General features: G+C 43.2%; 2 protein-coding genes across 4 annotated transcripts; both read right to left on the bottom strand.

Annotated features, from left to right (window-relative positions):
- Nucleotides 1–8,989: 8,989 nt before the first annotated feature.
- Nucleotides 8,990–60,362, bottom strand: pcp4l1 (Purkinje cell protein 4 like 1). The gene is made up of 4 exons (XM_072458724.1): nt 60,359–60,362; nt 52,533–52,669; nt 18,321–18,375; nt 8,990–9,498 (listed from the first exon to the last, which is right to left on the bottom strand). The coding sequence occupies exons 1-4, from the start codon at nt 60,360–60,362 to the stop codon at nt 9,362–9,364; spliced, it is 333 nt and encodes a 110-aa protein (XP_072314825.1). The 3' UTR covers nt 8,990–9,361.
- Nucleotides 60,363–62,812: 2,450 nt separating this feature from the next.
- znf219 (zinc finger protein 219) lies at nt 62,813–108,196 on the bottom strand. Of its 3 annotated transcripts, none has more exons than XM_072458959.1 (6): nt 108,041–108,196; nt 76,992–77,063; nt 73,363–75,664; nt 71,767–71,910; nt 65,285–65,441; nt 62,813–64,313 (listed from the first exon to the last, which is right to left on the bottom strand). In XM_072458959.1, exons 3-6 carry the CDS (start codon nt 75,659–75,661, stop codon nt 63,407–63,409), a joined length of 3,507 nt encoding a protein of 1,168 aa, XP_072315060.1. In that variant the 5' UTR covers nt 75,662–75,664; nt 76,992–77,063; nt 108,041–108,196; the 3' UTR covers nt 62,813–63,406. The 3 variants fall into 3 exon arrangements, with proteins under 3 accessions (XP_072315060.1, XP_072315059.1, XP_072315061.1); XM_072458958.1 differs by having other exon boundaries at nt 76,992–77,073; nt 108,054–108,196; XM_072458960.1 differs by lacking the exon at nt 71,767–71,910 and having other exon boundaries at nt 76,992–77,073; nt 108,054–108,196.
- Between the last annotated feature and the right edge of the window lie 18,917 nt (nt 108,197–127,113).

Here is a 127,113-nt window from a genome sequence, read left to right as displayed (position 1 = left end):
TATAAATATAAGTATAAGTTGCTCCAGAGTAAAAGTATAAATATAAGTATAAGTCGCTCCAGAGTATAAGTATGAATATAAGTATAAGTCGCACCCCGGCAAAAACTATGAAAAAAGTTTAAACGGACCAATCGGAATCAGCTTTCTTTCCGTGTCCTGGTCTCCTTCACCTCGCGCACACTCACAGCGCTCTCCGCAGATCTGACCCGGTCCTCGTGGCGCCAGTGGATGAGTTTAATGCAAAACGGTGGAACGTTCCGGGCAAAGCAACGACATCGCCATGGTGACAGCAACAGTACCTTTGAAGTTACGTTTTATTCAGTTACTAGATTTGACAAATTATTTTGGTAGTTTTCGTTAATTACGTGATTGCTTGTGAAAAATCCATAAAACGCTGAGTCATCAATAATGACTAAAAGTACAGATGTATTTTTAGAAATATATTATGCCATATTTCTGTTGTTGCTCATGAGTACTTTTACCTATACACATGACTTACAGCCAGGCGTTCCCTCATCACAGTGTTGGTGTTATCGCTCCATCTCCTGGCAACAGAGGGAATTACCAAAGGGAGATGAACAAAAGCTAGCTTGCCCCACCTGCTGATGTGAGCACACGATGAACGCCATTTGAGGTAAAAGCGCTCAGAACGAGTGTGTGAGGATTTAAGGAGTTAAAAACAGCTCAGGAGACGTTAGAGCGCCACCTCTGGTGTCACAAGGATGGGACGAGAGGGAGAGAACTTTGTAAACAGGATCAAAAAAGGATGAATGAAGCTAAAGCCGTCTCCAGATGTTTTTTATGAGAGAAACATGTTATAACCTGGTTAAACAAAAGGCTGTGTCTGCAGAGCCTCGGCGCGGTCAAATGGCCCGGAAGTTTCAGAAACCGCAGCACTGCCAATAGCCTCATGGCTAACCCTAACCTTAACCCTAACCCTAACCCTAACCCTAACCCTAAACCCTAACCCATAGCCTCATGGCTAACCCTAACCCTAACCCTAACCCTAACCCATAGCCTCATGGCTAACCCTAACCCTAACCTTAACCCTAACCCTAACCCTAACCCATAGCCTCATGGCTAACCCTAACCCTAACCCATAGCCTCATGGCTAACCCTAACCCTAACCCCAACCTTAACCCTAACCCTAACCCTAACCCTAACCTTAACCCTAACCCTAAACCCTAACCCATAGCCTCATGGCTAACCCTAACCCTAACCTTAACCCTAACCCTAACCCATAGCCTCATGGCTAACCCTAACCCTAACCTTAACCCTAACCCTAACCTTAACCCTAACCCTAACCCTAACCTTAACCTTAACCCTAACCTTTAACCCTAACCCTAACCCTAACCCTGACCCTAACCCTAACCTTAACCTTAACCTTAACCCTAAACCTAACCTTAACCCTAACCTTTAACCCTAACCCTGACCCTGACCCTGACCTTAACCCGGCGTGGTCAAATAGTGCAACAGCTTCAGGAGCCGCGGCACAAAATAACATGTCACTTTGGCTCTGTAAACACTCCCAAAACAAACAACAAAACAACAAACAAATCACATGAGGACAAAACCCAATAAAAATGATTAAATTAACTCTGATAAAATGTTGTGGTAAAATTGTGGAAGCCCAAAGAGAGGAGCGTTGTGCGGCTGTTGCCGTGTGGCTGTTGCCGTGTGGCTGTTGCCGTGTGGCTGTTGCCGTGTGGCTGTTGCCGTGTGGCTGTTGCCGTGTGGCTGTTGCCGGGGGCTTCATGTGTCTGCTGCTGCTGCTGAGGTAAACACTGTGACATTAAAGAACACACGGCCTCAGGAAACAACACTCACGAAGAGAAGAGGCTCCACTGTTATTGTCAAGGACATGTCCAGTTTTCTATATTATTACTACATTATGTAAGGCTTCTAGTGGAGGGTGGGCCACCTGCTACTCTCCATTATGTAAGGCTTCTAGTGGAGGGTGGGCCACCTGCTACTCTCCATTATGTAAGGCTTCTAGTGGAGGGTGGGCCACCTGCTACTCTCCATTATGTAAGGCTTCTAGTGGAGGGTGGGCCACCTGCTACTCTCCATTATGTAAGGCTTCTAGTGGAGGGTGGGCCACCTGCTACTCTCCATTATGTAAGGCTTCTAGTGGAGGGTGGGCCACCTGCTACTCTCCATTATGTGGGAGAGTAGCAGGTTATTAATGGGGATTTAGCATTTATTGAATTACAGGTGTTTTTATTGCTTAAAAAATACCTTGAAAAACATGCATTCTTACTGCGACTGGGGCCGCCTTGCCACAGAGCTGACCTGTAACCTGTCCTGGTGGCGTCACCCGTTCGTCTCCGTGGAGATAGATACGCTTGTGGTGCATCTTAAGCAGGACTGATGGAGGCGGAGCCACGGCTGAGCCTTGGCACACGTCGTGCTCAGCGTTTTCCCACTAAAGTGGTTTGTTTTGTTCATATTAAAATGCAGCAGGTGGCGCTAGCATAGCAGTAGCATTAGCACTAGCCTGTAGCATTAGCCTGTAGCATTAGCCTGCATTAGCTGTTGGCATAAGATAAGATAAGATATTCCTTTATTGTCCCACATGGGCACATTTCATTGGTGCAACGCAGGAAGATACAGAGGTAGATACAGAAGAAAAGAAAATTCATGGATATTGACACTAAACTGTGCTGTTGGTCCACGCTCTTCCTCTCCACATCCTCAGACGGCCGGATGAAGCAGAAGACAATGGAGTCATGTGGCTTTTTCCAGATCAGGACAAAGTAATTACAGTTGTTTAAAACCAGATGCAGCGTTTAAGTGTTAGAACTCAAGTGGTCATTTTCCTGTCCGAGCTCTTGTGGCGGTGGAACAGTGGGTCCAGGAGCAGCTCTGCGGAGCTGTTCCAACCGCCAACACGTCGACTTTGGTTCATTTGAAGAACACTCCGGGTAAATCATTAAAACATGAACCTTTATTTAAGCAGGGATGTCCCGGCCCGAACAGCACATTTGGACAATCCCGAGAGCATGTTGAAGCAAAAAGATTCATTTGCTCTTCTTCAACTCGAGATGCTTTCATTTCCTTCAACTTTGCAGCGAGATGAATCCACAAACTCTTGAGAATCCGTCTTGTTTCGACTTCCACTGTTGGAAACGCTGTTACAAAGCAAAGAGCCCGTTTCCAAAACTCTTAGCATTACCGTATTTTCCAGAGTATAAGTCGCACCAGCCAAAAAATGCACTCTAGAGAAGAAAAAAACACATAGAAGTTGCACTGGAGTATAAGTATATAAGTATAAATATAAGTCTTACCGGAGTATAAGTATAAGTATATAAGTATAAATACAAGTATAAGTCACACTGGAGTATAAGTATATAAGTATTATTATAAGTATAAGTCGCACTGGAGTATAAGTATATAAGTATAATTAAAAGTATAAGTCGCACTGGAGTATAAGTATATAAGTATAGTTATAAGTATAAGTTGCACCGGAGTACAAGTATATAAGTATAAATACAAGTATAAGTCGCACTGGAGTATAAGTATATAAGTATAGTTATAAGTATAAGTTGCACCGGAGTACAAGTATATAAGTATAAATACAAGTATAAGTCGCACTGGAGTATAAGTATTTAAGTATAGTTATAAGTATAAGTTGCACCGGAGTACAAGTATATAAGTATAAATACAAGTATAAGTCGCACTGGAGTATAAGTATATAAGTATAAATACAAGTATAAGTCGCACCCCGGCCAAAACTATGAAAAAAGGTGCAACTTATAGTCCGGAAAATACGGTAGTTTAAACGGACCAATCGGAATCAGCTTTTTTTCCGCTTCCCGGTCTACTTCACCGGCCTCAGCGCGAACGCCCGGTCACAGGAAGTCGTAAAGAACGTTGACTCAGACAAAGAAAGTTACAGGCACGGGCGCGTGGGAGGAGCTTCATTGCAATATGCAGCAAATTTTATTCAGTGCAGAAAACACAGTACAGTGTTCTTGTGCATTCTCGCCGTAGCCGCCATTTTGAAAACAACACATTTTAAGATTCTGAAATGTCAAAATACACAAAGAGAGAGAGAGAGAGAGAGAGAGAGTGAGAGAGAGAGAGAGAGTGGGCGGGGTCAAGTCTAAAAACATACAAATGAGTCCACATGCGTCAACAACGACAGAACAGAACACAGACACGGTACACGACGACAAAATCATACAAATATGTCAGAGAACGGCAATAAACGAAGCGCGAGTCGCCATTGGTCGTTTCGTTTCGGGGGTGGTGGGTGGGGCCGGCGGAGCTTCGTGATTGGCTGATGCCTCCCTGAATGGTGGTCTCTGATTGGCCCACACTTCGATAAACACACGCTCTAATAAATAACACGTCGTAAACACCTTTTGTACTATATATATATATATTATTATTTTTTTCACATTTTGACCCCATGCGTAAAGGTTCTAGATGAGGAAAAAGCCGACGTACAGGGATACTCTGTAGGTATTCGGGGTGCGGATGTGGTTTGAATGCGTTTCCGTGGGGATTCTTTCGAGAAACTCCCATAGAACGCTGTATTTCGGTCATTTTCGCCGCGGTAGGTCATAATTTTCACTCGTTTCTCTCCGCGCCCCGAATAAATACGCGTTTTTTTCTTCAAGTATGGCTTTAAATGCTGCTTCCGGGCTGTACAACCGTCGGAAATCCGTTTTTATAAAGCGATGTACGCGGAGGCTACAGAATGCGAGCGGCGACGGATTTGTAACGCAAGCGCGGACGGGAGAGACGGAACGGAAACGGCGTTAAAACGCGGCAAAACGGCTTGGAATTGTGAATATTTGTCGGGATTTGAGTCGATTTGACAAGTTTGTGTCATATATTTTAGTGCAGTTTTTAGAATTGTCTTGTTTTAAGTTATTTTCAACTTCTTTTTGTACCATTTTCTACACTTCATATGTAGAATACAAGTTTATGTTTAGTTATTTGGTCAGATATTTTTCACTGGTTTCAATATATATTTATGATCTGCATGAATACTGTCAAATCTGCTCAAATCGAGTTATGAATTCAAGTCATTTCAACCCCTGTAGATATATATTTTTGCAGCGTGGGAGGCGGCCATCTTGGCGTGGCTGCAAGGTTAGAAAAAACACGCATTTGCCCGCCGCGCTCTCCCGTCCCTGTAACAGTGTTCGACCACAAAATGCGGTCAAGATAAAACAAAGAAAAAACACACACATCGAAAGGGAAAGGAATGTGGTTTTAACATGCAATGATTGATATGTCACTATAGGGGGCGCTAGACTCAACGATCAGCCATATTTTCTAACCTGATAGAGTTTTTATTATATATATATATGTATTTATATTTATTTATATACTCACACGCGCCGCACATGCTAACCGTTAGCATCTAGAAAGTGAGACCTAACTACGTAAGCAAAGTGCATCCACAGAAATGGCTTAAGTTTGTTGTAGCTAAAGAAATAACCGGTAAAGGTACTTGCAAAAGAAAAACAAAACAAAACAAGAGTCCCTGCTCGGTTTGAGTACAAAGTGGACAGTACAGTAGTTTTCCCGTAAGATACACAAGATGGCTTCTCTCTCTGAACCGTTAGCGCCGCGGTGGAGTCGGTCGAATGCTTTCCCGCCGTTAGCATACGTCGCTAACGCAGCTAAATCTTCAAACGCAGCTAAATCTTCAAACTACATCGTCTGTCGTTTTACGCTTCCACTTAAAGCAACACTGCGTAACTTTTTGGACGTGGCGTGATTTCCGAGCTTCCATGGAAATAGAAAGTTAAAAAAACGTAAACACAGTGAGGAGGACACATGTTTTTGTAAGATTTTCAGTGCAATAAGAACATCCAAAATGAAAAAAAAATAAAATAAAACAATATTTATTTTTAGTTAATTTAGTTAATTTAGTTGTGCGATGGGGCTTTAAATTTTCCCTTATTAATAAATGTGGTTGATTAAAAGTTTGCATTTTAAGTAGGTTATCTTATTATGAAATTGTAAGAAAGAGACAACTTAAAACATTTATTTATTTGTTTTATTTTTTTTTAATAGAACTTTATTTTTCGCCCAATTTAAACCGCTATCTTGGAATTTCTAACTTTCTGAAGAAATGGCAATAATTTATCTTTCATTCGTATATTTAGAGCGGATCACTTATGGTAAAAATGAAATAAAATAAAAAGTAACACAATATTAACAAATGAATAAATAAATGTATAGGAATGATTGTGCGTCGCTCTCTCTTTAAGCGCCGCGTATGACATTTGTCCCCCCTTCACTTTACAATTGTGTCTGTTGCCAGGCGACGTTTAGCCTCGGACAAGTCGCTATTTAAAGCCCGCGGCAACGATTCCTGCTTCGACTCGGACGGATCTGCTGCTGAAACGCGGCCATATTTCACTTAAGTATTGCATTCAATTTAAAGACGATTCATTTTGGTCGGCGAAAAAATTGTTTACCTGTGACTTTCAGTTTACTCTTTATATAGCGTTGCTTTTAAAAGACAAATGCACTAACTTACTTTGAGACAAATTTCCATCTGTTTTTGCCACTAAACTCTTCGCAAACCGTCAAAAATGTCGTCAAAAAACCCACATATTTTCCACATTGCGTCGTCTATAAAGTAGGTGTTCCAAATTAAGATGCGAAAGCCGCGGCGGACGAGGGAAAAGCATTCGATAACCCGCGGCGCCCGTGCCCTCGATGCGGCGAATGGTGCGCGGGCGGGCGGACGGCGGGCGCTGTGCTAATTGTCGGCGCTAGTTTTGCCTCCTCGAAATAGAAAAGAGGTTACGCTCTAATAATACGTCCGGTAATTAGTGACATTATGATGACAGGAATGGTCCAGATTTCTGGTTTCAGAACTGTGCTACATCCGTACATGGAACAGAAGGAAAAACGAGAGGGATGGGAAATGTTTTGTGTTGTCGTGCGTCGTTTGCTAGCAAACGCTTGGAGTCTACTCTCTTTCCCGGTGTGTTCAAAATGGCCACTTTATTATCAGGTGCATTAAGTAACAGTCGAGGTCGATTCTATTGTTGATGCGCAGAGTTTCTATTGTATTATTGCAACGTTTTAAGGATTGCAACTCAAAACCCGGCTCGACATTTGCATTTTGTCCGTTTCAAAGTTCGAAAACGGGCAATATTTTCGAGAGGTTGAACTCTTTAAAACGTCCAAACGGCACAAAAAGGTTCCCGTCGCATCCAATTTACCGTTGTTGAAGCCAAAATTTAGGTTGAACGATCACAATTGTGGATTAAACATTCGAAAACCGCCGAAACGTTTCAAGACTTTCTGATAGGACGCTTTAAAAAACCCGCAAAATGATATTGAGTTGCGCTCACACTTGCGTACATCAGAATCGGGACTAAACCTGGACTGGAACGGGATGGAACCGTGTCCAGACCAGGAAGGTCAACGTCAAGGTCAAGAAATCACGCAGTCGACGTTTTTTCCAATCTCGGTGGCACAGCAAATGAGCCGGTTGTTACTCGCCGTTGCTAATAAAATGGCCAGTCGATGTTAGCGCGGCGTCGCTTGCGTTCGCGGCTGGCATCGGCTTTACGTTACCGAATGTTTATTCCACAAACGGTTTACGTGACCTAACTGGGTCGTATGTAACGGGACTCCCGCCTTGTCTCTATAGGATCAGGCTCGGGCTAAACACCGCTTTTGTGACTTCGTAAAGGCGTCTGCAACGAGACACCGCCGCCTATTTCCGAAAGCCCTCGGCGAGTCGGTGAAGTGTGAGACTCGCCGATTTAGCGCCGTCTTGGGTGTTAAAATGTATTGTTGTTAGTGTTGGTCCGCATGATGTCAGGAAAGGAATCTGGTTTTAGATTTACAGAACACTACATCAAATATTAGACCTGAAAGTTGGAAAGAGTAGGTTAAATTTGACTTTTTTAACACGTTTTTTGCTTCGTTTTGGTGTGAAATTCATGCTGTGATTGACGTTTTATGTTTGAATACAGATTGGTATCATCAAACTATTTATATGTGATTAATGTGGTTCTATATTAGTTGTAAATAGAAACATTTACTAAATAGACTAGTCAAGCTGCTAGATTACCAATAGCAAATTAAATGGTCAATTTCAATATTTTCCAAAACATTTTAGTTGGTTATGACTTGGTTGTTTGTGCATATCATATTTAGAGACGACACGTTTGTCTGTAATGTTCCAAAGCATGGCATTAAACAAACGTGTATATACATCTCCATGGAGACAAACAAGTGACTCCACCAGGCCAAGTATGTTTTTTAGCCACAAAATCGTACTATGAATAAATTAAAAGACAAATACGTTTAATGACATACTATGTAACATTCCAGGCTAAGCAATATCATCTCCATGGAGACAAGGCGGTGTCAGACCCACAAGGGAATTCACATAGTGCCCCGTTCAGCCGTTTTGTTATTTCTTTTTCATTTTACGGCAACAAAACGGCGTGCGCGTCGCATTTCCACTTTGCGCAATTCCGCTTTGAAAAATGAAATAAATTCCGACGTAAACAAATCTCGCGTTCCACTAAATTGTTTCGAATATCAATACAACCCGAGTCAGATGAGCCACTTGAGCTGCTTTGTAAAGAGAAAGGCCGCGGAGAGGTCGCCCGGTCTGAAGCGCTTTTGACGTCGGGCGGAGTCAGGTATCTCCGCTCGGCCTTTAACTATTCATCCGCCGTCCATGCGTCACGATCGCTAATGCGCTCCGGGCGTTCTCCAGGCTCTGTCCGCACCGCTGCGCCTTTTCTCCCTTTCTTTAACTGCCAAAAAGGAAAAGGAAAAACGACTTGATTTGAGTCGGAGCACAGTTTCCATGACCACCGCAAACACAACCGCCACCGGCAATTGAACACGACACAAAGCGAGTGGACGCAGGGGGGGAAACGGGAGCGTTCGATGCGCTAGCTTTTGTTTACATGTTGTTGTTGTTGTTTTTTTGGGTCTATTTTCGTTCTAATTGTGCCTTTTCGCTCATGTCAAAAAAGGGTGTGCTTGATTGTTCCGGGTCCTTGTGCGTTGGACAAGACAAAACGGGCGGGAGTGGGTGTCGCGGCGGTGTGAAAAAGGTGTCGATGAAATGGCCAGAGGTTACAGTTTTTTTTCCGAACATGCTGAGATTATAAATAGACCGCGCCTCCTTCTTTTTGTGTTTTCTCGTTCTTTTTCCAGTCATGCAAAACGTCGCCGTCGCATACTTTGCATGACGCGGCGGCGACTGATCCTGGACTACTGAAACGACCGCGCCGATAACCGCCCCGTGTCGATCGACTACTAGATTTCTGTACAGCTGGGTAATTTTTTGTTGGTTTTGTTGGTTTTATGTTGTTTTTTTTGTTGTTGTTGTTGTCAGACAGTCCGTGAGGCTCTACTTCTTTTTCTTCTGGAAGCGTCTGAATTGGTTCTGAATGGCCAGCGCCGCCTTCTCCGTCTCGGGCGCCTCCAGGTCGATGTCCACTTCCTCCTCCGGCTCCTGCTCCTGGGGCTTCACCGCGGAGGCCTTTTCTGCGGGAAAATCGACAAAACAAAAGATTCAGGGAAAAGAATCGGAAATAATTAATGCGCAAAACCACAGGGGTGGAAGATGTACCGTATTTGCCTGACTATAAGTCGCACCTTTTTTCATAGTTTTGGCCGGGGTGCGACTTATCCAGAGTGACTTATATTATTCGTTTTTCACACTGACAACCACAAGAGGGCGCTCTAGGCTCTAAGCGACGCAGAAGAAGAATCTGCACTTCCTCTTCCTCTGGAGTTTGTGGAGTTGTTTAGAAGTGACACAGAGGAAGAAGAATTCAGTGGATTTAGTGATTTGGGGTAAAACTGATGCTTTGCTAAACTTGTTAGCATGTTCTTTATGCTATAGTTATCTGAATAACTGTTCATATGTTACGTTAACATACCAGACACTTACCACAGTTCTGTCTGTGCCTCATGTAGCTGAAGGTGTTAGCGTTAGCATACGTCATGTAGCTGAAGGTGTTAGCGTTAGCATACGTCATGTAGCTGAAGGTGTTAGCGTTAGCATACGTCATGTAGCTGAAGGTGTTAGCGTTAGCATACGTCATGTAGCTGAAGGTGTTACGTTAGCATACGTCATGGAGCTGAAGGTGTTAGCGTTAGCATACGTCATGTAGCTGAAGGTGTTTGCGTTAGCATACGTCATGTAGCTGAAGGTGTTAGCGTTAGCATACGTCATGTAGCTGAAGGTGTTAGCGTTAGCATACGTCATGTAGCTGAAGGTGTTAGCGTTAGCATACGTACACCTATTCACCATGTTCTCTCATCTGTTATTATTTTAAACTGCATTTACAGATGAAATGTCTGTTCTTGGTCTTGGATTTTATCAAAGAAATTTCCCCAAAAAAATGCGACTTATACTCCAGTGCGACTTATATATGTTTTTTTCTTCTCAATTATGCATTTTTTGGCTGTTGCGCCTTATAGTCCGGAAAATACGGTAGTAAATATTGTTACTTAAGGAAAAGTATAAATACAAGTGCAAAAAGCGAGTATATTAAAAAAAAAACGTATGAAGAACGTGTTTAAAAATTGCACTTGAAGAATTTTAGTCAATAAATGTTTCGATGTTTCTGGACTTGTTTTGTGTATATTTTTGTTTGTCACCATTAATGTGCTAAAATACAATCCCTCAGACCATACGCAGAGTACTTTTGACTTTTCAATCCAGTTTGAAAATGTAGTGCAGAAGAAAGTACAGCTTCCTGCTTTCAAATGCAATGATGTCAAATTAAAAATACCCGCCGTAAAATGCAAAACCAAACTTATCTTAGCACAATGAAAATCTGATTCCATCTTGAGCAACGACTGTTATCATATGATGCTACAAAAATACACTCTTCAAATGTATTTTTAAATGAAAAGCATAAGTTATATTTGTGTTCATGCATGTGTAATATTCCCAAAACCTTTTACAATGTTCATGTGTTCACTCTTTTTCATCGGGAGACCTCAGCCATTCGCCACAAGACGTTCTGTAATTGCACGTTTGTGTCGCTGTGAGACGTGGCTAAAGCTAGCGGCGCAACTACCGGTGTATTGTCAACTATTTCTGCATTTATTTCACTTCTCTGCGCCTCTGAACCTCCATTTAACTTCTCTTTAAACTCTTTATACGTAACGCATTGGCTCTGGATAATGACGGACGCATTATGAACTGGAAATGTCATATTTTCAGTCCTGGTTTAAGTGCTGTGCGTCGATAAACAGGAAACAGGCAATGCTAACGTGAGCTAGACTTGTGTCGCTAAGTCCGTCGGCCCAACGTACAACCTAAGTTACCTTCAAATATGGAAACGTCGCGGTTTATCACAAGTCAGCGTTTCCAGTATGTTCACATTTCCTCTTCCATGTCTTCTTTTTGCCGTGTTCTCTCTCTCACGCAATCGTCTCGCGGCGGTGTGCAGCGCCGCCTTAGCTAACGCCGACCCGGAGGCGAAGAGAACCCGGTCACGTGGGAAGCTACGACCACGAGCGGCCCACTTTGGATCGCTTAAAACGGGCCTGCGCGGTTCACTTGAGACGCTTTTCAGGCCGTACCGATCCGCTCCGAGGCTAACCGGTGGAAACGGCGCTAATCGGAGCGCCGCTTGAGGCTCTTACGGCATTCCGGTTTCGTCGCAAACTGCTTCCATTGCGGTATACGTAAAAGGCAGGTACTTTAATCTAATTGTTGCGTTTACGAGGTCGCCTTTTATTGCGCTGCGCTAACGGCCTCGCGCGCGTCTGGGGTTTATCGTCGCGATTGCCTGAATTACGCACGTGTCTGCAATTAGCGGTAACGGCACAGAAGTGTAGCGCCCGCGGCACACCTCGTCCATTGTTTCCCGCACGCCAGAACATAAGGGATATTACGTGAGATTAAGCTGCAATTACACTCCGCTTGTTAATTTATAATAATAATAATGATATCGACGGCAGCGCGATGCAGCGTCAAAAGCATAAATCATCGCTCATGCTAATCTCAAGGTGCGAAAATGTGCTTCTGGTATTATGTCAGGCGACGGAGAATTCTATCCGTCTAAAACCGAGACATGGAAAGACGTCTCCATGGAGATGTTACTGGTTATGCTTGGAATGTTCCGCAATAAGACTATTTTATCTTGCCTTTTTTCAATTGCAGCTGTTTTGATAGAAAAGAAAAGAAAAAAACGTCTTGAAAAACATGCGTTCTCACAGTGTGCGGGTGCGACTCTCCACAGATCTGACATGTAACTTGACCCAGTTGTGTCTCCGTCTAGCTTTAATACACCTTCACAGCGAACTCGCTCTCCGCTTTGTCTTTGTTCATTATTGATTTATTTTAGCTAGACGGCTAATTCTCCATAAGGTATGAATGGAACAGGAAGTGGACCTAAACTGGGCTCTAAACTGGACCAAACCAAGTCTACATCAGGACCTAAACTGGACCAAACCAAGTCTACATCAGGACCTAAACTGGACCAAACCAAGTCTACATCAGGACCAAAACTGGACCAAACCAAGTCTACATCAGGACCTAAACTGGACCAAACCAAGTCTACATCAGGACCTAAACTAGGCCATCCGATAGATCTGTTTTCTTTTGCCATGGCAATGAGGCTCCGAACGCCGTGAACAGGGAAACACGCAGCGCTGCCGCCCTGACACACATTCATAAATACATTCAAAGGTGCTGCCCACGTATCTGAGCCGAGCATGTGTTATTCATGAAGTAACACGAGTCACTCTTCTTCTTCTTCTTCTTCTTCTTCTTCTTCTTCTTCTTCTTCTTCTTCTTCTTCTTCTTCTTCTTCTTCTTCTTCTTCTTCCTCTTCTTCTTCCTCTTCTTCTTCTTCTTCTTCTTCTTCTTCTTCTTCTTCTTCTTCTTCTTCTTCTTCTTCTTCTTCTTCTTCTTCTTCTTCTTCTTCTTCTTCTTCTTCTTCTTCTCGTCTACAGTAGGAGTGTGGGCGGAGCTGGGAGTCCTGGCCTCGGGGTGCAAACATCTGCCGGAGCGTTCCTTCGTGACCTTCTCCAGTCGTTTCTCGTCATGATCAGACGCCACTTCCTGTTTATCGGGGAAATCTCGAGGACGTTCCAAAGATCCGATATTGGGTCTCGACTTTGTTGGAAATGACTCGCCGTTTTGGAAAAGAAGCCTCGACAAAATCCCCACGTTTAACATTTGAACACTTTGTATCTTTTCTGTCGAGGGCGTTGATGTTAATGAAGATGTTAATGTTCCACAGTGTCAAGTTGAATTATAGCTTTTATTCAGCTGTTTTAAATCTTTGAGCTTTATGGGGTTTACTTATGTCTTTGATTTATTTCTAACACGTATAATAATAATAAAAATATAGCCGCAAGCGGCAATGATCGGCCCTCGCCACGCCGCCGCCACGCCGCAAGAGGAGGGGGCGCTAACGCGCCCCAATTGTCCTTTTATTACATCTACTGCTGAATCTGTGACGCTGTCACATCTTCTCCCCTTTGTTTTACCATCAAAAAGAGATTTTATTTTTAATTCTTGGCAAAATGTGCGGCTTTGCCGCACAGACACCGTGACTCTTAGAATAAAAATGTGGATAACTTTTGATGGTCCTGAAGATGAGTCTCACCAAATTTCACATTAATAGGGCTAACGCCCCGAGGGGGAGGAGTTTGTGAAAGTCTAAAGTGTAAACATGTTCTGGCGATTTCCCCATTGGAATAACATGGGAGGTTTTGGTCATCGCTACGGCAACGCCATAACAATTATGACATGGGTCTCAATGACTTTTTTGATGGGTATGCCAAAATTGAGTTGTGTGTCAAATTTCATATAATTTCGCAAAACTAAACATTTAACCTCCATATAAAATCTGTAGAGGGCGCTGTGGCTCCAAATTAATTAATTTCACTTCAAGTAGGTTTAGGGCAAAGAGTTTAACAACTGATTCTAATTTGACGCAATTCGGACTTTATCTGCGCAAACGACAGAAATGTTAAATTTGGGAGATTTCTGAAATTCTTGCTACAGTTTGCGGCTTCGCCGCACAGAGACCGTGACAGGTATCAATGTAATTTGAATAACTTTTGATGTCCCACTCCTCATACGTCTAGCATTTTCACCAAATTTCAGCTTTTTAGGGCCAACGCCCTGGGAGGAGTTCGTAAAAGTACGACGTTTGGAAAAACTCCGAAGTCATGTTTAGCCATTTTTGAAGCAATATGGCCGACATTTGGTTGGGCGGACGGCGTTGCCGTAATAATATTTTTTACTTCTCTTGTCACCATCTACCTCTGCGCCAAATTTTATGATTCTACAATCAGATTTTTTTTGGGTCATTTCCCATCTCTCAATGCATTTTTGGTACATTTGGGGGCGCTGACGCGCCAATTTTTTTTATTTTAGAAAAGGGAAATAGCCAGAATGTAGAGAGGCACGATTTTTAGAGGTGTGAACATTTTTGTGACTTTTCGTCAATGTTCACTGGGTGAAAAATAGGGGGGTTTGTCCCGAGAAGAAAGAAAGAAAGAAAGAAGAATAATATTCCGATGCGAAAACAATGTTTCCCATTTTTCAAATATCATAAACTATACATTTTCGGAAAGCGCCCGCGCTTTCCTACCTCATGGTGTGGGTCCCTGGTCACTGACGGGTACTTTCGATAATTTTGAGTGGGCTCCGCCCACTTTGTGTTTTTGGCCCTCTATACAGTAATAATGTTCAATTTTTGCATTACATGCTTATATGCACGGAACATGCAAGAGATGGGGAACGTCTTCGTGAGCTACTTAGCGCAAATGAGTGCTTTATATGGGGATGATGACCGCGAATTTAAAGTGCTCGTTTAGTGCGCACTTTTGCACGGGCTTCGCTCGTTTACAACGGTAATGTTCCATTTTCCTACTACTAATTAGTATGCACGGGGCGTGCGTGAGTGAAGGAGTGCGTTAGTGAGTGTTTGGAAGTGGGCGAGCGCTTCGCGCTCGATTTCGTGCGCACTATGTGCGCACTTTCGCAGCCGTGCTTCGCACGGCCTTACGAGGTTAATAGGCCTCTCGCCAGCTTGTGGCGCTCGGGCCTAATAATAAATAATAATAATACAAAATAATTCAATAATTAAAATAATAATGATAATAATAGTAATACAAATAATACAAATAATGAAATAATAATAATACAAATAATTTAAAAATATGAATAATAATAATACAAAATAATTCAATAACTAAACTAATAATAATCATGATAATAATAGTAATAAAAATAATACAAATGGTGAAATAATAATAAAAAATATGAAAATATGAAATAAATAATAATACAAATATATAATGATTAAATAGTAATAATTAAAAATATTATAATAATAACTACAACCTACACCTTTTTCTTAACAAAGACTTAATTCAAAATGTTAGTTTATTACATTTTTGCAAGTTTTGTGCATTTTCGTCATCGTTTTATGCCAGTTTGGCCCAGGTCGCCCTTGAAAAACACATTTCGACCTATACGGGTTTCTTTACTAACGATGAATGAATAACGTGCTCAACAATGAACGCACGAGCAGGCGGGACATGAACACAATCTACCAAAATAAGACACACAATCTACCAAAATAAGACACTCTTTGTGCCAGAAAACCCAAACAGTTTTAGTCCATGTAAGAATCAGCAAACGCCAAAAAACTAAAAGCGGGAAAAGTTGAACTCCCCCGAGGAGCCGCCGATCCTTTCCGATCCTTCCGCCCCCGTCGCCCTCGCCGGCGCCCTCCCGCTGCCCCCCGATGGATTACGCTCTCTGCATTGGCCGATGGGATTATTGATGAGACGCGCTGTGCAAAAACTTGAGCCTCTGCGAAAACTTTTCATCCGGCAGACGTGAGCGGGCGCGCTGCCAGAACCACTTTGTGCGGGCTTTCGCTTCGCTCGGGGAAACGGGCGTGACCTTCCGACGCCGAGGAAAGTCGGGATTCTCAAATTGTGTCGGTCAGAACAGCAGGTGGAGATGGAGCATTAGAGCGGTGAATAATTCATGCGGCACAAACAGTGAAGTGAACTGCCCTAATGCAGGTTTGGGGATGAATATTTCCTTTTTTTTGGAGATTGGACGAGCAACGTGTTTCCAAAATCGTGATCGGGTCAGTTTAAAGAAAGAAGCGCAAAGGTTTGAGCGAAATATATAAACTGTAGAAGTAAAAGACGAATCAGCAATAAATAAAATGAATAGAATAAAGAAAGAAAGAAAGAATAAATACATTGATGAAATAAATACATTGATGAAATAAATACATTGATGAAATAAATACATTGATGAAATAAATACATTGATGAAATAAATAAAATTAATAAAATAAACACATTGATAAAATAAACAGATTGATAAAATAAATAAAATAATAAAATAATAAAATAAATAAAATAAATAAAATAAATAAAATAAATAAAATAAATAAAATAAATAAAATAAATAAAATAAATGAAATAAATACATGGATGAAATAAATAAAATAGATAAACTAGAGAAACTAGATAAACTAAATAAAATAAATGAAATAAAATAAATAAAATAAATAAAATAAATAAAATAAATAAAATAAATAAAATAAATAAAATAAATAAAATAAATAAAATAAATAAAATAAATAAAATAAAATAAATAAAATAAAAACAAAGCATAAATAAAAACAAAACATAAATAAAAATAAAACATAAATAAAAACAAAACATAAATAAAAATAAAACACAAGTAAAAATAAATTGAATTGAATTGAATAAAATAAAATACCAATCACAAGCATTTGAGATTTACTTGAAATGTTGACACAATTTTAAGTCCTAATTAGTAATTTGCAATGGCTGCATTTTGTAGGTGATGTAATTACTTCTGCAAACGGCCCTTTTATGAACAAAACCTACAATAAACCTCTACAAACATGTTCTGGAATGTAGTTTGGCCTTTTTTTGTGTTTTTCTCTGTTACTGCTATAGAAAAGCCACAGTGTTAAGTGAAGCCAGTTGCTTGTCAACTGCTTTGCAACAGGTTCACTGAGACGACAGAAGCAGAATGTTCGTCGATGTTCAGTGGAGAACGTTCGCACACAGAAGTGAAAAGAAGCGCCCGCGCGGATCTTATCTTACCGAGATATATCGCCGCGGCCTAATGAAGTGCTGACGGAAGTAAACGGTCTCACTTCACTGCGCGAGTCGTTACACAAACTAGCGCTTATTAAATGCCTGCTAACGTCTAATCATTATGAACATGAACAGAGCCTCTGCGCTGCAGTTGCTTCTCTTCTCCTCTGCACATGCTCAGTTAGAGCTTCTCTTCTCCTCTGCACATGCTCAGTTAGAGCTTCACTTCTCCTCTGCACATGCTCAGTTAAAGCTTCACTTCTGCTCAGTTAGAGCTTCTCTTCTCCTCTGCACATGCTCAGTTAAAGCTTCACTTCTGCTCAGTTAGAGCTTCTCTTCTCCTTTGCACATGCTCAGTTAGAGCTTCTCTTCTCCTCTGCACATGCTCAGTTATAGCTTCACTTCTCCTCTGCACATGCTCAGTTAAAGCTTCACTTCTCCTCTGCACATGCTCAGTTAGAGCTTCTCTTCTCCTCTGCACATGCTCAGTTATAGCTTCACTTCTCCTCTGCACATGCTCAGTTAAAGCTTCTCTTCTCCTCTGCACATGCTCAGTTAAAGCTTCACTTCTCCTCTGCACATGCTCAGTTAGAGCTTCTCTTCTCCTCTGCACATGCTCAGTTATAGCTTCACTTCTCCTCTGCACATGCTCAGTTAAAGCTTCTCTTCTCCTCTGCACATGCTCAGTTAGGGCTTCTCTTCTCCTCTGCACATGCTCAGTTTGGCGGCTCGTGCTTGTGTTAGAGGGCGGAGCGTGAACGGGCCTCTGAACACGCGCACAGACTGAGCAGCCGCAGGAGAAGAAGAACCGAGCTTCCTGCAGTACAGCTCAGCGCCTGTAGAGGCTGCAGCAGCAGAACTGAGGGCGAAACTGGTTTATTTGGATATATTTCGGAGCAATTAAAATGTTGTCGTGACACGCAGTAATTTTAGACTTTATTGGTCAATCACTGCTGGCCTTGATTGCCCTGAGCGCACGCCACTGATGTGAAGATGTTTTTTCTTTGCATGGAATGTTCCCCAGTTTGTGGAGTATCACCATGGAGACGAGCACATCACAGACCAGAAAAGTGACATAGTTCATCTTTAAGACAAACATATGTACATATAAATACACCAAAAAACACAATCGTAATTGACTTGATTGTTCAGAGAAATGTAAAATACCAACAAACTAAACAAACCTCCTGTACATAATGTTCAGTAAAAGTGCAGTTAAAGAGAGTTACCTTTGTTGTCGGCCGCGGTTGTCTGGCTGTTGTTAGCCGAGTTAGTGGATGCCACCTGCAACAGACAAACACACGGTCAAAACCTTTACAATCGCATCACAATATGTATGTTTCGGCGTCAGAATTCGGTTCACGCTGCGGGTTCGGAGTGAGTCTTGAAGCATTTGAGAGAAAACTAAAACCCGAGCTGCAAAATACAAGAATCGCACGCATTCCAGAACTCGTTTGTTGAACTCTAAACTGTGTAAGAGCGATATATTCGTACTCGTATCTAGTGTTGGCGCGACGCAGACATTTCAAACTCGACGTCGACATTAGGATTATACTCGCTTCTCGATGCCAGAATGATAATTTAAACATTCTGGTCTAGTATTAGTTCTGAAAAAGCTCAAGATCGTTCTAAAACTGTTCGTGAAACGTCACATTTTGTCCTGTTTATGAGATTTCTTGCTTTGATTATCGATTATTGTCTGCTTTTTGATTCTTTTGACAAGGCGACTCATATCAGAATTACTCAAATTAGGCAGCATTTTCATATATAAGTAAATAAAATAGCCTGATGGAGAAGGAAAGGGAACCAAAAAAGCTCCGTCGATTTAACTCTCGACCGGTCAGCGACTTCGCTTTGGCCTCGTTTCTTAGTTTTGGCGCCGCGTTCACGTATCACAATAGTTCACTGCGATACCGTCAGTGCGACCGCCGACATCACACATCCCGTCGCGACCTCGCCTCCCCGTCGCGCTCCGTCGGCGGCAGATGGTCGCAGATGGTCGCGCTCGGAGTGCCGCGTTAACAACTCCGGCGTGCCATCGTTCTGTCATCGAGACGTTCTTGCTGCCAACGCGACGGACGCTCGGCGGGCGGGGGGGCGGACGCGGGGGGGCGGCGTTGAGGCGTTCCCTCGGGAGGCTGAGGGAGCAAGGCCAGTTTTAAGCGTCGCCGATGGAGATGGAGATGGAGTGGAACGCCGCGGAGAGCCTCATTACGGCGGCGAACTGAAGGTGATTTGTGCGAGCGCGAGGCTGAACGAGAACGACATCGGTTTGAAGTGATGGAGAGATTCCAGACGCAAAGTGTGGAACTATTTCTACAAGAACAACACGAGGGGAAGAGTTAAAGAGCAGATTGATTGAACTACGCTGTCTGAATGCGTCTGTGCAGTACGTTTGTAGGTCTGGATTCTGTTGTCCTGGTTTGGTCCTGGTTTGGTCCTGGTTTGGTCCCGGTTTGGTCCTGGTTTGGTCCTGGTTTGGTCCTGGTTTGGTCTTGGTTTGGTCCCGGATTGGTCCTGGTTTGGAAAAGGGGTTTGGTCCTGGTTTGGTCCTGGTTTGGTCCCGGTTTGGTCCTGGTTTGGTCTTAGTTTGGTCCCGGTTTGGTCCTGGTTTGGTCTTGGTTTGGTCCCGGTTTGGTCCTGGTTTGGTCCTGGTTTGGTCCCGGTTTGGTCCTGGTTTGGTCCTGGTTTGGTCCTGGTTTGGTCCTGGTTTGGTCCTGGTTTGGTCCCGGTTTGGTCCTGGTTTGGTCTTAGTTTGGTCCCAGTTTGGTCCTGGTTTGGTCCCGGTTTGGAAAAGGTTTGGTCCTGGTTTGGTCCTGATTTGGTCCTGGTTTGGTCCTGGTTTGGTCCTGGTTTGGTCCTGGTTTGGTCCTGGTTTGGTCCTGGTTTGGTCCTGGTTTGGTCCTGGTTTGGTCCTGGTTTGGTCTTGGTTTGGTCCTGGTTTGGAAAAGGTTTGGTCCCAGTTTAGAAAAGGGGTTTGGTCCTGGTTTGGAAAAGGTTTGGTCCTGGTTTGGTCCTGGTTTGGAAAAGAGGTTTGGTTCTGGTTTGGAAAAGGTTTGGTCCATTTTGTTGTTGAAAATTCGTTCAGAGTCTCGCGTATTGGCAGAAGGAAAGACGTCTGCGGTCTGTCTCCAAAAGGTTTGATTTCATGGCTTGTTGTAACACGTCGACCGATCGACTCCAAATATTTCCGTCAAACCTTTTTCGAGAGCCTTTCTGGCTTCGTAAATGTGCAAAACTCAAATCAAAGTGCGCTCGGAGAAGAAGACCTCGTAAACAAAGAAAAGAAACAAGCTAAAAACGACTTTCGGGCATGTTTTTTGAGGACGGAACGATTTCTTTTTGGTGAAAACAGTTTTTGCTCTTGGCCGTGAGAGAGTGCATCCGCGACCCTCGTGTGCCACTTTGGCGCCGCCGGCCGCTTCCTCTCCCGAACGTGACTCGCCTCGACTCAAGTCCGACACGCAACTTTCCACTGGTGCCAATGAATCACGGGGATGAGAAACTAACGGCGGCTCGCGGCGCGTTCGGGCGAGGTCGGCGCTCACGCTCCGGGGCGGCGCTCGCTGTCCCGCTTTGATCCGCGGTTCAGTTTTCGTCTGGACCTGGTCTCAGTTCGAGTTTAGTCCCAGTTGTGTCTGTGGAAATGTGGATGTGGCCTATATTTACATGTTTGAAGCTAAACATACATTTTTAGATGAAGGGTCTGGAATGCCTTATTATCATTTTTTCATGCCTCATCTTTTTTTTTTTTTTTTCATGCCTAATAATTATTATTATATTTTTGAATTGCTTTATTATATATTTTTTCATGTCATGTTATTATTATTAGATTTTTAATTGCCTTATTATTTTTTATCTTTCATGTCTTATTATTATTATTGTACTTTTTAATTGCATTATTATTATTTTTTTTCATGTCTTATTATTATTATTATGTTTTTAAATTGCATTATTATATTTTTTTCAAGTCTTACTATTATTATAGTATTTTTTGATTGCCTTATTATTTTTATTTTTCATGTCTTATTATTATTATATTTTTAATTGCATTATTATCATTTTTTCATGTCTTATTATTATTATATTTTTAAATAGTCTTATTATTATTGTATTTTTCAATTGCCTTATTATTTTTTTATTTTTCATGTCTTATTATTATTATTTTTTTATTGCCTTATTTTTTTTTTTGTAACAGGCCTTATTGTGATTATTTGTTTTTGTTATATTTAGCTATTATTTTGTTTCATGTTGTAACTTTTCACCAAAGATGTAAAAAAAAATGGACAAATTTGACCAACTTTGGACAAAATGGGACGTTTTCTTTGGGTTTCTTCTCTTTTCTCTGTTTTTGCTTTATTATTTGCTGTATGTATAATTCTATGTAGTTTTTCTCTCTGGTCTTGTTTTCTTCTTTCACTGTTTGTTTATAAAAATAAAAAAAAAGAAGCTCACAATATTTCGGTGTCAAAATAATTCTTCAAAAATAGCATCAAATTAGTGGTGGGGCAAAAAAAAAAAACATGGGCCAAAATGGAGAATCCAAATAACGATATTCAGACGATATTATGTCAATCCATGTTTTAAACGTGTCAGCTGAGGTTTGATTATCAGACAAACGTGAAATGTCTGTAAAATGAATCACAAAAGTGCAGAAAAATCACCTCACATTTCTTTTTCCTTTTTAAACAGCTCTTTTAATTTTTTTTTTTTTTTTACAATAAACAATATACGCAGTGTTAAACTGCTGCATGTCTTCAAAAGAACATTCACAATATTATCAAAATTGTCTCCGAATATCAAAATATACAACAAGAAAATTGTGAAAATATGAATCAAGTAAATGGATAAAACCATAAAAATTCAAAAGACATAAATTATCCTATGAAGTTTACAGTGGCATTAATCCTCGTGTCTCCACATCAGCCTGACCTCATGCTCTTTATGATCCGTGCAGCAAACGCCCATAACTCACTCTGAAGCCTGTATTTAAGCACTGACAGCCTAGTCCTGGTTTAGACCTGGTTTAGTCCTGGTTTAGTTCTGGTTTAGTTCTGGTTTAGTCCTGGTTTAGTCCTGGTTTAGACCTGGTTTAGTCCTGGTTTAGTTCTGGTTTAGTCCTGGTTTAGTCCTGGTTTAGACCTGGTTTAGTCCTGGTTTAGTTCTGGTTTAGTCCTGGTTTAGTCCTAGTTTAGTCCTAGTTTAGTCCTAGTTTAGTCCTGGTTTAGTCCTGGTTTAGACCTGCTTAGTCCTGGTTTAGTCCTGGTTTAGACCTGGTTTAGTCCCAGTTTAGACCTGCTTAGTCCTGGTTTAGTCTTGGTTTAGTCCTGGTTTAGACCTGGTTTAGTCCTGGTTTAGACCTGGTTTAGACCTGGTTTAGTCCTGGTTTAGTCCTGGTTTAGTCCTAGTTTAGTCCTGGTTTAGTCCTGGTTTAGACCTGGTTTAGTCCTGGTTTAGACCTGGTTTAGACCTGCTTAGTCCTGGTTTAGTCCTGGTTTAGTCCTGGTTTAGACCTGGTTTAGTCCTGGTTTAGACCTGGTTTAGACCTGGTTTAGTCCTGGTTTAGTCCTAGTTTAGTCCTGGTTTAGTCCTGGTTTAGTCCTGGTTTAGTCCTGGTTTAGACCTGGTTTAGTCCTGGTTTAGACCTGGTTTAGTCCTGGTTTAGTCCTGGTTTAGACCTGGTTTAGTCCTGGTTTAGACCTGGTTTAGTCCTGGTTTAGTCCTAGTTTAGTCCTGGTTTAGTCCTAGTTTAGTCCTGGTTTAGTCCTGGTTTAGACCTGGTTTAGACCTGGTTTAGACCTGGTTTAGTCCTGGTTTAGTCCTGGTTTAGACCTGGTTTAGTCCTGGTTTAGACCTGGTTTGGACCTGGTTTAGTCCTGGTTTAGACCTGGTTTAGTCCTGGTTTAGTCCTGGTTTAGACCTGGTTTAGTCCTGGTTTAGTCCTGGTTTAGTTCTGGTTTAGACCTGGTTTAGTCCTGGTTTAGACCTGGTTTAGTCCTAGTTTAGTCCTAGTTTAGTCCTGGTTTAGTCCCGGTTTAGACCTGCTTAGTCCTGGTTTAGTCCTGGTTTAGACCTGGTTTAGTCCTGATTTAGACCTGGTTTAGACCTGGTTTAGACCTGGTTTAGACCTTGTTTAGACCTGGTTTAGACCTGGTTTAGACCTGGTTTAGTCCTGGTTTAGACCTGGTTTAGACCTGGTTTAGACCTGGTTTAGTCCTGGTTTAGTCCTGGTTTAGTCCTGGTTTAGACCTGGTTTAGACCTGGTTTAGACCTGGTTTAGTCCTGGTTTAGACCTGGTTTAGACCTGGTTTAGACCTGGTTTGGACCTGGTTTAGACCTGGTTTAGTCCTGGTTTAGTCCTGGTTTAGTCCTGGTTTAGACCTGGTTTAGACCTGGTTTAGACCTGGTTTAGTCCTGGTTTAGACCTGGTTTAGACCTGGTTTAGACCTGGTTTGGACCTGGTTTAGACCTGGTTTAGTCCTGGTTTAGTCCTGGTTTAGACCTGGTTTAGACCTGGTTTAGACCTGGTTTAGACCTGGTTTAGACCTGGTTTAGACCTGGTTTAGTCCTGGTTTAGACCTGGTTTAGACCTGGTTTAGACCTGGTTTAGTCCTGGTTTAGACCTGGTTTAGACCTGGTTTAGACCTGGTTTAGTCCTGGTTTAGTCCTGGTTTAGACCTGGTTTAGACCTGGTTTAGACCTGGTTTAGTCCTGGTTTAGACCTGGTTTAGACCTGGTTTAGACCTGGTTTGGACCTGGTTTAGTCCTGGTTTGGACCTGGTTTAGTCCTGGTTTAGACCTGGTTTAGACCTGGTTTAGACCTGGTTTGGACCTGGTTTAGTCCTGGTTTAGACCTGGTTTAGTCCTGGTTTAGACCTGGTTTAGACCTGGTTTAGACCTGGTTTAGTCCTGGTTTAGTCCTGGTTTAGTCCTGGTTTAGACCTGGTTTAGACCTGGTTTAGACCTGGTTTAGTCCTGGTTTAGACCTGGTTTAGACCTGGTTTAGACCTGGTTTGGACCTGGTTTAGACCTGGTTTAGTCCTGGTTTAGTCCTGGTTTAGACCTGGTTTAGACCTGGTTTAGACCTGGTTTAGACCTGGTTTAGACCTGGTTTAGACCTGGTTTAGTCCTGGTTTAGACCTGGTTTAGACCTGGTTTAGACCTGGTTTGGACCTGGTTTAGACCTGGTTTAGACCTGGTTTAGACCTGGTTTAGACCTGGTTTAGACCTGGTTTAGTCCTGGTTTAGACCTGGTTTAGACCTGGTTTAGACCTGGTTTAGACCTGGTTTGGACCTGGTTTAGTCCTGGTTTGGACCTGGTTTAGTCCTGGTTTGGACCTGGTTTAGTCCTGGTTTGGACCTGGTTTAGTCCTGGTTTGGAGGACAGGATATAGTGTGAATGTTTTCCAAATGTTATCTCGTATAGTTATATATTCGTAGTTATATCGTAGATATAACTTTCCAGCCCAAACACATAGATCCTAAAAGCAGATCTCCGCCGCTCCGTGTGAACAAAGGCGTTGACTAAAAGCAGATTCCGCAGCGTTCAGATCTGCTTTTGTTAATCCCGACGTGAGATTTGCCAGAGCAGCCATTTTGGAGCAAAGTGCATTTTTGTAAAGAGCTTGAGATGATTAAAAGCCGTATTTATTTGGACTTGTCAGCGGGAGTTGAGACTCGTGGGTGAAACGTGTTTGAGAATCCGCCGCAGTCGTTTCCTGTGGCATCAACGCCGAATAAAAGGAGCCGTGACCTCGCTCCAAAAAAGAAAAGAAAAAAAAAGACTTCTGCTTCATTTGGCGGCTCGTAATCTGACAGTTTCTGCTCGATTTAAAGATGCAGTATGGAACTTTTCTGATGTACAGTCCAGTATTTGCCAGGAATGACCTACAATTTGGTATTTAAATGTTTTTCGAGGTATTTTTGAGCAGTAAAAACCCACAGAATGAAATAAATGCCGGGGTTTTGGCTTCAATGCCGTACTGCGGAACATTTCAGGCAAAGCAACGAGACAAGAAGGTATAGTGCACCGTTTAAGGTATTAAATGTCTTCTAAATTGACTTCCATTACTTCTCAAACTGCCTTCACTCGTCACAGTCACTCGTCAAGCAGCTATTGCGTTAAGCCTCATTTACACCGCTTCGCTCCACAGTTCCCTGATCTGATGGCATTGATGACGTGTTGTATGCGCGGGAACCTGGACACAATCGCACACGTTTCCATGCATAATAAGCGTTGGCCGGTTACGGCACAAAACGTTTTCATATCGACGGCGTTAAAGGGGCAGTGTGGAACATTTCGCCCGGTGAAAACGTCCTCGCTTTGTCTAGAACGTTCCACCGCATCAACGTATCCGAGCAGAGTTGAAAAATGATCGCTAGAGAGTCGAAAACTGCCGCTCTACTTCAGCCAATTCATTATACTAAAAATGTTCTACAACTAAACGTGTGCTTCCACAACTGTTACCTAGCAACCACACTGTAAACAAGGGCCACGATCCATAAGCATTACACTATATGAGTTGACGAAACAATATTACCTGATGACACCTTTTTTATTTTGTAAAATGGTTGTTTAAACTGTCAGAAAAAATGTGCGTAAACTGTCTCTACATTTTGGATGGAACGTCGCTTATTGATGACATCACAGAGGGATTCGGCTCTTACTGCTTTCGGCGATTTACAACATTTGTTTTTCTCCGCAAACCGCAACGTGACTGATGCAAAACTATGATAAATATTTACTCACCGTTAATCCCACTGATGAACGTAATCGTTAGAAAAACCTACAAACGTGTCAAATGCACTTTAACCTTTGGGCTCTTGAACCGGGCGTGATGCGGCAGCAAAGAAGAAGAAACGCTCGACACGATTGTAATTGATGTAACGTTAGCGAGCTCGGATGGTTTCTAAACTAAAAATAAGTGTTACCTGCAGCTACGTTGTTAAAAGCGCAGATTCAGCGATTTTACTATTGGTGAAATCAAAATGTCGACGTTTTGCAGAGTAAAAAAACAAACGAACATGTGAACGCGGAACTTCAGTTTATCAACTTGGAAACCCAAGAATCCCACATGAATTCCCCCCCCCCCCAAAAAAAAAGAAAAAAGACTGGTACTCCTATAATTTATATTTAAAAAAAGAATGGTGCACCTTTAATTTATTTTAAAAACGAATGGTACCCCTATAATTTATATAAAAAAGAATGGTGCCCATATAGTTTATAAAAAGAATGGTGCCCCTATATATGTATATATTTTTTTTAAGAATTTATAAACAAGAATAATGGTGCCCCTATAATAAAATAAAGAAATGTAAAAATGGTGCCCCTATAATTTACTTTGAAAATGATGGTGCCCCTATAATTTATAAAACTACTGAACCGAATAAGTGAAACATTGTCCGTCTCTGGACCTTCACTAATGTCGTCTCCTCTGACTCGACAGATGGACATTTTCGCGGCCGGCGCTCGTCCCGTTGTGAAAAATAGCGCTGAGTCTTTTGTGAGAGCGGAGAGGGTCGTCGGCTTGTGCCCCGGCCCCGGTGAATGATGGGTAAAAACCATTAGCCGCGCGGGCACTTAACCTCCTTCTGCTCCATAAGATTAATGCTGCGGAGAGCTTCCTGTAACTATTAAAGTTTCTGCGCCGTTATGCATTATTCAGGCTTTTGACGATACTTCTGTGCGTTTTATCTGTGGCATCGCGGTAGATTATTCACCTTTTGTGTATGTTTGCGGAACGAGTGGAAAGAGAGTAGAGTGGCGAGCACTCACGCCTCACAGCGAGAAGGTCTGTGCTTCTGACAGTTTGGACTCATTGAACTAAAATGCAGTTAAGTTTCATATATTTAAAAATGTGGAATTTTTTTTTTTTTTAAATGTTAACACCGAATTGCTTATTTTTTTGTTTATAATTTCACTTCCAGTTTGTAATTCATGACATGACACTAGGAAATTACCCAGCAAAAAACTGGAAAAAAACTCTACACATTTTTTCAAATAATTTTTTTCTTTGGACTACTAAAGATAATATATGAGAGCGACTTTACTTTGTTGAATTCATTTTTAGAGAGTCAAAAAATGTGTTTCGTTGGTTGTAAATTCTGCATAAACTTTGACTGGAATGAGCGGACCTGGTGTGATGTCACTTCCTGTAATAATTGTCAACATATTTACTCAACGTTTTACCCACAAATACCGGTATAAAACTCTAATTTAACACGTACAACAGGTAAAAACACACCAAATTAAGTCACAATTAGAAAATCGTAAAAACCCGTCATACGTCACTTTAAATCCACCCACAACGGGTCAAATCCTCGCGCTGAGGTCGTGACCAAGATTAGCCCAAGATCTGAGTTTGACCCAGCGGCGCTGATGGGTCAAATGTAGAAAATGAATTTCGAGGGATTAATAGTATCTTAAACCTCAAATCCCCTTGCGACAAAACAGCAGCAGATGGCGCGTTTAGAGTGCGCAACTGGAACGCGGCTAAAACAATAGCTTTTAATGCTAACAAATGAAGGTTTGGGAGGGAAATCCAACATGAAAAACACAGATTGTGAATAAATATATTAAAACAACTAAATTGGGTGTTAATATTTGAGAAACTGTAACTGATTTTAAAAGAATTGTGACTGATTCCTGCATGTTTGAGTAATCTTGAATTATTTGAAAAATGTTCAACCAACCGTTATACACGAACCCTTTCAAAAATAAACATGAAAAAATGCTGCTCGTTACGGTGAAACGCCACCACGAAGAGGCGGGGCTTATCACTTCTGCGTTTAGTACAGGAAGTCAATCGGATTTTCTAAAATTTGTAACGCTTCAGCTCAATGTCTGTGGGTTTTGTGTGGATGAAGAATTGGGACCGTCGACACCGCAATCCACAATTTAAAAAAAAAAAATAATAATAATATTGTATGAAACACGAGAATTACAAAAAATATGAAATACATTAAAGTTTATAGCAAGAGTTAAAAACATTTTGCTGTGAATTAAGGCCATTTTTAAGTGTCTCAGCTTTACGAAGTCTTTGAATTGGAATAAGTCCTAAAAACGTTAAAGCGAAGCTAAAACGGACGAATTGCGGTTCCACGACGAACAAACCGTTAAATAATCGTTGTAGTTTAGCGAGAAAAAGAAGCTCACAGTGTCGTCTTCCATGAACATAAACACGTAAACGCTTTTCCAACGCTCCGGGAGACCTTTCTCTCTGAACCTTCGCCCTTGTTCTCGCCCCGTCGGAGCCTCGGGTCGTTGCGTAGAAACCCCCCTCATCGGGCCCCCTCCGATCCTCTCGTTTATACGCGGTCGTCCGGCGAGTGATCCACGACCGCCGCGGGAAACGACGGAGACAAAAGACGATGCATGCGGCGAAGATAAGGAAGCGAGGGAAGCGCGGCGACGGGACGGAGCGCTCGTCGACCCTCCGCGAGCCGTCGCCGTGACGTTGTAACCGTCGGGAATGTGCTAGAATGTTTTAGAATGAGAACGAAGCTTTAAAATGGACCGCGAAAGTGCAGAACGATCACTTTGTAGCAGTGTTTGGGAGATTATACGAGTCAATTTTCTCTCTTTTGAGCTCATTTAAGTCGTTGTCTCAGAAGTCGTCGAGTTAAACGATTATTTCTATGAAACGTTGAGACTTTTAAACGCATTAATAACCAGGTGATTACAATATTGGTGACTGGAGGCTTCTACATAGAGACTAAGTACAAATAAAGTGATTTTTTAATGAAAATCAGTCGTATTTGTCTGCTTTTTTTGACATTTCGTTTAATAATTCCACTGTCTTTGTTATAAAAAGTCAATTTGTGTGTGTTTTTGAGTCTGCGGTCCAGATAACAATGAGCTGGATTCAGAATATTCTTCTTAATTTCAATAACTTCAAAAGCACCGACGACAACAACAAAAAAACTGCAATTTTTAAAAAACTTTTCCCATTTTCAAAAACAAGTGAGTAGAAGAATAATACTTACTTTTCTCACCCTCTTTCACTTACATAGAAATTACAATTATATATAAATAATAATTTCATACAACACAAAACCACACCATTTAGTATCAGTTATTATTTGTTTGTTTCAATGTCCTCATCATTTTATTTCATCATTTAAATCTTTTTTAAAAAACACTTCTTAAGATTCTTCCAGAGACACACAACGCCAACGCGACGGAGACATACACGTTGTTGCCAGCTGGGGCCTTGAACCCTCAACAAACTGCCGCTTGCGGGTGCAACCGGCTCTCACGGTGACACGCCCGAGCCGCCGCCCCCAGCGTTCTGTAATAGCTACGCGAAATTTTCAGCCCATTTTATTCATCGTAGCGCGCGCACATGACTTTTGTTTTCAACACGAGGTCTGCGTGTGGACCGGGGGGAGTTTTACCTATAAATTTAACCGCACGATCGCACCTCTGTTCCCGTACATTACCGCGCAATCTGCGAAAGCGCATTTTGGTCGAAATACCATTCATCCGCGTCAATTCACGATTCCTGCTTCCGTTTTTCTATGATTAGTCGTATGAGTTAACGCGCTAACTAAGACAGCGCTAACTAAGACAGCGCTAACTATGACAGCGCTACCTATGACAGCGCTAACACAACCAGACGATCGGTTTTGCTGCTGTGCGTAGCGGACGTCGTAGCATAAAACCGCTAAACGATTCTAGCAGTCGCGATTTGTTGATTGTGACGACGCAAACTTCACGGCTGAAACCTCTCAGGATCGAGGCTTTTTTCCGCAGGATGTTGTCGATCTGAGAAAAGGCCGAGCGGACTCGATGGGACGCGTAATTACACGTCTCGAGATGGCGACACACCGCGTTTGTTTTTAATTGGTCCCGAAGGAGACGAGGGTTTTTCCACAACACGTTCGTCAAATATATTCAGCTGCAGCTTTCGAGAGAGAGGCATTTGAGGTTTACGTAACATTTTAGAGCAGGAAATAGTGAGGAAATAGCGCTATTTTGAAATAATGTTGATCGAGTGGAAGTTAAAAAAAAGTAGTGACTCGAATAATGACAAAGAGGACGATAATTAAGTTGTTTTCTTTGTATTGTTCAAACTCAATTTTCGATTAAATTTAAATTTGAAAATGGTGGGCTGAAAATGGAAAAAAATGACTTTCAGACTTAATTTGAAAATAGACGAAATCAGGAATTTTCGACTAAATGTGACTTAAATATGTCGACTTTTTTATATTGTGATTCTGTTAATGCCATTGTGCCTTTATTATTAATGTATTATTATCTATTCATTTTATTTTATTATCATTTTAGCTTTAGTTTTCGATTTAGAATTTTTTATTTTTTTTTGCTGAGATACAATCTACCTTCTGTTCACAACAGCGTTACAAAACCTCTGTAAATTATGTCGGTCCAATGCTAATCACGTACTGAACAGCTGCGAGGGAGCGGCTGGGAGAGAACAAAAGCCACTTCCAACATGGCAGCGAGTCGAGAGCCGCGAGGGACGAGGTCAACGCCGAACAACGAGGGAACAACGAGGCAACAACGACCCCAGGTAAACAAACAGGTAAACAATGTCCCCGGGTAAACAAACAGGTAAACAAAGGCTCTCGTTTTAGCGATCATGGTCCACGCGGCGACGACCGGGACCGACTCGGCACCACTGAAAATCAGACTTTACTGTTCAGAGCTTTTTGTGCAAAACAAATGTGACGTCACTGCGAAAAAATCTGTAGTGAACTTTTTTTTTACGTTAGCTCGTAGCGGCCGTTAGCTCGTAGCGGACGTGAGCTCGTAGCAGAAGTTAGCTCATAGCGGACATTAGCTCGTGCGCAACGCGAACGCAACAGAAAAGTGTGGAAAACATTGTGATCGAATCTATTATTATTATTATTAAAAATTATAATACAATACAAAATAATAATAATAGTAAATAATAATAATAAAAATGATAATAATAATACATGATAAGAATAATGATAATAAATAATAATAATAATAAAAAAATAATAATAATAATAAAAATAATGATAATAAGAATAAAAATAAGAACAAGAATAAAAACAATCATGAGGAAAATAATAAGAAGAAATAGATAATAAGTATTTGTTTTTACTTCTAGAATATTTTTGTACTCTTTTTATTTTATTAATGCTTTTATTTGTTTTGTTTTGTTTTCCCCTCTTCTGATTGGTTTGATTAGACCCAGTTCCATCTGTTTTAAAGAAAATTCACTTTTGGAGCTAAATGTTTTACATGTCTAATATGCAACACTTAAAAGACTAACAATTGTACAAGTGCTGTACAATTAGACTTGCATTTAACGACAGTATTAGATAAAGGCTAGTTTCAGCTCTAAACGGGCTTGGTGAGCGCTCTGTCCCGGCTCTGGGGTCTCTGTCCGCGGCGGTTACATAAACTAGAGTGGTCTTTTTATATCCACCTCGTCTGTGCTTCATGCCTGGCTGGACACGTTTGGCCCGCTCGGCTCAATCTCCTGCTCTTCATCTGGACTTCATCCGCTGCTCGTCGCACGGACATCGCTCCGTCGCTCCATCGCTCCGTCGTTCCTGCATCGTATAGCATCATATAGCGTATTTTATGGGTTTTGAGCTCGTCTCTGCCCGGGATCCATAGTCACCGTACATGCAGTGACATTAAACTCGTCTACGTGCTGCGTTTATGCAATAGACGATCTGGTAAATCGTCGAAAATGCGTTCCGGTTAGCTTCACTTGGCCTCCAGTCTGACGTCATGGCGTTTTAAAGTGAATAAGACCGTATATATGGAGGAAATTGCTACTACTTTGTTGCTACTACTATGGTTCAGATTTCGATGGGACTTTGCAGACGAACCGTGCAGCTGTGTTTCTCTCTCCTCTCGCGGAGTTGGCAGCAGAAGCACGGCAGATGTGCGCCGCCGCCGCCGTGTTTTTGACAGTAGGGCAGCTGCTGTTACTGTAAGTGAAATGGAGCGCGCCGTGAGCCGCCGGACGCTCGCGGTGACACCAAAACATGGCTGAGGTCGCGACGAAACCTTCCACTCGAGCGGCACGCGGGGCCGAAAGAGGCCGTCCGTCGTCTAGAATGTTGCCAACGGGAAAAGCCACGAATGGGAAACCGTGTCATTGTTTGTCGGGATCGGAAATGTCGACACGATACAAGGTTCTATCGTGGCTTGAAGTCCAAACTGTGGATTTCCCCTAAAAAGAGAGTTTCATTGACTTCCGCGGGTGCTATTACCTGCACATTCTTGACATTTCTTTAAGGTTAAGACACTTTATTGTCACCGTCACCACTAATTGGAGATACACTGGACAAATATGCTCGAAAAAAAAGTAGTATTTCTCTTCTTTTGAGTATATTTTAACTACATTTAAGACTTGTATTTCTTTACTTGAACTTCAACTTGTTCTATGGAATATCAAGAGGAACTTTTTAACAAGCTAAGGCTTTGTTAGCATACAGGCTAAAGCTTTGTTTTAGCGTATAGTCTAAGGCTTCGTTAGCATACATACAGGCTAAGGCTTTGTTAGCGTACAGGCTAAGGCTTCGTTAGCATACAGGCTAAGGCTTCGTTGGCGTACAGGCTAAGGCTTCGTTGGCGTACAGGCTAAGGCTTCGTTGGCGTACAGGCTAAGGCTTCATTAGTGTACAGGCTAAGGCTTCGTTAGCATACAGGCTAAGGCTTCGTTAGCATACAGGCTAAGGCTTCGTTGGCGTACAGGCTAAGGCTTCGTTAGCATACAGGCTAAGGCTTCGTTGGCCTAAAGGCTAAGGCTTCGTTGGCGTACAGGCTAAGGCTTCGTTGGCGTACAGGCTAAGGCTTCATTAGTGTACAGGCTTCGTTAGCATACAGGCTAAGGCTTCGTTAGCATACAGGCTAAGGCTTCGTTGGCGTACAGGCTAAGGCTTCGTTGGCGTACAGGCTAAGGCTTCGTTAGCGTACAGGCTAAGGCTTCGTTGGCGTACAGGCTAAGGCTTCGTTGGCGTACAGGCTAAGGCTTCGTTGGCGTACAGGCTAAGGCTTCATTAGTGTACAGGCTAAGGCTTCGTTAGCATACAGGCTAAGGCTTCGTTAGCATACAGGCTAAGGCTTCGTTGGCGTACAGGCTAAGGCTTCGTTAGCATACAGGCTAAGGCTTCGTTGGCCTACAGGCTAAGGCTTCGTTGGCGTACAGGCTAAGGCTTCGTTGGCGTACAGGCTAAGGCTTCATTAGTGTACAGGCTAAGGCTTCGTTAGCATACAGGCTAAGGCTTCGTTAGCATACAGGCTAAGGCTTCGTTGGCGTACAGGCTAAGGCTTCGTTGGCGTACAGGCTAAGGCTTCGTTAGCGTACAGGCTAAGGCTTCGTTAGCGTACAGGCTAAGGCTTCGTTAGCATACAGGCTAAGGCTTCGTTGGCGTACAGGCTAAGGCTTCGTTGGCGTACAGGCTAAGGCTTCGTTAGCGTACAGGCTAAGGCTTCGTTAGCGTACAGGCTAAGGCTTCGTTAGCGTACAGGCTAAGGCTTCGTTAGCATACAGGCTAAGGCTTAACAAACAGCATCATGTTTGTATCCATGAAAGTCTGAGAGCACTTTGTTAAATCAAGAATAATGTCCTGGAGGTTTATGAGACAATGAAGAGCAGTAATACTCTTAGAGTAAATCTATATCATATTAACTGTGTGACCTTTTGTTTCCACAGACCGAGCATTTACCAGCTTATCCGCTACACACCATGTCATCAGCAGCGCGTGCACTTTTGTCTGCGTCGGTGCGTTTATGGACTCGTGTATTTTTAATGCTCGGCTCCATCTGTCGTGGCTCTGCTTTCCCTTCCGTCCGGCGTCTTCACCCGACTCTCAAAATAACCCCCGCGTTTCCGGTCGAAGGTCGCGCACGAGGCCGCCTCACGAGCGTTTGGGGCGTCCCGCGGGAGAGACGAGGGGAGGCGGGTGAGAGCGCGACGGGTTTCGGCTGCGGGGACGGCAACGCTAGCGGCTCGGACGGGTGCGGCGGGACGGTCCTCGCACACACGCGCCGCTAACGTGCCGCTAGCGAGCCGAGTGATGCGAGCCCGTGGCAGGTTTCACGGAGCTCTGACAGGTCGGGCCGTAAAGAAACTAAAGATTGATCAGTCGGCTAAAAAGGGCGCTAAAATTGTTTAAAAAAAGGATGAAGTATCTTTATGTATTTGTACCCAAACTGCAGAGTACAACGAGCATATATATAGTATGTTCAGTTTTGCTCAATGTTTGTCTTTTCTTAGCGTGTACATCTTGAGTGTCCAAAAAGCGCTGTATACTGCAAGTCGGATTAGTTTTTATTGTTTATCATTGCGATTGCACAGGATTTCACGCAAAATCACAGAAAAGACTGACTACGAAACGATGTATTTATGATAGAAAGACCAAGTAAACCCATAAATCATGAGTTAAATCAGATTTTTTCATGTAGCAAAGCACCAACTCTTCGACTAACTTACTCGTCTCTCTCCGTTCTGTTGTTGTTCCACATAAATCCTTTTAATCCGAGTAAAAGGAAAAGGATTAATTGACTAAACGACTAAAGGTTTATTGTTCCTGTTCACAGATGGCAGCAGATGGAATAAAACACAACTGAACAAAGGTTGAAATATGCTCTGAAGGCTTCTAGACACACGATATTTATGAATAAAGTGTATGAAAATCAAAAAGCGTATTTAAGTCGCACCAGCCAAAAAAATGCATAATAGAGAAGAAAAAAACATATATAAATATGAAATGCAGTTGCAAGTGTGAAAATAACAAATAATATCACACATAAGTCGCTCCGGAGTACAAGTATATAAGTATAAATATAAGTATAAGTCGCACCCCGGGCAAAACTATGAAAAAAGTACGGTATATACTGTACATTTGGCAACGTTAAATGTTTTTTTTAGTGTGCGATTAAAGTACTGCCTCATTTCAGTAAAAAAAAAAAGAAGAAAAATATGTTCTCTGACAGTGTATTCTCACGAGGGGGCTGCAGGGGGAGCTCCGACGTCACTTACAGTAGTGCTGTTTTAACTCACTAATCACGGGAATGACACGCGGAGACAAGGGAAGCGCAGAAAACGGACGCTAAAAGATACTTAGCGGCGTGAAAAACTGATAAAAACTGCTCCTCTTCTTCTTCTTCATCTTCTTCTTCTCGATGCAGAAACTGTTTGGAGCTGCGAGCGGGCGAAAACCTGTCTACACGAGAGCCTCTAAAAGCTCGGCACAAATGTATTTATAGACAGAAATAAAAGGATTAGCCCCCCGTGAAGAGAAAGGCGAGAGCGACGGAAAGGGGGGAGGAAGAGGGCGAGAAGGAGAGGGCGGAGAAAGGGGGGATGGGCAAAGGGAAAGGGGGGGAGAGATCTTTTTTTTTTTCAGACACACCAGATGCGGCGGCTGCTTCTCGGTCGGAGGCGTCGCGGGGGCGGATCCACTCGGGAGGGAAACGAAGCGACAGTTCAGAGGAGGAAATGTGGACGCAACTGCACAAGCTCAGAATCATAATAATAGAACATAATCATGAGCAATCTGCCAAATATGTGACTTACAAACCATTTATTAGACTTTATTAGTAAAGCATGAATAAGGCTTAGTAACTACCGTATTTTCTAGACTATAAGTCGCACCTTTTTTCATGGTTTTGGCCTTGGTGCGACTTATACTTATATTTATACTTATATACTTGTACTCCGGAGCGACTTATATGTGATATTATTTGTTATTTTCACATTTGCAACTTCATTTCATACTCCATTGCGACTTATATATGTTTTTTTTAACTCTATTATGCATTTTTGGACTGGTGCGACTTATACTCCAGTGCGACTTATACTTATATTTATACTTATATACTTATACTTATATTTATACTTATATACTTATACTCCGGAGCGACTTATATGTGATATTATTTGTTATTTTCACACTTGCAACCACATTTCATACTCCAGTGCGACTTATATATGTTTTTTTCTTCTCTATTATGCATTTTTTTGGCTGGTGCGACTTATACTCTGGAAAATACGGTAATAATTATGGGTCAGTGTAGTAATTAAGCAGCTATTAAACCTGATCTATGTGTTTTTGATGTGTTAAGTCTTGGCTCATGCTTTGTTACGGTGAATAAGATCTTACATGTATCTCGTAATGTGCTTTTTATGTGTAAAAACTGCAAAATTTTCACAAATTTGGAACATGTAAATCTGGAAAATGGACAGAGCAAAGTTTACGTTTCTTTCTTCAGTTTGAAAACGCACCACGAGGGGAATTTGGATTTTTTAATTAGTTTTGGAGTAAACTAAGTCTGACCGAAAATGTTTCTAAAATTCCAATTTCGTCTCATTTATTAGGATTAAAACTTTAAATAAATCAGGCTTGGAATTAGTTATCGACAAATCCTTCGGCACGATCCGTCAAGTTCTTGTTAAGAATAAGTCTGTAAAGTTTGGTGTGTGTAGGAGCAACTTTGAATGTCTCTGTGGGAGAAAACAGCCTCTGAAGTTACAATGTCCCATGTTAATCTATGGATACAAGTGGATTACCGTATTTTTACGGACTATAAATCGCATCTTTTTTCACAGTTTTGGCTGGGGCGCAACTTATACTTATATTTATACTTACTTATACTTCAGTACGACTTATGTATGTTTTTTTTCTTCTCTTGCCTCAATGTCCAGAGAGAAAACTATCCAAAAAAGCAAAAATTGTTGAGAATAACGAGTGTAATGCCATAATGCGGAACTTCTCAGGTGAACACAGCGCCCCCTCGAGGCGGCGTTCACCCTTCACACAGTCACCGCATCAAAACCAGAACTAAACTAGAATTAAACCTGGACTGGATCGGGACCAAACCGAGTCCACATCTGGGAACAACGACGGCCGTGAACATGCCTCTAATTGGAATCGACGGGGCAGCGCAGTCGCCGTCGCCGGGTAAACGGGCGACAGACGAACGAGGCGCTGCCCGGGGTCGTTCTCAGCTCGACTCGGGAGGCTCCTCGCTGGGCCTCGTCGTCCGGGTGATGACGGCCTGCCAGACGCTTCCTCCGCCCCTCCGCGGAGCGCCAACACGCCGGCGATTTGTGCCGCGCGCGACGGGCGGTAGGACGGGCAAATGTGGGCGTCGTCGCAAAGCTAAAGCTGAGCGCTAAGAGAGAGGGAGGGAGGAGGGAGTGAGGGAGGGAGGAAGAGAGGGAGGAAGGAAGAGAAGGAGGGAGGAAGGAAGGAGTGAGGGAGGGAGGAAGAGAAGGAGGGAGGAAGGAGTGAGGGAAGGAGGAAGGAAGAGAGGGAAGGAGAGAGGAAGGAAGAGAGGGAGGGAGAAAGGAGGGAAGAGAGGGAGGGAGGGAGAGAGGGAAGAGAGGGAGGAGGGAGTGTGGGAGGGAGGAAGGAGGGAAGAGAGGGCGAGGCAGGAGGGAGGGAGGAAGGAAGGAGTGAGGGAGGAAGAGAAGGAGGGAGGAAGGAGTGAGGGAATAGAGGATGGATGTAGACCGAGGAGAAAACGTGGGAGGGGGGAGTAGAAAAGAGGAGGGAGAAGTGGGAGAAGCAGGAGAGAGTGAGAGAAAGGGAGGAGAGGGAGAAGAAGGTGAGATGGATGAAGGGAGAGAGTGTCTGAGAAAGAAGAATAGAGGAGAGAGGAGAAAACAGGGAGCGGGAATAGAAAACAGGAAAAAGAGAGAGAAGAGAAGAGGAAAGAGAAGAGCTGAGTGAGTGAGTGAGTGAGTGAGTGAGTGAGTGAGAAAGAGAGGAGGAAGGGAGAGAGTGACCGAGATAGAAGAAGAAATAAAAGAGGAGAAGATGGTGAAGAGGAGATAGGGGGAGCGGAAGAGAGATAAAGGACAAAAGAAGAGAAACAAAACGAGGAGGGAGAGAGTGAGGGGGAGAAGAAAAGAGAGAGAGAGAGACGATGATGATGGGGTAGAGTGAAGGAGAGAGGCACGACTTACGAGAAAAAGAGATGAAGAGAGTAGAGGAAGGGAGAGAGAGATAAGGAATTCAAGAATAGAGGGATTAGAATGGAAGAAAGAGATAGAAACGGAGAATAGAATTGGTAGAGAGGGGAAAAAGAGGAGGAATGGGATGAGAGAGGGAAGATGAGTAAAAAAAACAGAAAAAAGACAGAGTAGAGAGAGGGGGAGGATGGAGATGGACAGAGAGAGAGAACAAAAGAAGAGATGAATGGGGGAGTGAGAGATGAAAAGAAGAGAGAATGAGAGGAAGAAAAGAAAGAGAAAAGAGAAGAGACAAGGAGTAGAAAAGAGGTAAGAGAGGAAGGTAGAGTGAATAATGAGAGAAAGAATGAAAGAAAAGAAAGAGAGTGTGAGGCCAAAGAGAGAGAGAAACGGAGAAAAGAAGTACAACGGATAAAGAGGACGAGGGGGAAAGAAACCGAAAGAGTGCTCAATAATGAGGAGAGAAAAGAAGTAGAAAAGCTGAGAGAGCGAGGGCGAAGGGAGGAGAGCGGGAGCGCTAATTGCGGCGCTAACGCTAACGCTGTGCCTATGGAAGCCCGGAGGATTAGCCCCGATTTGGAAGTATTAATGTTTGGACGCAACACGGGGACGGCAAAACAAACCCTCAGTGAATATATGTTAGCGAGCAAAAAGTACATGTTAGCTAACAAAAAGTACATGTTAGCTAGCAAAAAGTACATGTTAGCTAACAAAAAGTACATGTTAGCTAGCAAAAAGTACATGTTAGCAAGCAAAAAGTACATGTTAGCTAACAAAAAGTACATGTTAGCGAGCAAAAAGTGCATGTTAGCTAGCAAAAAGTATGTGTTAGCGAGCAAACAGTACATGTTAGCGAGCAAAAAGTACATGTTAGCAAGCAAAAAGTACATGTTAGTACATGTTAGCTAGCAAAAAGTACATGTTAGCTAGCAAAAAGTACACGTTAGCTAGCAAAAAGTACACGTTAGCTAGCAAAAAGTACATGTTAGCAAGCAAAAAGTACATGTTAGTACATGTTAGCTAGCAAAAAGTACATGTTAGCTAGCAAAAAGTACACGTTAGCTAGCAAAAAGTATGTGTTAGCAAGCAAAAAGTACACGTTAGCTAGCAAAAAGTACTCGTTAGCTAGCAAAAAGTACATGTTAACTAGCAAAAAGTACATGTTAGCTGGCAAAAGTACACGTTAGCTAGCAAAAAGTACATGTTAGCAAGCAAAAAGTCCATGTTAGCTAGCAAAAAGTCCATGTTAGCTAGCAAAAAGTACATGTTAGCTAGCAAAAAGTACATGTTAGCTAGCCAAAAGTACATGTTAGCTAGCAAAGGGGTAACGGCTAAAATGACTTGTTTTCCAAATATTGTCTTGATTTGATAAAGGAATAAAATTAGAAATTAAAGGCTGTGCAAACTTTTTTTTTAAATTTTCAAGTTGATTTTTTTTTCCATTGTGCGTATGTTTGTTATGGTATTAATCCAGTCCTATATATATATATTCAGGACCTCAGAGCGCCGTGCATCTCCATCTTGAAGCCTCTAATCACTCGTTTGAAGACGGTGAGGTGAAGGTTTTAAGCAGGAGAAAAGATGGTTTGAAAGAGGAGTCAAGGAAGCTATTTTTGTTAAAAAAGAAAGACCTTCTTTAAACAGAAATGGAGGGCTTAGGTTTAATCTTCCTGTTATTTATAATGGGATTCTGAACCCCTGGAAAGGTAAAGGACATTCAGATGCTAATCAGGTACTCAGGGTGGTCGAGCCAGGGTCTCACAAAGACAAAGAGGATTCTAATAGTCCATTAAAATTCTGAATAGGCTCGGTAGATACAAGGGGGGAGTTTCTGTTGAAACAAACAACTCTTTCTACTTCAGGAAGGCTCCTCCCAATGGGCGGGTCTTACCACAGAACAGTATTAATATCGGAGTTCTCGACCTAAATTCTTTTATTGACAATGACTCTTGGATGAGAGTCGAAACGTCTATTTTTTCAAACTGAGTCCAGATGACTACAACTGAAGCTTTTTCTACCAGTCCTATATAAGACAACTTGATTAAACGGCTTTGATGAATGATATTTGTTGATGATGAGTACATTTTGGTCAAAGGAAAAAACGCATATTCCACTTCAAATGAGAGAAATTGTACTTTTTTAATGTGCTTTAATTCTAATTCAAGCAAATCTAACTTAGGATATATATATATTTTTTCATTATAACGTGTTAGAATGAGTCAAAAAGATGAATATTCTGAACACAAGTCATTTAAAACTCCCCTTTTCCTTCTTTCCTGTGGCGCAGATGTTGTTCCCGGATGTGCAGAGGCGAGCGCTGCTGCATCGCTGTTGCTACGGAGAAAACCAGTGTTTGGAGCGAGAACGGCGGAGCAGAGCGAGTGAAAAGGAGCGAGAGAAGAAGAGATAGTGATGGGGAGGAAGCAAGAAGAAAGGAGGGCGAGAGGGGGGGTGAAAGTGGGAGAGGAAGAGCGAAAAGTGAAGGAAAAAGGAGCAAGAGAGAGAACAAGAAAGGAGAAAGAGAGAGAACAAGAAAGGAGAAAGAGAGAGAACAAGAAAGGAGAAAGAGGGGAGAGGGGGGTAGAAAGGATGTAAAGAAGCGAGGGAAGAGATGGAGGAAGAGGGGGAAGTGAGGGGGAGGATAATGGAATGAGTGTGAAGAAAAGAGGGGGAAAGTGGGATAGTAAAAGAACAGAAAGGCGAAAGAGGGCGATAAGAGAGAAAAGGGGGACAGAGCGGATGAAAAGCAGGGAGAGTGAGAAGAATGGAGAGGTGGATAAAAAAGCAAAGGGAGAGAGAAAAAGAGAGGAGAAAGGAAGGAGGGAAGAGAAAGTGGAAGAAAATGGACAGAGGGGAGGGGGAGAAATGGGGGTAACCACAGGGAACAGTCATGGGGCCTTTACTCTGTGAAGACCCGACCTGGAGTACCACAGGGAACAGTCATGGGGCCTTTACTCTGTGAAGATCCGACCTGGAGTACCACAGGGAACAGTCATGGGGCCTTTACTCTGTGGTGCCACGACCTGGAGTACCACAGGGAACAGTCATGGGGCCTATACTCTGTGAAGCCCCGACCTGTAGTACCACAGGGAACAGTCATGGGGCCTTTACTCTGTAGTGCCACGACCTGGAGTACCACAGGGAACAGTCTTGGGGCCTTTACTCTGTGGTGACCCGACCTGGAGTACCACAGGGAACAGTCATGGGGCCTTTACTCTGTGATGACCCAACCTGGAGTACCACAGGGAACAGTCATGGGGCCTTTACTCTGGGGTGACCCGACCTGGGTACCACAGGGAACAGTCATGGGGCCTTTACGCTGTGGTGACCCGACCTGGAGTACCACAGGGAACAGTCATGGGGCCTATACTCTGTGAAGCCCCGACCTGGAGTACCACAGGGAACAGTCATGGGGCCTTTACTCTGTAGTGCCACGACCTGGAGTACCACAGGGAACAGTCTTGGGGCCTTTACTCTGTGATGACCCAACCTGGAGTACCACAGGGAACAGTCATGGGGCCTTTACTCTGGGGTGACCCGACCTGGGTACCACAGGGAACAGTCATGGGGCCTTTACGCTGTGGTGACCCGACCTGGAGTACCACAGGGAACAGTCATGGGGACTTTACTCTGTGGTGCCACAACCTGGAGTACCACAGGGAGCAGTCATGGGGCCTTTACTCTGTGGTGACCCGACCTGGAGTACCACAGGGAACAGTCATGGGGCCTTTACTTTGTGGTGCCACAACCTGGAGTACCACAGGGGACAGTCATGGGGCCTATACTCTGTGATGACCTGACCTGGAGTACCACAGGGAACAGTCATGGGGCCTTTACTCTGTGGTGCCACAACCTGGAGTACCACAGGGAGCAGTCATGGGGCCTTTACTCTGTGGTGGCCCGACCTGGAGTACCACAGGGAACAGTCATGGGGCCTTTACTCTGTGGTGTCACGACCTGGAGTACCACAGGGAACAGTCATGGAGCCTATACTCTGTGGTGACCCGACCTGGAGTACCACAGGGAACAGTCATGGGGCCTATACTCTGTGAAGCCCCGACCTGGAGTACCACAGGGAACAGTCATGGGGCCTTTACTCTGTAGTGCCACGACCTGGAGTACCACAGGGAACAGTCTTGGGGCCTTTACTTTGTGGTGACCCGACCTGGAGTACCACAGGGAACAGTCATGGGGCCTTTACTCTGTGATGACCCAACCTGGAGTACCACAGGGAACAGTCATGGGGCCTTTACTCTGGGGTGACCCGACCTGGGTACCACAGGGAACAGTCATGGGGCCTTTACGCTGTGGTGACCCGACCTGGAGTACCACAGGGAACAGTCATGGGGACTTTACTCTGTGGTGACCCGACCTGGAGTACCACAGGGAACAGTCATGGGGCCTTTACGCTGTGGTGACCCGACCTGGAGTACCACAGGGAACAGTCATGGGGACTTTACTCTGTGGTGACCCGACCTGGAGTACCACAGGGAACAGTCATGGGGCCTTTACTCTGTGGTGCCACAACCTGGAGTACCACAGGGAGCAGTCATGGGGCCTTTACTCTGTGGTGGCCCGACCTGGAGTACCACAGGGAACAGTCATGGGGCCTTTACTCTGTGGTGCCACAACCTGGAGTACCACAGGGGACAGTCATGGGGCCTATACTCTGTGATGACCTGACCTGGAGTACCACAGGGAACAGTCATGGGGCCTTTACTCTGTGGTGACCCGACCTGGAGTACCACAGGGAACAGTCATGGGGCCTTTACTCTGTGGTGCCACGACCTGGAGTACCACAGGGAACAGTCATGGGGCCTTTACTCTGTGGTGACCTGACCTGGAGTACCACAGGGAACATTCATGGGGCCTTAACTCTGTGGTGCCACGACCTGGAGTACCACAGGGAACAGTCATGGGGCCTTTACTCTGTGGTGCCACGACCTGGAGTACCACAGGGAACAGTCATGGGGCCTTTACTCTGTGGTGTCACGACCTGGAGTACCACAGGGAACAGTCATGGAGCCTATACTCTGTGGTGACCTGACCTGGAGAACCACAGGGAACAGTCTTGGGGCCTATTGTATTCTATGAACAACTTTCAAACGCACCAGAAGTTATTCAAAGTTCAATAGTATAAAAGTATAACAATATGAAGCAAAGAGGAAACTGATGTTATCACCTGGTTTATAGTTAATATATATGTAATTACGGGGCGTGACCACATGAAACAGACACTGGCACAAAGCTCAAAGTCTTCTCTATCAACATCAATGAACAAAGGTAAAATATGTATTCAACATTAGAATTTCTGCATTTTTCTTCTGCAGTATCAGTGTAATGTTAGTCAAATATTCTCCAATCAGGATGAACATGATATTGGAAAATATTGCGTCTGTTAGGCACTGCAATAACAATACTATTGAAATATCTGAATTTACTTTTTGACACGATCATTATACTCCTGAACGCATCAGTCAAACTCTGTCAAAATCAAAACTGAGACTAAACCAAGGCTAAGTTCGACAAAATATGGAAAATCATGAATAAAATCTGCCTTTTCAACCTTAAAAAAATGCATTTCTGTCCTTTCTGTTCGGACCTCGGTGCAACATTATGTATAACGTTTCTTGCAATATTGATTCTGTCAGCCAACATTACACTACAGCCCGACTAAAAATACGACTTAATTCATTCAAACGTCATCTTTTTCTGTAGGTTTTGAGTAAAAAGGCAGCGTATCACCAGAACATTCTCTTTTAAAACAGATTTCGAGAGCGTTTAAGACCATAAATGTGAGCTAAACCGCACAGCGTTTGCCGCACGAGGAGGCAGCTGCGTGGACATCGGATTGAAGGGTTTTTCTATTGAAGTAATGCTCTTACAGTCCACTGCACGGGCTCCGTATATTCACACAGGATTAACCCTTTGTGTACGCTGACCACTGGAGCAGAAACGTATGCAATCTGCCATGGCACCGTGCACTGTATAAAAAAAAACACGGGTATTCTAAAGGCAGATGTGGCCTCGACACTAACGCCGAGGTCAGACGCTGGGGATCGGGGATAACACGGGATGGTCGAGTTTCTCCCGTTCGAATAAGAGTATGTATCGACCGCTGTGTTAAAGGTGCACTGTGCAACTTTTCTAATGTGGAAATTGGCAACTGCAGAGCCTTTAATGTTCAACAGAATGGAATTTACACATATTTATTCAATACAGGGGATTTTTAAAAATGTCTTCAGTTTCGGTCATATATTTTATTACACATATACATTATAATTGCATGTATTGGGCACACAATTTATTTAAGTGACCTTTTTATGTATTCTAAAGGCCATTCATTCAAGAATAATGTGTTTTTAGGCCAAGAAAAGACATCTTTGTTGAGCACTTTTTTGGCTTTTGAACAAATTCATAAAAATAAAAAAAATCTCTTGAACTATATTTTGTTTTCTGAAATGTTATGTATTTTTGAACGCAATCTTTTTTTCTTGCTTTTGAACAAATTCCATCCATCCATCCATTTTCTACCGCAAATTCATTTTAAAAAAACATCTCAAAAACGACTCTTTTTTTTTCCTCCAGTTTTAAGTATTTTTGAACACCTTCTTTTTTTCTTTTTTTTCTGGCTTTTGAACAAATTCATAAAAATAAAAATAAACTCTTGAACTATATTTTGTTTTTCTGAAGTTTTATGTATTTTTGAATGCAATCTTTTTTTCTTGCTTTTGAACGAATTCATTTAGAAAAATATCTCAAAAACGACTCTTTTTTTTCAGTTTCAAGTATTTTGAACACCATCTTTTTTCTTTTTCTTTTTTGGCTTTTGAACAAATTAATTTTTAAAAAATCTCTCAAAAACCACTATATTTTGTTTTCTGTTTTAAGCATTTTTGAACACCATTTTTATTTCATTTTATATTATATTTTTTTTAATTACTTTGAAAAACATGCGTTCTTACTGTGAGGCGACTCTCCACAGATCTGACCTGTAACATGACCTGCTGGTTCCGTGGATGGAGATGGCTGTGCTAAATGCCGTACTGTGGAACATTCCAAAGCCAAAGCCGTAACATTTCGATCGGAAGGAAAAGGAAATTATAACGGGATTATAACGGCGAGTGTGGAGCGAATGAAGAACGCCATGAATCATAAAGCGACTTTGAGCATCTGCAAGCGCCATATGAAACGTATTATTATTCTCAACACGCCCGATTCACTCAAAACATAACGAGAGAGGACAATTATACTGTGTTTAAAGCTCGTTCAAGTCCATTATTCCAGTATCATTCAAGCCCTGTTTGAATATCAAAGGTTTAGACTGAAGATGACGGCTGTGGTCGACGAAAGACGTGTTCTGCGCTTTCATTTGTCCAGTTTTTTGTTTAAATTTACTGTTATCTGAATTTTAAACATTTTCTTTGGACATAAATATACCGTATTTTCCGGACTATAAGTCGCACCTTTTTTCATAGTTTTGTCCGGGGTGCGTCTTATACTCCAGAGCGACTTATATGTGATATCATTCGTTATTTCCACACTGGCAACCACAAGAGGGCGCTCTAGGCTCTAAGCGACGCAGAAGAAGAATCTGCACTTCCTCTCCCTCTGGAGTTTGTGGAGTTGTTTAGAAGTGACACAGAGGAAGAAGAATTCAGTGGATTTAGTGATTTGGGGTAAAACTGATGCTTTGCTAAACTTGTTAGCATGTTCTTTATGCTATAGTTATCTGAATAACTGTTCATATGTTACGTTAACATACCAGACACTTACCACAGTTCTGTCTGTGCCTCATGTAGCTGAAGGTGTTAGCGTTAGCATACGTCATGTAGCTGAAGGTGTTAGCGTTAGCATACGTCATGTAGCTGAAGGTGTTAGCGTTAGCATACGTCATGTAGCTGAAGGTGTTAGCGTTAGCATACGTCATGTAGCTGAAGGTGTTAGCGTTAGCATACGTCATGTAGCTGAAGGTGTTAGCGTTAGCATACGTCATGTAGCTGAAGGTGTTAGCGTTAGCATACGTCATGTAGCTGAAGGTGTTAGCGTTAGCATACGTCATGTAGCTGAAGGTGTTAGCGTTAGCATACGTCATGTAGCTGAAGGTGTTAGCGTTAGCATACGTCATGTAGCTGAAGGTGTTAGCGTTAGCATACGTCATGTAGCTGAAGGTGTTAGCGTTAGCATACGTCATGTAGCTGAAGGTGTTAGCGTTAGCAAACGTCATGTAGCTGAAGGTGTTAGCATTAGCATACGTACACCTATTCACCATGTTCTCTCATCTGTTATTATTTTAAACTGCATTTACAGATGAAATGTTTGTTCTTGGTCTTGGATTTTATCAAACACATTTCCCCCAAAAATGCGACTTATACTCCAGTGCGACTTATATATGTTTTTTCTTCTCTATTATGCATTTTTAGGCTGGTGCGACTTATACTTCATAAAATGTGGTAGATAAAACAAGAAAATATACTAATAATTGACAATACACCACTAATAAACCCATTTATTTGCCCGAAATCAAAGGTGGTTGGTAATCACTGGATTAGTCGACCAAAAGGCGCATGGCACTGGAAAAATCTCTCAAAACTATGAAGTACCTTTGACCTTTAATCCATGAGATTACACATATTCATACGGACAACCAAAACGAGTAAACCGTGTATTTATCGGTGAAACGGCAGATTAAACTCACTTTCGTCCCTTTGGTTTGACACATTTTGGTCGACCAAGAATGACACTAAAGCTCCTCGCCGCCGGATCCAAGAGGCTTTTACGGACGCGGCCCTTAAGTCCACGAGTGTCGGGCGCCGTCCCCCTGAGGCCGCCTTTAACTCGGCTTTCCACGGCCTCGTCTGCTGCCACGACGCATCAGCCGCGGCGCCGTCACCCGCCCGTGGCCGTTTAAGCCACGCCGGGCGGCTTCGGCTGCAGCCGGACGTGAACGAAAACGTGGACACAAGAGTCGGTCGAGTGATACGGATCGATATGCAGCATTTGTTCAGCCACAACGCCAAAACTGACGATTAACAATAGACATTTGAGACATATACACCTTTAATATTGTGAAATACAGACAAATACAGTTAAAGGACACATATTATGCATTTGTTCTATCGTTATTGGCCTTTAAACAATTGATTGCTCTTGTATCTTTGCTTTGGCTTCTCGTGTTTTAGAATGTAAAGTTATGCATCTACAGAAAGCACACATTACTTCATATCTGTGCGAAGATTTGGTGTTATCACTCCATCTACAGGCGGCAGAGGGAATTACCGTGGGGAAATGAACAAAAAAGCTAGCTTGACCTGGTTGTAATGGGCGTGATTAGAGGCAGAAATGCTCAGAACGAGTCCGGTGATGATTTACGGACTTAGAAACAGCACAGAAGAGCTCTAACTTTGACGTCACACATCTGGGGGAAACTTGAGTGTTTTCTGAGGCTCGGAGAAGACAAGATCGTAAACAGGATTCATCAAAAAAGCGTAAATGAAGCTAAACACGACCGCAGGGATGTTTTTGTTTAGAACTCGTTTTTTGAACAATATGTGTCCTTTACACCAGTTCAGACCAGCACAGAATCAGAATTAAGAACCAAAACCAGAATAAATAAGCTCAAAACCTGGAAAAAACAATCAAGACTAAACCAGGACCTCGTCTGAACCAGGAATTTTACAGGTCAAGGGGCCAAATCCAGATCCACAACCAGATCAAATCTAGATTACATTAAGAACCAAACAGGGATTCAAACCAGACCAACACAAGTAGTGCAAATAAATAAAGGATTTAAAGCAGGATTAAGCAGGACTAATCTATATCTTCAATGAGAGCTAAACCAGGTCTCAACCCACATTAATCCAACGTAAATATCTTCAGATCAAGATCCAAACGGATTTAATCCATAGTTAAGCAGGAACCAGAACCAAACTAAAACAAGACCAAATCAAGTAAAAAACAGCCAATTACTAAACGCATCTTTAAATGAGAATCGTCCCATATCTAAAGAAGAACTAAACCAAGTCAACATTTATCCAACAGCAACCGTCCAATCCAGCCCCAGATGCAAACACGACTCAACTGAGGACTAATCATGGACCCGAACCCGACCAAAACGGGTAGAAATTATACTATACTAGGATTTGTGATGATGGGTTGGGTAGTTTTTTTTATAGAAGTTGAAGTATTTATAGATGTATTTGTGGAGGTATGAGGTGCTGTCCCATTGGTAACTGGATAAATACTTGCTGTAGTAGTAGTAGTAGTAGTAGTAGTAGTAGTAGTAGTAGTAGTAGTAGTAGTAGTAGTTAAAGCTTTAGTAGCAGGGGTAGTAGTTGAAGTAGTAGTAGCTGACGTAGTACTGAGAGTAGGATTTGTGATGATGGGTTGGGCAGTTTTTACAGAAGTTATTGAGTAAAAAACAATTCAGGACCGCGAGCACCGTCTAAACGAGGTCCAAACCGGGGCCCCGGGACTGAAACCGGGGGCCCGTTGGCGCCGGTACACGAGCGGGCATCTGCCGGCTTATCCCAAACGCCGGCGGCAGCATCTGATTGGAAGAGGCATTTCCAGCTGCCCCAGGACGGGGGAATTACACGGATTAGCCACGTAAACGCGCGGACCCGGCGGAGCCTTTCGCTGCCAGGGCCCCGCCGCTTCTGGGACGGGATAATCTCTCCGCGGGGAGCGCACACTTAGCTTTATTGGACTGGAAGCCGGCCCCGGAGCGGCTGACGTTATGTTACAGGACATGTACACGCGCTTCACGGGGGCCCTGGGGGTCGCGGGGTTCTGTCTGTTCAAAGGGAACGTTTAAAGCGGGATTATGACAGGTAAAAGGGCCCAAACCTGCTCCGAACTGGGGCAAGTTTAGGAGCCAAATGAGTTTAATGCAAGTTTAGATTGGGATCGTGTAAAAGGAAGAGGTAAACCAGGACTAAACCAGGACTAAACCAGGACTAAACCAGGACTAAACCAGGACTAAACCAGGACTAAACCAGGACTAAACCGGGTCTAAATCGGGACTAAACCGGGACTAAACCAGGACTAAGCCAGGACTAAACCGGGACTAAACCGGGACTAAACCAGGACTAAACCAGGACTAAGCCAGGACTAAACCGGGACTAAACCGGGACTAAACCGGGACTAAACCAGGACTAAACCAGGTCTAAATCGGGACTAAACCGGGACTAAACCGGGACTAAACCGGGACTAAACCTGGTCTAAACCGGGACTAAACCGGGACTAAACTAAACCGGGACTAAACCGGGACTAAACCAGGACTAAACCAGGACTAAACCAGGTCTAAACCAGGCCTAAACCAGGACTAAACCAGGACTAAACCAGGTCTAAACCAGGACTAAACCAGGACTAAACCAGGACTAAACCAGGACTAAACCAGGACTCAACACAGGATTAAGACCGGTATTGTGTCAGGAAAAAGCAGATGTAAAACTGCTCAAACTGAGGACTAACGAAGGAGCCGATAAACGCTAAACCAAAATGATGTAAAGTCAAGACAAAAACACACTAAACCAGGTCTAGGACTGTCCCCAGGATGGAGGGAAGTCTAAACCAGGACTAAACCCAGATTATATCAGAAAACAGGGTTAAACTAGATATGAAACGGTTCCAAATCAAGACTAAACCAGAACAAAATCAGGACAAAACCAGGTCTAAACCAGGGCTAAACCAGGACTAAACCAGGACAAAACCATGGCTTAACCAAGATTAAACCAGGTCCAAACCAGGTCTAAACTAGGGCTAAACCAAGTCAAAACCAGGTCTAAACTAGGGCTAAACCAAGTCAAAACCAGGTCTAAACTAGGGCTAAACCAGGACTAAACCAGGTCAAATGTAAACACAGCCTTAATTACAGTGAATTACATGTTGTTGGACATAAACCGCAGTATTAAAAGCTCTGTTTACATAATCTGTCATGTAAAAACGCCGCAGACGTGGCATTAACAGCAAAACATCATAAATCCCACGTCCACGAACGTCACAGGCCAAATTCAGGTCGAAATCCAAACAGAAACAACGTGAATAATTAACTCCACGTCAGCGTTGCCACAGAAACGTCACTCCGTGACGTTTAAAGCTGCACCGTGTAACTTTTATCGCCATTCAACGTGTCCATGTGGCATTTATCTCATTTTAAAAAATCTTCATTGCTCAAAAACGCCTTGAAAAAACATGCGCTCTTGCTGTGACTGGGCTCGCCTCTCCACAGAGCTGACCTGTAACTTGATCCGCTTCCAGAAAAGTTACACGGTGCACCTTTACCTCATACTCATGTGCTTCAGGGTGATGTGGAACTAGAACCATTGTTAGGTTAACGATTTAAAACTGAATGTTGCACGTTTTGATTTTTCTGGACTAAACGAGCAATTTTTCAATTAAAATTGACCCAAAAAATCCACATTTTCTTTTCCATTTGATGTAATTCTTGCTCTAAAATGTTTTCTCTCAGTAAATTGAATGTTTTGGAGCATTTCAGACTTATATATTACAAATGTTGCAAAAAAATATACAAATTGTAAGCCAGGAAAGCCAAGTTTTTAGGTTCATAATTTTACTTCCTGGTTGCAATTGATGACATCACACTAGGAAGTCTAATCCAAGTCACAATTGTGTAAAAAATACGAAAGCGCCTTTATTTTGTTAAAAAGGTGGTTTCTTTCGCGTAAATTCTGCAGAAACTTCGGATAGAATTAGGTGTCGCTGGTGTGATGTCACTTCCTGGTTAGAATTGATGACATCACACTAGGAAATCTAATCTAAGTCACAATTGTGTTGGTCAAAAATACGAGAACGCCTTTATTTTGTTCAATTAACGTTGAAAAAGTGGTTTCTTTCGTGTAAATTCTGCATAAACTTCTTACAGAATTAAGTGTCGCTGGTGTGACGTCACTTCCTGGTTGCAATTGATGACATCACACTAGGAAATCTGATCTATGTCACAATTGTGTTGGTAAAAAATATGAGAACGCCTTTATTTTGTTCAATTAACGTTGAAAAAGTGGTTTCTTTCGTTTAAATTCTGCATAAACTTGGGACAGAATTAAGTGTCGCTGTTGTGACGTCACTTCCTGTTATTCCCGACAGATTTGACCACGTTTTCTCCGCCAATACCTGCTCGATCGGTGCGAAACCATCACTTATATGTACAACGGGTACAAACACACCAAAAAAAGTTCAAAACAGAAAATGGTAAAAAAAACCGTCATGCGCCCTTTAAAGTATACACAGAGTCTCAACACTCAAAAAATGGATATATATATATATATATATATATATATATATATATATATATATATATATATATTATCCAAATGTAATACACAGTTTGATTTAAGGTTAGAAATGTTCCGTAAATGAGGCGGAAGCGCAGTTTGCAGCGTAAAAAAGAAAGAAAAGAAAAATACTGCTGGTGCTGGTGCTGGTGCTGCTGCTGCTGCTGCTGCTGCTGCTGCTGCTGCTGCTGCTGCTGCTGCTGGTGCTGGTGCTGCTGCTGCTGCTGCTGCTGCTGCTGCTGCTGGTGCTGCTGCTGCTGCTGCTGCTGCTGCTGCTGCTGGTGCTGCCTACTTTATTATGCATGGTCGTAAAATGATGCATATGCAGCAACTTGACGCGGGGGTCTTTCTCCGTGCGGGTTCCTGCTGCTCGAGTTCTAGCGCATGAGCGAGACCCAGGGGAAGAGACCCCCTCAGACCCCCTCAGATCCCCGCAGACCCCCTCAGACCCCCTCAGACCCCCTCAGACCCCCGCAGACCCCCGCAGACCCCCTCAGACCCCCTCAGATCCCCGCAGACCCCCTCAGACCCCCTCAGACCCCCTCAGACCCCCGCAGACCCCCGCAGACCCCCTCAGACCCCCGCAGACCCCCTCAGACCCCCTCAGACCCCCGCAGACCCCCGCAGACCCCCTCAGACCCCCTCAGACCCCCGCAGTGGACAACTCAGGACTGTCACGTGTCAATTATCAGCCCAAACCACACCAACAAAAATGATAAAAAAAATCTTAATGAGAGTAATAATAATCATCAGAAGGTGCGAGGAGGGAGATGCGCGCGTGGGTCTCGTTTGTCTCGCGTTCGGAGGGAATCCCTGTCGCGTTGGAGGCTGGGGACGACCCGCGGAGAGCCCGGAGCGTCCGTTCATTGACCACTAACCGAAAAAAATTGAAATAAATACAATAAAATGAGAAAAACGCACCGCTGCATCTGGAGCGGAGCGGCGGGACGCGGAACGCAACGCGCGCCGCGTCAAAACACCGTGTTCCCGGGCAAATAAATGAATAAAAATCATAATTTAAAAAAATAAAAAATAAAAACACACACACACATCTGCTCGTCGTTGCGTTTTTGCGTGTCCCGGTGAACGTTAATTAAACGTTTGTGTCGAACGCGAGCCTGCGGCGCGGCGCGGCGCGGTGCGGTGCCAATGCGTAAAAAAAAAAAGAAGTGTTCCGGGGGAAACTGGAGCTCGCGCGGAAGAAATGTGCACTCACCTCGCTCATGGTTGTTGGTGGGTGGTCGTGGACGGCGATGCGCGGGAGAAATGTGTTGTTGTTGTTGTTGTTTTTGGTTGTTTTGTTGGTGTCGAAGCGCGCGCGGTCCAGGAGCGTCTCTGGCGCGTGTGGTTTTGCTGCAGCGGTGGAAGAGTCAGAGTCAGAGAGTGAGGAGAGAGTGAGGAGAGAGTGAGGAGAGTCAGAGGCTGTGAGGAGACACGGGGCTGAACTGAGAGAGACACGCTCTCTCTCTCTCTCTCATTCCCGAAGTCGAATAATACAGAGAGCGCTCACATGGTTTAGACCTGGTTTAGTCCTGGTTTAGACCTGGTTTAGTCCTGGTTTAGACCTGGTTTAGTCCTGGTTTAGACCTGGTTTAGTCCTGGTTTAGACCTGGTTTAGACCTGGTTTAGACCTGGTTTAGTCCTGGTTTAGACCTGGTTTAGTCCTGGTTTAGTCCTGGTTTAGACCTGGTTTAGTCCTGGTTTAGACCTGGTTTAGACCTGGTTTAGTCCTGGTTTAGTCCTGGTTTAGTCCTGGTTTAGACCTGGTTTAATCCTGGTTTAGACCTGGTTTAGACCTGGTTTAGACCTGGTTTAGTCCTGGTTTAGACCTGCTTTAGACCTGGTTTAGTCCTGGTTTAGACCTGGTTTACACCTGGTTTAGTCCTGCTTTAGACCCGCTATAGACCTGGTATAGTCCTTGTTTAGACCTAGTTTAGACCTAGTTTAGACCTGCTTTAGACCTGCTTTAGACCTGGTTTAGTCCTGCTTTAGACCTGCTTTAGACCTGCTTTAGACCTGGTTTAGTCCTGCTTTAGACCTGCTTTAGTCCTGGTTTAGTCCTGGTTTAGACCTAGTTTAGACCTGGTTTAGTCCTGCTTTAGACCTGGTTTAATCCTGCTTTAGACCTGCTTTAGACCTGGTTTAGTCCTGGTTTAGACCTAGTTTAGACCTGGTTTAATCCTGCTTTAGACCTGCTTTAGACCTGGTTTAGTCCTGGTTTAGACCTAGTTTAGACCTGGTTTAGTCCTGCTTTAGACCTGGTTTAATCCTGCTTTAGACCTGCTTTAGACCTGGTTTAGTCCTGGTTTAGACCTGCTTTAGACCTGGTAAAGTCCTTGTTTAGACCTAGTTTAGACCTGCTTTAGACCTGCTTTAGACCTGGTTTAGTCCTGGTTTAGTCCTGGTTTAGACCTAGTTTAGACCTGGTTTAGTCCTGCTTTAGACCTGGTTTAATCCTGCTTTAGACCTGCTTTAGACCTGGTTTAGTCCTGGTTTAGACCTGGTTTAGACCTAGTTTAGACATAGTTTAGACCATGATCCTTTGCACTTTTATAACTGTCATTTGAAGGGAAACTTCTCAAATCAAAAGTTCTGTTTGTGACATCTTAATAATGGTCATAAATGTGGTGGATTCCGTGTCACGTGAGGATCACAGAAGATCAAACACGTGATGCGTTCGTCTCATTTGAGTGAATTTGCAGCTTGTTCCACGTGATGAATAATTGTCTCCGGTCGAAGCTCAAACCTCCCCGCTAGAGGGCAGTGTGGCACAGAGAGACTTTTTAAACACATTTCTAACCAAATAAAGGTGAGATGAAGGTGAGTGAGGCTCTACACAAGGATGATTCATGAATAAAGTGTATTATTGATGAAAATATGAACATTTTGACTTTATAATGTTATAAAATGTCTTTTCGTTTGTGTTTAGCGTCTGTTTAGTCCAGATGACGATGATCATGCAATCACTGTCGCCACCTACTGTTTGGTTTGAGCTCCTCCTGTAATATTTCATTTTTTGACCTGCTAAACATGAATTCAACAAAAATGTAAAAAATGCAAAATAAATATAAATAAATCGCTGGGTAATTTCCTCGTGTGATGTCATCAATTACAAACAGGAAGTGGAATTATACATCTAAAAGATGTGCTGTTCTGGGATTAAATTTTTAATATATCTGAAATGAGGTGTGACGTATCCTGGTTTGTCTGTTTGTTTGTTTGTTTGTCGGTTTGTTTGTTGGTTTGTTTGTCGGTTTGTTTGTTTGTTTGTTTGTCGGTTTGTTTGTTGGTTTGCTTGTTTGTTTTCTTGTCTGTTTGCTTGTTTGTTTGTCTGTTTGTTTGTTTGTCTGTTTGTTCTTCTGTTTGTTTGTTTGTTTGCCTGCTTGTTTGTTTGTTTGCTTGTTTGTTTGCTTTGATCCACAGTACGACATTGCGCTCCATCTCACATTCATTTCATTCCAGGTGTTTTTATATCACCACAAACTTACAAATATTATAAACGATAAACAACGGCATTTTGTGGCACGAAACAATATTTTTGTTGTTGTGTCCAATCGTTTGATAAACACCGTGTGAAAATCAGAGGTGACATTGTGTGTTTTATATTGAAGCTAATGTGTGTTAGCCGTTAGCTCTGAGACTAAAACACTTTTATAAACGCGCAGGTTTCTCCAGTGACATATTTACATGGTAAAAGTCTGAACCTGCTGCAGTGAGGAACATGTGAAGCTACAGTTTCAGCTCCGCTGCCCGAGCAGCAACTCTGGAGGAAGTATGAGCTCTGTCCTCTTGATAAACACTTATTCTATCAAACTATATCTAATATTTAATTCCACTTGCATCTGTTCATTGCCTTTTCTTCTTCTTTTCCTATTTCCTGTCGTGAGTGGAACAGAAACATCCATGACCTGTGGCTCCAGATGATCCTCGAGTCTCTGGTGAAACGTCTCTACTCCAGATGAACGGTTCTTCATCTGCCTGTAGAACTGGTTCTCCTCCTGAAGAACTGGTTCTCCACCTGAAGAACTGGTTCTCCTCCTGAATAACTGGTTCTCCTCCTGAGTGGCTCCAGCTCCACTGTCTGTCTCTCGTCTGTAGGAGTCAGATCTCTCCTTCACTCTGGAACTCCTCCAGGTTTCTATTCTTTTTCCCAAAGAGGTTTTGTAGTTTTTCCTGACCGAGACGGAGGGTCTAAGGACAGAAGGAGGGTCTAAGGACAGAAGGAGGGTCTAAAGACAGAAGGAGGGTCTAAGGACAGAAGGAGGGTATAAGGACAGAAGGAGGGTCTAAGGACAGAAGGAGGGTCTAAGGACAGAAGGAGAGTCTAAGGACAGAAGGAGGGTCTAAGGACAGAAGGAGGGTCTAAGGACAGAAGGAGGGTCTAAGGACAGAAGGAGAGTCTAAGGACAGAAGGAGGGTCTAAGGACAGAAGGAGAGTCTAAGGACAGAAGGAGGGTCTAAGGACAGAAGGAGGGTCTAAGGACAGAAGGAGGGGCTAAGGACAGAAGGAGGGTATAAGGACAGAAGGAGGGTCTAAGGACAGAAGGAGGGTCTAAGGACAGAAGGAGGGTATAAGGACAGAAGGAGGGTCTAAAGACAGAAGGAGGGTCTAAGGACAGAAGGAGGGTCTAAGGACAGAAGGAGGGTATAAGGACAGAAGGAGGGTCTAAGGACAGAAGGAGGGTCTAAGGACAGAGGACTCTGGAACATCACCAAGTCCCTATGGACATTGTTTTTCACTGTCGCCCTGACAACCGTTGTGATTTTGGATGGATGAATTGATAATTTTGATTCAGATTGCAATTCACCCGCCAACCACAAGATGGCACTATCTCCAAACATAAACCTTTCGTGACAAACAGTGACATTTGTTCAGCTCCAGAAAACAAGACACGGACAAAGACAACGTCATCTTTATTTCTATTGTGTTTTATTTGTATTTTCTGTCCACAAAGTCATATTAGTCACTACTATGTTAGGTCAGTTTCCCTCACTGTGGTGTCAGAGGCCCAAACCTGCGCCGCCACGCTTTCTCCCCCAAACATGTGTCCAAGGGACTTTAGAGCACGCTTTCTCCCCCAAACATGTGTCCAAGGGACTTTAGAGCACGCTTTCTCCCCCAAACATGTGTCCAAGGGACTTTAGAGCACGCTTTCTCCCCCAAACATGTGTCCAAGGGACTTTAGAGCACGCTTTCTCCCCCAAACATGTGTCCAAGGGACTTTAGAGCACGCTTTCTCCCCCAAACATGTGTCCAGAGACTTCAGCGCACACATTTCAAACTGATTATTCTGCAATTTCACACCGTTTCGTGAGAAGAATCATGTTAAGGTGCTCGTTTCATCGTTTTCCTGGTGTTGGGCGACACTCGCCGGGCGACGCTCGCCGGGCGACAGTGTTGAGCGGTAGTTCCAATGAAAACAAAAGCGTTTGAAATGAACACACTTATTTGAGAACACATTTTGGCAAGTGTAAAAAGAACAATTAAATATTACACAATTTGATTGTTTCGTCAAGCAAAAATTGCCCTTAATCTGATTAGTCGATGCAACTTTAATTCAACAACCAAGACGACCTAAATTTGGCAAATAGAGAATAGAATAAAGTGCAATTTTACCCTGTTTTACACATTTTCAGTGACTTTTATGCTTAAATCTAATTACATTTACGCATTTATGGTTGTTTATTCTTGTCCTGGTCTAGTCCCAGTTTGGGCCTGGTCTAGTCCCATTTTGGATCTGGTTTAGTCCCAGTTTGGGCCTGGTCTAGTCCCAGTTTGGGCTTGGTTTAGTCCCACTTTGGATCTGGTTTAGTCCCATTTTGGGCCTGGTCTTATCCCAGTTTGAGCCTGGTTTAGTCCCACTTTGGGCCTGGTTTAGTCCCAGTTTGGGCCGGTTTAGTCCCAATTTGGGCCTGGTCTAGTCCCAGTTTGGGCCGGTTTAGTCCCAATTTGGGCTGAATTAGTCCCAGTTTGGGCCTGGTTTAGTCCAAAGTTTCATGAGCGCAAACTTCGTCAATCCTCGTTAAGAAATAAGTGCAATATTTGTCAAAACGAAGCGCTGGATTTGTCGACACGTTTCAAAAAAGGTGCAAAAATGTACTTAAATAAAGACAAAGCGTTAGTTTGTTTTTAGTCACGTGACCTTGGCGACGGCGGCAGCGCGTTTTGAGTCCCGTCTGCCGCGGGACGAGGAGGAGAAAGAGTCGCGGCTTCGGTTTGAGCGCTCGTAAAAAATAGGAACACAACATTTCTAGTGCTATCTCTGTACAACATTCAACGACACATTTTTCTTCTTTTTTTTCCCGTGTGTTTCTCTTTTCTTTTTTTTTTCCAAACATAATGCCAAAAAACAATTATCGATATAACGAGAGCATATTTCCATCTCGACGGCATTGGACGAACACCACAAACAAAAACAAAAAAACGGTAAAACAAAAGTCTTAGAATCGTCGAAAGAAAGGCCTCGATACCAGTTTGTCGTTTTTGAGAGTTACGGAGCGAAGCGAGAAGCAGAAGAAGAGGACGGCGACGGGGAAGAGAGAAGTGGATAGTTTTTTTTGGAAGTCCGGATAAGTTCGGCGCCTGGAAATTCGGACGCCGCGCCGATCGGGCCGGTTCGCGGAAGGTGTCTTCAGTTGCACTTTTAGTGTAAAAGTCTCGTTTCGTCTTTGTACTGTGAGTCGATCCGAGCGGCGAAATCTCAAAAGTCGACGGTTTTAAATGATTTGTTTTTTTCTTGCACTTGTCCATTTTTTGTGTCTTTTGTTTGAAAATTCCGTTATTTAAGGTTCTTTTCGCTACAATTACGTTAAATTCAAACCATAAATCAGATGTTGCGTCCAGACAGTTTATCTGTACTTTTTTTACTCTTACTCTTACGTCATTTCTTGGACTTCTACTTCCGGCTGGTCGGACAAAGGTCGCTTCTACATCGCCGTTTTTTGTTGCCGCGCGAAGGGTGTCGGTTTTTTACCACATTTTCTTCGCGTTTACTGTACATGGAACGCCAAAAGCTCCAAATCGCACAGTAAAACGAAATAAAACACACAAAACGCACTTACACGTCACGTTTCGGTAGAACATTTCACAAAGTCCATGATGTTTTACCAGTTTGCTAATAACTGACGCCGTTTCAACCTTGTATATGACTTAAAAAGCTTCTCGTACGATGTCGTTCGTCGCGTTGATCGGTGTAGTTCTGATATTCAATTTTTCACGTATTTCCTTTTCCCAGTAAACTTTGAAGACCCTTGTACGTATCTGGAGGGTGATTGTGCGCGTTTTGGGGTTTCGTTCAGTTCTCTTCGAGCCAAATGTCGGGTAGAAGACGCCTTCACGAACCGGCCGTCGGACTTTGGTCTTTCAGACATTGGCGTCCAATCGATCGAGCGATTTAAAGGGTTAGTGAGTTCGTACCTTTGAGTGGAACGCGCGGCTCTGATTTAGGCCAGGGCCGAGCCAAACGTGACGATAGAAGCGTGAAAAAAACTGCACGGAAACGGAAAAATACAGGTCAAGACGGTTCGGTCGATTGATAGTCGTTATAACACAGGTCACTTTAAAACCGTAAGGACTAGAAAACACGTATAGACGCAAAAATATGTAATTTCAATTTGATATTTACTCCAAAAACCTCAAATAAACCTGATTTATTTGGCCGTTTGTGTCACATTGGACTTTAGAAAACTTAAGGAATGATGAACGGTTAAGACAAATTTGATGAAAGCGAATGAAGGATTTCAAAGTTGTTTGGTTGTCGTGTCAGAAATGAATATCTTGAGTATTTTGGGAACAATATTTAGACAAGAATGAGCAATAAGGAAGGAAGGAAGGAAGTAGAATAACATGAACAGATTAATAGCATAATTACACTTTTAGCACCAAAACTGAGCTAATTTTAGTCCTGATTTGGACTTGGTTTGGTGCCGTTCTAGTCCTAGTTTAGTCCTGATCTAGTCCAGGTTTAATTTCCAGGTTTAGTCCTGGTTTAGTTCTAATTTTGACACATTAGTCTCCATTCTGTCACCGTGCTATGCGCTCGTTGGTCGATTAAAGACACATTTTGTTGGTCAAATAGATTAGATTTGCCTTTACTGTCCTCTGCATTTGACCCGTCCTTCAATAAGTCGACTAAAAAACGGTGTGCGGCGGAAGTTCCGGAACTGCCTCAAAAGAAAACAAAAAAAAACGGCAATTTATAAAGAAAAGTAAAGATTAATGTCCCAAATCTTAAAATAACTCTCTCAGTACCGTCTCCTTTCTGCTGTTGTCCCACATTAAACCCAAAATGTACATAATAATTATTACCCGACGAATGATTAAGACAATTACGACCGATTAATTGACTAAACAATTAAGAACCTACCAAAGAATCGTCGCAATTTTATGGATCTTTTCCAGATGACGGACGCCAAACGACAGTGAAATCCTGTATTTCCTTTCATTCGCATCGTCAGTCAGCTCGAGTACGCGACCACTTTTATGAAACAAATCGAACGTTCCGACCGGTAAGTTAAAGTTAACGCGACGTAAGCAGACACTTGGGAAATGACATATTTTGGCTTCAAAAGCGTCGTTTTTTTTTAGTTCTTACGACCTTTCCGTGACCGCGATTAATCCCGGTCGCGTCCCTGGTCGACGGAAAGTGGTGGTGGTGGAAAGGGGGGGGTCTTTTCCGATGAGTTCCCGCGGGTCGGTCGGGCGGGCGGCGGGAAAGCGGAGGCGGGGTAAGTGCTTTCGGTGAGTCGTACACAAACGGCAGAGGTGCGTGAACAGAAGAAGGCACAGTGGCTTATACAGTAGTCGTAAAAAGGAGACACCACCGACGGACAATCACACATCGTTAAAACAAAAAACGAAAAAACAAACAAACTCATAAGGTGCGGACAGAACTCAAAACACACAGAAACGCACAGTGAAACGTGGCGGCGATCAAACGGGTCGCCCCCGGGAGTAGTCACGAGGAGGGCTGCACAACGCGCCGGTGACCCAACAACGCTCGGTCGTGTCGTGCGGAAACAGAGGTGGCAAGAAAAACGTACCCATTGCTGTACTTTTTTTCGGCGTTAATGCTAGTCAAAATGTGCTTTAAATGCGTCGTTAGCGGTTTAAAGGACACACATTACGCTTTATTTGCGTTATGCGCGTTGATTCGCATTGGAAAGCGCGTATTACTCCTCTCAGTCAGGCGTTCCCTCGTCAGAATTTGTGTCGTCGGTCGATCTACTGGCGGCAGAGGGAATTAGCGTGGGGAAATGAAGAAAAGCTAGCTTGCCCCGACATGTGAATAAATGTGAGTACGCAGAAATGTCTAGAATGAGTCTGATTGGACTTAAAACGGCACAAGTCTAGACCGCTGATGTAAAAAATCTGAGAAATTTTAAACGGGGTGTTTTCTGAGGCCCACGGGGGAGAGGACCGCCGAACAGAATGAAGCTAAACACAGCTACAGGTACGTTTTTGAAGTTATAACATGATTAAACGCTTTAATTTGATTTTGAGTGATATGTGTCCTTTAAGTATCAGACAAATGTGAAAGTGCTGTCAAATCACCCACAAAAGTACAAATATATAACGTCGTATCATTATTTGGAAGATTTGTTTCCAATTGTTGGCTTTTCTGCAGCATTTTGAGACCTGTTTTTTTCTTTTTCGATTACAACTGATCAATAATTCAACGTATTGCCCACCTCTTTGCACCCATTCTCATATTAATTAGCGATTTATATTTCAGTCTCGTCTCCGATGTCGACGCTCCTGGACAAAACGTGGAGTGTAAACTGAATCCCGACCCGCCCGACCCATCGGGACGACGGCGGCGAGGTTCATTCGGAGGATTGTGCAGCCCTGGTCACAAAGAAGATAAACAGAGCCCGTTCCAGCGCAGAGGCGGGCGGGGCGGGCGGCGGGCGGGATAGCATGTAGCGCACTTAGAGTGTTTAAATACCTAACATCTTGCTCTTTCTGGCCGTAAACACTATAATCTGAACGTTCTTTAACAACCTGTTCAGCGGTTGGACGCGTTTTGAACCACAGCGTTTTTACACAGAAAAAACATCAACCCAAAAATGACACTTCCATCAAAAATCAAGTTTGGTCTATCCGTAAGTTCAACTGCGAGCGGCGCGACCTTTCTGGCGCGAGGGGCGTTTGCCTGGGACGTCCCGCGGCGTCTCCACGGACGACGGGTCGGATCCGTTTTTGTCGTCGTTTTCGAGCAATAAAAAAGGGTTTAAAAAAGTGGAACGAAATCTTAAATTTAGAGAGATTTGTTTGAAACTTCTCCTGTCATTTACTCACACAAACGTTAGAACAAAATGTATTACCGTATTTTCTGGACGATAAGTCGCACCTTTTTTCGTAGTTTTGGCCGGGGTGCGACTTATACTTATGTTTATACTCATATACTTATACTCCGGAGCGACTTATATGTGATATTATTTGTTATTTTCACACTTGCAACCACATTTCATACTCCAGTGCGACTTATATATGTTTTTTTCTTCTCTATTATGCATTTTTTGGCTGGTGTGACTTATACTCCAGAAAATACGGTACGCGTTTTTCATCACTTAATGTTTTCGTGCGTAAATGAGGCAGCTTGTGAGTAAAAACCCGCCAAAATTGCACATATTTGGGACGTATAGTTTTAATTCAAAACAGAGAGGATTTCTTGTCTTGTGTTTAGTGTGAAAATTGGCGAAAAAATCCGGTTTCCCCCATTTTTTCCTCGTTAAAACTTGAATAAACGAGCCATAGATTTAGACGTGAACAAACGCTTCGGCGCGATTTGTCGGAATCTCGACGCTACTTTAAGGGCCGATCTTTACGTCTCTGTGGCCGCACTTCGGGACGTTCGAGGCAAAAGCGGCGACGCCCCCTCCGAAGACACGCCTCCGCCGGAGGAAGTCGCGCGCGCCGCAGCGTTCAACAAAACAAAAGACAAAAAAACAACTACTTTGGAAACCTTGCACAGTGCTCTGTTTTAGACATTCCAACTAGTCTTAGCTCACGAACATTATAATCAATATCACCTATAATCCATAATAAGATTTCTGTACGCGTCGTAAAATAAAACAAAAAAAGTCGGATTTTTTTTTCTCGCCTTTACAAAAGCTACACATTTTCTACTGGGATGTCTAAGCATTTGTTAGTGTTTTAAGAATAATAATAATAGTTCTACCAATGTCTATTCTTATACAAAAGAAGGGAAAGGGTCTACGCGGCTATGACACAGGCGCCCCCTAGTGGCCTCGGGAGCGGCTGGACCTCGTCTTCTCGTCGTGGAAAAGACTCGTTTCGGACACAGTCGCTCGTTTCAGGCTTCGAGAGTTGATTGTTTTTCGAGAAATGTTCCCTAAAACCTCCGGGGTGGTGGTGGGGGGGGGGACAAAAAAAAAATCACACTCCGCGCTTCGTTTTTGTTCGCCGAAAGCGCCGGCTCATTGTAAACACTCGATCCAACTATTTTGTGTTCATCTCCCCCCCCCCCGGGACACACTTCTTCGCTGCCGAATCGCGCGATAGCCTCCGCGATAGGAATGTACTTAGCGGCGTGAACGGAGCGCGCTAGCCGTAACGTCGAAACTTGGCAAACGACTTGACCTAAACTCGAAATGTAACCGTCGCGCGTGCGTAGCTTTCTTTTTCGATCGCCGCGTCGGGAAAACACTCGCAAAGACACGAAGGCGGTGAGTTCTGGCTGGGGGAAATCCATCGCCAAGCCAAATTAGCATTAGCGATAACGTAAATAGCTCAAAAATGATTGACGACTTGGCGATTTCCCCCCTCGAAAACGTCGCGCAGGTTTGGAAGATCACAGGCCTTCGCGCTCACAGCCACGGTCCGTTCAAGTTATGTTTTTTTAGTTCTGGGAATGCCTTTCGCTTTTCACAATTTAACGTTACAAAATGTGGTTCATAAATTCCTTAAAAGTAGCATCCTCGATCCGTTGTGCTGAAGACAAACGCTGTACAACAAGTGGCGACACTCTTTGTTTGTAACAGTCAAAGCGGCGAGATCTCGATCCAATTCGACCGCTTTTCTCTTGACGGAGGATTCTAAAAACGGGGGCTTGTCCTTCGCCGAGTTTAATACATTTCTTCATCTTCGTCGACGTTGGACATCGGCGCGGGCGACAGGCTGGCGGACATCGCCGTGTCCGGGTCCCGTTCGGGTGAATCTTCCAAACTCGTCTCGTCCAAATTTTCCCCAAAATCCTCGTCTTGGTTGTCGTCTTCCATCTCCTTGAAGTCCAGCCCGGCGCTTTCGGACGCATCGCCGTTCACCGACCACTCGTCCAGCGTCGCTTGCCGTTCCAAACTGCTCATTTCCTTCCACGACCCCGGCGAGTCCAGGCTTGAAGCGTCGAACCTGGAGAACTTGGAGAACTTGGCGTCGCCGGCGTCGTCCGGCGCCGCCGCCGAGCTCCGCTTGCGTCTCGACTTGCTGGTGTGGTTCACTTGGAGGTGCATGGTCATCAGTTCGGCTGAGGACGTGCGGAACGGGCAGAAGATGCACTCGCTGAGCTTGACGTCGCCGTGCTCGCTCTCCGTCTCGCCAAAGGTCGCCGGGCCGTCGTCCTCGGAGCCGCCCGGGCCCGGGGAGGTGCGCCTCGACAAATCCAGCGGCGCCGTGCTCGCCTCCGAGGCGGGCTCGCCCTCTTTCGGGGGCTGGACCATCCGACTCGTGGTCAGAGGCTTGCGTCTGGAAACCTTGGGCGCTTTCGGGGGCGGAGACTCCCGTATCCAGTTGCCCTCCTGGTAGAGCGAGCCCATCATGCCCGACAGGTACCGGTACTGGCTCTCCAGGTCGGCGTCCCTCAGAGCGGACAGGGCCTTACGGTGGTCCGACTGGTCAGGGAGCGCCAGGAGCCCGTACGCCTGCTGACCGGCCGACCTGGACGCGGGCGTGTCGGCGACGGCGCGGTTGTTGATGGGCCCGTGGCTCTGCGGAGACCGGCGCTGTTTGACGAGCAGAGACGTCCCGGAGGCCAGGCTGCGGGCAGAAGAGGGCGGGGCTTGAGTTCAGTTTGACCATATTTACTAAAGAATTGGAACTTTTGAGTCAAAGTAAGTCTATGTGTTTGATTTAAATACATTTTCTGTTGCTGATGCGAGTAGAAAAATGAAACATAATAATATTAAAAAGCAGTGATTTGAACCACATTTTCATGAGTTAAACGGAGGGTCGTATAAGCCGCCTGGTACACAAATAATGTCAAATACTGTTTTTACTGATGACGCGTTGAGTTATTTAGTGGACACAACGGTTGTCATGACTATTCTCCCATCAGAATGCAGTTTAAACTTAAAATATGGCTCTCAGATCTGATGATGTCACTGAGAAGGAGAAACACGTCAAGGATCTGGCAACACGGGAGAGAGAACACGCTACTACATACTCTACATACTCTACATACTCTACATACTCTACATACTCTTTATACTCTTTATACTCTTTATACTCTTTATACTCTTTATACTCTTTATACTCTTTATACTCTACATACTCTATATACTCTATATACTCTATATACTCTTTATACTCTTTATACTCTTTATACTCTTTATACTCTACATACTCTATATACTCGATATACTCTTTATACTCTTTATACTCTTTATACTCTTTATACTCTACATACTCTACATACTCTACATACTCTATATACTCTAATGCTGTATAATAACTAGAGTAAAGTCTAATACTTTGTAGAAAAAGGGATTAAACACAGAGATAATATACATTACTCACATGTTCATTAAATAAGTAAATACATAAATAAATACATTTGCCCTAAACAACCCGCCCCCCCCTCTCTTTCTCTGTGGTCTCTCTCTTTCCCTCCCTCCCTCCCTCCCTCCCCTATCTCTCTCCCTCTCTCCATCTGTGGTCTGGGACTCACCCGTGACCGAGTCTCTCTCTCTCCTTCTCTCCCCTCTCTCTCTCTCTCTGTGGTCACTCACCCGTGGCCGAGTCCGGCGGCGAGCCCGGACGAGGAGTTAGCGGCGGCGGCGGCTAAAGCGTTCCTCTGCTCCCGGTGGTGACGCTGCAGGTGATACTTGAGCGAGCCAGACTGAGTCCCAGCGTAATCACAGTGAGGACACTTGTAAGGACGCTCGCCTGGAGGGGGGGAGGAGGAAGAGAGAGGGGAGAAGAGAGGGGAGGAGAGAGGGAAGAGAGAGGGGAGGAGAGAGGGAAGAGAGAGGGGAGAAGAGAGAGGGGAGGAGAGAGGGGAGGAGAGAGGGAAGAGAGAGGGGAGGAGAGAGGGAAGAGAGAGGGAAGAGAGAGGGGAGGAGAGAGGGAAGAGAGAGGGGAGGAGAGAGGGAAGAGAGAGGGAAGAGAGAGGGAAGAGAGAGGGGAGGAGAGAGGGAAGAGAGAGGGGAGGAGAGAGGGAAGAGAGAGGGAAGAGAGAGGGAAGAGAGAGGGAAGAGAGAGGGGAGGAGAGAGGGGAGGAGAGAGGGAAGAGAGAGGGGAGGAGAGAGGGAAGAGAGAGGGGAGGAGAGAGGGGAGGAGAGAGGGAAGAGAGAGGGAAGAGAGAGGGAAGAGAGAGGGGAGGAGAGAGGGAAGAGAGAGGGGAGGAGAGAGGGAAGAGAGAGGGGAGGAGAGAGGGAAGAGAGAGGGGAGGAGAGAGGGAAGAGAGAGGGAAGAGAGAGGGGAGGAGAGAGGGAAGAGAGAGGGGAGGAGAGAGGGAAGAGAGAGGGGAGGAGAGAGGGAAGAGAGAGGGGAGGAGAGAGGGAAGAGAGAGGGAAGAGAGAGGGGAGGAGAGAGGGAAGAGAGAGGGAAGAGAGAGGGAGGAGAGAGGGGAGGAGAGAGGGAAGAGAGAGGGAAGGAGAGAGGGAAGAGAGAGGGAAGAGAGAGGGGAGGAGAGAGGGAAGAGAGAGGGAAGAGAGAGGGGAGGAGAGAGGGAAGAGAGAGGGAAGAGAGAGGGAAGAGAGAGGGGAGGAGAGAGGGAAGAGAGAGGGAGGAGAGAGGGAGGAGAGAGGGGAGGAGAGAGGGAAGAGAGAGGGGAGGAGAGAGGGGAGAAGAGAGGGGAGGAGAGAGGGAAGAGAGAGGGGAGGAGAGAGGGAAGAGAGAGGGGAGGAGAGAGGGAAGAGAGAGGGGAGGAGAGAGGGAAGGAGAGAGGGAAGGAGAGAGGGAAGAGAGAGGGGAGGAGAGAGGGAAGAGAGAGGGAAGAGAGAGGGGAGGAGAGAGGGAAGAGAGAGGGAGGAGAGAGGGGAGGAGAGAGGGAAGAGAGAGGGAAGAGAGAGGGGAGGAGAGAGGGAAGAGAGAGGGAAGATAGAGGGGAGGAGAGAGGGGAGGAGAGAGGGAAGAGAGAGGGAAGAGAGAGGGGAGGAGAGAGGGAAGAGAGAGGGGAGGAGAGAGGGGAGGAGAGAGGGGAGGAGAGAGGGAAGAGAGAGGGAAGAGAGAGGGGAGGAGAGAGGGAAGAGAGAGGGAAGAGAGAGGGGAGGAGAGAGGGGAGGAGAGAGGGGAGGAGAGAGGGAAGAGAGAGGGGAGGAGAGAGGGAAGAGAGAGGGAAGAGAGAGGGGAGGAGAGAGGGAAGAGAGAGGGGAGGAGAGAGGGAAGAGAGAGGGAAGAGAGAGGGGAGGAGAGAGGGAAGAGAGAGGGGAGGAGAGAGGGAAGAGAGAGGGGAAGAGAGAGGGGAGGAGAGAAGGGGGGAGAGAGGGAAGGAGAGAGGGAAGAGAGAGGGGAGGAGAGAGGGGAGGAGAGAAGGGGGGAGAGAGGGAAGAGAGAGAGGAAGAGAGAGAGGGGGGAAGGGGGGAGGAGAAAAGAGGACAATGTTTATGTTGCACTCAGGACCAGATAAATAAACATAAACAAGATGATGGTCCTCTTAGAGCAGGGGCCCTTAACCACCGGGCCGGGGCCCAAAGCCGGGCCGCGGGCCACCTGCTCCCAGCCCCCCAGAGTCAAATATAACACATGTTTTATTACATATTATTACTTTAGTTTCACAGTCTGTTGTCCATGTGTGTGTTTTACCAGGAAAATACAGAGACTAATAAACAGCAAACAAACGTAACGAGCTTTTTTAAAGGTTTCTACACTTTTTACGCTGTTGTTTCTGGCCCCGCCCACTTCAACCGGGCACTGAAAAATACTCTATTTAGGTCGTTAGTTTGACCCTGAGCCAACCGTTTTCTCTAACCACCACAATCGACAGGATGCGACACAATAAACTATATAAAATCATAATAAATAACTAAGTCTAACGGACCTTTTTCTGTGCGTTTTGTCACTTGTCCGGGGCCATTTTTGCAATACTCTTCAACAGCGTCGCATCCATTACGTTTCGCGACAATAAACACTCAAAACGAGGACGTGTGGGCCACGCGCCCACGTGTGGGTCGATAATCACACAAAACAGACAACAAAACAACCAAATCAGAACTAAATCCGGACAAAAGTGAAGGAATTGCAAGCGTAAATGTCGTTAAAAACGCTTGAAAACGCTCTGTACATTTGAGTGGATCCGGTGCAGTTCCACGTTGCGCAGACAGGTGGCAGTGTGACGCCGCGGACGGAAGCGGGCGACGCCGGCATCAATATCACAAATGGTATTACATGTGAAAAGCATTAATGAGCCTATTCAGAGTAAAATTACCCTCTGAGGAAAATAATTTGATTTGATGCGGTGGGGGAAGTCTCGAGGGCCCGTGACACGCGCCACAGCCCAACACGACGGCGTTCTGTGCCGTACGGAAGGAAACGCAGGATATATATATAATCTTGATGTGTATATCCCACAATCGCAGTAAGATTTGGGGTTCTTTTCGGGGTTCTTTTTGAAGGAGGTTCACGTTGCGCATTTATAAGCGATCGAAATGCGAACGGAACACGCGCATTTTTTGACAGGACGCGTTCCGAAGTCTAAAACTGCAGTATTAGTAGAAGTATTTGCACAGTCGATACGTGAATACTGGGACTTTACGGTGACTAAACCAGTTCCAAAGCAGGACTAAACCAGGACTAAACCAGGACTAAAGGCCAAAACCAGGAACAGGACCGAATCGAATCAATAGATCTGGACAGAAAATGGGTTCAAAACAAAAAATTCACACTCGATTTTGAAACTAATAAATTCCAGCGTATATGTACAGACCCAGGAGATATTTTTTTTTAATTTTTTTTCCATTTTGTCCACCATCTGATTAATGAAAAAGAAAAAATAAAGCTCTTGGGAAGGTAAAATATAAAAATGAAGCTTATCTATTTATTTTTTGCTATTTTAGTTTTTCATTAGAAAATAGAACAACACAACAACGACAGGACATAAATACAATATTAACAACAACAACAACAACAACAACAGCAATACTAATAAAACGGGGGAAAAACTGAAAAAATACAAATAACATAATAAGTAAGCATATTGAGTTCAGAATAATTGTTTTCAACTCACTCACAGTCAAATCAAACATTCTGGGATGAATCAAGGTGAGTTTGTTCAGATTTTGTTCAGATTTTTTTGTTTTTGAAGAGTGTCAAAACCACAACAAAAGCACAAACTAGTGTCAATCCGATCAGGTTCAGGAACAGCTTCAGTTTGAATTGTGGTGTTTCACGCTCGATACTCCACAATCATCACTTCAAATAATAGTACTTTCTTTATTTTACCACGTGGTCTTTTACTAGCTGTGAAAAATCTCAAGATAAGTCTAAAAGTGTTCAGGAAAAGTCACATTTTGTCCTGTTTATGTGTCTGTTTTTATAGTAGCGATACTTACGCAAATTAGTCTCTAGTTTTGACATTTTACGACAATTAAAACCGCAATTTCAATTCAAAGTGCACTATGTAACTTTATGTAATGTTCCGCAGTCTGGCATGAACTTATCTTGTTTATTGGGATTTTCCATTGGGTTAAACAGTTAAATAACATCGCAGCATAAAAATACACAATTTAGAATATATATTGTGATTTTCTTTCAATGAGATGTCTTCTTATTCTCAAAAATACATAAAACATTGTTCCAATGGAGAAATATTATGCCCAGAGTTGCCAAATTTGCTTCTTTTAAAAGACTTTAAGCATTTTTACATCTTACACAAGGTGATTTTAGCCTTTTTTTTTGAATATTTTTCACAAAAATAGACCCGGAAAAGAGTGAAACACAATTAAATCACATTTTAAAACCGTTCATCACGAGCTAAAATATGCAACACACAAAGTTGTCTTTTTTTAAACTTATTTTTAATCTTTGTAAACCTGGCAACCCCGATAATGCCATAGAGTGGAACATTCCGGGGCGACGCATCGACATGACCCTGGAGACAAGCGCCAGAAAAGCTCCACAGCGCACCTTTAAACGCGCGGCGCCACGTGATATCGCCTGCTTTGATATGCGTGCGGCGTTTGGCGTGGCTTTAAATAAAGTTTCCTCGTCTGGGAAATCTGAGCCGCGGCCATGGCGACGCGAAGATGGATCGAAAGTACGGACCATTAACCAAACTGTTTGCGAGCCGCGCGGCCACATTTTAATTTAATTCGCGTTCATTTGTCAACAGCGTTTGCGGCGTAACGGGTTCATTAATGTTGAATGTGTGGCTTTTTTTGTCATACGTTTGCTCCGACTTTCCGGCAACTTCTCCATTATACCTTTCATTCAATAGTCGGCCATTTTAGTTCAGAAATTAGACGGGGGCACCATTAGGTTGAGTCCCGCGTCGACAGTGGGAGAGGTCGGCGCATCGTTATAGGATTAAATTGACGAATGGCCCGATGAGTTAATGGGGCTTGTGCGTCGCCGTCGTTCCCCGGGTAATATTGTCTGAATCTAATTTCATAAACTCGAGGTCTCGTACCGCGGGGGACTCGCCACAAACGTATCGGGAGAGACTTGGCGTTTTGCGGAGCGAAAGGCAAAAAATGAACGCGGCGATGTTTTGGGAGACTGGAGCTCAAAGTTCAGTCGTTCCGGAAGTAAATTTTGTTCATTCATTTTTTTGCCGTAAGTGAAAATTTCAAATGTTAAGCATTAAAAGGCACGACGGAGGCTAAGCAGCGCTGCAGTTACTCGCTAACTCATGTCCATAACTACCGTAATATCCATAATAAATATGATTGTTGTCAGTCCCAAAAAATCATGCAAAACCAAAAATTCTGCTATGAAATAAAATCACTAATAGGTTTCAGAAATAGGTCTTGCGCTCATTATTTACTGATTAGCCCCAAGCATTTTTCAAACTCTGATTATTATTATTATATACGTTACTACCCTCACCTGAGCTTTGGGTAATGACCGAAAGGACAAGATCGCAGATACAAGCGGTTGAAATGAGTTTCCTCCGCCGTGTGGCTGGGCGCTCCCTTAGAGATAAGGTGAGGAGCTCGGCCAACACGGGGGGAGCTTGGAGTAGAGCCGCTGCTCCTCCAGCTGAGGTGGCTGGGGCATCTGTTCCGGATGCCTCCTGGGCGCCTCCCTGGGGAGGTGTTTTGGTTATGTCCCACCGAGAAGAGGTCCCGGGGAAGACCCAGGACACACTGGAGGGACTATGTCTCTCGAAAACGTCTTGTGCTCGAGGAGATACTATTTCAGAGCGTCACACTTTCCCATAATCCTACAGGACGGAGTAAAATCAGGTTTAGTAACTGAACTGCAGTGCATTTAACACACCCCGAGGCGAGCTACTTAAACTCGGGCCCTCGTGGTGTGTGGAGAGACTATGATTAGCGCCGGACACGTCTCCCGGGTCCGGCGCTAACCGTTAAAATGGATGAGAGGATTCTGCCGCGCTGTAAAAGAAACACTGCCGCTACGTACATTGAACTGACTTAATAAAGACGCTAAATGGAAGGATTACATGATATATTGGTTTCCTGCGACCGTTAGCTTACTCAGAGTTATAGTTTGAGTGAGCCTGAGTTTGAGTAAATCCCGTTTAGCGCTTGCGATTGTGTTGTTTAGTTATGATGCTAAAGCAATGGAGCGTTTAAGATGCTAAATACTAAATCTATTCTGATTTCAGACCAATGTGCAGCCATTTAAAAGAAAATAATGTACCGTGAACAAGAAAATCTACCTTTAAACATGGGAATTCATTACAATCGACACCGTTCGCCTTTTTATGTTGTCAACGTTAGCTGGGGGTGTGAAGCTAACTTGAGGTGCCGTTCTGTCTGAAGCTCTGTTACTCTTAATTAGACTTTAATTTGTAGCTTTGTTCGAACACAAATAACTGATTTGGACGGACCTGCGACGGGAGAGCCGATTCGTGCAGATTAACAAGTCGTCTTTCCAAAGAGATTAGCAAAAATCACAAGCTAGCATTAGCCCGACTGTTCCCACCGTCACGCTAACCCTTTCTGCTGACAGTCAAACACACAAACGGGACTGCGAGCACTCCGTACCGATCAAAAAGCGTCGTACGAATCCGTTCACCTGAAAACGTAGCGCGGTGCCGGCTGAAAGCTATCTACAGACGGAGTTAGAGTCTTATTTTGCGTACCCGTGTGGACCCGGAGGTGGACTTTGAGGTGGTGCGAGGACCGAAACGCTTTGCCGCAGTACGGGCAGTCCTTGATGCCCCGGCCGCGCACTCGCTCTCTGGGCAGCGACGCCATGGAGGAGACGCCGCCGAGGCCGTTCTCCCCTGAGAGAAGACAAAACGGAGAAACAAATGTAAACGGCGCTGGAGAGGGAAGACCCAGGAGAGACGCTATTTGTGACAGAGACAAGATACCAAATATGAAAAAGAAAAATGCAGACATAAGATCGTCCATACCGCTTCATAATGACCACACCTTAATTAGCCTTAATAAAGCATGAACAAAAAATGATGTCAAAATGAGCAAATAGCTGGTAATAGAATGATTCAGGCTTAGTTAATGGTTAAAGAGGCGTAATTTTGACTTTATTTGCTGTATTTGTACCTGTTGTACATATAAATGATAGTTTTACACCAATCGAGCAGGTATTTGTGGAGAAAATTTTGAAGAAAAGAAAAAGTAGAAAAAGACAGGAAGTGACATCACACAAGAGACACTCATTCCAGTCCATGTTTATGCGTAAATGACACAACTTTTTTGACTCTCTAAACATTAATTCAACAAAATAGTCAAGTATAAAAAAAATTTAACGGTGACGTCAGATGAGTTTTGGCCCAGTGTTTGCTGGGTAATTTCCCCGTGGGATGTCATCAATTACAAACAGGAAGTGAAATCATGCCTTTAAAAAAAGTGCTATTCTGTGAAAACATGTTTATAATTTTTAGCAAAATTAAAAATATATATTTATCTTAACTGAATTTTAGTTCAATGAGTCGTCCGACCTGTAGGGGGCGCTTTAACCAATTAAGGGGGTATGGTTACAAGCTTACCGGTAGGTGTAAATCTAAGTTGTCGGTGTAGAAAAAAATATAAATCTGAATCATTCTTTTTACATCTTTCACTTGCTCTATTAAGGCTAAGAAAGAGTGTAATTAATATGAAATTGTCCTTTTCTAACCAAGTTCAGTTCAACGAGTTTTTACAATAAGCATGGACCTCGACAAGGAGAGAGCGGTTGCGTCCGGTTTACTGAGCACGTTCAGGAGGCCGACTGAATGACTGAAGACCGACGCGAGGCCGCCAATCTGCACCGTCAGCTCCACCGCGACCACCGGCAATCGCTCACCCAGACACTTTGGCTCGATACTGCTCGCACCGGTGTGAAATCATCGCTCGCAAAGCCACCGATCACTCCAGACCACCGTGTGCACGGTTACCATATGGAAGCAGGTTTGATTTGAGAGGCGCCACAGATTCACCGGACGTGATTAGATTGTGCTTGTTTTTTTTAAAGAGGTCTAAAGAAAGTCGTCCGGAATGCCCTCTCGGTAAAAGCCTGGGATTGGACAATATTCTGTGTCTGTATTCTGTTTAAAAGCCTGTTTTCTGTATATTCTTTAACTTAATATTCAATAAAAAAGAATAAAATAAATACAGTCGATTATATTCGTTTCTGTGCAGGTAAGATAAGGTTCACTATATTGTCCTGTAAAATTGTCCTCTGCATTTGACCCATCCTTCAATCACCCAGCCCCTTAGCTCTTTCTGTTCCATACCTTTATAGCTGGATAAGGCGGAGTGAAAACCGGTTGCCATCGCCGTCTGCTGACCTCCCCCGAGCTTGGCTTCCTGCCGCCCGTCTCCGCTCTGCTGCGACCCGCCGCTGCTTCCGCCGCTGTGGTCCTGATGCCTGATTGTCTCGTTCATCCCGTGTCCTCCTCCGGCGCTGCCCCCTCGACTCTTCCCCATCGCCTCTTCGTCGTTGCCCGGCTTCTGCCCCCTCTGCACATGCACCCGGGCGTGGACCACCACTTGCTGCAGACTCGGAAACAGTTTACCGCAATCGGGGCATTCCCAAGACCCGCCGTTGCGCAACGCGCTTCCAGTCTCTTCCCTCTGGTTGGCTCCTCCGAGATAGCCCCTGACTTGATTGGCTTCCCCGACTGCAGAGCTCCTTCCTTGGCCTCTTTGACCTCGCGGTTGGTGCCTTGCCTGCTGCTGTTGCTGCTGCTGCTGCTGCTGCTGTTGCTGCTGCTGTTGTTGCTGTTGTTGTTGCTGCTGTTGCTGAGCGACGGCAATGCTTCGAGCCACAAGTTGCCACCAAGCCGCTTGATCGCTGACCTCTCCTGGGTTCTCGCTATTGCCCATCTTTCTTTGTTCACCTGCATGCCCGCCAAGGCTCCCGTTGCCCATTTCTGCCACCTGCGCCACAGCCTGAAGCCTCTCCATACAGCTGGCCCCGCCGCCGTCGCTCGGCAGCCCCAAATACCCCAATATCGCGGACTTGCTCGAACCCATTCCCATCCGGCCGTCTCTGTCCGCGCGCCCTCTCCCGCCGCTGCCGCCACGCTGCGCGAGAAGCAAGCTCGAGTACAGCGCGTTTAGCTGGTTACTCTGCGCATTTTTAGCTTGTTGTTCGGCGTTTGCGGCCGCTCCAGGTGAACCCGCCAGCGCAGATTTCAGCCCGAGTTTGTTAAGGTGGACTTTCATGTGATTTTTGAGAAACCAGGGCTCTTTGAAACCGCGGCCGCACACTTGGCATTTGTGGTCCAGGGAGTCTTTGTGTTTTCGCATATGTCCCTTCAGGAACCAAGATTGGGTGAAGCGCTGTCCACACGTTTCGCAGCGGAAAGCTGGCACAGTGGGCAAGGCCGCACCCGCACTAGCTGCGCCCAACGAAGCGACTGTTTGGCTGGGGGCAGGTGTGTGCGAAGGCGTCGGGACAGGCGTTTCCGGGCTCGCGACGATTGGTCTCGACACGTAAACGGGGGGCGCTTCACGAATGGGATGGCTCTCCTGCAGGTGCGATGCCAAAATCTCCTCTTGGCTCGCCGAGAAGGGGCAGAGAGTGCACTTGTAAGGGTTGTGGAGGATTCGGACATGGCGCGCTAACTCGGACGCGGTGCGAAATTTACCCTTGCAGGCGTGGCAGCGAAAGCTGGGCGCCATTGGTGTTGAAGCGACCTCTCCGAATTGAATAGAGGAATACGGGGAAGTGATGGGATCTTCAGTCAATGGAGGCGTAAGTGGCGTGCTTACATCCAACAGAAAAGTTTGATTTGAATCAGATTGTAGACCGTCTAGCTCCTTGAAATCCGACTCGTCGTCCTGTGTCAAATGAAGTAAATTGGCTGGCAGTAAGCGCTGGTTTGATTGACTTCTGAGCGTTGATTCTTTGTGGTTTTGCTGAACTTTAAGATGCTGTTTTAGCGGAGCGGAAGGCAAACTTGTCCGGTATATCGCTGAAGCTCGCCTGTCCAAAGAGTGGGCCCGGGCGTGGAGTGACAGAATGCTTTGAAAACGGAACCGTTTCCCGCAAACGTTGCACGGGAATCTCAGCGCCGGACTCGAAGCCGACGCAGCTAATCCCGGTTGAGGTTTCGTCCCGATACTCTCCTTTTGGAAAAGCTGGAGATCCAGTTCGTCGCCGATCTTTTGGGCGGAAGAAAGAGCAACCTCCAGCGCTCCGAACCCGAGGGGAGGAGCCGACGGAGTGGCCGGGGGTGAGGAGTCCGGGATGGGGCTGCGATCTGCCTCTTGTCCGCCTCCATCTCCAGGAAACAGAGCCACAGCCGGAGTGGGAGAAGCTGGGATGGCGTCCAGACTCTCTTCGTCGTCATTGTCAATGCCGTCCTGGTGGTTTTCGTCGGCGTCGAGGGCGTAGGGAGAGAGGGGGAAGGACGGCGTGGTGCTGGGGCTTTGCGGGGACGGTTCGGGGCTGATGAGAGGCAGGACATTGGGGCTGTCAGGAGGTGAAGGCTGTGCTTGGGGGCTGTGGTCCAGAGAGGGCAAAGCAGCGGGAGACAGGGGGAGATCATGGGAGAGGGACAGGAGACACTCTGGGGGAGAATCCATCCTCTGTGAACACAAACACAGGCGATGTTACTCAAATATATACCCTTTAAAGGTTTAATAACAGACACGTCACACATTCTGGAGGCGACTGGAGACGAAAGTGAAGTGGAACATAATGTGTTCATCGCAGAATATCACAAAATGTGGAAAATCAAGGTGGTTTTGGCAAATAAAAACAACTGAGAGACATGAGAGTGATATCAGAGCCTGGTTTATACACATGTACAATTGTATTTTTCATTATTTGATTCTTTAATGACTTTATCAGACATGGCAAAATCCTGGACTGAATTACTGGACAAATGGTAATTTTTAATAATATTTTTTCACTTTATTTACACTTATATGAAATTTTAACCATTAATAAAGCATGTTTTGTGAAGCTCAAATATACATTTGCCACTTAAAAGCACTATTCATGTCAGTTAATCATTGAAAATATGTTACCTCACCTCCAATTGCCTCCAGTCCATAATTTTGAACGTTCTGATGAGAGCATTTTAAAGGGTCTCTATGGGACCATCCAGACAGAAAGGCCCCGAATCCCACTCTAGTTTCAACAGGCTGTAAGTATTGATACGCATTCAAAAATCCCCTACTCCTGATTCTTTTTAGAATGCTTTTGATCTATCTCAGAACCCTTTTAAGACCACAAATGGTAATATTACAGAGCACAAAATGACATTCGCAGGCCAACTGTTTTCTATTATAATCATGGCATCAAAATTGGAATAGCGTCTGGAGCATTTTCCTGAGTGTTGAAATCGAGCTTGCAATTTTTAGCATTGCGACAAGACTAATGGAGACGGACCAGTTTAATGTCCTACTGTGCGACGTAACAGGAAAAACAATCGGACCGGGTAAGTTGCATTGTGCGGCTTCGAGATCATTTACAGACATCGATTATCTGTTGGAATGAAATTGATTGCTAATATTTTTCATCTACTCCAACGACAGAGTCAAACTGTGCCGCGAAGGAAGTTTCTGAAGGGGAACGCACATGAGCGTGAGGGGTTTTGTGCTCTGTAGGGGGCGACAGTCAAAGTAAAAAGAGAATTACCGAGAAACATGCAACCAGAACACAACTCTTGGCAGGATTTTGACAAGGAAACAACATTATAAAAAGGTAAAAAAAAAAAAAAAAAATATCCAAAAAGTCGGTTTAGCATAATGCAGGCCCTTTAAACACGTGAAAAGGTTATATTTGCATGTGCTTAATTAGTCTCCTTGTTAAGCGACCTTGACCAAGATGGAAGATAGCAAGGAAAAGGCAAAATAATAAGCAATGTAATTAGAGTGCTTTTGTCACGGGACCGAAATAAATAATTACCGTCAGCGCGTGTGATGTTATGCCATTCTTGGGCGGCTTGGATCTGGGGACACACACTGCAGCAGCCAACGCCTTCAACTTCCTGCGAAGAGATAACGACGCAAGTCAACATTTTAATGGTCCAAACTGTCAGATGCATTGTTTGGGCTTTTTAAACGCAACTTTGACTGTAGTGAATGTCAAAGAGCTCGCTGTTCGCAAGGAGCCGCTAACTGCTGGAGAAGCCGCGGGAGCCAAGAGGCGAGCCGCTGTCGTGTGTGTGTGGGGACTGTCCAGTTGTTCAGTTAAGTACTAAATACTTTACAGAACTGTACGATCTTGGCCTCAAAACTCCAGTCATGGACACAGTCGGTGGATATCGTCGGAGCATTCGCCTGGCAGCAGGAAAGGGAAAAAATTGGTCGACAAAAACTGCACCAACACTCAAGGACTGGACCCAAACTGTAACTGACGTTTTAAAAAATTTAAAAATTTAATTTGGACTTTGAAAATTGACCCTTTTGACCAACTTTGGACCAAATGAGACGCTAGCCGAGATGTGCCGTCATTTTGTTTGATTTCATGGTATGTCTTGATGTTGTTTGCTTGTTGTGTTCTATGTTTTTTACATTTTTAAAAATTTAAGGGGAAAAAAAGAAAAATACTTTTGATGAAAATGCAAACTTCTTTGGGGTCAAGTCCGAGTCGAGTCACGAGTCAAAGACAGGCAAGTCCAAGTCGAGTCCAAAGTCAAAGAAAGACAAGTCCGAGTCGAGTCACGAGTCAAAGAAAGACAAGTCAGTCGAGTCACGAGTCAAAGAAAGACAAGTCCAGGTCGAGTCCCATGTCTCAAGTCACCAAAATAGTGACTCAAGTCCGACTCGAGTCCAATTCACGTCTTCCAAGTCCAAACTTCAGGTAAACAGCACCTCAAAGACGCACCCACTGCATTATCTCTCCGTTTGGATTTGAAAAGTAGGAATAAAAGATTTCAGATTCACAGTATGTGCGCGCCAGATTAAAGTAAGTCAACATCTTTTCACAGCAGTAATAACGCCTGTATTTGAACAGACGAAAGACAAATACGTTTAGTCACTGTGGAACATTCCAGGCAAACAAATATTTCTAAGGAGACAGTTGCATTTGGCCGACCCACGCCAGAAAAGTTACATGATATTTGCGCTGAACGATATTGGAAAAGGCAGTGGCTGTTGTGTGTTCACGCCTCAATGGATCTGTCAAAATAAAAACTGAACAGAGACAAAACCAAGGCTAATTCAGACTAAATAAAGTGTGAATAAAAATAAGCCTTTTCCGACGTTTTGTGGAGGACATTGGCGTCATTGCGCTTGACTCGTAGCTACATCGATTGTCGCGTCGCTATCGATACTTTTGCGACACATTCCCATCGACTTTGCAGATTTCCTGAAACTAACAGACCAAAACACGACTCCGGTGATGTTCTTCACGAGGGCGCGTTGTGTTTAAAAACCGAGGCGCTCGCATTTTTCCAACTGTTCAGCAACAATAATTAACACGGCTCCGGGATCGCATTATCTTACCGGCGACGCGACCCTAATGGTTTGTTTGCGCTGCGTCGGTTTGGCAACGGGATGAAACGTCTCGGCGCGGGGAGGTGGCCTTAAACGCGTAGCGCTAATGGCACACGATGATTACAGCTCAATTTGAATACGTTTGAGCGACGCAGGTACAAAGCAAATCTTTGTTTCATCTTCAGCTGGGCCTCGTCTTCATGTGTGTGTTTATGCGTGTGCAAGTGTGCGTGTGTGTGTGCGTGTGTTTATGTGTGCATGTGTGTGGGAGAGCGAGGAGCACCTGTTCCGCCTCCTGTCTGCAGCTCCTCTGAACATATGGGGCCATTAAGCGCAGTCTGGGGAGAAGTCGTAGTACTATAGACTCTTACCGTGTGTGTAAACAGAGCGCATTCATTCATAAAGCTGGTATTCGGCGCGTTAGGGATGTGTGCGGTCAGCGCCGTCTCGTTTGGAGGGGTTCGAACGGGGGCCGCGGTAGGTAATGGTGTCCATGTGTGTGTGGGGGGGGTGCTCACTTTAGGCCCGCGGAGCATTTAAACACAAGATGATTGGACAAGAAAGAACCGACGAGAACGCAGAATCAGGCGGGAATGAAGCGGCCGAGACAGATATACCGTATTTTACGGACTATAAGTCGCACTGGAATATAAGTCATATTTTTGGGGGAACTTTATTTGATAAAATCCAAGACCAAGAACAGACATTTCATCTTGAAATGCAGTTTAAAATAATAACAGATGAGAGAACATGGTGAATAGGTGCAAGTATGCTAACGCTAACACCTTCAGCTACATGACGTATGCTAACGCTAACACCTTCAGCTACATGACGTATGCTAACGCTAACACCTTCAGCTACATGATGTATGCTAACACCTTCAGCTACATGAGGCACAGACAGAACTGTGGTAAGTGTCTGGTATGTTAGCGTAACATATGAACAGTTATTCAGATAACTATAGCATAAAGAACATGCTAACAAGTTTACCAAAGCATCAGTTTTACCCCAAATCACTAAATCCATTGAATTCTTCTTCCTCTGTGTCACTTCTAAACAACTCCACAAACTCCAGAGGAAGAGGCAGTGCAGATTCTTCTTCTGCGTTGCTGAGAGCCTAGAGCGCCCTCTTGTGGTTGCCAGTGTGAAAATAACGAATAATATTACTGCTCCTTTAACATCTCGTATCGCTTGAACTCCTCGTTAACAGAAAGCAGCCAAGCAGAAGAGTCCTTGTCAAACGCTGATGTGATCTGGTGATGAACGAGTGATGACACAAAATATATTTCCAGTGCATAACGCTTCCACCGCTGTCCAAATCCAACGCATTTCAGAAAAAGAGGCGTGAACACACAACACAGAGGCGCAGAGGAGTGAGATGGATGCAAAACAGATGGAAATAACCTGGACGTTGTCTTAAAGCGCCTCGAACTTGGAATCACTCAACGTCTTTCGGTGAATCGCAGCGATCGGCTTCACGAAGATGAAGAAGAACTCAAATATGACTTCGATGTGATTTACTAACCGGAGTTACGTCGAATGGAGCGCTCCCTGGCGTTCAAACGGAGGGTGAAGCCGATCCCCATTAAAGTGCAACAACATTTCAACAACAGCCGTTTGTCGACAAGCGTAACACGTGTGCCTCATTAAAACGAATGTGATAGAACGTTTAGGTCAGTACCAGGCTATTATACACATGTCACTCTCGGAAAGGTTTATAAGTAAAAGAAGCAAAGGTTGAAGTAGGGACGATTATAGTATTATTATTTAGTTGTGTTATAGTAGTAGTAGTAGTATCTATGATTAAGTTGCGGAAGTAACAGTTGAAGAAGTATTCGTAGTAAGAATAGTCACAGTAATTAATCGTTTTAAGAATATATTTAGACAGTTTACACTTAACAGACACTTTTCTGACAGTTTAAACCATGGTTGGACTAAATAAAGGTGTTTTATGGTGTTATTGTGTGTCAGATCAGAACTGTTGTGTCATTTATGTGGAGTTTGGCTCTTGTTTACAGTCTGGTTGCTATGGTAACAGCCGTGGAATCACCTCTATGTCATATTTGTGCTCATGTCCAACCAGGAAGTACAACTATAAACTTTACACAAATGGTTCAAACTGGGGACAAACGGGCAAAATGTTCAGTCAAATCTGAAATATAAGTGTGTACACGGCGTTTTAGTGAAATGTTTAACCACATTTTCTTTAATTATTCTGGTTTAATTTGCGTTTATAATTTTAATCTCTGATTTTAACTAACATTGACCCTACGACAAATGCAGTAGCTCTTCTACCTCTGAACGTACGGAGCTTTCCAAGGGATGAATTCAAGTTCAGTTAAAAAAAAAAAAAAGTTATTTACGTTTAGGCCTTTTAGTGCTAAATATTGAACTAAAAACACTTAATTTTGCTTCTAAAAAGTGTTCAAGATTGGAACTTTTTTGCTTCTTACGGTTATACTGCGACCTGAATAGTTGACCCCGACGTCCCTGGCAGTGAGTAGTAGTCGTAGTACTGCAGCAGCAGCTTTATGTGTATTTGTAGCAGAAATGTACATGTCCCGCCTCCCGCTGCTCGCGCTCTACTGTCTGAAGACACAGGGCCTTCACCTGCGCCGCCAACGCTGGTCCGCGGGGCCCCCGGGCGCGTTTTAAGAGCGTTTTAAGACCTTTAAACCGCGAGTGTCCACAAAACAGGATGGGCGCGATGTCTGGACTTCCCACACGCCCTTCCTCTGCGCAGCTGACCGTTCCGGGACACATTACGGGACGGTAAAGTGCAGAAATACACAAATCCGCAGTGCACTGGAGTATCGTGATGTCGCACTTGCTACTGGGGCGGGACACGACTAGAATATTTATCATAAACGTACAAATAGTGTGGTTCAGTTCACAGTTTTGGCCTCTCACTTTTTTATACAGTTTAGTATTTTGATTACTTATTGGAAATAAAGCTTCATAAATGTGTTTAATTCGCCTTTTTTCGTTCAATCCAAATGGAAACAAACGGATCCAACTAAATAATTTTACACACTGTTTTGCCTGTTGTGGCACGAGCTCTTGTCACATCTGCAGTTATTACTAATAGCTATTACTTAACTTTATTAAAAGGAGACAAATTACGCTTTTGTCAGGAGCTTATTATTGAACTAAAACACAAGCAGGTCGTCATGTTGCATTTTATTCATTGTAAAACTCCAATATCAGGTCTAAAACGGCTTGATTGTAGAAACAGGTTCATTGACTTCCTGTTCGAAACGTCCGATAAGCTCCGCCTCTTCATACTGATAAGCTCCGCCTCTTCATACTGACATTTCACCGTAAAAGGCGGCAATTATTCGCGTAGATGCTTTTAGTTTTGAAAAGAAGCTACGTGACGTTTAAGGACTCTTCATGTGTCACTCGGAGTCTTCATTTAAAAGAATAATCCCACTAAGTACAGGGATGTGGGCGGGGCTAGGGGCTAGGTGAACACAGCAGGATTAACTCAAACGTGCAGGAATCAATCAAAACACAACTTTGAGCAAACCGATGATGAGGAAACACTGATATATCGAGGTCAAAAGTTCATTAAAGTTGAGGGTCAGAGGTGCTCAGAAATATTGATCAATAAAGTGCTGTTTTTGACATCATCATCATCATCATCATCCCACTCGATTTCAGAGCTATGTATCTGGGCCTTGAAACTCCTGCCATGGACACAATCGATGGATACATTTGGAACATACTCCTGGCAGCGGCGAACAAAGGCCATCACCAAAAAAATGTATGACACAAATCGCGCAGAAGATTGAAAACTGGTCCGACGTACGTAAAATGGAGAAGATCAAACTTGAAATTGGACAAATTTGACCAACTTTGGACCAACTGGGACGTGTACGTTGGCGTTTCTGTGCCTCGGTTTCATCCGGATGTCTTTTATTGTGATTGTATTTTGTTCCGTTTCTTGTCGGTCGTCAAGCCTTTTAACCTCGACCTTAAGCTCGCGCCGTCGCACTTTGAGAGATTCCGCGCGCCTCGAAAAACAGCGTAAACAACGGAAAGAAAAGAATCGAAACCCACGATGGCAAAGTGTGGGGTTACCAGGTAAATAAATCAAGTTTAAGGAACACAAGTCATTGTGATTACAGTTGATACCTTCTTTGCACAGTTTTCAACCAATCCGACGCGCTGAAACGGTAAAAATTAACGTATGTCGTGTGCGTTTGTGCGTTTCACGTGCGCTCACTCGCTGTTGGAGTAAGACTACAGTAGCGCGCTCTCGCTTTCGCGCCGCCTTCATTTGTAGTCACAGTTGTGTCAGCACTAAACCTGATGCACGCGGCAACGCGCGCGGGTTTTCAGCGCGCAGCAAATCCGCACCCGCACAAACGTGTCGCTGGAGTCGCTGCCAGGGCTACTTCAAAAATCAACAAAATGAATATCGTACGATGTTTTTGAGGTTACTTTTGGAGTAGGGATGTCAACATTATTCGGTTAATCGATAATCATGAGAAAAGTCCAGGTTTAGCTCCGGTTTAGCTCCGGATTTAGTCTAACTAGTCTGCATTTAGTCTTTGTTAGTCCCTTGATTAGCCCTAGTTTAGTCCAGCTGGTTTACTTATATTTTGGACCTTGTTTAGTCCCTGTTTAGAACTGATTTAATATATATTAGCCCCAAATTAGTCCCGGTTTGAAAAATAATGAAATGTATCAAACAGAACTTGAAAACGCCAGTCGAAATCCAGACGCGTTTTGACTCTATAACTGCGCGGGGCGATTGACTAATTATTATTCCATTTTCTGCCATTTTGTTTGCGCGAGAGACGAGCCACAACAAACAAACGGCGACGGGGAAAAAGGTCATCAATCACCGTGGCAACACAATGGAACATCTGTGCGGGCAGGTGCGGCGGCCATGTCGCGGTCGCTCACATGCAGATGCGCTTCTCCGTCTGCGCTGGGTGACAAAACAGACGTCGCACCGGTCAACGCGGCCAGTCCCGCTTTAGTCCTGGTTTAGTCCTGGTTCAGTCCTGGTTCAGTCCTGGTTCAGTCCTGGTTTAGTCCTGGTTTAATCCTAGTTTAGTCCTGGTTTAGTCCTGGTTCAGTCCCGGTTTAGTCCTGGTTTAGTCCTGGTTCAGTCCCGGTTTAGTCCTGGATTAGTCCTGAGTTTAGACCTGGTTTAGTCCTGGTTTAGTCCTGGTTCAGTCCTGGTTTAATCCTAGTTTAGTCCAGGTTTAGACCTCAGTTTAGTCAGCTTTTAGACCTAGTTTACTCCTGGTTTAGTCCTGAGTGTAGACATAAATTTAATCCTGAGTTAAGTCCTGGTTTAGACCTAGTTTAGTCCTGGTTTAGAACGAGTTAAGTCTAAAACATCTAGTGCTCCTTTTAAAACTTCACATCTACTAAAGAAAAGCTGTGTCTTTTCGAAAAGGTGTAAAAACAGACTATTCCAGGTCCAAATTTAGTCCATATTAAGTCTTGGTTTTAGTCAGAGTTTGGTCCCGATTTAGTCCTGGTTCAGTGCTGGTTTAGTCCTGGTTTAGCCCTGGTTTAGTCCTAGTTTAGCCCTGGTTTAGTCCTAGTTTAGCCCTGGTTTAGTCCTGGTTTAGCCCTGGTTTAGCCCTGGTTTAGCCCTGGTTTAGTCCTGGTTTAGCCCTAGGTAAGTCCTGGTTTAGTTCTGGTTTAGCCCTGGTTTAGTCCTAGTTTAGCCCTGGTTTAGTCCTGGTTTAGTCCTGGTTTAGCCCTGATTTAGTCCTGGTTTAGTCCTGGTTTAGTCCTGGTTTAGTCCTGGTTTAGTCCTAGTATAGTCCTGGTTTAGCCCTGGTTTAGTCCTGGTTTAGTCCTGGTTTAGTCCTAGTATAGTCCTGGTTTAGCCCTGGTTTAGACCTGGTTTAGTCCTGGTTTAGTCCTGGTTTAGTCCTAGTATAGTCCTGGTTTAGCCCTGGTTTAGTCCTGGTTTAGTCCAGATTCAGTCTTGGTTCAGGCTTTGTTTTCTTCTCATTTCATTCCTGCTTCATCTCTGACGTTTACCTCAGGGATTGACACGATTACAACCAGATTTAGTGCTGCTTTAGACCCTCTTTATACCCGCTTTAGCCCCTCTTTAGCCCCGTACGATCCCTCATTTGCCCGCGCTCGTCTCCATGTCACCGTCGGCGTGCTTTCACCTTGCCCTTATTACCCGCCGCAGACCGACGCGCCGCAGACCGACGGCTCCTTCCCAAAACCCAGCGTATTGTTATTTGTCTTTCATTTCGCTCCCTCGTCTTTTTTCGGCGTCCCATCCCCCTCTCCCTCTCCCTCTCCCGCTCCGCCCCGCCTCTGTTCCTCCGTCTATTATTCACTAATTTTCTTTCATTCCCTCTCTCTCTCCCGCTCGCTCGCCCTCTCTCCTGCGGCGCTGCCAGTTGGCCCCGTGCCAGGGAATGCTCGTATCAGCTGGTGGACCGGGCCCTGCCAACGTGGAGGACGGGCAGATGGAAACGGCGCAAACCGAGGAAAGGGGCCAGCGCCGAGGCCCGATGAATGACAAAACCCGCGCAACGTGACTCGATGCGTCGGTCGTGTAGCGGTGTATCGAGTCAAATTGCGCGGGCGTTGTGTGTCTTGTTGTATACCGTATTTTCCGGACTATAAGTCGCACCTTTTTTCATAGTTTGGGGCCGGGGTGCGACTTATACTCCAGAGCTACTTATATGTAATAATATTTTTGATTTTCACACTGGCAACCACAAGAGGGCGCTCTAGGCTCTAAGCAACGCAGAAGAAGAATCTGCACTTCCTCTTCCTCTGGAGTTTGTGGAGTTGTTTAGAAGTGACACAGAGGAAGAAGAATTCAATGAATTTAGTGATTTGGGGTAAAACTGATGCTTTGATATCGATTATCGATGAACTTGTTAGCATGTTCTTTATGCTATAGTTATCTGAATAACTGTTCATATGTTACGCTAACATACCAGACACTTACCACAGTTCTGTCTGTGCGTCATGTAGCTGAAGGTGTTAGCGTTAGCATACGTCATGTAGCTGAAGGTGTTAGCGTTAGCATACGTACACCTGTTCACCAAGTTCTCTCATCTGTTATTATTTTAAACTGTTCTTGGTCTTGGATTTTATCAAATAAATTTCCCCCAAATATGCGACTTATACTCCAGTGCGACTTATAGTCCGGAAAATACGGTACTCTTAAACTTAATCTTGAGTACATTTACGTTGAAATCTCTTGTTTTAGAAGTTGTGATGAACGTGATTTGTGCTCAGAACGAGTCTAAAGATGATTCGTGAACTTAAAGGTCCCATAACATGCAAAATCGACTTTTCAGAGCTTTTAACCTTCTTACATTGCTATCTGTGCTTCATATATGTCCAGAGTGTTTTTTTGATTGATTCCCGCAGTGTTTAGCTATATTACAGACTATCTCCTTTCCTCGAATCTCCAAACTGACGGGGGTGTTCACAGGACCGCGTCATAACCACAGGCACGCGTCATCATCCCCCCTCCCCCTCCCCCTCCTCCCTCTTCACCCGCCTGCCGCCTGCCGCCTGCCGCCTGCCGCCTCCCGCCCCCTTCCCCCCCGGCTCCGCGCTGCTCGTGTCTCCCTACAAGCCCGGAGTTTTTCTGCTTCGATTTACGAGGAAACACGGCTCAAAGAGGCCCAAAACTTCATTAATGATATCGCACTCTTTACTATTATCACAATGGTGAAGGTTTATGTGGCACTTGATGCAGCAACCGGGACAATAAACGAAGAGAAGTTCTATCCGATACGAAAAACCAAGGTTTGGGTGATATTTCTTAACTATTATGTTAAGGGTGTTGCACAACCCTTATTATTATCAATTATACACTTAGGATAGACTACGAAACGTGAAAAAAGCATGTTATGGCACCTTTAAAGGAGAATTTGACCTTATTGAACTTTTTGGGGGCGTTTCAAGCGTCCGTCGTCTTGTAACAGCCTTGTAACATTTACCGACATCGACCTGAAGACAACTCTGAGAAACCCTCGTCCCTTTTTTTAAATATTCGGCAATGTTAAATATTTTGTTGTCTTATTTCAATAAAGAAAGAAAAACAGTGTATTTTCACAATGGAGATGCAGGGGGCGCTCTATCGCTAAAGTTACTCAGTCCTGCTCTAAAACACTTTAAACTCAGGGTTTTTCTGACTTCGTAAACAGGATTAATGAAACCAGCGCGAATGAAGCGAAACACAACTCCAGGTAAGTTTTTGACGAGGGAACAAAGTTATAATAAAGTAGATTAAACATAATATGTGTCCTTTAAATGGCAATAATTAAAAGTTAATATAGTTTATGCTCGCAGAATTCACTCTGACAGCCATTTTTATTTGTCGTTAATAAGACAAAATGCAATTGACGCTAAAATTGTGAAAAACAATCAGGAATTATGTTTTTATCCGATCGCCCCGACCAAACCCGGGACTAAATCCGGACGTGAACCCGGACTAGACCAGGATCAAACCAGGAAATGCAAATATCATCGTCTGATTATCGTTATCTGATCCAAACCAGGTCTAATTCAGGTCTTTCAAATCAAACAAAGGACAGAAAAGGTCAAAACCAGGGCTAAACCAGCTCTAAACCAGCTGTAAACCAGCTCTAAACCCGCTGTAAACCAGCTCTAAACCAAACCAGCTCTAAACCTGCTCTAAACTAGCTGTAAACCAGCTCTAAACCCGCTGTAAACCAGCTCTAAACCAAACCAGCTCTAAACCTGCTCTAAACCAGCTGTAAACCAGCTCTAAACCCGCTGTAAACCAGCTCTAAACCCGCTGTAAACCAGCTCTAAACCAAACCAGCTCTAAACCTGCTCTAAACCAGCTCTAAACCAAACCAGCTCTAAACCTGCTCTAAACCAGCTGTAAACCAAACGCGCTCTAAACTAAACCTGTTCTAAACCAAACGCGCTCTAAACTAAACCCGTTTTAAACTAGACGCGCTCTAATCTAAACCCGCTCTAAACCAAACGCGCTCTAATCTAAACCCGTTCTAAACCAAACGCGCTCTAAACTAAACCCGTTCTAAACTAAACGCGCTCTAAACTAAACCCGTTCTAAACCAAACGCGCTCTAAACCAAACCCGTTCTAAACAAAACGCGCTCTAAACCAAACCCGTTCTAAACCAAACGCGCTCTAAACCAAACCCGTTCTAAACCAAACCCGTTCTAAACCAAACCCGTTCTAAACTAAACCCGTTCTAAACTAAACGCGCTCTAAACTAAACCCGTTCTAAACTAAACGCGCTCTAAACTAAATCCATTCTAAACTAAACACACTCTAAACTAAACCCGTTCTAAACTAAACGTGCTCTAAACTAAACCCGTTCTAAACCAAACCCGCTCTAAACCAAACGCGCTCTAAACCAAACCCGTTCTAAACCAAACGCGCTCTAAACCAAACCCGTTCTAAACCAAACCCGTTCTAAACCAAACCCGTTCTAAACTAAACCCGTTCTAAACTAAACGCGCTCTAAACTAAACCCGTTCTAAACTAAACGCGCTCTAAACTAAATCCATTCTAAACTAAACACACTCTAAACTAAACCCGTTCTAAACTAAACGTGCTCTAAACTAAACCCGTTCTAAACCAAACCCGCTCTAAACCAAACGCGCTCTAAACTAAACCCGTTCTAAACTAAACCCGTTCTAAACTAAACCCGTTCTAAACTAAACGCGCTCTAAACTAAATCCGTTCTAAACTAAACGCGCTCTAAACTAAACCCGTTCTAAACTAAACGTGCTCTAAACTAAACCCGTTCTAAACCAAACCCGCTCTAAACCAAACGCGCTCTAAACTAAACCCGTTCTAAACCAAACGCGCTCTAAACCAAACGTCACACAGATATTCAGCTGCTTCAAGTCTTCACCCAATCCGTAATTACAAAAACAAAATCCATTCTATTCCACATTCATCCGTTAGTATTTGATTATCGTGGACGAATCTGTCAATAATCTGGAGAGGACGGGGGGACGATGGGGGGCGACGGGGGGACGACGGGGGCCGACGGGGGCCGACGGGGGGACGACGGGGGGCGACGGGGAGAAGCGGCGAGCGAGGAGGGCGAAGCCTTTCCAGAGTCAAAACCCGTAAAAAGTCAAGAGATTAAAAAAGAGAAGAAACTGGAGGAGAATGTGTGTCTGCCGCATTATCATATGAATATGAGCCTCCGCCGCCGCCGCGCATTGTTCCGGGCGTGACGCGCGCTGTTGCCAACCGCCGCCGCCCCCGTCACGCCAATAACACACAAATTTGGATAGATGGAGAGACGGAGATAAGGTGCGGGGGGAAACGAGAGCGGCGGGGTTAGAAAGAAGGGCGAAAGGCGAGCGGTTTTGTCTTCTTTTTTACACGACAGACGGATGAGATTGAAATCGGGTGGAGTGGAAGAAGCGCAGAAGAAGCGCACGGCGTCCAGGTGTAAATGAAGCGAGAGATGTCCAAAAGGGTCTTTCGAGCGAGACGCGACGGAAGACGCGGCGATGCCAGGGTTTGGGGCGAAACCGAAGGAAAATGAAGGATGAGGATGAGACGCGCAATGGTCCGAACTCGAGCTGATCGGAGTTTCCTTTTTTTGTTTGTTTGTTTGTTTGTGTACCTTTGCTTCGAACATGCGTTTAAGTCAAAGCCGATGAAGGTGGTGACATTCTGATCAACACATTTGGCACTTTATTATATGTAAATAGACAATAACGTGTTTGTAAAAGAGCAGTAAGTCAGGCCTGTTCCCAGTGCATGAGGGACTCCTCAGGGCTGCGCTTTGTCACCGCTTCTGTTCATAGTTTTTATGGATAGAATTTCTAGGCGCGGTCAGGGGTCGGAGGGTATGGTCAGGGGTTGGAGGGTGTGTTCAGGAGTCGGAGGGTGTGGTCAGGGGTCGGAGGGTGTGGTCAAGGGTCGGAGAGTGTTCTGGGGTCGGAGGGTGCGGTCAGGGGTTGGAGGGTGTGTTCAGGAGTCGAAGGGTGCGGTCAGGGGTTGGAGGGTGCGGTCAGGGGTCGGAGGGTGCGGTCAGGGGTCGGAGTGGTCAGGGGTCGGAGGGTGTGTTCTGGGGTCGGAGGGTGTGGTCAGGGGTCGGAAGGTGTGTTCTGGGGTTGGAGGGTGTGTTCAGGAGTCGAAGGGTGTGTTTAGGAGTCGAAGGGTGCGGTCAGGGGTTGGAGGGTGCAGTCAGGGGTTGGAGGGTGCGGTCAGGGGTCGGAGGTTGCGGTCAGGGGTTGGAGGGTGCGGTCAGGGGTTGGAGGGGGTCCTGTTTGGGGACCACCGGATCTAATCTCCTCCGTCTGGGAGCCCCTGCTTAGACTGTTGTTCTGTGTTTTATATATTTGTTGGCTTTTTTAAATATTTAAAAAAAAAAAAAAAAATTTAAAGGAAAGGAGTGGACAAAAGTAGAAACGTGTATATATATATATATATATATATATATATATATATATATATATATATATACACACACACACACACACACACACACACACGTGTGTGTAAAATTAATACATTGTTTCTGTCTCAACATCAGTTTTTACACGATTAGTACAATATTAAATCCCTTTTTTCACTATTTGACATTTACATTACTCTCATATCTTCTTTTGCAGTCATTTTTGAATTGTTTTATATTTACACTTCCTTTTAATTCCACTGGCAATCGTTGTCTTATTCCTTGAACTGAAGCACAAACAAATTTCCTCGTTGTTTGCGCCGTTTTAAAGTTCATCTTGTTCATTTCCACGACTCAGCGGTGCAGCAGATCCACATATTCGAGTACACAACACGTTTATTTCACTCAGTTTATTATTCACAAACTGCGACTTGTCTGTTGTAAAACTGTGATAAATGTTTACTACAGGGACTATCGCACCAAACAAAGTCATAATTAGAAAAACATGAGAAGCTGTCATGTGCCCTTTAAGCACATAACGCTTCATTACGGAATGATGTTATTTAAAAGCATGTGATACGGATGTTGTACCGACTCCAGCTCAAGTCAGTCTGGATATTTTTACTGCCACTTTATGATAACTCTAGCCTAAATACACCATGAATACTTCACAGTGTTTGTTCAGGAGAAGGTAAGAAGGATTCAGGCTCACAAGCTACTATAAAAGGGTAAAGGTTAGTTTGTCCTGTTTTAGTCCTGGTTTAGTCTTAGTCATGGTTTAGTCCTGGTTTAAACCTGGTTTAGACCTGGTTTGGACTTGATTTAGTCCTGGTTTAGTCCTAGTCCTGGTTTAGACCTGGTTTAGACCTGGTTTATACCTGATTTAGTCCTGGTTTAGTCCTGGTTTAGTCCTAGTCCTGGTTTAGTCCTGGTTTAGACCTGTCCTGGTTTAGTCCTGGTTTAGACCTGGTTTAGACCTGATTTAGTCCTGGTTTAGTCCTGGTTTAGTCCTAGTCCTGGTTTAGTCCTGGTTTAGACCTGGTTTAGACCTGATTTAGTCCTGGTTTAGTCCTGGTTTAGTCCTAGTCCTGGTTTAGTCCTGGTTTAGACCTGGTTTAGTCCTGGTTTAGACCTGATTTAGACCTGATTTAGTCCTGGTTTAGTCCTGGTTTAGTCCTAGTCCTGGTTTAGTCCTGGTTTAGTCCTGGTTTAGTCCTAGTCCTGGTTAGGCATTGCTCATTCTGAATTCATTGTTCATGTTGTTGTTTATTCCATTACAGGTGTTTTTTTATGAGGCTGTAAACAATGTGTGGGAAAACAACAACATCTGTGAGAAAAATGAACGTTTTCGGACTGAAATCTTACGTAAAATGACATGTTAACGCAAAAAGAGCGTGTAAAACGTCCCGGAGCGTGTACAACGTCCCGGAGCGTGTAAAACGTCCCGTCCCGGAGTGTGTAAAACGTCCCGTCCCGGAGTGTGTAAAACGTCCCGGCCGGGAGGGTGTAAAACGTCCCGTCCCAGAGCATGTGAAACGTCCCGGAGCGTGTAAAACGTCCCGTCCCAGAGCATGTGAAACGTCCCGTCCCAGAGCATGTGAAACGTCCCGGAGCGTGTAAAACGTCCCGTCCCAGAGCATGTAAAACGTCCCGTCCCAGAGCGTGTAAAACATCCCGTCCCTGAGTGTGTGAAACGTCCCTGATTCCCCTCGTCTGGTTTTGTTTGCTGTTGGTACAAAACAGACTCTGCACCGCGCTGACCCTTAAACACAGCGCCGTGACAACAGTAATTAGAGGATATATCGCCGCGGCGACGCTCAGAGGCGACGCTCAGAGGCGACGCTCTGGTGAGATAATCACGCCGGAGGTTGTGGGCGGATCCTTTTGGAGTCGTGGTTGTTACATGTTATGACTTTAACGTGTTCTGAGCCGTGACGCGTGTGATACAGGAAGTTGTAACGCTTTATAATCACTCGCCTCAATAATAAAGCATAAAGTGTTCAGGATGAAATAAGAAGGATTCAGGCTCACAAACTACTATAAAAGGGTTAAGGTTAGTCTAGTCCTGCTTTAATCTTGATTTAGTCCTGGTTTAGTCCTTTTCTAGTCCTGTTTGTGTCCTGGTTTAGTCACAGTTTGGTCCAGATTTGGTTCTGTTTTGTCCTGGTTTTTATAAAGTCAGGTTAAGTCTTGGTTCCATCCAGATTTAGAAGGGTTTATTTCTGATTTTGTTCTGATTTAGTTCTACATGGTTTAGTCCCAGTTTAGCCCTGGTTTAGCCCCGGTTTAGTCCCGGTTTAGTCCCGGTTTAGCCCCGGTTTAGCCCTGATTTAGCCCCGGTTTAGTCCCGGTTTAGTCCCGATTTAGCCCCGGTTTAATCCCGGTTTAGCCCCGATATAGTCCCGATTTAGTCCCGATTTAGTCACGGTTTAGTCACAGTTTAGTCCCGGTTTAGTCCTGTAGTTATTACATGTTACATTGTTAATATGTAATAAGCCTTGATGGACTTTCTAAAGGAACATAACGTTTATTAAGCATGATTAAGGCTTAATTACCATGATCTAAAGGTAAAGTTAAGGATGAAGAGTATTAAGTAAATACTAGGCATGAATCATGCTTAATAAACTATTTGTTCACTGTGAATTAAGTCTTTGTTCATGTGTAATTATCATGACGTGTCGCTTTAAATACAACACAAACAAGGACTGAACGAGCTTCACAAAAGACAAATATAAAAGACAATGTAATAAAGTAAATAAACCACAGCAGCATAAACGTGGCTTTGAGGCGTGAACTGAATCCACTTGAGTCACGGTCATAAAATACGTTTAGGCAGGTTTATTTTAGGGCCGTTTTTGATGTCATTTTGTAAATATCTGCTCGCGCCGGGTCAGGTCCGGGCACGCGGCGTCAACGTGTGAATGAGCGCTTTGTGTGGGCGGAACTACTAAGGCTTAAATCAGGTCTAATTCAGGTCTAATTCAGGTTTAATTCAGGTTTAATTCAGGTCTAATTCAGGTTTAATTCAGGTTTAATTCAGGTCTAATTCAGGTCTAATTCAGGTTTAATTCAGGTCTAATTCAGGTCTAATTCAGGTCTAATTCAGGTTTAATTCAGGTCTAAACCAGGTCTAAACCAGGGTCTAAACCAGGTCTAAACCAGGAATAAACCAGGTCTAAACCAGGACTAAACCAGGACTAAGCAGGTCTAAACCAGGTCTAAACCAGGACTAAACCAGGTCTAAACCAGGACTAAACCAGGTCTAAACCAGGACTAAACCAGGACTAAACCAGGTCTAAACCAGGTCTAAACCAGGACTAAACCAGGACTAAACCAGGTCAACAGATAAAAACATGAATCCGCTGAAAGTCTCCACTGAGTCTGTAATAAACAATACATAATTTTTTTTTTTTTCCAATTGAATAAAAAATAAATTAGAAAATACAAATACTCCAAATTATCTACAGTATCTAGTTCATGGCAACACAATATATCGCAAAAGTATATAACATCGTAACAAACCAAAAATATCGCAACCGCACAAAGTTCTTCTGGTTTTTAAAATGAAAAGGCTGATTTTAAGTCTCATTTAGTCTAAATTAGCCCTGATTTAGTCTTGGTTTAGTCCGTTCCGCACACATTAAAGCATGAGCACGTTTCCTTTTAATACAAGTGAGAATAAAGTGGCAAAATCGCGCCGCTCGTCTCTACAGTAACATGTGGTTTTAATGAATGCTCTTCGCTCGTCACCGCCGCCGTGCGCTGCTCTGTCATTTGGGTTTGTGGGTTTTTTTATGGCTCGTTTCACTCCTCCAGGTCGGATTCCTTTTCCTCCTCTTCACCTCCATCTGAACTCCTTTGTTTTGCTCTGATTAACTCCAGTCTTACCAAAAAATGTTTTTGGAAAAATCTGTTTTTTTACATTTTATCAATATTTTAATGGCAAAAAATGACCAAAAACGACGTAAAAAGTAGTAAATAAGAATCTGGATTTTTTTATCGACGAATAAAACAAAATAAAACATGTACAGAATGGGCAAAACCAAGATAAAACGACTTAAAAATTTGAAAATAAATGTGTTAATATCTGGATTTTTTTTTTTGTGTCGACTAATAACACTAAATAAAAAGTACAGAACGGGCAAAACCAAGAAAAAAATACTTAAAAATGTGAAAATAAATGTGTAAATATCTGGATTTCTTTTTTCAACTAATACAAAAAAAATGTAAAATTACATAATGGGCAAAACCAAGAAAAAAGTACTTAAAAATTATAAATACATTTAAATATTTGGATTTTTTTGTTGACAAAAGAATAGACAAGAACCCCAGCTTGAAACTCACTTCACTTTCAATCAATTTTAAGCGTTTTTATCCAAACAGAGATGTTGCTAACACTTCATAATAACGACCTATACCGTAGTAAAGCATGAACAAAGACTTAACTCAAACGCCAACAAATAGAAACAACGTAGAAAAGTAAAAAGTAAAAGTAGATACAACGAGTATTTCCGGATTTTTAACTATTTAGCTAACACTCCAACAACCTTAACCTTAATTAATCATTTATTAAGCCTGAATAAAGCTTAATAAACGATTGTTCATTGTGAATTAAGTCTTTGTTCATGCTTTGTTAATGCAAATTAGGGTGTAGTTATTAAAAAGTGGCACCTTCATTGTTTTATGTACAATTATGTGTTAAATTACCATAATCGAAGGCCGAAAATATGAGATTTGAACAAAATTTGACCCATGTAAAGCTAAAACGAACCTCAGAATGTACTTTTCGGTGTCATTCCTGCTCTTAACGACTCCTCAAATACTAAATTAGCTAAAGATTCTGTCCAACAATCGAAGAGCTTTAGCGTCGACTCCGTGGCCGTATTACTCCAGTCGTTTTTTTCCTTCTGAATCGGGACAGGAGACGCTCTTCTTTCCCCCTGAATCTCCGCCCGCTCGCGTCCCTAACAACTGTTGCCGGCGTTTCTCATGAATGAAGCGAGATCTGGCGGCGGCGGCGACGGCGGCGGAGACACAGAGGCAACAAGAACGAAAGCAGACGCCGTCAAACATCACAGCCGCGGAGAAAAAAGAAGAAAAAAAAGAAGAAAAAAACAGCCGGCGCCTTGGCTCGGATGTGGCGCGAGCGAAATCGAAAACGCACGCTTCTGGAAACAGGATTACAGACGGGAAAGGGGCGTGAGGGGGGCGTGAGGGGGGCGTGCGGGCGTCGTCGGGAATCACAGGGTTCGCTTGGGCTAAAAGGCTGATCCGTGCGCCGTCCGGGGATCGCCTGAAGGGGCAGGAGACGGGGAACGGAAGCTTCGGCCCCGGACGGATTTAACGCCGATTCAATTCCCGGGTTTAAAGGGGACGTATCGTGCTTTTATACTTATGACGTACTGAACGGTGACGCGAGCAGATTCAGCGTTTTTTTTTTTACGTTTTGTTCGTCGTAAAAAGCCGCAGCGTCGATCTAAAACGGCTCAGTAACGGAAATGATCGACCGACTTCCTGTTCTGAACTGATAAGCCCCGCCTCTTCACGCAGACAGTTGACATTGACGTGTTTTTTTTTTTTTTTTTCAATAATCACAGTAATTACAGATTTGTGGGCGGGGATAGGGGGTGGGTGAAAACAGGAATTTTCCCAGCACTCGAGCCTCAGTTGCAGGACAAAATAGGATTAACTCAAACACGCAATGAAAATACAACTTTGGGTAAGCGAACGATAAAAGAACACCATTGTACCAAGTTTAAAAGTTCAGTAAAGTTGATTTAGCAGAATATGTCTCTTTAACGCTGCAGTACCTGATTTTCAAACTGTTCAAAAAAGACATAATTCCCGTTTAAACGACACAAATTATGCAAAATGTACTTGTTTTGTGCTTTTTACCATCGTGTTACACCATCAACCAGACTCCAAACACCACCAACCGGACTCCACACACCATCAACCGGACTCCACACACCATCAACCGGACTCCAAACACCACCAACCGGACTCCACACACCACCAACCGGACTCCACACACCATCAACCGGACTCCACACACCATCAACCGGACTCCAAACACCACCAACCGGACTCCACACACCACCAACCGGACTCCACACACCATCAACCGGACTCCACACACCATCAACCGGACTCCACACACCACCAACCGGACTCCACACACCATCAACCGGACTCCACACACCATCAACCGGACTCCGAACACCATCAACCGGACGGACTCCATTCACCATCAACCGGACTCCACACACCATCAACCGGACTCCAAACACCACCAACCGGACTCCACACACCATCAACCGGACGGACTCCATACACCATCAACCGGACTCCAAACACCATCAACCGGACTCCACACAACATCAACCGGACTCCAAACACCACCAACCGGACACCCACACACCATCAACCGGACGGACTCCATACACCATCAACCGGACTCCACACACCATCAACCGGACGGACTCCATACACCATCAACCGGACTCCAAACACCATCAACCGGACTCCACACACCATCAACCGGACTCCAAACACCACCAACCGGACTCCACACACCATCAACCGGACTCCACACACCACCAACCGGACTCCACACACCATCAACCGGACTCCACACACCATCAACCGGACTCCACACACCACCAACCGGACTCCACACACCATCAACCGGACTCCACACACCACCAACCGGACTCCACACACCATCAACCGGACTCCGAACACCATCAACCGGACGGACTCCATTCACCATCAACCGGACTCCACACACCATCAACCGGACTCCAAACACCACCAACCGGACTCCACACACCATCAACCGGACGGACTCCATACACCATCAACCGGACTCCAAACACCATCAACCGGACTCCACACAACATCAACCGGACTCCAAACACCACCAACCGGACACCCACACACCATCAACCGGACGGACTCCATACACCATCAACCGGACTCCACACACCATCAACCGGACGGACTCCATACACCATCAACCGGACTCCAAACACCATCAACCGGACTCCACACACCATCAACCGGACTCCAAACACCACCAACCGGACTCCACACACCATCAACCGGACTCCACACACCACCAACCGGACTCCACACACCATCAACCGGACTCCACACACCATCAACCGGACTCCACACACCACCAACCGGACTCCACACACCATCAACCGGACTCCACACACCACCAACCGGACTCCACACACCATCAACCGGACTCCGAACACCATCAACCGGACGGACTCCATTCACCATCAACCGGACTCCACACACCATCAACCGGACTCCAAACACCACCAACCGGACTCCAAACACCACCAACCGGACTCCACACACCATCAACCGGACGGACTCCATACACCATCAACCGGACTCCAAACACCATCAACCGGACTCCACACAACATCAACCGGACTCCAAACACCACCAACCGGACTCCACACACCATCAACCGGACGGACTCCATACACCATCAACCGGACTCCAAACACCATCAACCGGACTCCACACACCATCAACCGGACTCCAAACACCATCAACCGGACTCCACACACCATCAACCGGACTAAATGTAGTTAAGATAAATGTATCTAAAATGTTGGTAAAAATATACACATTTTCTTCCCAGAATAGCTATTTTTTTAAGTTTCTAATTTCACTTCCTGTTTGTAATTGATGACATCACACTCGGAAATTTGGCCTGAACTCATCTAATGTCACAATTATTTTATTTGACAAAGAAAAACAAACGAGAGCGACTTTATTTCGTCGAATCATTGTTTAGAGAGTCAAAAAAAGTTGATTTATTTTGTGTAAATTCTGCATAAACTTTCCGTCCCTGGTGTGACTTCCTGTGAAAAATTTCAACAGATTTTTCCGCTTTTCTCCGCAAACAGCCGCTCGATCGGTGTAAAACTTTAATTCAAACGTACGACAGGCATAAACACATCACTAAACCCAAAAAAATAATAATTTGAAAATCGTAAAAACCTGCCGTACGACGCTTCAAACTTACGGCGTTGTCGCGTTCGTCCTTGAGCCGGTCCAAACCCCGGGGGACTTGGGGACTCGGGGCCCCGCACAGTGACATATATTAAAGACATGTACGCGACGCCTCGATATAGACGACACTTCATTTGACTAGCGCCCCCTGGGAAATCTCCCATCTCCTTTTAGCATTACGTTACAACATATATGGGCTAATTTACTCTGCGTTGTTATCTCGGACGCTCGGCGGCTTCGACGGAACAACCGGTCGCGCAAAGTGTATTTTAGAATTTGTGATTACGTTTTTTTTTTTTTAGAGCTAAAGTTTTTATAGCTTTAAAACTGACCCTGGGGTGGACCGCCCGAGCACAGCCAATCAGGGCACTGCGCTTGGCTCGCACTTCCTGGTTGACAAAGACGTAAAATACTTTGTTGTTGTTAGAGGCAGAAAGTGCGCAGCGGTCTCGTTTTGACACAACGTGCTGCTTTTACGATGCGGGAAAACACAAAATGTACAAATACATTTATAAAAAGTGGCAGTTTTAAAGTCGCTGGACGATTTTTATTCATGTTTGAGGAAAATTAGTTTTGGGTCAAATGAGCGCGGAACAGACTTTGCAAAGGAGAAAATAAGCGTACAAAATGTATACAAGGGGATAAGTATATATAAAGTAAACATTAAATCCTGGGGCTGGTCGACATGAGAAAAAAGAATAATCATCAGAACTGTTTTGATCAATCACGATTTTAAATTTAGTTTTTGTCTTATTCAAAGCAAAAATGTACTTTTGGCGGCAGGAAAAAGACAAAATGACACAAAACCCCCGACGACCAAAGACTGGACTGACATCATCACAGATATTTGACAAATAAACAAGAAAATTAGATTAAAACTTAATTTTGAAAAGGATTTATTCGACCGACTCTGGACTGTTTTTTATGTTTAAATGTGAAGTTTGTTTATATTTTTGTTTTGTGATAATTTGCTCTTTGGTCGTGTTTGTTTATGTGTTAGTTTGTTTTTTGATAAATAAAATAAAATAAATAAGTCAATTAAATCAATTAAATACATTTTCTTCTGCTTATCCGGGGCCAAAATGAAATTAAATAAAGTTAAATAAAATAAATAAAGTTAAATAAAGTTAAATAAAGTTAAATAAAATAAATAAAATAAATAAAATAAAAGCAAAAATGTCTTTCAATGTTTATTTTCTGCACATAAACAACTTTTAATCAGTGCCAATAAACACATTAAGCCCCATGTTTCTCCTTTTTGCTCCAACACACATGTTTAATGACGTACAGTAAACCACTACATTAAAAACACCCCAAGTTTAAGACTAAAGTCCTCTCCGAAAGGCCCCAAACACTCACACTTACACCACGTCATGTCCCCCCCCACAAAAAACGACTCCAACAAGTGTCCCGACGCGGCTCCGCTGCCCGCGGCAACGCGCTAAATGCAGGCTAATCTTCGATAGCGGCGGAATATTAGCCGCTCGTCTCCGCAGCCTCCGAAATGTCACAATGGAACAGATTGTGTGGAAGCGAGGCCGAGCAGGTGTCTCTCCCGCAGCGCGCTAACGACCCAATTATATCAATCAGGAGCCTTGATTGGTGCGCCAGTATTTCCCTCTTCCCTCTCTCGTTCCCTCGCTCGTTCCCTTTCTCTCCTTTGAAACGCACTCTTAGGGTCCAAGTGGCACCTGGGTTTAGGCTCCTAAAAGGTTCTTAAAAGTGTGCACAAAAGGAGAAGGGCGAGGGTCCCGATTCTGATGCGAGGGTCCCGATTCTGATGCCGCGATACGGTTTCAAAATCGCTCTGTTTTTTCGGAGGCAAACGGGTCATTTTTCGACGCAAAATGAAGCGCGAGATCGTCCCGAAACTGCACGATAAAGGCCACGTTTTGTCCTTTAAATGAATAGATGGATAGTTCAACAGTCCAGTGGCTAGAGGGATGGAAAGAAGAGAGGAAAGAGAGAGAGAATGGAGAGGAGAGAATGTATATGGGAAGAATGGAGAGAAAGAGGGGGAGGAAAGAGGCACGACGAGAGAGAGAGAGAGAGAGAGAGAGAGAGAGAAAGGAGTGAGAGATAGAGAGATGAAGAGAGAAAGAGGCTGAAAAGGGGGAAAGAAAGGAGGAGGGGAGCAGAAGAAAAGGACAAAAAATGTTTAATGTCACACACACAAAAAACCCCGTCGGGAGCTCAATCTGAGGGTCCAAGTGGCACCTGCCCGGACATCGCCTTTCTCCGAGTAATGTATAGAAGAGAGGAAGGGCGGGCGGGTGAAGAGAGAGAGAGAGTGTGAAGAGAGAGAGAGAGAGAGGGAGAGAGAGAGAGAGGAGGGGCAAAGAAAGTGAGAGGGCGAGCGACAAGGGACTTTACCCAAGACGCTGTGTGAGAAAAACTACGAAACTACGTTAAAAAAAAGAAGAGGGAGACAGAGAAGGGAGAGAGAGAATAAGAAACAGAGGAGGAAGGGTTGAGAGAGAGAGTGAAAGAGATAAGGGGAGTGTATGGGGGGTAGAAAAGGGGATCGTGACAGACAGAGAAGGGAGAAAGAAAGGTAGAGAGACCGTGGCAAGGTGGACGGATGGAGAGAGAAAGAAGAGTGGGGAAAGAGAGAGGGGGGAGAGAGAACGAAAAAGAATGAAAGAGAAAAATGAAAGAAAGAGAGAGACACGAAGAGAGAAACAGAGAAAGTGAAGAAGGGAGCAGGAGAAGAAAGAAAGAAAGAAAGAAAGAAAGGAGGGAAGAAGGAGGAAGGAAAAAGAGGGTAAGGGATTAGGAGAGACAGGCAGGAGGTAGGAAAGGAGTTTCAGAAAGACAGAGAGAAGTTGAGAGATGGAAGAGTGTGGAGGGGGGGAGAAGAAGGGGAAAGAGAGTGTGGGGAGAGAAAGAGAGAGAAAGACATGATGGAGGTAAAGAGAGAAGAAGAATCATGAAGAAAATAAAAGAAATGTTGGACTAGAACGTGAAAGGAGAGAGTGAGAGAGAAAACTGAGAGACTGAGTGCGAGAGAGAGAGAAAGTCAAGAGAGAGAGAGGGAGATACAGAGAGAGAGAGACAAGAGAGAGACAGACAGAGAGAGAGAGACAAAGAGAGAGAGAAAGTCAAGAGAGAGAGAGACAAGAGAGAGAGACAGACAGAGACAAGCGAGAGAGACAGAGAGAGAGAGAGAAAGTCAAGAGAGAGAGACAGACAGAGAGAGACTGAGAGAGAGAGAGAGAGACAAGAGAGAGAGAGACAAGCGAGAGAGACAGAGAGAGAGAGAGAGAGACAAGCGAGAGAGAGACAAGCGAGAGAGACAGAGAGAGAGAGAGAGAGAGAGAGACAAGCGAGAGAGACAGACAGAGAGAGACAGAGAGACAGAAAGAGACAAGAGAGAGAGATAGAGAGAGACAGACAGAGAGAGAGAGAAAGAAAGAGACAAGAGAGAGAGACAGACAGACAGAGACAAGAGAGAGACACAGAGAGAGAGAGAAAGAGAGAGTGAAGAGTAGAGATTAGATTTGCAAGATTAAGATCGAAATCGCAGTTTGAATGAAACGCGATTAGCAGATCGCGCAGGAGGCCGTTTCCCCCCCCCGTTTGAACGGCCCTGCTCCAGTGGATTTGTATTTGTTTCATTCCATCGTCTTCACTATTACTAACTATTACTAACTATTACTAACTATTAGAAGAATGAATCGCAGAAGCAGCGATGGTGGTCGAGACGTCGTCGTTTCCTCCACAAACCCAATATCTAGATGAATTCTAACGCACAAAAAAACGCCGACTATAGTTCAGATTTGCACGAACACGCTCTGAAGTCATCGCTCGGTGGTTTGTCGCTTCGTAGTGCGGCCGCGGTCGACTAAAAACGCGTTCTACCGATCGATTGGTCGTATTTCTAAGTATTTCTAAGTATCTGAGACAAACTGCACTCACAAAACGACTACAGAACAGAAACAGAAACAAACAGGTTAGAGTCATAGTTACTCCCAAATCTTCATCGAAACTCACTCCGTACCTTCTCATACAAATTTCGGTCGACTAACCTTCGCCTACGACCAATGAATCGACTAAACATCTAAAGACCTACAGCGCAAAGACCTAATAGCTATTCTTGTCCATCGCAATTCAATATCCGCGGCCCGAAACGTCACTTTGAAAACTGTGAAATGAGCGTAAAGCCCACTGGATTAAAGTCGAAACTGCTTCTGAAACCCTCACGATTGTTCTCAGTTGTTGACACTAGGTCGCTAAGTAGAGGGAGAATTGAAGCCTACGTCGGTGTCTCCAAAAAAGAAGGGAGAAAAAGAAGAAAAGGGAGGAGTGAGTAGAGGGTTTTGGGGGTGGGCCTGGTGGGAGGGCGGAGAACACTTGAACATAAGCAGAAACGGTCGGAAGGGTTTTTGAAAGGGGCTACGCCGTTAGAGCCCTTTTCACCCGCGAAGGAGACACGGCGCGGGTTTTCGCTTCGGTCTCTGCGTCTCAAAATGACCGCGTTCGAACATGGAATCCTCAGGAACTACGGCGGTTTGAACGGTTGAAGAAAAGAACGGCAGAGCGTGAGAGTCGGCGTTTGCGTCTCGATCCGATCATGAGTCGATCGGTTGGAGACAACGTATTGTCTCTGGCGCCTCGTTATTTTTGTTTCGCGGCTGAAATTGCCAAACGGATCATTTTTAGACACCGAAAAATCGCCCGTTCTTCCGTGTAAAACCTAAAATAACAACGCACTAAAGGCGGGCAATACAGGGTCTCTACAACTGCGCCGCTAATCGAAATTTTATCGAATTGAGATCCGATTGTTTTGCGTCGTCAATGACCGGCCAATCTCCTGTCAGTAAACGTGTTTTGGAGGCGGGATCAGACGTTTGACTGATGAAAAAACACATTATGGAATTAAAAATAAAAACTATTGTTGAAAATTGTGATTGACACAAAAAGTCTGAGGGCTAACCGTTTAAAAGTCGCAAAAAGAGTGGTAAAATTAACAGAATCTCGCAGTGTATTCTACCAACGACATTCAAACGATATTTCTGAACCTCGACCGAGACGATTCGATGCACTTTTCCGACCGATTGTGGAAATTTGATCCGATCATCGTTTTCGGAATGACAGATGTTTATATTTGTCGATTTCGCCGACCACACAACACTAGGACGGCGCTTAAACGTCACACACGGACACTTTAGTCAGGTTTAAAGTAGAGATGGACCGATATGTTGGAAGGCGATTTACCAGGTCGATATTTGCACTTCTAACGTAACGCTTTACATCTCCAGCAGGGGGCGATATTTAGGTTTTTTGCCGACCTGCTGCCTAAAGAATATATTTTTGGAACACTTTGGCGCGAAGAGGAAACGACACAAACTTCGCCCTCGTTTAGGTTTGTGGTCAAACGGAGCTTGTGTATTTAAATTACATAAATAATCAAAATCGGACCAAAAATATTGTTTTTCTGGATTCCAAACGAGCGGCACGGTAAAAACCAGAGCTTGATTATTTTTTTATTCCGATAACGACGTTCAGAGTGCATCCAACACACAACAGTGTGTCAAAACATGTCTTCAAATGTAAAAGTTGAGGTTTAAGTAAATCAGATAAATGTGAAATGACTCGGACATTTTACTTTATGCCATTATTTAGAAGTTCACAACACTTTTGCAGCAAATGATATATTAAACTTTTTTTTTTAAATACAAAAGCAGAACAATAAAAATGTAGTAATAATAATAATTAGTAATAACAATAGTAAAAAGAAAAATCATAATAATAAAACATAGTAATAAAAAATAACAATAATAAAATAATAACAAAAATAATATAATAATAACAATACAAAAATAATAATAATAATAATACATTTTTTTCAAAAGAAAATTCATGATATAATCCATTTTTCGATTATCCGCCCATATCTACTTGTGTTCACCCATTTGTCCATTTGTCCTCTGTATTTCGGGCAATGTCTTCTCCAGATCGTGGCCCGGGCTTATCGGGAGCGGCCGGAGGATTAGCCTGTTATGTGTTTATTAGGTTAAGTTCTAGGTACGCTTAGCGAGTTCACACAGAGGCGTTTGTTCTCCGTACTTAACCTGCTAAAGGAATTCCAGTCAAAAGCAGTTCAGGACGAATACGAGCGCACGAAAGCTGGGCAGCATGTGTACAATATCGTGACGTTTAGATGTCGAGAATGTCGTTTAGAGTGAAAAATGCTACAAAAACAGCTGATTCGCCCAAGAAATCGGCCCGTAAACTTTCAAAAACTGCTAAAAAGGTGGTAATACTGCACTTTTTAAAGCCATTTCACGTGTTTCCGATCATTAAACCTCAGCGAACACGTTTAAAGACACATTTAGACGTTTCTGTTAAATTGACATAATATCGTCAAAAATATTGCTAATTTCTCATATATATAGCCCACCGTTAACCAAAAACGTGAAACCAGTGTAAACTATCGTGGCTGGTTTAAAGCGTTTAAACTTTGTAAAGTCGAAAATCAGTCTAAAAGGATCGAAAATCGGACTAATTGATGACAAAACTATCATCAAAACTCGATACTTATTGAACTATTGAAACTGAGCTATTGAAAAGCTATCGATACTAAAACAACTCATGTAAACCGGACGGATGTCAAACAGTTTTGGATCGATCTGGAGCTTTATCAGATTAAGTACGAGACGTTTTGTGAAGAAAGTGAGTTTAAAAAGCCTCAGAACTGTAAGTAGTCAAGTATTTCCAGTGCGTAGTCAAATATCCTCTACACAACTGCAATACAACAAAGTCGACTTGTCAAGCCATTATTCTTATTGTGTTCTTATTGAACACTTTTACAGATGTTTTTAAGCAAATTCAGGTTGAAATATTGTGACTGACAAAAATATGAATCAGAAATCAGTTATTCTTCTTTGACTTCGCACCTTTTTTACTAGTTTTGGCCGGGGTGCGACCTATACTTATATTTATACTTATATATCCAGAGCAATTTATGTGTGATATTATTTGTTATTTTCACACTTGCAACTGCATTTCATTCTCCAGTGCGACTTCTATATGTTTTTTTCTTCTCTATTATACACTTTTTGGCTGCGACTTATACTCCGGTGCGACTTATAGTTTGGAAAATATGGTAATTATAGTCAGTGTCGGTGTATTTTAGAGTCCGTATAATGATTACGGTTGCTTTACTCGTCGACTGATGAACGGATGATAAGATTAACGATAATGATTTTTGGATTAAAATGCACTAATTCAACCGGAATCATTTCACGTTCCAAACTCCAGACGCGTGATAGTTGTGACAAACCCACAATCAAGACTTATCAACGATCAAATGTACACAAACTGTCAAAAAATGAAGAAAAAAGTTATGTGTATTCTTGAGCATTATTGCAGGGGAACTTTAACTTTATTTAAGGGGAACTGTTAACACCTGTACACTGAAGTTGAACATATCTTTTTGACGTATTTTAAGGCAAAATGTTTGCGTTTTGTCCAGTTTTAGGCGCATGGGTTCTTTAAAAAGTACTTGATATATAGATGTATGTGACAATTTGTGTTTTTGTGTGTGTGTATTCTATTTTAAAGCACTCTCACTTACTTTAAATCGTGCTCTAAACTTGCCTCGATAATATAAAGTCCACTTTTCAGCCCAGCTTTGTATTTTAAGTCATGTTTATTAGAGCTTGAACAGGTTGAAAAATTGTGATAATCCTAATTTTTCGTGACGTTTCAATAAAATACAGTGCATTACTGCCATTCAAACACCTTTTTTCATTGGCAAAAACCCCTGGCAATCGTATACATCTCCGACAATACCGTGAAATGAACAAAACGCCGTTGTTTGGATGACACTGAAACACCTTTACACGCGCAGGGCATCAGAAGATTCCGCCACTTCCTCTGCTGCGCGCATATCTGGCGTTTTCATAACACATTTTTCCGTCTAAAATTAGCCCGAGTTCAGTCGAGAGGGGAGTTTTGGATTCTGCCTCCTGCCATAAACATCCCGGCGCTTTCAACGCCAGCCAGCGCGAGTCGAGTCAACCTACTTCCACCACCAGAAATAAATAAATTAGAAAAACTCTGACATTTCGACACGATTTGGGGGGGAGTTAACGGGGCATTTCGGGATCCCACAAACATCATCTGTGATTTTCTGTTTTCTTTTGTGTGTGTGTGTGTGTGTGTGTGTGTGTGTGTGTGTGTGTTGTGCGTGCGTGACTGCAACCGCGGGAGTGTCTCCGGTCAAGCCAAAATGACACGTCCGCGCCTTATCTCAAGTGGAATTTCCTCCTCCTTCGCCCCTTGTGATGTGCGTCAATAACGTGCAACCATTTTCAGTCGCTCTCCCCCCCTCCTCATCCTCCCTCCCTCCTTCCTCATCCTCCCTCCTTCCTCTCTCCTCCCTCCTTTCTCTCGCGGCCATCTCAATTAAACGCACGCTAATGAAATAAATAATCAGGCAACAAACAATGCCCTGGACCAAAAAAAAAAAAAAAAAAAAAAAACAGCAAACGTGACGAAACAAATACAATTAAAAAATTATCGTAGTAAAAATAATAAAAACGCGCGGGGGAAAAAAAAAATATGAAAATGACAGTGTCCGTGCTCCGTAGGTTTTGTGCACAAGTCAAACAGGAAGGTGGCGTCGTCTCGTGTCACGTCAGTCCGATCTGTCTCACCCCCCGCTCCATTTTGTTCCTAAATTTTCTATACAAAAGATTAAGGGAGGGGAAAGGGACGAGAGCACGGGAAGAGGAGGAGGAAGAAGAAGAAGGGAGAAAGATCACGGATTTCCATCTTGAATCCGTCTGCCAATCTTTTCCCCCAAAACAGCAGCGGAACCCACAAAAACGCACACTTTAAACCGCGACTCGCACATTCGCCTGAACCGCGACAAATAAATAAATAATAACACACAAAATGCGGAAGGTGCGACACTTGCTTGCACACTTGCTCAACACTTGCTACTTCTTCTTCTTTTTCCCGTCTCGCGGGGGTGACGTTAGGACAGCTCGCGCGCGGGGAGGACAAAACGGTGGACCGAAAGTGCAAACGTGCGGAATCGGGTCGCGCGTCGCTTCTAAAAAAGAAGTGTCGCGGGGCGAGCGCGCGCGTGGGGGTGAAAACAATGCACTTACACGACGCCAACAATGGAATTAATCGAAGCTAATCGCGACTAACGACGAGTTTTTTGGCGTGGCGGGGGTAAAGAATGCACTTTTACGTCGCCCTCTCGGCTTATTGAACCCTCCCGTCAACTTGTGCCTCCCTTTGTCAAAGCTACTTTTGCGTTTTTGGGACGTTAGTCAAATCGCGGTCACGTATCTACGCATTTACGGGACTTTCCCCCCCCCCGCCCCCACGTTTCCGTATATACGTTAAAGACGCACACGTGGCGTTAAAAGATATATAAACACGAGCTCGCTTGTGCCACGACCGGGCGAAAGTTTACGGATTATAAACGCCACTTTTTCGGAACGTTTCGAACTCCGTGATGACCCCCGCGGGACTTGCGGAGCGGAGCCACGCGGGGCACGGTGGCGTGTTTAGTCCCGTGAAACGAGCTCATTCTTTTATCTCTTTTTTTTATTTTTTTTTGTAATTTTTCTTTCTTTTTTTTTGCCCCGTTGTGTTTTCTTTTTGTGAGTTTTCGTCGTGATTCGTCATGTAATGGGACCGCGCGAGGCTTTTTTCTTTTATTTTCCCTTCTTCTTCCGCGTGCGTACGTCGTCCCCGCGAGCTCACGCCGGGCGGAACATACATGACAAAAAAAAAAAAAAGAAAAGTGAAATACGCAGACACGCGACGTCAAAAACCCCGAAAACTCTAAAGTACCGGCAACGAAACGCAACGCATCTGTTACAAGTCCCCGACACGTTACACCTTGTGCTTTCGTTACAACAAGAAGAAGAAGGAAAAAAAAAAAAATAGCCCCCCAAAAAAACCCAAAAATCGCTCTAAACGTCTGAAATGTCGCGACGCGGACCGGCGTTTGACGCGCCCGGTCCGCGTTAAAGTGCGACCGCGAAGCGCGCGCGGTCCGGCGTTACAAAACCCACGGCGCAGATTTAAAAACCGTAGATATATATGTATAAGACGGGTGAAAGTAAAGACTCAGTGTACTTACGGGAGAGGCGGCGAGGAGATTAATGACACGACACGTCATGATTACGTTTCACTTGAATTAAATACATTACGAGTTGAGGAAAAAAATGGAAATCAGGGGTTGTATACAAGCGTACGCCGTTCCCCCCTCCCTCCCTCTGCCACTCTGCCTGCTCTGTCTCTCTTTCACACACATACACACACTTGTACACACTTATACACACATATACACGCAGATGTACACGCAGATATACACACGCGCATACTCCTCCTCCCAATTCTTTTCCCACTTGCATTTCCCCCCATTTATTGCACCGGGGCGAGTGGTGAATAGGTTGAAGGAGCAAGTGAAGGAGGTAGGGAAGGAAGGAGGGAGGGATGTAGGTTGAGAAATGTTAATTATAATCTGAGCGCCGGGGTTCCATTTTACATCGGCGCCTGTCATCGCGGCGCGTTTGTGTCCTAAAAATGGCATCCGGGGCGGCGAGAGAGTCCCCGACACTCCTGCACAGGCGGTTTGTCCCTTTTTTTTGTCTGCTTTTTTTATTTTTTTATTTTGGGGGGGGGGGGGGGGGGGAGTTTGAGTGAGAAGGAGTGACGGTGTCGAGTCACATTTCTGAGCTTAAGAGTTTAGAGCAGTGCAAGAGTAAAAGTGATGTGTGTGGAATGCAGTAAGGGTAAAGTACAGGTGTGCAAACTGTGTGTAATAGTACTTTTGTTTGTTCATATGAGTCAATAAATACATAAATAAATGTGCAAACTGTGTGTAATAGTACTTTAGTTTGTTCATATGAGTCAATAAATAAATGTGCAAACTGTGTGTAATAGTACTTTTGTTTGTTCATATGAGTCAATAAATAAATGTGCAAACTGTGTGTAATAGTACTTTTGTTTGTTCATATGAGTCAATAAATAAATGTGCAAACTGTGTGTAATAGTACTTTTGTTTGTTTATATGAGTCAATAAATACATAAATAAATGCAAACTGTGTGTAATAGTACTTTTGTTTGTTCATATGAGTCAATAAATAAATGTGCAAACTGTGTGTAATAGTACTTTTGTTTGTTCATATGAGTCAATAAATACATAAATAAATGTACAAACTGTAATAGTACTTTTGTTTGTTTATATGAGTCAATAAATACATAAATAAATGCAAACTGTGTGTAATAGTACTTTTGTTTGTTCATATGAGTCAATAGATTAATAGATGTGTCAGTGTAATTCATTTTGTTCATATAAGTCAATAAATGAATAAAATAAAGGTGCAAATGTGTCAGTGTAATTCCATTTGTTTGTTCATATAAGTCAATAAATGAATGAATAAATGTGCAAACTCAGTGTAATAGTTCATTTTGTTTGTTCATATGTAAGTCCATAAATACATACATAAATAATTGTGCAAATGTTTCGGTGTAATAGTACTTTTCTTTATTCATATGAGTCAATAAATTAATAAAAGTGTCAGTGTAATTCATTTTGTTCATATAAGTCAATAAATAAATAAAATAAAGGGGCAAATGTGTCAGTGTAATTCATTTTGTTTGTTCATAAAAGTCAATAAATGAATAAATACATGTGCAAATGTATAAATTAATAGATGTGTCAGTATATTTACATTTGTTTGTTCATATAAGTCAATAAATGAATAAATGTTTCAGTGTAATTATGCATTTGTGTGTGTTTTAAGTCAATAAATAAATAAATGTGTCAGTGTAATAGTACTTTTGTTTTCTTCTTATAAGTCAATAAATACATAAATGTGTGAGTGTAATAGTACTCTTGTTTGTTCATATAAGTCAATAAATGAATAAAGTTGCAAATGTGTCGGTGTAATTGTCCATTTGTTCATACGAGTCAATAAATACATAAATAAATACATGTGTTAGTGTAATAAATTGACTTGTATGAACAAACAATTCATATAAGTCAATAAATAAATACATGTATCAGTGTAATTGTCCTTTTTTTTGTTCACATAAGTCAATGAATACATAAATGAGGTGAAATTCATACACAACACACATTTTTAAAAAGTAACAATAACTTAAAGTCTTGATTGTTATTGTCCAAAGTTATAGTAAAAGTGATAAGTGTCACTCTTCTGATGGAGATGCCGGAATGTTCCAGTGTAGGGCATTAAAGCCAGTGTGTTTATTCAAGTGCAGGTTTTTTTCTTTTTATTGTGTGAAACGACTTTGGAAGTTGTTGATTTGATAATTACAGCATTGTATTTAATTAAATTTGAAACAGTCAAATAAACACAATTAAAACTGATTTGAATTGTCTTGTTGTCATTTGATGCGATGATAGAAATTGCAAATGAGGAAAGAAAATTGGTTAAATAGTTAAACGTACTTTCATTCATAGTTTTAGGACATTATACTATTACATATCTGTCATAATATTATAATTAAAGTGTTTAAAATGCACAGTTTTACACTTTGGGAAGAAAATGCACTTGTATCGTGTATGGTTTGATTGTTGGGGGCCCTTTTATGACTCGGGGCCCTTTAATGACTCGGGGCCCTTAAACATTTCAAGCAAGTGAAGGAAATGTGTTTGCTGTGTGTTTGATTGTAACTCATTATCATAAAAAAACAATTAGGTTAATTTTCATATCGTATTTGTGTTGATGGTAGTGTAGTAGAAAAAGCTTCAGTTGTAGTCATCTGGACTCAGTTTGAAAAATTAGACGTTTCGACTCTCATCCAAGAGTCATTGTCAATAACAGAATTTAGATCGAGAACTCCGATATTAATACTGTTCTGTGGTAAGACCCGCCCATTGGGCGGAGTTCTCGATCTAAATTCTTTTATTGACAATGACTCTTGGATGAGAGTCGAAACGTCTAATTTTTCAAACTGAGTCCAGATGACTACAACTGAAGCTTTTTCTACTATGGAACACGCCTGGACGAATGAGGGATTACACCGACATATTGATGGTAGTGTGTTTGTGATTATGGTAGTGTATTTGTGATGATGGTAGTGTATTTGTGATGATGGTAGTGTATTTGTGATGATGGTAGTGTGTTTGTGATGGTGGTAGTGTGTTTGTGTTGATGGTAGTGTATTTGTGATGATGGTAGTGTATTTGTGATGATGGTAGTGTGTTTGTGATGATGGTAGTGTATTTGTGATGATGGTAGTGTATTTGTGATGATGGTAGTGTATTTGTGATGATGGTAGTGTGTTTGTGATGATGGTAGTGTGTTTGTGATGATGGTAGTGTGTTTGTGATTATGGTAGTGTGTTTGTGATGATGGTAGTGTGTTTGTGATGATGGTAGTGTGTTTGTGTTGATGGTAGTGTATTTGTGTTGATGGTAGTGTATTTGTGATGATGGTAGTGTGTTTGTGATGATGGTAGTGTGTTTGTGATTATGGTAGTGTATTTGTGATGATGGTAGTGTATTTGTGATGATGGTAGTGTATTTGTGATGATGGTAGTGTGTTTGTGATGGTGGTAGTGTGTTTGTGTTGATGGTAGTGTATTTGTGTTGATGGTAGTGTGTTTGTGTTGATGGTAGTGTGTTTGTGTTGATGGTAGTGTATTTGTGATGATGGTAGTGTATTTGTGATGATGGTAGTGTGTTTGTGTTGATGGTAGTGTATTTGTGATGATGGTAGTGTATTTGTGTTGATGGTAGTGTGTTTGTGATTATGGTAGTGTTTTTGTGATGATGGTAGTGTATTTGTGTTGATGGTAGTGTATTTGTGATGATGGTAGTGTGTTTGTGATGATGGTAGTGTGTTTGTGATGATGGTAGTGTGTTTGTGACGATGGTAGTGTGTTTGTGATGATGGTAGTGTATTTGTGTTGATGGTAGTGTAATTGTGATGATGGTAGTGTGTTTGTGATGATGGTAGTGTATTTATGTTGATGGTAGTGTATTTGTGATGATGGTAGTGTGTTTGTGATGATGGTAGTGTGTTTGTGATGATGGTAGTGTATTTGTGATGATGGTAGTGTATTTGTGTTGATGGTAGTGTGTTTGTGATGATGGTAGTGTTTTTGTGATGATGGTAGTGTATTTGTGATGATGGTAGTGTGTTTGTGTTGATGGTAGTGTATTTGTGATGATGGTAGTGTGTTTGTGATGATGGTAGTGTGTTTGTGATGATGGTAGTGTGTTTGTGACGATGGTAGTGTGTTTGTGATGATGGTAGTGTATTTGTGTTGATGGTAGTGTAATTGTGATGATGGTAGTGTGTTTGTGATGATGGTAGTGTATTTATGTTGATGGTAGTGTATTTGTGATGATGGTAGTGTGTTTGTGATGATGGTAGTGTGTTTGTGATGATGGTAGTGTATTTGTGTTGATGGTAGTGTATTTGTGATGATGGTAGTGTATTTGTGATGATGGTAGTGTATTTGTGTTGATGGTAGTGTGTTTGTGATGATGGTAGTGTATTTGTGTTGATGGTAGTGTATTTGTGATGATGGTAGTGTATTTGTGATGATGGTAGTGTATTTGTGATGATGGTAGCGTATTTGTGATGATGGTAGCGTATTTGTGATGATGGTAGTGTATTTGTGTTGATGGTAGTGTATTTGTGTTGATGGTAGTGTGTTTGTGTTGATGGTAGTGTGTTTGTGATGATGGTAGTGTATTTGTGTTGATGGTAGTGTATTTGTGTTGATGGTAGTGTGTTTGTGTTGATGGTAGTGTGTTTGTGATGATGGTAGTGTATTTGTGTTGATGGTAGTGTGTTTGTGTTGATGGTAGTGTGTTTGTGATGATGGTAGTGTATTTGTGTTGATGGTAGTGTATTTGTGTTGATGGTAGTGTTTTTGTGATGATGGTAGTGTGTTTGTGATGATGGTAGTGTGTTTGTGTTGATGGTAGTGTGTTTGTGTTGATGGTAGTGTGTTTGTGATGATGGTAGCGTATTTGTGATGATGGTAGCGTATTTGTGATGATGGTAGTGTATTTTTGTTGATGGTAGTGTATTTGTGATGATGGTAGTGTATTTGTGATGATGGTAGTGTATTTGTGATGATGGTAGTGTGTTTGTGATGATGGTAGTGTGTTTGTGATGATGGTAGTGTGTTTGTGTTGATGGTAGTGTGTTTGTGATGATGGTAGTGTATTTGTGATTATGGTAGTGTGTTTGTGATGATGGTAGTGTGTTTGTGATGATGGTAGTGTATTTGTGTTGATGGTAGTGTGTTTGTGTTGATGGTAGTGTGTTTGTGTTGATGGTAGTGTATTTGTGATGATGGTAGTGTATTTGTGATGATGGTAGTGTATTTGTGATGATGGTAGTGTATTTGTGTTGATGGTAGTGTATTTGTGTTGATGGTAGTGTATTTGTGATGATGGTAGTGTGTTTGTTATGATGGTAGTGTATTTGTGTTGATGGTAGTGTATTTGTGTTGATGGTAGTGTATTTGTGATGATGGTAGTGTGTTTGTGATGATGGTAGTGCATTTGTGTTGATGGTAGTGTATTTGTGTTGATGGTAGTGTGTTTGTAATGATGGTAGTGTATTTGTGTTGATGGTAGTGTATTTGTGTTGATGGTAGTGTATTTGTGTTGATGGTAGTGTGTTTGTGATGATGGTAGTGTGTTTGTGATGATGGTAGTGTATTTGTGATGATGGTAGTGTGTTTGTGTTGATGGTAGTGTATTTGTGATGATGGTAGTGTGTTTGTGTTGATGGTAGTGTGTTTGTGATTATGGTAGTGTTTTTGTGATGATGGTAGTGTGTTTGTGATGATGGTAGTGTTTTTGTGATTATGGTTGTGTATTTGTGTTGATGGTAGTGTGTTTGTGATGATGGTAGTGTTTTTGTGATGATGGTAGTGTATTTGTGATGATGGTAGTGTGTTTGTGTTGATGGTAGTGTATTTGTGATGATGGTAGTGTGTTTGTGATGATGGTAGTGTGTTTGTGATGATGGTAGTGTGTTTGTGACGATGGTAGTGTGTTTGTGATGATGGTAGTGTATTTGTGTTGATGGTAGTGTAATTGTGATGATGGTAGTGTGTTTGTGATGATGGTAGTGTATTTATGTTGATGGTAGTGTATTTGTGATGATGGTAGTGTGTTTGTGATGATGGTAGTGTGTTTGTGATGATGGTAGTGTATTTGTGTTGATGGTAGTGTATTTGTGATGATGGTAGTGTATTTGTGTTGATGGTAGTGTGTTTGTGATGATGGTAGTGTATTTGTGTTGATGGTAGTGTATTTGTGATGATGGTAGTGTATTTGTGATGATGGTAGTGTATTTGTGATGATGGTAGCGTATTTGTGATGATGGTAGCGTATTTGTGATGATGGTAGTGTATTTGTGTTGATGGTAGTGTATTTGTGTTGATGGTAGTGTGTTTGTGTTGATGGTAGTGTGTTTGTGATGATGGTAGTGTATTTGTGTTGATGGTAGTGTATTTGTGTTGATGGTAGTGTGTTTGTGTTGATGGTAGTGTGTTTGTGATGATGGTAGTGTATTTGTGTTGATGGTAGTGTATTTGTGTTGATGGTAGTGTGTTTGTGTTGATGGTAGTGTGTTTGTGATGATGGTAGTGTATTTGTGTTGATGGTTGTGTATTTGTGTTGATGGTAGTGTATTTGTGATGATGGTAGTGTGTTTGTGATGATGGTAGTGTGTTTGTGTTGATGGTAGTGTATTTGTGTTGATGGTAGTGTGTTTGTGATGATGGTAGTGTATTTGTGATGATGGTAGCGTATTTGTGATGATGGTAGTGTATTTTTGTTGATGGTAGTGTATTTGTGATGATGGTAGTGTATTTGTGATGATGGTAGTGTATTTGTGATGATGGTAGTGTGTTTGTGATGATGGTAGTGTGTTTGTGATGATGGTAGTGTGTTTGTGTTGATGGTAGTGTATTTGTGATGATGGTAGTGTATTTGTGATTATGGTAGTGTGTTTGTGATGATGGTAGTGTGTTTGTGATGATGGTAGTGTATTTGTGTTGATGGTAGTGTATTTGTGTTGATGGTAGTGTATTTTTGTTGATGGTAGTGTATTTGTGATGATGGTAGTGTATTTGTGATGATGGTAGTGTATTTGTGTTGATGGTAGTGTATTTGTGATGATGGTAGTGTGTTTGTGATGATGGTAGTGTATTTGTGATGATGGTAGTGTGTTTGTGATGATGGTAGTGTGTTTGTGTTGATGGTAGTGTATTTGTGATGATGGTAGTGTATTTGTGATGATGGTAGTGTATTGGTGTTGATGGTAGTGTATTTGTGATGATGGTAGTGTATTTGTGATGATGGTAGTGTATTTGTGTTGATGGTAGTGTATTTGTGATGATGGTAGTGTGTTTGTGATGATGGTAGTGTATTTGTGTTGATGGTAGTGTATTTGTGTTGATGGTAGTGTATTTGTGATGATGGTAGTGTGTTTGTGATGATGGTAGTGCATTTGTGTTGATGGTAGTGTATTTGTGTTGATGGTAGTGTGTTTGTAATGATGGTAGTGTATTTGTGTTGATGGTAGTGTATTTGTGATGATGGTAGTGTATTTGTGTTGATGGTAGTGTATTTGTGTTGATGGTAGTGTGTTTGTGATGATGGTAGTGTGTTTGTGATGATGGTAGTGTATTTGTGTTGATGGTAGTGTGTTTGTGATGATGGTAGTGTGTTTGTGATGATGGTAGTGTATTTATGTTGATGGTAGTGTATTTGTGTTGATGGTAGTGTGTTTGTAATGATGGTAGTGTATTTGTGTTGATGGTAGTGTGTTTGTGATGATGGTAGTGTATTTGTGTTGATGGTAGTGTGTTTGTGTTGATGGTAGTGTGTTTGTAATGATGGTAGTGTATTTGTGTTGATGGTAGTGTGTTTGTGATGATGGTAGTGTATTTATGTTGATGGTAGTGTATTTGTGTTGATGGTAGTGTGTTTGTAATGATGGTAGTGTATTTGTGTTGATGGTAGTGTGTTTGTGATGATGGTAGTGTATTTGTGTTGATGGTAGTGTGTTTGTGTTGATGGTAGTGTGTTTGTAATGATGGTAGTGTATTTGTGTTGATGGTAGTGTGTTTGTGTTGATGGTAGTGTGTTTGTAATGATGGTAGTGTATTTGTGTTGATGGTAGTGTGTTTGTGATGATGGTAGTGTATTTGTGATGATGGTTCCACTCGTGACAGTCAGAGGGAAACAAGTGTTTTTAATCTAAGTCAATGACAAACAGAATTCATATTTAACCTGATGCAAGGAAGACAAGCAATACAAGAACTGCACATGGTGCCAGAGTCCTGAGGGTCAAGTCTCAGGTCTCACCTGGTCTCAGGCCTCACCTGGTCTCACCTGGTCTCAGGTCTCACCTGGTCTCAGGTCTCACCTGGTCTCTGGTCTCACCTGGTCTCACCTGGTCTCACCTGGTCTCTGGTCTCACCTGGTCTCTGGTCTCACCTGGTCTCACCTGGTCTCACCTGGTCTCACCTGGTCTCTGGTCTCACCTGGTATCTGGTCTCAGGTCTCACCTGGTCTCTGGTCTCACCTGGTCTCTGGTCTCACCTGGTCTCACCTGGTCTCGCCTGGTCTCTGGTCTCACCTGGTCTCTGGTCTCACCTGGTCTCAGGCCTCACCTGGTTTCACCTGGTCTCTGGCATCAGGTCTCACCTGGTCTCAGGCCTCACCTGGTCTCGTCTCTGGTCTCACCTGGTCTCTGGTCTCACCTGTTCTCACCTGGTATCAGGTCTCACCTGGTCTCTGGTCTCATCTGGTCTCACCTGGTCTCTGGTCTCACCTGGTCTCACCTGGTCTCACCTGGTCTCTGGTCTCACCTGGTCTCTGGTCTCACCTGGTCTCAGGCCTCACCTGGTTTCACCTGGTCTCTGGTATCAGGTCTCACCTGGTCTCAGGCCTCACCTGGTCTCGTCTCTGGTCTCACCTGGTCTCTGGTCTCACCTGTTCTCACCTGGTATCAGGTCACACCTGGTCTCTGGTCTCACCTGGTCTCACCTGGTCTCACCTGGTCTCTGGTCTCACCTGGTCTCAGGCCTCACCTGGTCTCAGGCCTCACCTGGTTTCACCTGGTCTCACCTGGTCTCTGGTATCAGGTCTCACCTGGTCTCAGGCCTCACCTGGTCTCGTCTCTGGTCTCACCTGGTCTCACCTGGTCTCACCTGTTCTCACCTGGTATCAGGTCTCACCTGGTCTCTGGTCTCACCTGGTCTCAAGTCCTAACTCCAAATCAAGTCCTCCGATCTGAGTTTCACCTGGTCTCTGGTCTATATACTCTCTATATATAGAGAGAGAGAGAAAGTATATATATATATAGTGTATATATATATATATTTATATATATATATATATATATATATGCATATATATTATATATACTGTACTATATACACAGTGTGGATAACGCCGCGTGCGAGCCGTAAACATGAGCCGTAAACATGAGCCGCAAACATGAGCCGTAAACATGAGCCGTTCTAAACTGGTTTGGAAGCGTTTTTCCCTCCACTTCCTTCAGAGGATCGTCTCACATGAAGTCGAGTGACATTTTAAACTCTGGTGCATGAATATTATAGAAACTGTCGCCTGGAAACAACATCTTCAACTCTTTATGAAAGTTGTTTTATCATTACATTTCATCCAGTTTTCTCAGCGTGCATGTTTCTGTCACACAGTAGCACCGCAACACACTTTAGAGTTTATTTATTCTAGTTTATCCTTATGAGCCACTTTAGAAGCAGCTATTTTCTATCTTGTACTTAACCACATTTTTATGGATCGTACAGAACTTTTAAAAAAATTTATTATTCTTGTTATATTATTTTTACTCTTAAGTTTCAATTCCAAAGTGAGCAATAGTTTAGGCAAATAATATAAAATGTCCGTCTGTCCGTCTGTGAGAGTCGGATCTCTCCTTCACTGGAACTCCTCCAGGTTTCTACGCTTTTTTCCCAAAGAGGTTTTTTTTGTAGTTTTTCCTGGCCGAGAAGGAGAGTCTAAGGACAGAGGACCCTGGGACATCGTCCCTCGCCACCACAGACATTGTCTGACTTCATCGCCACCACAGACATTGTTGATTCATTTCTCCCTGTGGCCCTCAGAGGCAACTGTTGTTGTGATTTTGGGCCTTACAAAAATAAATTGATTTGATTTGATGATAAAATGTGTCTAAAACGTGACACCAAAAAGAAACAATAAAATTAAACAAGATATTTTTAAATGTTTGGCATGTATGTGTCATGAAAATGCCTCTTTAAAACAGTTCTTTTCTTTTTCTTTTAAAAAAAGAAATTTTGGGCTATTTTGTTTTTTACTAGAACATAGATCATCAAAACGAAACAACAAACACAACAACAATTGCTAAAACAAAAAAAGAGAAGTTATTTTCACAAAAACATGTATTTATTTTGATTCTTGAAATAAAGTAAAAATATATATATAAAAGTCTTCTAACAGTTTTGTTTTGTAGCACGAACACTCGGACTCTTTGTGAAGTTCGGACTCTGTAGTTTTGGCTTCTGATTTAAATATAAGTATTATATTATATTATGATAAATATAAGTATTATATTATGACATTGTGTGACATTTGTGCTTCAAATAAAAAATGTAATAGGGCTTTTATAAAGAGACTGACTGGAGTTTTCACTTTATTACATGAATCAAATATGTTTTTTGTGAAAAAAAAACATTTCCTCTTTTTTGTTGCAGCAATTGTTGTGTTGTTGTTTTGTTTTTGTTGAACTATGTTCTAGGAAAATGCCTCTTTAAAACAGTTATTTTCTTTTTCTTAAAACTATTTTTGGCTACATTTTTCCTTTGCCAATTCGTATTTGCCAAGTTTATTTTTTGTAATTTTTTTCCATATTGTTTAATTTTTTTTCTGCTAATTTAGTTAATTTCATGGGGTTAAATAGGTCAAGGTGGGAGGGGCTTAGCATACATTGGATTATTTTAAAGTCTGACCCTGGACAACGCCTCAGAGGACTTTTGATTTTTAAGTTAGTTTAAAGTGACGTATGACGTGTGTTTCCAATGTTCTAATTGGTGTGTTTAAACCTGTTGTACATATAAATAGTAGTAATAAATAGTTTTCCACCAATCGAGCAAGTATTTGTGGAGAAAATGTGGAAAAATCTGTAGAAAATGACAGGAAGTGACATCACACCGGGTACACTCATTCCAGTCAAAGTTTATGCAGAATTTACACAAAGAAACAACTTTTTTGACTCTAAAAACATGAATTCATCAAAATAAAGTCGCTCTCATATATTTTTATTTGTCAAATAAAAAAAAGTGACATGAGATTGGTTTTGGCCCAGTGTTTGCTGGGTAATATTCTACTGTGATGTCATCAATTACAAACAGGAAGTGAAATTATAAACCTAAAAAATGTGCTATTCTGTGATAATTAAAAAAAAAAAAAATGTTTAGAAAAATTCCAAATATATTTATCTTAACTGCATTTTAGTTCAATGAGTCGTCTGACCTGTAGGGGGCGCTTTAACGTTTAAACCAGGCTAAAAACGTCTCTTTTTAGCTGTGCATATGACTGAGGGGATTTCATCTGTACATTCAGGGCCGGCCCAAGCCTTCAGGGGGCCCTAAGCGAAACAAATTTTGGGGGCCCCTCACCACATCATCAGAATCAGTTTTATTGCCATTGTCAGTGAACAATTCACATATGGGAACTTTCTTCAACGCAAACAAAGCACCAAAACGCCTGGGCATCTGTTTGCCAGTTAGTTTATTCTCAGCACCTCACAAGCTCAAATATTGATAACTTAAATCCCACAATGCAACTTGGTATTCCGCTGACATCACCTCTACTCCCTGAACAAATAACACACGTCCCAGATATGTTTTTGGGTGTATTTGTGGGCGTTAAGGGTCGACAGCCACATTAGCAGTTTAAATTAATGAACAGGGGGGGTCTGGGGGCCCTCCCCCAGAGATTTTCAGACCTTTTTGGGTCTTCTGCTGCATTTTAATGTGGTCCAGCCGGCTAAAGTAAGAGTAAAATGTTGAGGTTGTAATGCTATAAAATGATGATGTGATGAAACTGTGCCAGGAGAAAATGATTAAAGCCAGTTATCAATACATTAGTGTACTTAATTACTCAATACAATATTGGCTATGAAAAATAATTATGATCAAATTGATTCATTTTAACTGAAAATGTAAAATGAATAGTTATCCTTACTAATTTATCTTTTACAGCTCCCAACTGTTCCTTCTTGCCTAAGTGACAAAACAAGTTATATTAAATTAAACAAATGGCATAAGCATTGCTTGATAACACTCATAAAGCTACACAGTGCAAACATGTTATTCCCAGAGAATGAACAGAACGAGAAGTGAAGGTCCAAACCTCGCTATAGTGAAGCGACTCCGTTTCTGCAGCTTTGCCACTTTTATATAAAAATATATAGTATTATTCTATAACAGACGTAATTATAATATGTCTGGTTATTTTTCACTATCAATTTATTATAATTTATAACAAATAGTCTAATGATGCTTTTTAAATAAATTGAAATGTTTTATTGCTCTATTAAAAGTTAATTACAATATAAATGTTTGTTCTGATCAGAACACCACACACTGGACTCCTGCACCTTTACGTTCCTCTCATTGCACGTTAAGAAGTCAAAGTAAAACAGACATCACGAGTCACGATTGATCTCACACATGGTGATGTGAGAGAGAGGGACGCAAACTCAAACCGCTCATGCCTCTGACTGAGGCTGCACAGGGGCCCGGGACAGGGGCCCGGGACAGGGGCCCGGGACAGGGGCCCGGGACAGGGGCCCGGGACAGGGGCCCGGGACAGGGGCCGCACACTGTTCACTCCAAAGTTTCACGTCAGAGGTTCTGGACGAGACGGCGCTCGTCTGGACCGGATCTCCGCCTCTTAGTGACCGGGGCATAGAGGCCCCTCACCGGCCTCACCTGCAGCTGACACTACGGGGCTGGTGTAAATGTGAAGCTTATTATCTTTCATTCAGACATATTATTGTGCGCGGGGCAGAGCTCTCGTCTCCTCCAGCCTGAGCGAACTAACGTGACAGACTCGTGTTGTTTCAAACAGCAGCATTAACCGTCTCTTTGTAAGAGAAGTTCAATACCTGGAGAGTGTTGTTGAGTTTGCAGTTTCTTTACATCGTCAAGAAGTTTCTTCTTTCGTTTTTCGGCATCGGGGAGATATATTCCTCTGGACATGAGGACCACGTTCTGTTGTGTTTATGTTTTGCTCTCGTTCTGCTCGCGCACAATGAAGTTGCCCAATCAGCGCAGGTTTGGTGTCTTGGTTGCCAGATTGTCATTACAAATAAATGCGGTTTGTGCGTTATATGTGACCGCTGTGTGCGCTGCCGCGCCAGCAGCGCTACTACACTAGTGGCGCACGCTGCGCTTGCACTTCTCATAAGACGGGTTGCCAGATTGGGGGCCCTACTAACGCCTCGGGGCCCTACGCGGCTGCTTAGTTCGCTTATAGGCTGGGCCGGCCCTGTGTACATTACCAGTTTTAATATATTTTAATGTGACTATTTTGTTGTCTTTAATTTTGTTGCATTGTGTAGTATTTTGTACCGTGTTTATCCATTTGTTTTTATAGTTGTAAAGCGGTTGGAGTTACGTTTCGTCTGAGCGGTGCTATACAGATACATCCTGATGGAGTCAGCGTTTTTTTGTACTTCAAAGCTTACATTTTTCCTTCAATTTTAGATTCCAAAATGGATTAAACTCCTTATTTACCTCAAAATTCTACAACAAATACTTCATAGCGAGTACATGTGCCGTTTTTATTTTTATTTATTTTATTACATTTGCAAAGCTTTCGAACAACCTTCTTTCACTTTGTCATTATGGAGAATTGTTTGTAGAATTCAGAGGCAAATAATGAATTTACCGTATTTTCCTGACTATAAGTGGCACCTTTTTTCATAGTTTTGGCCGAGGTGTGACTTATACTTATATTTATACTTATATACTTATACTCCGAAGCGACTTATATGTGACATTATTTGTTATTTTCACACTTGCAACCGCATTTCATGTTTTTTTTCTTCTCTATTATGCATTTTTTGGCTGGTGCGACGTATAGTCCGGAAAATACAGTAATCCTTTTTGGAATAAGGCTATGACACGACAAAATGTGGAAAAAGTGAAGCGCTCTAAAAACACTGTACATTCATGTGAAATTAGTGAAAATAAAGTAGATAATATTGACCGTTAATTCTCGTTAAAGGTGAACTGTGTGACTTTAAAATCTTGCATACTTGGGGGTGATTATTGCTTTGCCTCGAATTGTAAAGTTTTAGGTCAGAGTCTTGTTCTTAAGCATGTGTACGTACAAAAAGGTGAAGTACTTTGCACGTCAACCACGGGTTTCAGTGATAAGGCAAAAGGCCATTTGTGATGAAAAGTGCGTGAGTTTCAGGAGGTTTACGGTCAGTTTGTACTTTGTCCGTACGTAAACATTTATGAACATTTTAAACTTGCAAGTAATTTATATGAAGCGCCTCTGCGTCGTTTCACGAAGAAACTGCAGCTTTGAACAGGAAGTCAATGGACCTGTTTATATTTTCAAGCCGTTTTTCCATATTGCAGTTTTACAATGTACACGATGTAAAATAAAACATTTAAATACACCGCCTGTCCAAAAACGATATTTCAACCCGACTGATGCAGCGAGCGGCTTCTCATTTCTGAAACGACCGTGTGGAAAGACGAATCCCGTGGTTGTGGACGAGATGTCGGTGTGTTTGAGAAGGGTCAGATCTTTGGCTGAACATCTGTGGGAGGAATAATGACACACAGGGTGGAAATGAATCAGAAAATATTGCAGAAGCTTATTAAAACTCTGCCATGGACACAATAAATCAATGTCTTTGGAACATACTTTTGGTCGCTGGGAAAAAGACCATCACAAAACAATGGATGACACAAACGACCACGGCGACTGGACCGACACTATGACTGACATACGGTCAATAGGGAAAAATCATATACGGACTAAACTAGAAATGGACAAATTGTATGTAGATTGGACAAAATGGGACTCTTCTCATGGACCTTCTTTTATCTTTTATTTCTTGGTCGCCTTAATTTTATTCAGTCTGTTTTTAGTCTTTTTTCTTTTCTTTTTCTTTCAGTGTGTTTTATTCATTGTATTTATTTTATCAATTTAATGTATTTTATTTATTTTGTTTTATTTAGTTTTATTCATTTTTTAAATTTTGTTTGAATTCATTTTATTTTATGTAATCTACTATGTTTATTTATTTATTTTATTTATTTATTCTACTATTATTTATTATTATCCTATTTTTTACTGCTTTGTTTTCGTCTTCGTCTGCACATTTGAACTGTGTTTTTCGTCAATAAAAAAACACAAGAAAAAATTAAATGTATACAAAAACAATGCCACGGTGAAAAGGCGCCGTAATCAAAGCTAACGACTAAAGGTCCCAAACATTAGCGCGCGAGCCCCTTTTCATCTGCGGCGTAAATACTTGGCATGAAAGCGTGAAACGTGGCCACACGCGCAGCTAAACACAATAATACTGTTGGATTCGGAGGCTGATGAAACGCCGTCCTCTTCACTCTTCGCCGCTCTGGAGTGGAGTGGCCGGCCCACTCGCCCGACCCACTCGCCCGACCCACACACCGCACGGATGAGCCGGAGTGAAAAGGATGTTATGTAAAAAGTCACCTTTGCCTTGTTTACCGCGTGCACGGCGGCTTTGAATACCGCCTCTCGTGTCGGGGCATGTTTGTTTTCGACATATAGATAATTAAACTTCACTGTCATTTCCTTTGGCGAAGAGCAAATAGGGCCGTTTTTTTATTTTTTTCCATTTTTTTTGTTAAAGGTCTATTGCGTAACATTTCCGGTGGAGGGTACACTGTAAGTTTGTCTTCGTGGAGGTGTTTTGGGAGAAGTGCGCCACTGCATGCTTCGTGCTGAATTGGCTCAAAGCATTTTTTAATGATACAAAAAAAAAAAATCAAGATTTAAAAAAAAAAGACAAATAAGAGTACAAAAAGTCAAATAAAATAAATAAATGGAGTAGCCCAAAAAATAAAATAAAATAAATTATATGACCCCCCGTGTATCTGTATTTTTTTATTAAAGTAAAATAATAATAATTAAAATAATAATAATAATAATAATAAAACACAGAACAAAACACAAGCAAAAATGAAAAAAGTGAAATACAAATAAACTTGAATTAAACATCCAAAGGAACACAATCATCATGGCACATTTAGAGTAAAAAAAAAAAAAGGTCTCACTTGGTTTTTCAAATTTTTCCATTTCCAAATCAAGTCTGAATGTCATTTTTTCCATTTGTCTGATGTCAATTACAATAACAGTCGAGTTCTAGATCGTGTGTGATGTTTGTGTCAGTCATTTCTTTGTGATTGCCTTTTTTTTGCCGCTAGGACTATGTTTCAAAAGTATCCATTAACTGTGTCCACGGCAGGAGTTTTGAGGCCCCAAGTTTCACAGTTCTAAAGTTCAGAGGGACAGAAGTGGCAAAAACGGTCTGCAGTGCAATGTGAATTTCAGTGTAATATTTCTGAGCGTCTGGACACGCCCAGAACATGTGACAGTGGTTTTCCTCCTGGTGCCAGAGTCTCTCCAACAGTTGCATTTCCTTCTGAATAATGAACACTTTGACATGTGATTTTCTGCTCCTCCACTGGGATTTACACACATTTTCCCACTCTTCATCCGACAAAACAAGATCAACTTCTTTTTCCCATTTGTTTTGAATATATTTAGTAGCTGTCCAGATTAGTAATGCATTGACATAATTTATATATGATTCCTCCTTAAAGTCCTGATTCATTCTGGTTAGAAAATTACAATGCTCATTACCTTAATAAAAAAAAACTATAAAAGTCTGTTTTTCCATGGATTCTCGCAACATTTCAAAGCTTTTCATGTGTTTTCATCTTTTAAAATTTGTAATCAGACCTTGAATCTCAGGTCAGTTCTATTTGGTACAAAACCTTTGGTCACAAATTTGTCCCTTTTCATGTAAGTAAGTCAGTAAAAGTCTAAAGTTTTTCAATTTTGTGAATGTCCAACTGATATTTCAGTCCAGTTCTTGATCCATCCTGTCGTCCAACTTCTTGTCACTGTTTTTTTTTTTCAGTTTTTTTGCTGCTGCCAAAAGGTTCCGCATGTATCCATCCATCATTTCCATTGTCTGAGTTTTATGTCCGCGATACATTACATGGTTTTAAAATCAAATAACTCGTCCATGTTGCGGACAGTTTGCAGTTTCCTCATTGATCTCTGTCCAGTAGGTCGACCTATGAACAACAGGGAAACGTACGTCATTCTACGACTATAACCTCAATAACATCACGTGACGTCGTGATGAGGACAAAAAGGGTGCGGGGCTTTGTCAGATGTGTCCAGTGCGTCCGGAATAATCCACTGTGTTGACCCCCAAGGGCACGATGGCTAAGTGGCTAGCGCCTCACAGCAGCGTTTCTCTCTCTGGGCCACGCCATTATAGGTCGGATCTGTGGAGAGGCGATCCCGCTTGGTACCGAGCGATAGCAATTAAAAGCACACAGAGTTAAATACATGCCAGAAAGTCCGCAGTCGTTTGGTCAATGAACCGGTCACTGGTGTCTTTGGCAACCACGTGTTTAATTCGTCAACTCATTGTTTTATTAGGATTTAATCGGACAAAAGCAGAAAGAAGAAAGCGTGAAGTGAGTTGCGGGAACTTTGTGAATGCCTTTGTGGTTTACTTGTACTTCTCCAGATACATACAGACATATTTTTGCGAGATCCCAATCCTTTTGAGAGCTTTTTCCCCACCTTTTAGTGGATTAACTGACGCACAGGCCGTGTCTTTAGTCAACTACCGCGCTACAAGCTCGATCGGTACATTCGATGCCGTACCGTGGACCACTACACCTTCGAAAAAGAGCTGAACGATTTTCGAGATAAAGCTACCTGCCACCGCGACTACACAGCTACTACTTTTTCCGACGAAGGGCCAGTTCTTGGTGCACATTGTAAACACGTCAAAGAGCGCTCACATCTGAGAGAAGACTGACATATATATACTGCACAACGAATTCAAGACTCCCGTGCGTTTCAGAACACGTTTGCAGCGGTCTAAACTACAGGGTTAGCGCGTTCTGTACGTGACACGACCCCGCCGAGGTCAGGTATCCAGCACTGTGCCGCCAACGCCGTAATCAGTAATCAAAATGCTCATTGCAAACGTTTCAGGTTCATTCTATTCCGTCTCATCTGCAAGTCTGTGCCGACGCCGGGCCTATCTGTCGGATCGGGCGTCGCGAAGCCCGCCGTTGTGTGCACACGGTAAATCAATGCGCGAGAAGGGAGCAGTTTGCGTGTCAGCAGCTTATACGGCGCTGTATGTACACACTGTATGCTTTGTCTGGCTCTGTCTGTGTCTCCATATGTCATCCTGTCTGGCGTGTGCGTTAGCGTGTGCGTTAGCGTGTGCGCGCGGGAGTGTGCGCGGGAGTGTGCGCGCGAGAGTGTGTGTTGACGCGCCCTGCTCCTGCAACATATGTGTCCACGGGCCTTTCGACAATGGCATCGCAAACCGCCGCCGCCACCCGCCCCTCACGCTTTGATTGTTTTCTCCTCCGCAGCAGAAATGCACCAATTAATATGCAGAGAGTGAGTGAGACGAACAACACACAAGGCAGAAAGTGGAAAAAAAAAGAAAAAAACAGAAAAGCAGGAGGAATGGCGGAAGGGGTGAAGGGGGGGAAGGAAGATGGCACGAAAAGGAGCGAAATCTGATAAAACCTGGGTTGAAAAGGAGAGCGCAGGAGGGCTGGTGGTATCGGCGTAGGTGGGGGGGCGCCGGGATCGATTTGTACATATTTAGTGAGATACGGTGCGAATCAATTGCGCTGGAGCGAGTGGGGGATGGAGGATTGATTTTTTTTTGGGGGGGGAGTGGGGGGGGTAAAGGGGGCGGAGAAGGCAAGGGAGGAGTGATCTGTCCTTTTTGTCGCAGTGTCACAGTGTATTGATACTGTAATACTCTCCCGCCCATCACCTTCCGACTCTCTCCCCCCCTCGTCTCTCTTTCTCCACGCAGACGTATATGTGCGAGCAGACA

Source organism: Eucyclogobius newberryi, unplaced genomic scaffold, assembly GCF_026437365.1.
Source record: "Eucyclogobius newberryi isolate DKJ021-1_F unplaced genomic scaffold, fEucNew1.0.hap1 SCAF_22, whole genome shotgun sequence".
NCBI classification, from domain to species: domain Eukaryota; kingdom Metazoa; phylum Chordata; class Actinopteri; order Gobiiformes; family Gobiidae; genus Eucyclogobius; species Eucyclogobius newberryi.
This window is presented reverse-complemented; position numbering and strand designations above follow the sequence as displayed.

Coding starts and splice junctions, on each gene's coding strand:
- pcp4l1 (XM_072458724.1), bottom strand. Junction 18,376..52,532: donor CACCAACAACCATGAGCGAG/GTGAGTGCACAT, acceptor TGTCTGTTGCAG/GTGGCATCCACTAACTCGGC. Junction 9,499..18,320: donor AACCGCGGCCGACAACAAAG/GTAACTCTCTTT, acceptor ATTTTCCCGCAG/AAAAGGCCTCCGCGGTGAAG.
- znf219 (XM_072458959.1), bottom strand. CDS start 75,661: ATGGATTCTCCCCCAGAGTGTCTCCTGTCCCTCTCCCATGATCTCCCC. Junction 71,911..73,362: donor CGCCTTATCCAGCTATAAAG/GTATGGAACAGA, acceptor GTCTTCTCTCAG/GGGAGAACGGCCTCGGCGGC. Junction 65,442..71,766: donor CCACCTCCGGGTCCACACGG/GTACGCAAAATA, acceptor CCCCCCCTCCAG/GCGAGCGTCCTTACAAGTGT.